Source organism: Cherax quadricarinatus, chromosome 74 (genome assembly GCF_038502225.1).
Source record: "Cherax quadricarinatus isolate ZL_2023a chromosome 74, ASM3850222v1, whole genome shotgun sequence".
In the NCBI taxonomy this organism is placed as follows: Eukaryota; Metazoa; Arthropoda; class Malacostraca; order Decapoda; family Parastacidae; genus Cherax; species Cherax quadricarinatus.
Window position 1 is genome coordinate 22,301,541 of NC_091365.1, and position 144,179 is coordinate 22,445,719.

The 144,179-nt window shown below is 41.6% G+C and overlaps 1 protein-coding gene across 3 annotated transcripts; it reads left to right on the forward strand.

Moving 5' to 3' along the window:
* Nucleotides 1-1,911: 1,911 nt before the first annotated feature.
* LOC128700116 (zinc finger protein 84-like) lies at nucleotides 1,912-103,270 on the forward strand. Of its 3 annotated transcripts, none has more exons than XR_011394093.1 (3): nucleotides 1,914-2,020; nucleotides 19,892-19,987; nucleotides 101,776-103,270. XR_011394093.1 is itself a non-coding variant. In XM_053793066.2 (3 exons), the coding sequence occupies exon 3, from the start codon at nucleotides 86,465-86,467 to the stop codon at nucleotides 87,854-87,856; it is 1,392 nt and encodes a 463-aa protein (XP_053649041.1). In that variant the 5' UTR covers nucleotides 1,914-2,020; nucleotides 19,892-19,987; nucleotides 85,755-86,464; the 3' UTR covers nucleotides 87,857-92,083. The 3 variants fall into 3 exon arrangements, 2 of the variants coding, with proteins under 2 accessions (XP_053649042.1, XP_053649041.1); XM_053793066.2 differs by lacking the exon at nucleotides 101,776-103,270 and adding an exon at nucleotides 85,755-92,083; XM_053793067.2 differs by lacking the exons at nucleotides 19,892-19,987; nucleotides 101,776-103,270 and adding an exon at nucleotides 85,755-92,083 and having other exon boundaries at nucleotides 1,912-2,020.
* The last annotated feature ends 40,909 nt before the right edge of the window (nucleotides 103,271-144,179 follow it).

The following is a 144,179-nucleotide window of genomic DNA, read 5'->3' on the forward strand; positions in this document are numbered from 1 at the left end:
TCAAAACTACCATTAAAAAACATCTTATCTCCCTGATACACCCCGTCAACTAACTACACGAATACCACCTGGTGGTTCACACTTACACTCACTCACTCATTTGACCATAAACAGAAATATTAATCTCAATCTTAAAATAATGAATCCTGTGATACTCCAATACTGAAACTATGTACTGTGCCAAAACAAAAGCATTCACATTGCTAAACTCACAAACTAGTATTTAGTCACTTAGCCATAATACCAACTTACCTCATAATTTGTAATATTTTACAATTAAGAATAAAACTAAGTCTGCCCGAAATGCCTAGCCATGCTAAGCGTTCTAGTGGTACACTCTGTAATCACAATTTTACTACATGTAAACCACACAATAACCAAATTTCTGTAAACTCAGCATTGTAATCCTTATAGAGAATAAACTTTGAATTTGAATTTGAATTTGAACTACAGGACTGCTATGGCGAGGTCCTGGACGCTCTAGAAGACAAACAAAACGCAGATGCAGTATACTCAGACTTTGTGAAAGCCTTTGACTAATGTGACTATGGTGTAATAGCTCACAAAATGCGTGATAACAGGAAAAGTTGGTAGATGGATCTATAATTTCCTAACAAATAGAACATAAAGAGTAGTAGTAAACAGTACAGTATGAGGCAGGTAAGCTGAAAAGATCTGTTCCACAAGGCACAATGCTCGCTTCCATCCTGTTCCTCATCCTTATATCTGACACAGACAGGGATGTAAGCCACGGCACCATATCTTCCTTTTCAGATGACATCCGAATTTGCATGAGAGTGTCCTCCATTGAAGACACTGCAAGACTTCAGGCTGACATCAACCAAATCTTCAAATGGGCCTCAGAAAACAATATGAAGCCCAATGATCATAAATTTCAATTACTCCGATATGGAAAACGTGACGAAATTAAAACTATAACAGAATAAAACAATTCCATCCACACAATAAGACGATAAACTAATGTCAAAGACCTGGGAGTGATAATGTCAGAGGATCTCATCTTAAAAAAACACAACATTGTATCAATCACATCTGCTAGAAAAAAGTCAGGATGGATAATGAGAACCTTCATAACTAGAGATGCCAAGCCCATGATGACACCCTTCAAGTCACTTGTTCTATCTAGGTTGGAATATTGCTGCACACTAACAACACCTTTCAAGCTAGGTGAAATTGCTGACCTAGAAAATGTACAGAGAACCTTCACAACAGACATAACTGCAATAAAACACCTCTATTACTAGGAATGTTTGAAGTTCCTCAACCTGTACTTCCAAGATGCAGGCGGGAGAGATATATGATTATATACACATGGAAAATCCTAGAGGGATTAGTATGAAACTTAATTAAGAAAATCACTCCCTATGAAAACAAAAGACTCGGCAGATGATGCAACATTTCCCCAATGAAAATCAGGGGCTCCACTAGCCAAGATTGTTCAACTGCCTCCCAGCACACATAAGGGGATAACCAATAGACCCCTGGCTGTCTTCAAGAAGGCACTGGACAGGTGCCAAAAGTCAGTACCTGACCAACTGGGCTGTGGTTCGTACGTCGGGTTTTGTGCAACCAACAGTAACATCCTGGTTGTTCCGGCCTTGATCCACCATGATGTCTGGTCACATACCGGGCCGTGAAACCTTCTCCAGGTATACTTCAGGTATCAGATTATAGGAGACATCAGGGTGGGTGTTAGTGGCGTTCAGGTGTTTTGTGAGGGAGTAGAAATCCTGGCTATACCGGCATTTAAACCTGGGGTCCACCTAATCGAAAATGACAATTTAATGTTCCCGTATCTCTATCCGAAGGAAACTTTCTTATATTAATCATTCCCGCCCAGATTTGGTCAATATATTTATCTGTGTCTCCTGGGTGGTAGATCTCAGTAAGGCGCCAGAATGGTAACCCTTAACAACAACAACAACAACAACACAGTCGATATTTCAGTCACTTGTTGAGATTTTCTTCCATTTTAGTGTTTCCTTCATCATAGATCAAGGTAACTATTATATTATTTTCTTCTGGTTGTTTAAGGAACATATTTGTGCCATAAGATTATCAATAATGCACAAAATACTTATTAATTGATCAATTAGACAGCAAAACTGTAGCAGGTGATGCTCTGTCTTGGCAGCGTCCTCAGTATGTACCTTTATTTAAGTACAGTGACACATAATTACAGTTACATAAATTATGATACATAGTAACTTATGTGTTAATTACCCAGAATGACCCAAAAACAAGTCAAAATGACTTATTTCCATTGATCACTGAGTGTCCAGGAACAGGTGAAACTACACCTGTTGCTGCTCACCTAGCAGTAAGTAGGTACCTGGGTGTTTGTCACCTTACACCTGCCATCATTGTTCACCTAGCAGTAAGTAGGTACCTGGGTGTTAGTCACCTTACACCTGCTGTCACTTCATGTAGCAGTAAGTAGGTACCTGGGTGTTAGTCACCTTACACTTGCCATCAGTGTTCACCTAGCAGTAAGTAGGTACTTGGGTGTTAGTCACCTTATACCTGCTGTCACTGTTCACTTAGCAGTAACTAGGTACCTGGATGTTAGTCATCTTACACCTGTTGCTGCTGCTCACCTAGTATTAAGTAGGTACCTGAGTGTTAGTCATCTTACACCTGTTGCTGCTGCTCACCTAGCAGTAAGTAGGTACTTGGGTGTTAGTTATCTTACACCTGCTGCTGCTTACCTAGCAGTAAGTAAGGACCTGGATTTTAGTCACCTTGCACCTGCTGCTTCTTCTCACTAGCAGTAATTAGGTACCTATGTGTTAGTCACCTTACACCTGCTGCTCCTGCTCACCTAGCAGTAAATAGGTACCTGAGTGTTTGTCACCCTATACCTGCTACTTCTGCTCACCTAGCAGCAAGCAGGTGCCAAGGTGTTGGTAGCCTGTTGTGGGTGGCATCCTGGGGAAGAAGATTAAAGGACTACAGTGGAAATAAGATAGACAGTTCCACAAGGCACAGTACTCACTCCCATTCTATTCCTCATCTTCATATCTGACATAGAGAGAGATATAAGCCATAGCTCCGTGTCTTCCTTTGTGGATGACACCCAGATTACCATGGCAGTGACCTCCATCAAAGACAACCGTGAGACTCCAAGCGTACATCAACCAAATCTTTGAATGAGTCACTCGAAACAATGTGAAGTTCAGCAAGGAGAAATGTCAACTACTCAGATATGGGAAACTTGAAGAAATTAAAAATGTGTCAGGGTATATGACAAATTCTAACCATACAGTAGTGCGAAAAGTAATGTGAAGGACCTGGGAGTGACAATGTCAGAGGATCTCGCCTTCAAAGACCACAACAATGTATCTACTCATCAGCTAGGAAAATAATAGGATGGATAATGAGAACCTTCAAAAGTAGGGATGCCAAGCCCATAATGATTCTCTTCAAATTGCTTGTGCTCTCTAGGCTGGAATACTGCTGTACACTAACGGCCCCCTGTCAGACCTGGAGAGTGTACAAAGAACTTTCACGGTACACATAAGTACGATAAGGCACCTAAACTATTGGGAATGGTTGAAGGTCCTTGATCTGTATTCCCTTGAACACAGGTGAGAGAGATACATGATAATATACACTTGGAAGGTCCTGGAGGGATTGGTACCAAACCTGCACACGAAAATCACTCCCTATGAAAGCAAAAGACTCGGCAGAAGATGCAACATTCCCTTGATGAAAAGCAGGGGTGCCACGAGTACACTGAGAGGCAACACAATAAGTGTCCGGGGCCCAAGACTGTTCAACTGCCTCCCAGCATACATAAGAGGGATTACCAATAGACCTCTGGCTGTCTTCAAGAAGGGACTGGACAGGCACTTAAAGTCAGTACCTTACCAGCCGGGCTGTGGTTCGTACGTCAGCTTGCGTGTGGCCAGCAGTAACAGCCTGGTTGATCAGACCCTGATCCACTATGAGGCCTGGTCTCAGATCGGGCCGCAGGGGCATTGACCCCCAAAACCCTCTCCAGGTAAACTCCAGGTAAACCTCTCTTGGGTGGCTAATCTTCCACTCCTCTTGGGTGGCTAATGCTCCACCCCTCTTGGGTGGCTAACCCTCCACCCATAATGGGTGCCTATCCCTCCACCCCTCATGGGTGGCTAACCCTCCACCCTTCATGGGTGGCTAACCCTCCACCCCTCATGGGTGGCTAACCCTCCACCCCTCATGGGTGGTTAACCCTCCACCCCTCATAGATGGCTAACTCTCCATCCCCTCATGGGTGGCTAACCCTTCACCCCTCATGGGTGGCTAACCCTCCACCCCTTGTGGGTGGCTAACCCTCCAACCCTCATGAGTGGCTAACCCTCCACTCCTCATGGGTGGCTAACCCTCTACCCCTCATGGGTGGCTAACCCTCCACACCTCATGGGTGGCTAACTCTCCACCCCTCATGGGTGGCTAACCCTCCATCCCTCATGGGTAGCTAACCCTCCACCCCTCATGGGTGGCTAACCCTCCACCCCTCATGGGTAACTAACCCTCCACCCCTCATGGGTGGCTAACCCTCCACCCCTCATGGGTGGCTAACCATTCACCCCTCATGGGTGGCTAACCCTCCACCCCTCATGGGTGGCTTATTCTCCCCCCCTCATGGGTGGCTAACCCTCCACCCCTCATGGGTGGCTAACCCTCGACCCCTCTTGGGTGGCTAACCCTCCACCCCTCATGGGTGGCTAACCCTCCACCCCTCATGGGTGGCTAACCCTCCACCCCTCATGGGTGGCTAACCCTCCATCCATCCCGGGTTAAAAATCCCAATAAAATATTATTAGTAAGTTTTAAATTATTCTTTAAGGGGGTGTGGGTGGGAGGTGTTTTATGCCAGTGAAGGGCACTTGGTCCAGGGATTGGAGATGCCTTCTCCCTTCTTGGATCAAAACTAATTGCTTCCCATGCAGTTCTGTATATCCCTTTTGGGTTTAGCACTTGTAATAATGTTGGTCGAATTACCATTGAAGACAAAATACAGTGTCACATTATTTGCATAGTTTACCTAATAGCACTTGAAAATAATAATAATAATAATAATAATAATAATAATAATAATAATAATAATAATAGTAATAGTAATACTAATAATAATAATTGTAATAGTAATACTAATAATAATAATTGTAATGATTACCTCTCATTTCCCAGATTCTCTTTGTGTAAGGTAATTAGCACCCAGGTACCTATTTAAGAACTTTGAACATGAAAAAGGAGTGCTTGAGACCTGCTGGCTCCTGTTTGGCAAATCCAGGTCACATCTACTCCCTTCAAACCTATTTTTAAAGCCTCTTTAAGTTCTCTCTTAAATGATGCTACCCACAATTACGTTCCACACTTTCCACGTTGACCCAGGTGATTTAACCTTTAGTTTTGATAATAACAGTAATAATCCACTTATTCACAACTCTCTTGCCATACTGGTGCTTACCTGTTACCTTTCTAAATCCATTGTTGCAAGTCCTGTCATGATCAGATATTTTCAGCTTGTTATTTATATCACTTTTTATATTCCTCTATGTTTTTCAGTGCATTTAGGTTCATTTTATGATATTAAGTCCAGAAGTGAGCATCATAATCTAAATGAGGCCTTACCAAGGATTCGAGTTCTAGTTCTAATGACCAGAGCTTTTTGGTAAGATGGGGAAGGAAGAAGGATGGGTAAGGATGGAAATATTGGAAAAGGGTTGGAAGGGGGGAGAGGTAGGATATAAAAGGTAAGTGGCCCAACCACTTTGGTGTAATTTAAAAAGTGTATTTGAATTGATAAGATATTCTTTAAGGGGTATAATACTAACCCATCAGAGTCACATAAATATAATAGGTATATAAGTACATGACTCTGAATTGGTTGTAGTTATACAAGTTGCAATTGCTTTTTTTTTTTTTTTTTTTTTTTTTTTTTTTTCTTTTCGCGATTGCACAACAGATATTTATACGACAAGAAAGGCAATATTTTCTGGCCAGTTTATGAGCCCGTGACAATAGCTTCTTAATGGTGGTGTCCAACAATAGTCAATAGCATAATTTTACATTAGAAAGTTATTTAAGATGTCTCCCTAATTGGGGGCGATGATTTTCAGTTTACATAGAAGGGTTCTGGTGGTATCCAATCTTCTTCATCAGGTAAGTTGCTCAAAATCGTGGGTCGAGGGTAATCATCTTTATGAATAAAACGACGAACCCTCTGTGGGAGAGTCATTCTTTGAGTCCTGTGAGGCGGAGTATTGATGGTGTAATCGGTGGTATTTATCACTTGTATAGGATGTTCTCTATCTGGCATGTATAGTTCTTGCATTGTATAAAGTTGTTTCTTTTTTAGGGTGTCAAGGCGTACATTTATGGCAGTAATATCTTGTTGTGTGTGTAAATCTGCCATTTTAACTCTGTCTCTCCTCCTGGTATCAGTAATAAAGCGAAGAGCTCTATTCTGGACCCTTTGTAACCGTAGCATGTTGGTCTTTGTTGTTAATGACATTGGGACACAAGGGTATTCGAGTATAGGTCTTATTATCATTTTATACAGATGTTTTTTGACATGTTGAGGGGCTTGATTGAATCGAAAGAGTCTGCTAAGACCGGCTTTGGCTGTGTTGATCTTTTTAGTTACATGAGATGTTGAGTGGAGCAGCCTGTCTATTTCATATCCCAAGATCTTGTTCGGGTTTCTAATGGCTACAGGTGTACCTCTGATGGAGATACCCCCTTTATCTTCAATGGTTGATGCAAAACATCCTATCGTGCTAACAAGGACCTTGTCAGGATTAGTCGTAATTCTCCATTTCTTCTCCCAATTAGATGTTCGACGAAGTTCAATATTCATTTTTTCTATGACCCTCTCATACTTGTATTTTCCTGTTACTGGAGTTGATGAGACGACATGAATAACATCATCTGCAAACTGTGTCACAATTGTGTCATTAAACTCTGGTTGAGGAAGGTCATTCACATAAATGTTAAACAGAAGTGGACTGAGACAAGAACCTTGTGGGACACCAGCCGTCGGTATAAAAGGTTCTGTCGACTTGCCATGAAAGGTGGGAATGATTTTTCTTTGAGTTAAGAAATTATAAATTACTCTGAGAAAAGTCCAGTTATGGTCTGGTAGGTCAATGAGTTTGTATATAAGGCCATCATGCCATAAGCTATCAAAAGCTTTATGAACATCTCTGGTGGCAATTAAGGCAAGATTGCCCTGCTGTTTTAGACTTGCTACAGTGTCAAAAATAACATTTATTGCATGATTGGTACCTCTATGTGTTCTAAAGCCAAATTGTTTTTCAGTAAACAAGTGATTAAACTCCATATAGTAATTCAATCTGTTGGAAATGACTTTCTCAAGGACTTTTCCAGTGACTTCAAGTAAAGATATAGGTCTATAGTTCCCAGGTTGGTGGATGTCTTTATTGGGCTTGGCAAGAAAGATCATTCTAGCAGTCTTAAAAACAACTGGAAAATGTCCTGAGGCCAAGATGGCATTAAAGATATTTACCAAGGACTGTTTGCAATTTCTAGGTAGGTACTTTATTTGTTTCATTGTTATTCCAGAGAGGCCAGGGGCTCTATTTCTCATTCTTCCAATAACCTGACTTATCTCTAGTAATGTAATAGGTCTAGTAAGCGGGTGGGTATCTTCAAGAGTTGAAGTATCGATGGTAGGTAGTGGTTGTAGATCATCCAAGTTTTCATCTCTCCATTCATTTACTAACTGATAATGATTATTATTAAATTGACGACTGTTATTGTGAGAGAGAATTTTCTCCCATACATCACCCATCAAATTAGCCTGGTCCTGTGGATCGTCAAGTTTAATTTCAACATCTTCATCATCCTCATCAGTGAAGGTATGAACTAGGTAGTTAGGAGCCTTGTGCTTTGCCCCTAAAAGTTGTCGGATCTTACTCCAAAATTTTGCTGGTTCACGTTTATATTGATTAGCTTGAAGAACTAGAAATTTCCATATGTCTCGTTTGTGTTGACTAATCATGTTAATTAATTCGTGCCTTAATCGGTGCAGTGTAGCTGCTGGTGGTTGTCGCGTTTGAAGATGCCTTCGACATTCTGCTTGATAATTTCTTAAAGTGTCTCTAATTTCTCTGGTAGGTTTATATTGTTGGTATATCTTTGTGGAAGCTAATTGGCAAGTTGCATTGGTAGCTTCAATTATTCGATTGTGCAGGGACCTGATTGCATCATCAATTGCACTGGAAGGTAGATTTTCCAAAGACACAGTTTCATCTTCACCCAGATATGCCCTGAAGGGGTCAAATCCTAGGGTGTTAAGATTGGGTTTAGGAGTTACAGGTATTCTAAATGGAGAAGTTTGTAGTTGTATTATAACAGGGATATGGTCAGATCCTACATTTCCACCAGGAGATATACGACAGTGAAAGATGTCACAGTCTCTGTTTGTCAGTACTATATCTGGTGTTCCTGGATGAGGTCCAATGTACGATTTGAAGAATGGGCCTTGAAATGACAAGTTTCTAGCTGTCATGATATTAAAGAGTTGTTTTCCTTTTAAGTCACCCAGTGGAATACCAGCTCCACAGTTGAAGAGGGCAGGGTGATGAGCATTAAAATCTCCAGCTAGAATTGTTGGAATATTTCTGCTTAATATCCTATGTAGAGGAAGTGACTCTATATATGGCTGTCTCGGGGGAAAATATCCAGTTCCTATCACTATTTGTCCATGCGATGTTGTTAGTTCTATTGCAAGAATGTTATCTTCATCCACATGAATATTTTTAAATGTATATCCTAGTTTAACCAAGATGGCTACACCACTATAGGGTCCTCTCGATTTCTCCACAGTACAGTATCCACGTAATTTGATATGTTGATCAACTCTTGCAGCTGTCTCGTTCAAAAGTATAACATCAGGATTGTAGTTATTTAGTTCAACCTCAAGAAGGTAACGGTTATTAAAGAAATGTTGAACATTAAGTTGGAAAATTGTAATCCCCATTATTGCTTATTCTTCGCTCGTACACTGCGTTCTGAACGCCTGCAAGTAATGTTATGTGTTGTATCTACACTATCCCTGCTGGACTCGTCAAGGGGAAGAGGGAACTTTTGCGTGGATGCTTGTGTATTAAAAATGCCATCATCTTCACTAGAGGCAGTAATATTAACAGCCTCATTAGAATCGTTAGAGTCGTTAGAGTCATTAGAGTCATTAGAGTCATTAGAGTCATCATCATAAAACTGAGGTATGCTATTCTCAGTTTCAGGAAGCAGAGGCTCGTGAGAGCTAATGGGAGACTGTGTAGGCTCCAAGGGAATATTAGATAGGCAAGGTGAGTTACCTTGGGAAAGTTCCTGTTCAACAGGTTCAGCTACAATAGCGAGAGAGTATGCACCACTTTCTGGGGCATTGTTATGTTCAGGTTTTGACTTATTGGGTTGAGAGTTGACAACCTGGGTTTGCGAGGAGGACGATCCCTGGGCCAGGGATGACTTAGGTTTATTTTTAGATGCAGAGTATGGTACATACTTCTTGTTGTGAGAAGGCTGGGTCATAATGGCCTTCACATTTTCAGGGATAATGATGGGAGTGATCCCATTAGCCTTTAACAGGTCATTTAAAACACGAGAGCAGAGTTGAATATCACCACCTGCTGTGTCTTTGGCCACCAAGTACATTAGTTGTGCTCTCGTTATATCCCCGTCTGTGGATACCTGAGACACAGGAGATGCGACTGAACCTTGTTGTTGTGTCTGTTGTAAGTGAGGGTTAGATTGGGGCTCTTCAAGAGGGGCAGAATTCCAAACATTGGAACCATTGGTAGAGACCTGTGGAGTCCCACTTGATCCAGGCAGAGCTGGGAAGGAAGTTTGGGACATGGTTGGCGGTGCCTGGGGAGTGGTCTTCTTTGAAGTGGATAGTTTCTTGGCGTCAAGAATTTTCTGCATTTCCTTTTTCCTTTCAGGACAAATAGCAGAAACAGCATGATGGTTTCCATTACAGAGGACACATTTAGGTGTATTTTTATTGGTACAATCACGATAGGAATGATGGCCAGAGCAAATGCTACAAATTTGCCCCTGTATACTGCATTTGTTGTTGTTATGACCAAAGGCATAACACTTGAAACATTGTGTCACACTGACAAAACGTTCCATAGAAATTTGGTCAGATGTGCATCTGGTGCTGAAACATTTGAAGCCATTTTGACACACAAGTTTGGCCTCCTCAGGTGTCTCGAGTATTAATTTTAAAGTTACCTTATTGTTGTTGTGATTCGAGAATTTGTGTGCTTCTACAGCCCTAAAGTCAGAATTCTCGGCATTAATGTTATCAACAATTTCATTAACAGTGCTTTGTTTCATAAAACTGTTGATTCTGGCCACAAACACAGTCCTCTGAGCTTGATAGCTGTCAGGTGCAACTGGGATAACACCAGAAGTCTTCAGTTTATCCAAGACATCATGCTTTAGGAGTTGAAGTAACTCTTCTTCCGAAGAGAGGAGAAGTACTGCTCCAGCGTGGGTTTGAAAAACATCCACGGGAGCAACAGTTGAGTTCGAGCAAATACAATTGAGAATGTCTTTTATGGACATTTGATTTCCATTAGTACGTAATCTTACGCGTATCCTCGCCATGATGCCTGGGAAGGTGCATCTGGCAGAGGAGTTGCTTAACAAAAAGGTATCTTTCCTTAATGTTAGCCTAACATCCTATTTCAGCTGACTTATGAAGGTCAGCCCCTAAGATAGCCTACCCTCGAGTAGTGAGGGGAAAGGGCCCAAGGCAAAGATCGGCTGGATTTTAAAAAACCACACGGGCTACCAGATGGTCAAAATGCCTTGTGTTAACTCGCCAAAGCGAAGTTGCCGAAAAATAAGAAGATAGGACAGTCAGAAGGATAGCAATGTATGTAGTGTGTTAAGTGTGTGGGCCAGTGTTGATGTATGGGTGGGGGGAGGATGGGGAAGGATGGGGGGATGGGGATGAGAGGGGTGAACAAGCAAGCAAGTCACCGCCTTACCCTCTTGATGGGATGGGGCTCGAAGTGACTGCAAGCAAGTCTCCTCTCAGCTCTGGTGAAGAACTACTCAGGATAACCCAAGTAAATTCTCGAGCAACAGTGTTCAGAGTTGCTCAGCTGAAGAGCGGGAACGACGACGTCTTCTCTCCACGGTGGCTGGGCTGCTACTCCAATATCTAGAGAGGTTAACCTTGGGAAATGATCTGATGATATATCTGTTACAACCAAGGATATAAGAGTTGAAATATAACAAGTCCTATTATTTATTCTTCCTGGTATATAGCCAAGACTTCTTTGACCTTAATTATAGACTTAAGTACTGTTGTCCTGGTTTTGGATTACTGCTGACCAGAACACCTAAGTCTTGTGTTTTTAATTTGATTTAGAGAGCTAGTTTATAAGTTTCATGTTTATTATATTTTACCTCGACGAAAGCCTTTCATTTGCTCACTCAGAACTCCAGTTGCCACTTTTCTGTCCACTGCATCAGCTTACTTGGATCATCCTGTAGTGTTTTAGTGTCTTCAATGGAACTTATTTGAATGCCTATTTTAGTGTCATCAGCAAACTTGGTTATGTTGCTATTTATTCTCTCATGTCATTTATACATATTGTGACCAACAAAGGCTTAGTAAATTGGCAAGTCGAGAATGCCTCTTTGAAAAACCATGCTGAAACTCATTGATCAATTTATATCTTTCACAGTTGCTTTGAATTGCCTCTACATGTGTTTCTAGCCACAACTTGTTGGGATTATATTCCAAGTTTTCACTAAATTTTTCCACAATTGAAGCTAGGCTGATTTGACTATAATTAAATGCTGAGGAATGCAAACAACACGAGCCTAGCAATCTAGGCTTCCTTTATGTTGCGAGGACATACGAGAGTGTAGTTGCCTCAGAGCTAATTTCATTAAGATAAGATAAGATAAGATTTCGTTCGGATTTTTAACCCTGGAGGGTTAGCCACCCAGGATAACCCAAGAAAGTCAGTTCGTCATCGAGGATTGTCTAACTTATTTCCATTGGGGTCCTCAATCTTGTCCCCCAGGATGCGACCAACACCAGTCGACTAACACTCAGGTACCTACTTGCTGCTAGGTGAACAGGACAACAGGTGTAAGGAAACGTGTCGAAATGTTTCCACCCGCCGGGAATCGAACCCGGGCCCTCCGTGTGTGAAGCGGGAGCTTTAGCCACCAGGCCACCGGTGTGCTAGCCTCCACAAGCAGTATACATATTATTGTAATCACTAACAAGTGGTATTTACTCAATAGCAACACTGCAGCTAGCCAGGGGATTGAACTCGTGTTGTTTTAGCCTGCCTCGGAGGAAGAGTCAAAATTTTTGACGCTCTAAACCACTGGACTGAGCTCATGTTGTTTGCAAGATTGTATGGTCCAGTGGTTTAGAACATTATGAATTTGACTTGCTTCCCACAAGGCAGGCTTAAGCAACATGGGTTTGATCCCCCGGCTAGCCACAGTATTGTTATTAACCCTTTCAGGGTTTCGGCCGCACTAGTACAGCTTACACTCCAGGGTTTTTGACGTACTAGTACGCCTAAATTCTAGCGCCCTCAAATCTAGTGAGAGAAAGCTGGTAGGCCTACATATGAAAGAATGGGTCTATGTGGTAAGTGTGCGCAGTATAAAAAAGATCCTGCAGCACACAGTGCGTAATGAGAAAAGAAAAACTTTGACCGTGTTTTTGGATTAAAACAGCAACTTTGCACTGTATTTTCGTATGGTATTTATTGTTGTATTCTAGTTTTCCTGGTCTCATTCTATAGAATGGAAGACATATTACAGAAATTGAGATGATTTTGACTGATTTTACAATGAAAAGTACCTTGAAATTGAGCTCAAAGTAGCAGAAATGTTCGACTTTTACCAAAGTTCAAAAGTAAACAAATCATGCTAAGCGTCCAATACACATCAACTGGTGAGTCTAATATTCATTCACAAGTGCGCCGATATTATTTATACCATTTTTTACACTAATGCAGTAGTCTGCATAACAGTAAATCTTCTATTTTTTGTGAGAATAAAAATTCAAAGTGGAAAGCAAAAGAATGTAAGAGGGGCGTTGGGATGTGACTAATGAACAGAGGAAATGTCATTTTAGTGCCAGGAATGTCTTCTTGTTTATTCTGGACGCTATTTGGAAATTGGCATCTTTTGAAATTTGTGTGAAATTGGCAAAATTGCTAAATTCTGACCACTGTATTGGATAGTTGAAATCGGTAAATGGGTGGTTTCTTGCACTCATTCGATAGAAAAATGGAGTTCTATTGAAATATTCATGATTTTTGTCGACTAGTACAATGGAATTGGCCTAAAATAGGGCTCAAAGTGGGCAAAATCGCCAATGCGTAAACATCTTCGAGACTGCTAACTTCGCGAGAGCATAATTTTGTAAGTTTTTCATCAAATTTCATACTTTTGGTGTTATTATGACCGGGAAAAGATTCTTTATCTTTTCATAAGAAAAATAATTTTTTTTTTTTGAAATTTGGGCGACCCTGAGAATGAGTTTCTTAGAGGGCCTGTCGATCCTGAAAGGGTTAATTAAATACCACTTGTTACTGGTTAGAATGTGTACAGCTAGTGGAGGCTAGTACAGCAAACGGGGAGCAGAATGAAATTAGCTCTGAGGCAACCACACCATCATCTGTCCTCGCAACATTAAGCAAGCCTAGTTCGTTAGGCTCATGTTGTTTGTATGATTGCATGGTCCAGATATCAAATTTGCCATTTTTATTTATCTGGTATAATATCTGTTTCTAGTGATCTACTGAAAAGACTAGCTAATGGTTAGCTTAGTTCTTTACATTCCTTTTGAACCCTTGAAAATTGAAATATTTTTATTTTTTTTTTATTATCACACTGGCCGATTCCCACCAAGGCAGGGTGGCCCGAAAAAGAAAAACTTTCACCATCATTCACTCCATCACTGTCTTGCCAGAAGGGTGCTTTACACTACAGTTTTTAAACTGCAACATTAACACCCCTCCTTCAAAGTGCAGGCACTGTACTTCCCATCTCCAGGACTCAAGTCCGGCCTGCCGGTTTCCCTGAACCCCTTCATAAATGTTACTTTGCTCACACTTCAACAGCACGTCAAGTATTAAAAACCATTTGTCTCCATTCACTCCTATCAAACACGCTCATGCATGCCTGCTGGAAGTCCAAGCCTCTCGCACACAAAACCTCCTTTACCCCCTCCTTCCAACCTTTCCTAGGCCGACCCCTACCCCGCCTTCCTTCCACTACAGACTGATACACTCTTGAAGTCACTCTGTTTCGCTCCATTCTCTCTACATGTCCGAACCACCTCAACAACCCTTCCTCAGCCCTCTGGACAACAGTTTTGGTAATCCCGCACCTCCTCCTAACTTCCAAACTACGAATTCTCTTCATTATATTCACACCACACATTGCCCTCACACATGACATCTCCACTGCCTCCAGCCTTCTCCTCGCTGCAACATTCATCACCCATGCTTCACACCCATATAAGAGCGTTGGTAAAACTATACTCTCATACATTCCCCTCTTTGCCTCCAAGGACAAAGTTCTTTGTCTCCACAGACTCCTAAGTGCACCACTCACCCTTTTCCCCTCATCAATTCTATGATTCACCTCATCTTTCATAAACCCATCCGCTGTCACGTCAACTCCCAAATATCTGAATACATTCACCTCCTCCATACTCTCTCCCTCCAATCTGATATCCAATCTTTCATCACCTAATCTTTTTGTTATCCTCATAACCTTACTCTTTCCTGTATTCACTTTTAATTTTCTTCTTTTGCACACCCTACCAAATTCATCCACCAATCTCTGCAACTTCTCTTCAGAATCTCCCAAGAGCACAGTGTCATCAACAAAGAGCAACTGTGGCAACTCCCACTTTATGTTTGATTCTTTATCTTTTAACTCCACGCCTCTTGCCAATACCCTCGCATTTACTTCTCTTACAACCCCATCTATAAATATATTAAACAACCACGGTGACATCACACATCCTTGTCTAAGGCCTACTTTTACTGGGAAATAATTTCCCTCTTTCCTACATACTCTAACTTGAGCCTCACTATCCTCGTAAAAGCTCTTCACTGCTTTCAGTAACCTACCTCCTGCACCATACACCTGCAACATCTGCCACATTGCCCCCCTATCCACCCTGTCATATGCCTTTTCCAAATCCATAAATGCCACAAAGACCTCTTTAGCCTTATCTAAATACTGTTCACTTATATGTTTCACTGTAAACACCTGGTCCACACACCTCCTACCTTTCCTAAAGCCTCCTTGTTCATCTGCTATCCTATTCTCCGTCTTACTCTTAATTCTTTCAATAATAACTCTACCATACACTTTACCAGGTATACTCAACAGACTTATCCCCCTATAATTTTTGCACTCTCTTTTGTCCCCTTTGCCTTTATATAAAGGAACTATGCATGCTCTCTGCCAATCCCTAGGTACCTTACCCTCTTCCATGCATTTATTAAATAATTGCACCAACCACTCCAAAACTATATCCCCACCTGCTTTTAACATTTCTATCTTTATCCCATCAATCCCGGCTGCCTTACCCCCTTTCATTTTACCTACTGCCTCACGAACTTCCCCCACACTCACAACTGGCTCTTCCTCACTCCTACAAGATGTTATTCCTCCTTGCCCTATACACGAAATCACAGCTTCCCTATCTTCATCAACATTTAACAATTCCTCAAAATATTCCCTCCATCTTCCCAATACAGGAGGGCCCCGCTTTAAGTAAGTAAGTAAGTAAGTAAGTAAGTAAATTTATTCAGGTATACACAATACAGTTACATAGAATTATCATACATAGCAGCATATGTGTAGAGAACCTAGGATAACCCAAAAAAGTCAGAGTGACTTATTTCCATTGGGGTCCTTTTACCTTATTATTATAATATAAAGGTTATAATATTTTCTTATTATTCTATAATGAAGATAACGGTGTTTCACTTTATGGCGTTCCGCTAATACGGTCATTTCAAATTATGACCAAAACTCGCTATACGCCTCCCCCCACCTGACTTTCTAATACGGTCACTGCGCCCCACCCTGTTTGTTTACATTCTTCGTGAGCTCAGTAAGCACTAACTCTCTCCATTTTGTCTGGAAACTCCAAAATTTCAAATGTTTTTAAAAGTTATTTCATATTTTATATATACTCTGATAATTATACTTATGTATACCTGTACTTAAATAAACTTACATACTGTGCTGGCATACAGGTACACATTAAAATCAGTAAGAGTGTCTTATGTCTCCAGACGTCATATTAGTAATGATTATAATAATCATCGAGTCTCATTTAAATGTCGTATATTACGTTAAATACACATTTTCATTAATCCATCTATGATATTTTTTCAAAATTATATAATAAACACGATACATAACATAAAAAGATGATAAATACACCCCACAATAGAATAAATAAACATAAATATGAGATGTGGTAGCAGACGACTTGCACAAGTGACGCCATATTAGAAATGATAATAATAATAATAATAATCACCGAGTCTCATTAAATGTTGTATATTACGTTAATATACACATTTTCATTAATCCATCCATTATATTTTTTTCAAAATATGTTATGTATCATGTTTATTATATAAACACGATACATAACATAAAAAGATGATAAATACACCCCACAATAGAATAAATAAACATAAATATGAGATGTGGTAGCCAGATAACTTGTACAAGTGATGCCAAGAATAACATTTTCTCTAATCTAACATAAGAGAAAATGTGTTACTGGGGGTAACTGTAGAAAATTATTCCTTTTGTATATATATGTAAGTTTATTCAGGTATACACAAATACAGTTACATAGATTATCATACAAAACAACATATGTGTAGAGAACCTAGGATAACCCAAAAAAGTCAGAGTGACTTATTTCCATTGCCTTCACTCAGAGCATCATTTCTTCTCAAAATGATGTTACATGAGAATGGGAGTGTTCTTCTTTATTTATTCTACCGTATCAATGTACAGACAACCTGTACACAGTGTAACTTGTTCACAAACCAGACGTGTACACTTCGTTTACAAAACTTACCTTCGCCTGGTTTGTTTACATAACTCTGCGCCTGTCCTCTCTCATGCACTCGTTCTTTCTCTCTCTCATTTATTCGTTTTATCTCATTTACTTACTCCTGACCCTACATTAAGACTACAAATATTTTAAGGTAAGTAATGAGTGAACTGTATATACATTTTATCGCTCTGGGATGCTTAAATGTAATAGAATATTATGTGTAGGTGGGTTGGCCTGGTATGGTAGCCCGGCTGACTACCATACATACCACACTTGATTTTTTACAGTAAATACTACTCATCTCACCCTATATTTTAAGGTAAGTAATGAGTGAACTGTTTATACATTTTATCGCTCTGGGATGCTTAAATATCATAGAATTGTATGTGTGGGTGGGGTGGCCTGGTATGGTAGCCTGGCTGACTACCATACGTACCACACTTGATTTCTTACAATAAATACTACTTGTCTCACCCTAGATTAAGACTATAAATATTTTAAGGTAAGTAATGAGTGCACTATGTGTGTATTGTACTTTTTTATTGTTTTTTGATGCCTGGTTCTATTGCTAACTTAATATATGTTAGTGTAAACTTGTTATCTAGTGTTTGTATGCATTTGTAAGTGGAAAAAAAGGGTGTTCCACTTTATGGCGGTTTTCGCTTTACGGCGGTAGCCTGGAACCTAACCAGCCGTATAAGTGGGGCCCTCCTGTACCTCTAACTCTCCATTTAATAACTCTCCTCTCCTATTTTTAACTGACAAATCCATTTGTTCTCTAGGCTTCCTTAACTTGTTAATCTCACTCCAAAACTTTTTCTTATTTTCAACAAAATTTGTTGATAACATCTCACCCACTCTCTCATTTGCTCTCTTTTTACATTGCTTCACCACTCTCTTAACCTCTCACTTTTTCTCCATATACTCTTCCTTCCTTGCATCACTTCTACTTTGTAAAAACTTCTCATATGCTAACTTTTTCTCCCTTACTACTCTCTTTACATCATCATTCCACCAATCGCTCCTCTTCCCTCCCGCACCCACTTTCCTGTAACCACAAACTTCTGCTGAACACTCTAGCACTACATTTTTAAACCTACCCCATACCTCTTCGACCCCATTGCCTATGCTCTCATTAGCCCATCTATCCTCCAATAGCTGTTTATATCTTACCTTAACTGCCTCCTCTTTTAGTTTATAAACCTTCACCTCTCTCTTCCCTGATGCTTCTATTCTCCTTGTATCCCATCTACCTTTTACTCTCAGTGTAGCTACAACTAGAAAGTGATCTGACATATCTGTGGCCCCTCTATAAACATGTACATCCTGAAGTCTACTCAACAGTCTTTTATCTACCAATACATAATCCAACAAACTACTGTCATTTCGCCCTACATCATATCTTGTATACTTATTTATCCTCTTTTTCTTAAAATATGTATTACCTATAACTAAACCCCTTTCTATACAAAGTTCAATCAAAGGGCTCCCATTATCATTTACACCTGGCGCCCTAAACTTACCTACCACACCCTCTCTGAAAGTTTCTCCTATTTTAGCATTCGGATCCCCTACCACAATTACTCTCTCACTTGGTTCAAAGGCTCCTATACATTCACTTAACATCTCCCAAAATCTCTCTCTCTCCTCTACATTCCTCTCTTCTCCAGGTGCATACACGCTTATTATGACCCACTTTTCGCATCCAACCTTTACTTTAATCCACATAATTCTTGAATTTACACATTCACATCCTCTTTTCTCCTTCCATAACTGATCCTTCAACATTACTGCTACCCCTTCCTTTGCTCTAACTCTCTCAGATACTCCAGATTTAATCCCATTTATTTCCCCCCACTGAAACTCCCCTACCCCCTTCAACTTTGTTTCGCTTAGGGCCAGGACATCCAACTTCTTTTCATTCATAACATCAGCAATCATCTGTTTCTTGTCATCCGCACTACATCCACGCACATTCAAGCATCCCAGTTTTATAAAGTTTTTCTTCTTCTCTTTTTTAGTAAATGTCTACAGGAGAAGGGGTTACTAGCCCATTGCTCCCAGCATTTTAGTCGCCTCATACGACACGCATAACTTACGGAGGAAAGATTCTTTTCCACTTCCCCATGGACAATAGTAGAAATAAAGAAGAACAAGAGCTATTTAGAAAAAGGAGAAAAACCTAGATGTATGTATATATATATGCACGTACGTGTCTGTGAAGTGTGACCAAAGTGTAGGTAGGAGTAGCAAGATATCCCTGTTATCTAGTGTGTTTATGAGACAGAAAAAGAAACCAGCAATCCTACCATCATGCAAAACAGTTACAGGTTTCTGTTTCACAGTCATCTGGCAGGACGGTAGTACTTCCCTGGGTGGTTGCTGTCTACCAACCTACTACCTTTGAAATATTGTTTAGTTTTAATCAATTTGTCATAGATCCACATCACTAGCGACAGTGAAAATGGGCAGTACATGCAAAGTGACTAACACTCAAGTACCTATTCACTGATAGGTTAATAAAAGGAAGTGGGTATTAGGGGTATTAGGTGACTAATACTTAGGTGCCTATTTAGCGCTAGGTGAACAGTGGCACCGGATGTAAGGGAAAAACACTTGTGTATCTATTTTCTGTTAACTTTTTCACTGTTGAGACCTCTGATCACAAACCTGCTCTCAGTGTTGAAAAATATTAGAAAAATTTTTTTTTTTCTTACCAATATCTTAAGATTATTTTTCTGATTGTTTTAAAAGAAAAAAAGTTGTGATCAGTACTTACCAAGATATAGAGGAGTGAAGTTGATGGAAAGTGAACCGCTTACGGCAACATCGGCAACTGCCGCTCACTCGGTAAGTATTAAAAACCATTTGTCTCCATTCACTCGTATCAAATATGCTCACTCACACTTGCTGGAAGTCCATGCCCCTTGCACACAAAACCTTTACCCCCTCCTTCCAACCCTTCCTAGGCTGACCCCTACCCCGCCTTCCCTCCACTACAGATTTATTCACTCGAAGTCATTCTGTTTTGTTCCATTCTCTCTACATGTCCGAACCACCTCAACAACCCCTCCTCAGCCCTCTGGATAATAGTTTTGGTAATCCCTAATTTCCAAACTACGAATTCTCTGCAGTATATTCACACCACACATTACACTCAGATATGACATCTCCACTGCCTCCAGCCTTCTCCTCGTTGCAACATTCATCACCCACGCTTCACACCCATACAAGAGTGTTGGTACAACTATACTCTCATACATTCCCCTCTTTGCTTCCACGGACAAAGTTCTTTGTCTCCACAGACTCCTAAGTGCACCGCTCACCCTTTTTCCCTCATCAATTCTATGATTCACCTCATCCTTCATAGACTCATCTGCTGACATGTCCACTCCTAAATATCTGAATATATTATATATACTTTTATTTAACTTTTTCCTTTTAGTTTCTAATATTTTATTTTTTTCATATAACTTTTATGGCTTGTGAGACCAATATAATGCATAATGTATAGATATCCACTCATTGTATGCAACACAATAACTGCACAAGCATTGTTATCATTATATTGTTTACAAAAACTGTTTATACAAACCCACGCTGCCTTCCCTACCCACACCGTCATCCCCACCACACACGCTGCCTTCCCCACCACCCATTCTGGAAATAAGTCACTTGGTCTTTTTTGGGTTATCCTAGGTTCTCTACACATATGTTGCTATGTATGATAATCTATGTAACTGTATTTGTGTATACCTAGATAAACTTCCTTGCACATTGTCTTCCCAACCACCCACACCATCTTCCCCACCACCCAAGCTGCATTCCTCACCACCCACACTTCCTTCTCCACCACCCAAACTGCCTTCCCTTTTCACTATTTGTATCTGGTATCCTGGGCATTGCTTTCGGTCACAAATTCCTCAGAACCATGAAATTCATCTTCACTAACACTTCCATCTGTGTTACAACTACCACTTGGGAAAAGAGCCCCAGTTCGCTGGGGAGTGAAATATTTTTTAACGTGAGGCATGGTAAACTAGGACTACTGAAATGGCATTCACACAATTCAATTTGGTTGCCCCAATTTGTTTTATACTTTACACAGTGACGATGCAGACCTATTCTCTCACATGCAGGCCTATCAGCTTTCTCCCATTACATTTGAAGCTGCTAGAATTTTGGCATTGTACTACAGCACCAACTCTGGCTTGTAAACCGTAGTACTACGGCACCAACAGTGAACGGGTTAATTGAACAAGGGCAACAGGTGAAAGGTGATTTAACCCAATTCAGGTATCAATTTACTGTTAGGCAAACAGGGGCAGCAGGTGTTAGGCGATTAACACCCCTGTCAGTAAGTTATTATTGAAGTTTCATTTATAAATTTAATTTTTTGTAAAGGTCTTATACCGAACGTATGTAACTTATGTAGAAACTAAGATAACCCTGAATAACCTATTTCTTCTATTGTCCATGGGGAAGTGGAAAAGAATCTTTCCTCCGTAAGCCATGCGTGTCGTATGAGGCGACTAAAATGCCGGGAGCAATGGGCTAGTAACCCCTTCTCCTGTAGACATTTACTAAAAAAGAGAAGAAGAAAAACTTTATAAAACTGGGATGCTTAAATGTGCGTGGATGTAGTGCGGATGACAAGATACAGATGATTGCTGATGTTATGAATGAAAAGAAGTTGGATGTCCTGGCCCTAAGCGAAACAAAGCTGAAGGGGGTAGGGGAGTTTCGGTGGGGGGAAATAAATGGGATTAAATCTGGAGTATCTGAGAGAGTTAGAGCAAAGGAAGGGGTAGCAGTAATGTTGAATGATCAGTTATGGAAGGAGAAAAGAGAATATGAATGTGTAAATTCAAGAATTATGTGGATTAAAGCAAAGGTTGGATGCGAGAAGTGGGTCATAATAAGCGTGTATGCACCTGGAGAAGAGAGAAATGCAGAGGAGAGAGAGATTTTGGGAGATGTTAAGTGAATGTATAGGAGCCTTTGAACCAAGTGAGAGAGTAATTGTGGTAGGGGACCTGAATGCTAAAGTAGGAGAAACTTTTAGAGAGGGTGTGGTAGGTAAGTTTGGGGTGCCAGGTGTAAATGACAATGGGAGCCCTTTGATTGAACTTTGTATAGAAAGGGGTTTAGTTATAGGTAATACATATTTTAAGAAAAAGAGGATAAATAAGTATACAAGATATGATGTAGGGCAAAATGACAGTAGTTTGTTGGATTATGTATTGGTAGATAAAAGACTGTTGAGTAGACTTCAGGATGTACATGTTTATAGAAGGGCCACAGATATATCAGATCACTCTCTAGTTGTAGCTACACTGAGAGTAAAAGGTAGATGGGATACAAGGAGAATAGAAGCATCAGGGAAGAGAGAGGTGAAGGTTTATAAACTAAAAGAGGAGGCAGTTAGGGTAAGATATAAACAGCTATTGGAGGATAGATGGGCTAATGAGAGCATAGGCAATGGGGTCGAAGAGGTATGGGGTAGGTTTGAAAATGTAGTGTTAGAGTGTTCAGCAGAAGTTTGTGGTTACAGGAAAGTGGGTGCAGGAGGGAAGAGGAGCGATTGGTGGAATGATGATGTGAAGAGAGTAGTAAGGGAGAAAAAGTTGGCATATGAGAAGTTTTTACAAAGTAGAAGTGATGCAAGGAGGGAAGAGTATATGGAGAAAAAGAGAGAGGTTAAGAGAGTGGTGAAGCAATGTAAAAAGAGAGCAAATGAGAGAGTGGGTGAGATGTTATCAACAAATTTTGTTGAAAATAAGAAAAAGTTTTGGAGTGAAATTAACAATTTAAGAAAGCCTAGAGAACAAATGGATTTGTCAGTTAAAAATAGGAGAGGAGAGTTATTAAATGGAGAGTTAGAGGTATTGGGAAGATGGAGGGAATATTTTGAGGAATTGTTAAATGTTGATGAAGATAGGGAAGCTGTGATTTTGTGTATAGGGCAAGGAGGAACAACATCTTGTAGGAGTGAGGAAGAGCCAGTTGTCAGTGTGGGGGAAGTTCGTGAGGCAGTAGGTAAAATGAAAGGGGGTAAGGCAGCCAGGATTGATGGGATAAAGATAGAAATGTTAAAAGCAGGTGGGGATATAGTTTTGGAGTGGTTGGTGCAATTATTTAATAAATGTATGGAAGAGGGTAAGGCACCTAGGGATTGGCAGAGAGCATGCATAGTTCCTTTGTATAAAGGCAAAGGGGATAAAAGAGAGTGCAAAAATTATAGAGGGATAAGTCTGTTGAGTATACCTGGCAAAGTGTATGGTGGAGTTATTATTGAAAGAATTAAGAGTAAGATGGAGAATAGGATAGCAGATGAACAAGGAGGCTTTAGGAAAGGTAGGGGGTGTGTGGACCAGGTGTTTACAGTGAAACATATAAGTGAACAGTATTTAGATGAGGCTAAAGAGGTCTTTGTGGCATTTATGGATTTAGAAAAGGCGTATGACAGGGTGGATAGGGGGGCAATGTGGCAGATGTTGCAGGTGTATGGTGTAGGAGGTAGGTTACTGAAAGCAGTGAAGAGTTTTTATGAGGATAATGAGGCTCAAGTTAGAGTATGTAGGAAAGAGGGAAATTATTTCCCAGTAAAAGTAGGCCTTAGACAAGGATGTGTGATGTCACCGTGGTTGTTTAATATATTTATAGATGGGGTTGTAAGAGAAGTAAATGCGAGGGTCTTGGCAAGAGGCGTGGAGTTAAAATATAAAGAATCACACATAAAGTGGGAGTTGTCACAGTTGCTCTTTGCTGATGACACTGTGCTCTTGGGAGATTCTGAAGAGAAGTTGCAGAGATTGGTGGATGAATTTGGTAGGGTGTGCAAAAGAAGAAAATTGAAAGTGAATACAGGAAAGAGTAAGGTTATGAGGATAAAAAAAAGATTAGGTGATGAAAGATTGGATATCAGATTGGAGGGAGAGAGTATGGAGGAGGTGAATGTATTCAGATATTTGGGAGTGGACGTGTTAGCGGATGGGTCTATGAAAGATGAAGTGAATCATAGAATTGATGAGGGGAAAAGGGTGAGTGGTGCACTTAGGAGTCTGTGGAGACAAAGAACTTTGTCCTTGGAGGCAAAGAGGGGAATGTATGAGAGTATAGTTTTACCAACGCTCTTATATGGGTGTGAAGCATGGGTGATGAATGTTGCAGCGAGGAGAAGGCTGGAGGCAGTGGAGATGTAATGTCTGAGAGCAATGTGTGGTGTGAATATAATGCAGAGAATTCGTAGTTTGGAAGTTAGGAGGAGGTGCGGGATTACCAAAACTGTTGTCCAGAGGGCTGAGGAAGGGTTGTTGAGGTGGTTCGGACATGTGGAGAGAATGGAGCGAAACAGAATAACTTCAAGAGTGTATCAGTCTGTAGTGGAAGGAAGGCGGGGTAGGGGTCGGCCTAGGAAAGGTTGGAGGAAGGGGGTAAAGGAAGTTTTGTGTGCGAGGGGCTTGGACTTCCAGCAGGCATGCGTGAGCGTGTTTGATAGGAGTGAATGGAGACAAATGGTTTTTAATACTTGACGTGCTGTTGGAGTGTGAGCAGGGTAACATTTATGAAGGGGTTCAGGGAAACCGGCAGGCTGGACTTGAGTCCTGGAGATGGGAAGTACAGTGCCTGCACTCTGAAGGAGGGGTGTTAATGTTGCAGTTTAAAAACTGTAGTGTAAAGCACCCTTCTGGCAAGACAGTGATGGAGTGAATGATGATGAAAGTTTTTCTTTTTCGGGCCACCCTGCCTTGGTGGGAATCGGCCAGTGTGATAATAAAATAAAATAAATCAAAATAAAGTCAAATACTGTTCCTTATCTCACTTGTGATTTCTCACATTATCAAGAAATAGTAAAAGCAATAGGATAACAGAAGAGTTTTAAGGCTGAGATTTCACCTCACATATGACCTCACACATGACCCAACATGCTGAGCCTGGTCAGGTCACTTATCAAGTAAAATTTATGAGTGACATGTCAGGTATAGTATAAATTCATTACAAATTTTATTAATATAATGGAATCTAATTTCTATAACCCTGAATGAATATTCACATTGAAATTAGTACAGTAGTATCCCGAGTTTCGGCCATAATTCATTCCAGAAGGCTGTTCAAGTGCCATTACTGAATGAATTTGTTCCAATTAAGAATAATATAAATTAGATTAGTCCATTTCAGACCCCCAAAAATACACTTACAAAAACACTTACATAATTGTTCGAGTTGGGAGCCGTACGAAATTCGGGGTACCAATGTGCTATTTTTTAAATGAAACTTGATTTAATTATGTTTTGCTCAACCATGGACTTGCTTGATACAACTTTCTTGACCAAAAATGATGACTGTCTATAAGATCCCTTGTAAAAAATACAATAAAGTTTATTATGGTTTAACTGGAAAAAACCTTGAACTAAGATGACAGTGCGTTACAAAATGCGATATCTCTTAGTGAAGTGATACAGTGAACCCTCAGTTAACGACACCATCAGATAACGTAAAAATCGGATAATGACACGTTTTTGCGTCCAGATATTGGCTCAGTTAACAACAAAGAACTCGGTTAAAGGCATTTGTCCCGAACATGTCCGAGCGGCCTGAGCGGCCCGGCCACTCCATGTATAGGCAGTGTGCCATTGTTTACAAGTCAGTGAGGACGATTCCACGCATACACGTGATACATTTTGTATTATTCCATTGTTTTTAGTGCTTGTAACTGCTAAATAAGCATCCATGGGCCCAAAGAAAGCTAGTGCCAGCCCTGTGGTAAAGAGGGTGAGAAACACTATTGAATTGAAGAAAGAGATCATCGCAAAATACGAAAGTGGAGTGCGTGTCTCTGAACTGGCCAGGTTGTATAACAAACCCCATACAACCATCGCTACTATTTTGGCCAACAAAAAGGCAATCAAGGAAGCTGTTGTTGCGAAAGGTGCAAATGTGCTTACAAAACAGAAATCGTAAATATTCGAAGATGTGGAGAGACTGTTGTTGATGTGGATCAACAAGAAACAATTATCAGGAGATAGTGTTTCACAGTCAGTTATATGTGAAATGGCAAGGCAGTTGCATGATGATCTAATTAAGAAAATGCCTGGAACTAGTGCTGATATTGGTGAGTTTAAGGCCAACAAAGATTGGTTTGAGAGATTTAAGAATCATAGTGGCATACACAGTGTGATAAGGCATGGTGAGGCTGCCAGTTCTGACAAAAAAGCGGTTGAAAAATACTATGCGCAGGACTTTAAGGGGTACATAGAAGTTGAACAATTAAATCCCCAACAAGTGTTTAATTGTGATGAAACAGCCCTGTTTTTTAAGAAAATGCCAAACAGAACCTACATTACTCAGAAGGAAAAGGCACTCCCAAGTCATAAGCCTATGAAAGACAGGCTAACTCTCATGTTTTGTAGTAATGCTAGTGGGGATTGCAAAGTGAAGCCTTTACTCGTGTATCACTCTGAAACTCCCAGTGTGTTCAAGAAAAACAGTGTTGTCAAGCCTAAATTGTGTGTGATGTGGAGAGCAAACAGTAAGGCATTGGTCACTTGAGACATTTTCCTCGATTGGTTCTATCACGTGTTTGGCCAAGTGTGAAAAAATACCTCCTTTAAAATAAATTGCCACTCAAGTGCCTCCTGTTAATGGACAATGCTCCTGCTCGTCCTCAAGACTTGGAAGAGCGAATTGTGGGGGAGTTTAGTTTTATCAAAGTTAAGTTTTTGCCTCCTAACACCACTCCTCACCTCCAGCCCATGGACCAGCAGGTCATTTCAAATGTCAAGAAAATGTACACCAAAGTAGTGTTTCAAAAGTGCTTTGAAGTGACCTCAGACACTGAATTGACCCTAAGAGAGTTCTGGAAAGATCACTTCAGTATCCTCAGTTGCATAAACCTTATAGGTAAGGCTTGGGAGAGAGTGACTTTCAGGACCTTGAACTCTGCTTGGAGAAAATTGTGGCCACTATGTGTACGAGAGGGATTTTGAAGGGTTTGGGGCTAACCCTGAGGAGCCTATGCCAGTTGTGGAATCTATTGTGGCATTGGGGAAGTCCTTGGGGTTGGAGGTTAGTGGCGAGGATGTGGAAGAGTTGGTGGAGGACAACGATGAAGAGCTAACCACTACAGAGCTGCAAGAGCTTGAGGTGCAACAGCAACAAACCACAGTTCAAGAATTTCCTTCAAAGGAGGATGAGCAAAAGAGATGGAGGAAGTTGCCTTCTTCAAAGATTAAGGAAATTTGTGCAAAGTGGATTGACGTGCAAGCCTTTGTGGATGAACATCACCTTGACACAGCTGTTGCAAGCCGTGCTGGCAGCATCTACAATGAAAATGTTGTGTCCCATTTTAGGGAAATCTTAAAGAGACACCAGAAACAGAGCTCTCCGGACAGATTTTTGGTGCGACAGGGGGCCAGTGACTCTCAAGCTGGTCCTAGTGGCATTGAAATACAAAGAAGGGAGGTAACCCCAGAAAAGTACTTACTACCTAAAGTCCTTATGGAAGGGGATTCCCCTTCCAAACAATTGTAAACTCCTCTGTCCTCTGCCCTCCTCCCATCTCATCACTCATCAAATACATCTTCAATAAAGGTAAGTGTCATTTTATTAATTATTAATGTATTTATTCTGCATGTCTCATTGTTTTCTGTGTAAGGAAATGTATATTTCATGTAAAAAAAATATTTTGTTTAATACTTTTGGGTGTCTGGAACAGATTAATTGGATTTCCATTTTTTCTCATAGGGAAAATTAATTCAGATAACGACAGAATCAGTTAAAGACGAGCTCTCTGGAACAGATTAATATCGTTAACCAAGGGTCCACTGTTTCTCTTAGTTAAGAGATCTCTGTAGAATACTAGAAGGTCAACTTATTGATCCCCTCTAACATCTGACCTGTTTCTGGTCTTGAAACAGTTTGTTAGTTATAATTATGGTCCAGTTATCCCGTGTAGCACATGTATATGGCTTCTCAGTAACACTTTTGGATTACAGTTGGATGACTACAGACCAACGAAGCAAAAGTTGAGATCTTTAACCCTTTCAGGGTCCAGACCCCTAATCAGAAACCTGTTCTCAAGGTACAAAAAAAAATTCTTGGAGATTAGAAGAGTTTTATTACCACATGTAAAATACAGTGGACCCTCAGCTAACGATGGCATCAGCTAACGTTAAATCCAGCTAACAATACATTATAACGCAAAAATTTTGCCTCAACTAACGCTAAAAAACTCACCCAACGCGATTCGTTCGAGACGCATCCACGTGTGGCCTGAGTGTGCCTCAGTTGTCCCGTGGGTAGCAGTGTTTACAAGCCAGCCAGTGCGGTCGCATCCATGCATACAATCGGAACATTTCATATTTTCACAGCGTTTTTAGTGATTCTACCTGCAAAATAAGTCACCATGGGCCCCAAGAAAGCTTCTAGTGCCAATCGTGCGGTAAAAAAGGTGAAAATTACTATGGAAATGAAAGAAATAATTGCTAAGTACGAAAATGGAGTGTCTCAGAGCTGGCCAGGTTGTATACCAAACTCCAATCAACCATCGCTACTATTGTGGCCAACAAAACGGCAATCAAGGAAGCTATTCTTGCAAAAGGTGCAAGTTTGTTTTCGAAACAGAGATCACAAGTACTCGAAGATGTTGAGAGACTGTTATTGGTGTGGATAAACGAAAAACAGATAACAGGAGATACCATCTCTCAAGCGATCATATGTAAAAAGGGTGGGAAATAAATACTATCGTACCACGGTCAGCTGCTTCTGCACCACTGTCAGCTGTTGCTGCACCATGGTCAGCTGCTGCTGCACTACGGTCAGCTGCTGCTGCACCACAGTCAGCTGCTGCTGCACCACAGTCAGCTGCTGCTGCACCATGGTCAGCTGGTCCTAGTGGCATTAAAAGAAGAGGGAAAGTAACCCCAGAAAAGGACGTGCTACCTAAAGTCCTAGTGGAAGGGGATTCCCCTTCTAAACGTTAACAACTTCCATACTCTCCCCTCCTCCCATCCCATCAGTCATCACCAGATCTTCAATAAAGGTAAGTGTCAGTTTGTGTATATTAAAATTAATATTTCATGTGGTAAAAAATTTTTTTTTCATTCTTTGTGGTGTCTTGCACGGATTAATTTGATTTCCATTATTTCTTATGGGGAAAATTAATTCAGCTAACGATAATTTCAGCTAACGATGAGCTTTCAGGAATGGATTAATATCGTTATCTGAGGGCCCGCTGTATATTCTTTTATCCAAAATGGTTGGGATAGTCTCCAAGATACAATACTACGTGCTGCAAAATGCCCTTCTCACACTATACCACTCACTTATTTATCCATACCTCACCTATGCTATTTGTGCTTGTGGATCAACTGCAGCAACACACCTAAAGCCAATAATCCAACAAAAAGCCGTAGTAAGAATAATCACTAAATCCCATCCCTGGCAACACACCCCCTACTCTTCATAGATCTAAACTTACTCCCTGTTCAGTACATCCACACTTACTACTATGCAATCTACATCTACAGGACCTTAAATTCCAATATTAGCCTTGACCTAAAACGCTTTCTTGATAGTTGTGACAGAACCCACAGGCATAACACCAGACACAAACATCTCTATGACATTCCCCGTGTCCGACTAAACCTTTACAAAAATTCAATGTATGTCAAAGGCCCTAAAATCTGGAACACCCTACCTGAAAACTCTAGAACTGCAGACACATTCATCACCTTCAAAACTACCATTAGAAAACATCATATCTCCCTGATACACCCCGTCAACTAATTACACGAATACCACCTGGTGGTTCACACTTACACTCACTCACCCATTTGACCATAAACAGAAATATCAATCTCTATCTTAAAATAATGAATCCTAACTAGTCATAAGTTGGCCTGTGATTCTCCAATACTGAAACTATGTATTGTGCCAAAACAAAAGCATTCACATTGCTAAACTCACAAACTAGTATTTAGTCACTTAGCCATAATACCAACTTACCTCATAATTTGTAATATTAAATTTAAGAATTAATCTAAGTCTGCCCGAAATGCCTAGCCATGCTAGGTGTTCTAGTGGTACACTCTGTAATTATTATTTTACTACGTGTAAACCACACAATAACCAAATTCTGTAAACTCAGCATTGTAATCCTTACAGAGAATAAACTTTGAATTTGAATTTGAATATAAGAATTTTTTTTTTGTTCCCGTGAGAACAAGTTTTTGATCGGGGTCTGTTCCCTGAAAGGGTTAAAGATCTCAGCTTACCCATCAGTACTTATCAATATATGGAAGCATGAAGTTGATGGTCGATGACCAACTGAGGGCAATATCGGTGACCTCCATGCATTCCATATACAGTGGTACCTTGATATTCGAACCTAATCTGTTCCATGAGGCTGTTTGAATAATGAGTTGTACAAATATTGAATAAATTTTTTCCATAAGAAATAATATGAATTTGATTAATCTGTTCCAGACCTCAAAAAAAATTCAATTATAAAACATTTAAGTGAAAATATTGCTTATTTAAACCTGTATAATAATATCTGAATGTATAAAGTCATACATAAAACTATAAAAGTAATAAATCTTCTTTCAGCAAACCGGCTGTATCCCACTGAGGCAGGGTGGCCCAAAAGAAAAATCTAATGTTTCTCCCTTTAAATTTAGTAATATGTACAGTAGGAGGGGTTACTAGCCCCTTGCTTCCGGCATTCTAGTCACCTCTTACGACACACATGACTTACAGCGGAAGAATTCTGTTCCACTTCCCCATGGAGATAAGGGGAAATTAACAAGAATGAGGATTAATAAGAAAGTAGAAGAAAACCCATAGGGGTGTGTATATACAGTGGACCCCCGCATAGCGACTTTAATCCGTGTAAGAGGGCTGGTTGTTATGTGAAATGTTCGGTATGCGAATGAATTTTCCCCATAAGAAATAATGGAAATCAAATTAATCCGTGCAAGACACCCAAAAGTATGAAAAAAAAAAATTTACCCCATGAAATATACATTTTCCTACACACAAAGAGAAGGATACATGCACAATAGTAGAGTAGTACATGCACAATATATATTGTGCATGTACTACTCTACTAAATGAAGAATAAATGACACTTACCTTTACTGAAGATGCAGCAATGACTGATGAGACACTGTGTCCTGGGAGTCCCTTTTCCTCCTGAGTACTGTAGGTCCTGTTTGGCATTTTCTTCCAGAACAGGCCTTATCACACTGTGTATGCCACTACGATTCTTAAATCTCTCAAACCAACCTTTGCTGGCTTTAAATTCACCAATATGAGCACTAGTTCCAGGCATTTTTCCCTGTTCACCTGGGTGTTAGTCGACTGGTGTGGGTTGCATCCTGGGAGACAAGATTAAGGACCCCAATGGAAATAAGTTAGACAGTCTTCGATGACACTGACTTTTTTGGGTTATCCTGGGTGGCAAATCCTCTGGGGTTAATTGTTTCTTGGTATTCTCAATAAGCCACACCAACAAGGGTGCTACAGCAGCAACAGACGATGCTACAGCAGCAGCAGACGATGCTACAGCAGCAACAGACGATGCTACAGCAGCAGCAGATGATGCTACAGCAGCAGCAGACGATGCTACAGCAGCAGCAGACGATGCTACAGCAGCAGCAGACGATGCTACAGCAGCAGCAGACGATGCTACAGCAGCAGCAGACGATGCTACAGCAGCAGCAGACGATGCTACAGCAGCAGCAGACGATGCTACAGCAGCAGCAGACGATGCTACAGCAGCAGCAGACGATGCTACAGCAGCAGCAGACGATGCTACAGCAGCAGCAGACGATGCTACAGCAGCAGCAGATGATGCTACAGCAGCAGCAGACGATGCTACAGCAGCAGCAGACGGTACTACAGCAGCAGCAGCAGCTGACGGTGGTACAACAGCAGCAGCAGCTGACAGTGCAGCAGCAGCTGACAGTGCAGCAGCAGCTGACGGTGGTACAGCAGCATCAGCAGCTGTACCACCAATAGTAGCGATGGTTGATTGGGGTTTATTATACAACCTGGCCAGCTCGGAGACACGCACTCCACTTTCATACTTATCAATGATCTTTTTCTTCATCTCTATAGTAATTCTCACCCTTATTGCTGTAGGGTTGGCACTAGAAGCTTTCTTGGGGCCCATGGTCACTTATTTTCCAGAAAAAATCACCAAAAACACTGTAATAATACGAAATGTTCCGATTGTATGCTTGGATGTTACCGCGGAGGCTGGCTGGTAAACAATGCCACCGGCGGAACATGTGAGTGTGGCTCAGGCCGCACATTGGACGCGTCTCGGACAAAGAGCGGTGAGCGGGTTTTTGGGCGGTATGCGAGGCAAAATTTTTGCGAAAAAAGCGAGCGGTATGCGGATTGTACGGTATGCGATGCGTACGGTATGCGGGGGTCCACTGTATATGCTTGTACATGCATGTGTAGTGTGACTTAGTGTAAGTACAAGTACCAAGACGTACCTGAAATTTTGCATGTTTATGAGACAGAAAAAAGACACCAGCAATCCTATCATCATGTAAAACAATTACAGGCTTCCATTTCACACTCACTTGGCTGGACAGTAGTACCTCCCTGGGCAGTTGCTGTCTACCAACCTACTACCTAGGAAAGACAATAAAGACATGAAATAAATTAAAATTTAACAGCACTTTACCTTTACTAAGGAGTGTAGATGGCCTAAGAAGAAGGTGGAGAGATGTTATTGTTTGGAAAGGGTGTCACCTTCCATAAACACATCGGGTAACTGCCCGTCTGGTATTTTTTCTCTTTTTTTGTCTCTTTGCAGTAACACTTAAAAATGATGGTGATTCACTAGCATCTGATTTTTTTCTGTTAAAGAAGCTGTCCAACGTAATCTGCTTTTGACGACATTTCAGATTTTTTTAAAGTGATTTTTTTCTGTTAAAGAAGCTGTCCAACGTTATCTGCTTTTGACGACATTTCAGATTTTTTTAAAGTGATAAACAACATTGTCCTTGAACATGTTCATGTTCCTATTCACAACAGTAATGTTAGGATGCTCTTTTTCCACCAGGCTCTGTTTGTGCCCAGTGGTTACATAGTTCCTTAATTTCTGCAGTGGAAACATTGCCCTTACTGCTTCACTCCTCTGAAGAAGAAGTTTCCTCAACCACTTCTTGCTGCTCCTTGTGCAGGTCTTGAAGTTCTTTTGTGGTGAGCTCATTCTTGTGATCCTCCACAAACTCCTCTACATCCTCATCCATTTCCAAACCCATGGACTACAGGCTCTACCTCAAAGCCTTCAAAATCTCTACCTCAAAGCCTTCAAAATCTCTGCCTCGAAACCCTCAAAATATTTCTTTGCCTCAAAACTTTAAAAATCTCAGCCTCAAAGCCTTCAAAACCTCTACCTCAGTGCCTTCAAAATCTCTGCCTCAGAGCCCTCAAAATATTTCTCTGCCTCAAAGCCTTCTAAATCTCTGCCTCAAAACCTTCAGAATCTCTGCCTCTAAGCCTTCAAAATCTCTGACTGACACACAGTCTGGCCACAATTCCTTCCAGGCAGAGTTCATTGTCCTGAAAGAAACTTCTATTATCCTTAAACACTGGAGGATATTAAAATAGCTTTCCAAAATTCCCTAAGGGTAAGCTCTGTTTCAGAGGTCACTTCAGGTCTCCTTTTAACTAGTGCTTTTGTGTAAAGTGTCTTAAAATTGGACATTACCTGCTGGTCCATGGGTTGGACCAGCAGATGGTGTTAGGGGGCAAGAACTTCACTTTAATAAAACTGTATTCATCCAGCAAATTTTTTGCCAAACTTGAAGGGTGAGCAGGACCATTGTCCATTACGAAAAGTACCCTTAATGGTAAGTTTTTATTTGCAAGGTACTGCATTACACTTGGAGCAGACACTTCATATGTATCCACTCAGTGAAGAACTGCTTTGTAACCCAAGCTTTGCTATTAGCCCTCAACATTACATTAAGTTTACTGCTTATCACATTGCTTGTCCTTAAACACCCTTGGATTCTCAGAGTGGTAGACTAGCAATGGTTTAATTTTGCAGTCCTCTCTAGCATTACCACACAACAAGAGTGTTGGCCTGTCTTTCATGGTAATGGTTTTTCTTCTTGTGTGATGTAGGCTCTCTTAGGCATTCTTTTTCATTAGAGGCTGATTTCATCACAAATAAAATCTTGTTGAGGAATAAATCCCTCAGTGTCTACTTAGGTTTTACATTCCTTAACAATTTCTTCAGTCTCATCTCTGTTAGCACTAGCAGCCTCCTCATGCATTACTACACTATAAATCCCACTCCTCTTTAAACCTATCATACCAACCCCTACTTGCCTTCAGTTCACTGCTTTCAGCACTGTTTCCCAGGGGTGTCTCGCCTCAGAACACTGTATAATGGAACTTCAGTTGCTGAATGCATTACTTGTCGGACAAATCGGTTTTCAGACAAGGAATTTGAGGAAAAAATGTCCTGGTTTTCATATGTGCTCTTGGTTGTCGACCAACAATGCTCAGATCACATGATCACCAGACAAAAGTGTCTACAGTGCGGGTCTCAGTCAGCATAGCGACTAACACGCATGCTGTAAAGATCTCTCGAGCTTTTTTTGTGCATCTTGTGAACTTTTTTTTGTTATTTTGTGGTTTTGGTGCAGTTTTTTTTTTTGTTCACAGTAGTACAGCAACAGCAGGAAATGGAATCAGTCACTGAAATCATTACTGAATAATGTCTGTGTGTGCAGGTGAGAAGGCAGAAAATACAAGGAAACAGATTCTAAATATCTAGACTTTCCAGTTAAGTTTGAAAAATTAATACCGTAATACAGTGGACCCCCGGTTAACGATATTTTTTCACTCCAGAAGTATGTTCAGGTGCCAGTACTGACCGAATTTGTTCCCATAAGGAATATTGTGAAGTAGATTAGTCCATTTCAGACCCCCAAACATACACGTACAAACGCACTTACATAAATACACTTACATAATTGGTCGCATTCGGAGGTGATCGTTATAAGAACATAAGAACATAAGAACGAAGGAACACTGCAGAAGGCCTACTGGCCCATGCGAGGCAGGTCCAAGTCTCCTACCGGCTTAAGCCAATGCACCCAACCTAGTCAGGTCAGGTCACATTGACTTAAGGGAGGAACACGGCAACCGACCTGGTAGCACAAGCTATCAGGTCTAACTCACACCCACCCACATCTACTCATGTATTTATCCAACCTATTTTTAAAGCTACACAACGTTCTGGCCTCTATAACGGTACTTGGGAGTTTGTTCCACTCATCCACAACTCTATTACCAAACCAGTACTTTCCTATATCCTTCCTGAATCTGAATTTTTCCAACTTAAAACCATTGCTGCGAGTCCTGTCTAGGCTAGATATTTTCAGCACACTATTTACATCCCCTTTATTTATTCCTGTCTTCCATTTATACACCTCAATCATATCCCCCCTAATTCTACGTCTTTCTAGAGAGTGCAGTTTCAGGGCCCTTAGTCTATCCTCATAGGGAAGGTTTCTGATACATGGGATCAACTTTGTCATCCTCCTTTGTACATTTTCCAGAGAATTTATATCCATTCTGTAATACGGTGACCAAAACTGTGCAGCATAATCTAAATGAGGCCTAACCAAGGATGTATAGAGTTGAAGAACAACCTGAGGACTCCTATTATTTATGCTTCTTGATATGAAGCCAAGGATTCTATTAGCTTTATTGTGAACACTTATGCACTGTTGTCTTGGTTTCAGATTACTGCTAACCAGAACTCCTAAATCTTTTTCGCAATCCGTAATATTAAGATCTACATTATTTAGTTTATATGTGGCATGGTTATTGTCCTGTCCAACATTTAGAACTTTGCATTTGTCTATATTAAACTGCATCTGCCACTTCTCCGACCACTGCATCAGTCTATTCAAATCTTCCTGGAGTGCTCGAATGTCCTCGTCAGAATGAATTCGACGGCCTATTTTGGTGTCATCGGCAAACTTGCCGATGTCGCTCTTTATGCCCTCATCTATGTCGTTTATGTAGATTGTGAACAGCAGGGGGCCCAACACTGACCCCTGTGGAACACCGCTCGTGACGCTTCCCCACTCTGATTTCTCCCCATTTATGCAAACTCTCTGCTGCCTATTTGTCAACCATGCCTCTATCCAGGAAAAAATTTCTCCCCCTATTCCATGTGCTTTAATTTTCCTCAATAGTCTCTGATGTGGGACCCTGTCAAAAGCCTTACTGAAGTCCATATACACAATATCATATTCATTACCATGATCTACCTCCTCAAATACCTTAGTGAAAAAAGTTAATAAATTCGTAAGGCAGGAACGCCCCTTTGTAAAACCATGCTGAGATTCGTTGATTAATTTATGCTTTTCAAGGTGGCTACGAACTGCCTCGGCAATTATTTTTATTATTTTTTTTTTTATTATCACACTGGCCGATTCCCACCAAGGCAGGGTGGCCCGAAAAAGAAAAACTTTCACCATCATTCACTCCATCACTGTCTTGCCAGAAGGGTGCTTTACACTACAGTTTTTAAACTGCAACATTAACACCCCTCCTTCAGAGTGCAGGCACTGTACTTCCCATCTCCAGGACTCAAGTCCAGCCTGCCGGACTTGAGGTCCACTGTATATGACACAATAATTCAAGTTTGAAAAAGTACACCATTATCTAATTTAACATTTTCGGTGTCAGTCCCATTATATATCGTCTTTGAAGCCAGTGTGAGTCCTGTAGTATGATGCAACGAGCTCATCTCACTCAGATGAGCTGTGAGCGGTAAATTTGGGCCTATATATGAGAGAATGTGTCCATGCAGTAAGTGGGTACCATATAAAGAAAAAAACTTGCAGCACACAGTGAATGAGAAATAACTGTACTGCATTTTTAGTTTAAAACTGCAACTTTGCAGTCTATTTTCATATGGTTTTTAGGGTTGTATTCTAAGTTTCTTGGTCTCATTTGATAGAATGGAACATACATTACAGAAACAGATTGATTTTGATTAGTTTTAGAACTGAAAGTAGCTTTAAATTTATATCAAATTAGCGGAAGTGTTCAATTTTTGCTGATATTCCAGAATACACAAATGACATCAGTTGTCCAATATGTGTCCAACTGGCTGGTCTAATAAGCATTCACGAATGGGTTGACATTAATTACAGTAGACCGTCATTTAGCACGAGTTTATTTGGCACGATTTGAGTGTTGCACGATTGAAGAATTGCTGCACGATTGAAGAATTGCTGCACGATTGAAGAATTGCGGCACAATTTTATGTAACATGTCGTATAATTAATTTAACACGGTTCAGTTTGTGGGAAGGGAAAAAAAATTCTCTTGCTCAAGCGGCTGCCTTGTTGTGGAGCAGCTGGGGAGCCCTCCCGCCATCCCCTGCCACTCCCCGACACCACCCCACCATCCCAGCATTTGTAATTCATACATGTCCCATCTCTCTCTGCTACAAGGCAGCTGTGTTTGTGAATTGTGTTATGATATTTTAATTACTATATCTTGTATCTGCCAAGCAATCATGACACCCAGTAGCCATACCAGTGTTGCTGAAAGTGGCATGAAGAGGTATAAGCACTTCAGTCTTAGAATTATCAAAGAAACAAAGATATTAGATGAGAAATAACCTGTAGCCATAACTGAAGTGTTACTTTATACACAGAAAAAGAGGTAAAGATGAGTTTGTATGACTGACTGAATGACTGGCTTACTGAATGACTAACTGAACTGACTGACTGACTGACTTACTGAGTGGCATGACTGACTTACTGAGTGGCTTGACTGACTTACTTAGTGACTTGACTGACTTAGTGAATTGACTGACTGACTGAATGACTTGACTGACTTATTGAATGACTTGACTGACATAGCCCCACTCCACAAAGGGGGCAGTAAAGCAACAGCAAAGAACTACAGACCGATAGCACTAACATCCCATATCATAAAAATCTTTGAAAGGGTCCTAAGAAGCAAGATCACCACCCATCTAGAAACCCATCAGTTACACAACCCAGGGCAACATGGGTTTAGAACGGGTCGCTCCTGTCTGTCTCAACTATTGGATCACTACGACAAGGTCCTAAATGCACTAGAAGACAAAAAGAATGCAGATGTAATATATACAGACTTTGCAAAAGCCTTCGACAAGTGTGACCATGGCGTAATAGCGCACAAAATGCGTGCTAAAGGAATAACAGGAAAAGTCAGTCGATGGATCTATAATTTCCTCACTAACAGAACACAGAGAGTAGTCGTCAACAGGTTAAAGTCTGAGGCAGCTACGGTGAAAAGCTCTGTTCCACAAGGCACAGTACTCGCTCCCATCTTGTTCCTCATCCTCATATCCGACATAGACAAGGATGTCAGCCACAGCACCGTGTCTTCCTTTACAGATGACACTCGAATCTGCATGACAGTGTCTTCCATTGCAGACACTGCAAGGCTCCAGGCGGACATCAACCAAATCTTTCAGTGGGCTGCAGAAAACAATATGAAGTTCAACGATGAGAAATTTCAATTACTCAGATATGGTAAACACGAGGAAATTAAATCTTCATCAGAGTACAAAACAAATTCTGGCCACAAAATAGAGCGAAACACCAACGTCAAAGACCTGGGAGTGATCATGTCGGAGGATCTCACCTTCAAGGACCATAACATTGTATCAATCGCATCTGCTAGAAAAATGACAGGATGGATAATGAGAACCTTCAAAACTAGGGAGGCCAAGCCCATGATGACACTCTTCAGGTCACTTGTTCTATCTAGGCTGGAATATTGCTGCACACTAACAGCACCTTTCAAGGCAGGTGAAATTGCTGACCTAGAAAATGTACAGAGAACCTTCACGGCGCGCATAACGGAGATAAAACGCCTCAATTACTGGGAGTGCTTGAGGTTCCTAAACCTGTATTCCCTGGAACGCAGGCGGGAGAGATACATGATTATATACACCTGGAAAATCCTAGAGGGACTAGTACCGAATTTGCACACGAGAATCACTCACTATGAAAGCAAAAGACTTGGCAGACGATGCAACATCCCCCCAATGAAAAGCAGGGGTGTCACTAGCACGTTAAGAGACCATACAATAAGTGTCAGGGGCCCGAGACTGTTCAACTGCCTCCCAGCATACATAAGGGGGATTACCAACAGACCCCTGGCAGTCTTCAAGCTGGCACTGGACAAGCACCTAAAGTCGGTTCCTGACCAGCCGGGCTGTGGCTCGTACGTTGGTTTGCGTGCAGCCAGCAGCAACAGCCTGGTTGATCAGGCTCTGATCCACCAGGAGGCCTGGTCACAGACCGGGCCGTGGGGGCGTTGAACCCCGGAACTCTCTCCAGGTAAACTCCAGGTAAACTTACTGAGTAACTTGACTGACTTACTGAATGACTTGACTGAATGACTTGACTGACTTACTCAGTGACTTGGCTGACTGACTGAATGACTTACTGACTGACTTGACTGACTTACTGAGTGATTTGACTGACTTACTGAGTGACTTGACTGACTTAATGAGTGATTTGACTTACTGAGTGACTTGACTGACTTACTGAATATCTTGACGGACTTACTGAGTGACTTGACTGACTTACTGAGTGATTTGACTGACTTACTGAGTGACTTAACTGACTGAATAACTTGATGGACTTACTGAATAAGTTGACTGACCCTGACTTACTGAGTGACTTGACTGACTGACTGAATGACTTAAAGTTAGACACTCCAGTACAACCATCAACTTCAGTACCAGAGCCTCTACCATCCACCTCAGCCCAGTAGAGCCACAACATAACTCTACACTCTCTTCACAATCATCCACAAACACCAGCACCCACAGTTTAAGGTAAGAAATACTATTATTTCTGTTACATTTGTAGTCTTAAGCAGTAAAAACAACATAATACATCACAACAGTGAACTACAACTTCATATTCACTTTTATTTTTGTAAGATATGGAGGCCTAAAAACAGTTTTGCTTTTTGGGGGCTCCCAGGACCGTAACCCTATTTTTCCCATAAATTCTTCAGTTCATCTAACACGATTTTACTTAACGCAGCATTTTCAGGAACGTAATTTCCATGCTAAATGACGGTCTACTGTATACAATTATTACAGTAATGCAGTAGTGTGCATAACAGTAAATCTCCTATTTTTTGTGTGGCAAAAAATTTGAAATGGAAAGCAGGCATAATACAGGTGGCCCTGCACATCTGCGAGTTCCATTTTCGCGAACTTTGAGCATTAGCGAATGCCCTGCCACCCAATGTTATTTATACTTCCCGCCACATCCTACTACCCTCCCTGGTTGAAGAAGATGCACTGGGCCTTAATAATGTTGGAAATAGTGCAGGCAGAGAATGAGGATAAAGAAGAGGAGAGTGTTGCTGAGGCCAAACAACCTCAAGCCCTGACCCTTGAAAAAGCTAGGGCAAGCGATGAGAATGACAGCACAACTCAAACAAATTTTTTACGGTCTAGACCCATTGATGTTGAGAGCTTTGAAGGTGATGAACGACATTGATAGGAGCATAATTCCCTACAAAACTCCGTTTGTAGATATGAAGAGGAAACGGTCTCAGTTGCCCATAACAATGTTCTTCACAAGGAAGCCTGCCACTATTGTTGCAAACTATGACTCTAGTGATGTTATTAAACCATAACATGTATGTATATACAATACATGTATGTATTTTACGATGTTTTCATGTGTTTTATGATTGTTCATGGTTCAGTAGGTTAAGGAAGCAGTATTGTTAGGCTAAGTATACGCTATTATTATATTTCCCTACAATATATTTGTGCACCAAACATTCGCGAATTTTCAACATTCGCAAGGTTTTTGAAACCCTAACCCTCACGAATGTAGAGGGCCACCTGTATAAGAGGGGCCTAGTGACATGGCTAAGGAACAGAGGAAATGTTTTTTGTTAATCCACACTAACAAAAGTTTTACCATTTCTTCACTTACTACTCTCAGGTGACTTCAATATAAATCTCCTGCAAGACCAGGACCCACACGTTACTGAATTCACAAACACAATGAATAACTGTATGTTACTACCAACAGTAACAAAACCTACAAGAGTTACAGAGACTAGTGTTTCCCTACTTGACCACATCTGGACCAACACCATATCCCCTTTAAAATCAGGCATAATTACAGATAATACCACAGACCACTACCCTACATTCCTCATAACAACTCTTGGTAAACTACCCCAAGACACTACTAAAGTCACCTTCAGACTTCACAATGAGGCAGCCATTAATAACTTCACAACAGCAGTAGCAAACATTGATTGGCACACTGAGCTAGAAATCTATACAGATATTGACGAATGTATTAATAATTTTCTAAAAAAGACCCAATACCTCTATAACAAGCACTGCCCTAAAAAAACTAAACAGATGACAGCTAAGAGACTGAACAGTCCCTGGCTAACACCCAGCATTCTCAAATCCATAAATACAAAACACCAATATGAAAAACAGTACAGAATGGGTCACATAACCAGAGACCAAACAAAACGTTACTCGTCAATCCTAACCAGCCTGATAAGAAGGGCAAAAAAAATGTATTGTGAGAACAGATTATCCAACTTACGAGGTGATATAAAAAAGACCTGGAAAACCCTATCAGAAATTCTGGGAACAAAAAAGATATCACGAAATAGTGAAATAAAATTAGCAAAATCAGATGAACCCCAACTCCCACCAACAGAAACAGCAAACAGACTCAATGATTTCTTCTCCACTATAGGACAAAACCTTGCCAATAAAATCCCAAGCTCAGATACCCCACCAAATGACTACCTCACCGGCAACTACCCGAACACACTGTTCCTAGCTCCGACTAACCCATACGAAGTCTCCCTTATTATCAACGCACTAAAAAACAAGGCAGGAGATTTAAATACCTTACCACCCTTTATATACAAAAAAGTGTCACAAGTGCTATCACCAATCATTGCAACACTCTTTAACCCTTTGAGGGTTTTCGTCGTACTAGTACGTCTTACGCGTAGGGGTTTTTGACGTACTAGTACTCATAAATTCTAGCGGCCTCAAATCTAGTGGGAGAAAGCTGGTAGGCCTTCATATGAAAGAATGGGTCTATGTGGTCAGTGTGCACAGTCTAAAAAAAATCCTGCAGCACACAGTGCATAATGAGAAAAAAAAAACTTTGACCATTTTTTTTTAATAAATCAGCGACTTTGCAGTGTATTTTCGTATGGTATTTATTGCTGTATTCTAGTTTTCTTGGTCTCATTTTATAGAATGGAAGAAATATTACAGAAATAGAGATGATTTTGACTGGTTTTGCAAAGAAAGGTGCCTTGAAATTGAGCTCAAAGTAGCAGAAATGTTCGATTTTTACCAAACTTCAAAAGTAAACAAATCGTGCCAAGCGTGCAATACACGTCAACTGGTGAGTCTAATATTCTTTCACAAGTGCACCAATAATATTTATACCATTTTTTACACTAATGCAGTAGTCTGCATAACAGTAAATCTTATATTTTTTGTGAAAATAAAAATTCAAAGTGGAAAGCAAAAGAATATAAGAGGGGCCTTGAGACGTGAATAATGACTAGAGGAAATGTCATTTTAGTGCCAGGAATGTCTTTCTTGTTTATTCTGGACCCTATTCGGAAATTGGTGTCTTTTGAAATTTGTGTGAAATTGGCAAAATTGCTAAATTCTGACCACTGTACTGGATAGTTGAATTTCATAAATGAGTGGTTTCTTGCACCCATTCGATAGAAAAAATGGAGTTCTAGCGAAATATTCATGTTTTTTGTCGACTAGTACAGTGAAATTGGCCAAAAATGGGGCTCAAATTGGGCAAAATCGCCGATGCGTAAACATCGCCGAGACCGCTAACTTTGCGAGAGCATAATTCCGTAAGTTTTCTATCAAATTTCAAACTTTTGGTGTCTTTATGATCGGGAAAAGATTCTCTATCTTTTCATAAGAAAAAATAATTCTTTTTTTTTTTTAAATTTGGCCGACCCTGAGAACGAGTTTCGGAGAGGGCCTGTCGACCCTCAAAGGGTTAACAAATCCATTGAATCCTCCACCTTCCCTACAGTACTCAAAATAGCAAGGGTCACCCCGATCCACAAAGGAGGAGACCAAACAGAGTTGAATAACTATAGGCCAATATCCAACTTACACCCTCTCTCAAAAATCTTCGAAAAATTAATTCATAAACGAATCTACTCCTACCTTATCTCCCAAAACATACTCAACCCCTGCCAATTTGGATTCAGGCCTAATAAAAATACTAATGATGCTATTATACACATGCTAGAACATATATACACTGCAATAGAGAAAAAAGAAGTCCCACTGGGGATCTTCATTGACTTACGTAAAGCTTTTGATACAGTTGACCATGACTTGCTCCACGTAAAATTGTCACACTATGGTATAAGAGGGCACTCCCTCAACTACCTCAAGTCATACCTCAGCAACAGAAGCCAATATGTGTACGCAAATGAGGCAAACTCTTCTGCGCAACCAATTACAGTTGGTGTCCCACAGGGAAGTGTCCTTGGCCCTCTTCTCTTTCTCCTATACATAAATGACCTTCCAAATGCTTCGCAATTACTCAAACCCACACTATTTGCAGATGACACTACATACGTCTTCTCTCACCCGAGCCCAGTCACGCTAGCCAATACTGTAGATACCGAATTACAGAAAATATCTACCTGGATGAGGACTAACAAACTTACACTAAACATTGACAAAACCTACTTCATTCAGTTTGGTAACAGAGCTACAGATGTCCCTCTTAACATAATGTTAAACGGATCACCTATCACAAAGCTAACAGAGGGAAAATTCTTAGGAATCCACCTTGATAATAGACTCAAATTTCATACACATATACAACAAATTTCTAAGAAAATTTCCAAGACTGTAGGCATACTATCGAAGATACGGTACTATGTTCCACAGTCAGCCCTCCTGGCCCTATATCACTCTCTTATTTACCCCTATCTCACCTATGGAATTTGTGCATGGGGCTCAACAACAATTAACCATCTCAGACCACTAATTACCCAACAAAAGACTGCAGTTAGAATGATAACAAATTCTCACTACAGGCAGCACACTCCACCAATATTCAATACACTAAACCTACTCACCATACAAAACATCCATACTTATTACTGCACCTATTACATACATAGAACACTTAACTCTGATATTAACCCTCCCCTCAAACATCTCCTTGCCAACCTCAACAGAACACATGACCATAACACAAGGCACAGATCACTCTTTGATGTTCCTCGTGTCCATCTCACACTATGCAAAAACTCAATGCACATAAAAAGCCCTAAAATCTGGAATTCATTACCTGTAAATATAAAAGAAACTACCTGTTTATAAATTTAAGTCTCTTCTCAAAGATCACTTACTCACCCAAAACCAAATAAATACTGAATAACTGAACCTTATAAATTGTATATCTTAAATGTTTCTCACAATTATATCACATAAATGTTAAACCTAAAACCGAATCTAACTTTATTATTTTTTAAATACACTACCTAACAGAATCCTTCATATGACTGAATGCAACCATATGACCTGTCTTTGTAATACTCACTTGTGCTTTATAGTAATCTGTTTACATTAATGTTTTATCACTGATTTCATCATTGCTTAGTTAATCTTAAGTTAATTTTAAGCCAGCCCGTAATGCTATGCATAGTATAAGTGGCTTTGGCATGCTGCTCTTATCTGTATTTTTTTGTACCTCTGTATGTGTGTTCAAATTGTTAATAAATAAATAAATAAATAAATAAATCTGTGACCTTTTAACAGCAAGAATTTTTTCTCCTTTTGCCTCATCGGCCATTTTTATTATACCTTTAGTTTTCAATATGGTGAATTTTGCCATACCATTTTGCATGGCAAAATGGTATGGCACAATGAGTTCTTTTTTCACTTTAATTGTTGTTCTCATTGCTTTCCTTTTAAGCTTGTTTGGATCGCCACTCATTTTTGGGGCCATGATTATTTTCAGTGAAAATATATTGAAGAATACCACAGAATAATAATGAAATACCAAAAAGTTTCACAAATCTCATACAAATGATGCTTAGCCCTTTCAGGGTCGAGAGGCAGTCTCCTAAACTTGTTCTCAGGTTTGAAACTTTAAAAAAAAAAAAAGAAAATCCTTATGAAATGACAGAGAATCTTTTTCTGATCATAATGACACCAAAAGTATGAAATTTGATGGAAAACTTACAGAATTATGCTCTCGCGAAGTTAGCGGTCTCGATGATGTTCACGCATCAGCAATTTCCCCCACTTTGAGCCCTATTTTTGGCCAATTCCAATGTACGAGTCGACAAAAATCATAACTATTTTGCTAGAACTCTACTTTTTCTATCAAATAAGTACAAGAAACCACCCATTTAACGATTTCAACTATCCAATAAAATGATCAGAAATTGGCAATTTTGCCAATTTCACACAAATTTCAAAAGATGCCAATTTCCAAATAGAGTCCAGAATAAACAAGACAGACATTCCTGGCACTAAAAGCTGTTCATTAATCACATCCCCAGGACCGTCTTACATTTCTTTTGCTTTCCGCTTTGAATTTTTTTTCTCACAAAAAAATAGAAGATTTACTGTTATGTAGACTACTGCATTAGTGTAGAAATGGTATAAATAATATCAGCACACTTGTGAAAGAATATCAGACTAACCAGTTGACGTGTATTGCACGCATGACATGATTTGTTTACTTTTAAACTTTGGCAAAAATCGAACATTTCTACTATTTTGAGCTTAATATCAAGGTACTTTTCATTGTGAAACCAATCAAAATCATCTCAATTTCTGTAATATGTCTTCCATTCTATAAAATGAGACCAGGAAAACTATAATACAACCATAAATACCAAACAAAAATACACTGCAAAATCGCTGTTTTAAACCAAAAACACAATCAGTAAGTAAGTAAGTAAGTTTATTCAGGTATACACAAATACAGTTACATAGAATTATCATACATAGCAGCATATGTGTAGAGAACCTGGGATAACCCAAAAAAGTCAGACAGAGTGACTTATTTCCATTGGGGTCCTTTTACCTTATTATTATAATATAAAGGTTATAATATTTTCTTATTATTCTATAATGAAGATAACATCTTATTATCATACTAAAAAGACTATCTACTACACGAGGGTCATTAAGACTATCTACAATACGAGGGTCATTACTAGGAATAAGGTAAAATTTACACGTATGTTAGATAAAAAATAGAAAATCATTCCCCTCCCTTTCTGTAGCTACATTCATCAGACACCTTTTGGCACTCTTCTTGAACTGGTTCATGCTATGACTGGCTTTGACATGTGCTGGTAGTCTGTTCCATTCCTTTATTGCTGTACAATAAAAGGTGCTTGAAGCCTGGCCAATGACTGTGGGTACTACAAAGTTGTGCTCTCTCCCCCTAGTACTATGATTGCTTTGGTTCCCAACCTTGACAAAATTTACAGCAAGATATTCTGGACACTGTTTGTGAGCAATTTTATAAACATGATTTAGCTTCAGTTGTTTTACTCTGTCTTCAACATTCAGCATATCCAACTGCTGTAATTCATCCTGGCCTACATGTTCTCTTGGTCCCAGCCCCAGGATGAATCTTACGATTTTGTTCTGGGTGATTTGCAGTCTATCTTTCAGTTTTTTTGTCAAGGTAGAGTACCAAGAAGAGCAAGCGTAATCCATATGGCATTGTATAAGGGCTAGACATAGGGTCCTGCGAGCCTCAGTAGGTAGACACTGTGCTTGTCTATACAGGAACTTCAGTCTGGCATTCGCTTTCTTTACTACACTGTTCCCTATCAATTCTCCTGACATGCATGGGTCAAAGGGGATTCCCAAATATTTTACTGATGAAACCAAAGTGATGGGCTCCCCATTACATTGAACATTAAAGTTATTTACCCTTCTCAGTTTATGTTTCGTGCCAAAGAGAATGGCTTCAGTTTTCCCTAGGTGTAATGATAGTTGTCTACTAACCATTTGCTGCAGGACTCCAGTTCCAGTGTTAAAACATTAGCAATATCTTGTGGGTCTTTACCTGACACTAACAGAGCACTGTCATCTGCATACAGTAGGAGTTTGCACTTGACACTGATAGGCATATCATTGACATAACATAAGAATAATAAGGGACCCAGAATACTACCTTGGGGAACTTCACATGTTATCGGCAGGGGTTCTGATTCTGTTTTGTTGATTTTGACTATTTGTCTCCTGTTGCTAAGGTAGGACTTAAACCAGTCTACAGAACCTATACCGATAGCTTGAAGTTTATTACATAATATATTGTGGTTGACAGTATCGAAGGCCTTTTGCAGGTCTAAGGTTACCATACCTATGAGGTTCCCCTTTGACATTTCAGTTCTCAGGTAATCCATCAGATTAATAAGGGAGGTGTCGGTTGAGTAGGATCTTCTAAAGCCCGATTGATAGCTATGGAGAATGTTGTTGCCATTAAGGTACTTAACTACTTGAGAATACACCGCCCTCTCTAGAATTTTAGATATTATACTGAGTATACTAACAGGCCTATAGTTGCTTACATCAGACCTACTATTTTTCTTGAAGATAGGAGTAACTCTGGCCTCCTTGAACCCCTCCGGTACGGTATTAGTGGTGATTGATAGATTTATTATGTGAGCAATAGGGATTGACAGTTCAGAAGCACCATCTTTTAGGAACTTAGACGGGATGTTATCAGGGCCTGTGCTCTTAGTTGGGTTTAACCTGCTTAGTTCTTTTTGAATAAAGTCATGAGATACACTTACTAGTTGACAACTGTTTGGGGTTACCCCTTTATTGGTATAGTATGTTTGAAACTTATCAGAGTCTGTGTTAAAGGTATTTAATGCAGCTGGTAGTTTACTTACTAGTGTTGATGCAACAGATGTGTAGCATGAATTAAAGCAATTTGCCACCTTAGATGTTTCATGGCATACCTCATTATCGATAGTGAGTACTATGTTAGACCTATCTACTGGCTTATGGCTATACCCCAAATGTTTTAGTTGTTGTCAGAGCTTTCTGGGGTTATGCTTATACTCTTCAATTTTTGAGCAGTAGTGCTTTGCCTTTGCTCCTTTTATAAGTCTCTGTACTCTGTTCCTCACCCTTTGGAATTCATTTAGTGCTGCAATATCCTGTCTGTTTGCTTTAAATCTTTTTAGCAGCTGGTCTCTGAATTTTATATTATCTAATATCTCAGTATTCATCCAGGGTTCAGTTCTTCGTTTAATCCTAACCTCTTTAACTGGTGCAATATTATCAAGGATGGTAGTGAACATTGTTTTGAATTTTTCCCAGGCATCGTTTACGTCCGTGCAACTTGTTATCTCTGTCCAGTCACAATTGTGTAGCCTATTTACCAGTGTTTCTTTACTGTAGTTTCTAGTTGACCTCATTTTTATTGTCCTGTGTAGGCCTATCCTATCCCTAGTGATTTTCCTGGTGCAGTAAATGATGAAATGATCACTAAGACCTGTGGTAATGATGCCTGACTGACTAATGTTCTCAGAGCGGTTACAAAGTATGTGGTCAATTAGGGTGGCTGAGAACTGTGTGATCCGGGTTGGAGTATTAATTAGTTGAGTGTAACTATTTAATCCTAGAATTTGCTTATACCTTTTGCATAGCCCGTTATTTTGCTGCTGAAAACAGATATTGAAGTCGCCCAGTATTATTGTCTCGCAATTGTTTTCAACTCCGGACAAGACTCTGGAAAAGTCTTCTAAGAACTGGTCCTGGGTAGGAGGGTGGTAACTAGTTCCTACTAAGATGGGTTTGGTCTTAGGAAGCAGCACTTCAAACCATAGAATCTCCAGTTTATTGTTATTTAAATCAGGTCTTGGGTTGTAAGCTAAGTCATTTCTAATGTAGGCACATACTCCACCACCCTTTCTGTTCCTATCTAAGCATTTTATATTGTAACTATCTATTTTGACCTCGTCGTCAGTCACCGTATCATCCAACCAAGATTCAGAGATGGTTATAACTGCCGCCCTAATTTTGTTAGCTAGAATCCTAATCTCTGCCAATTTAGGAAGAAGTGATCTTGCATTGACATGAATAAAGTGAAGGCCTGTTTTCATAAAACAATCATAATCATCAATATATGGCAATGGGTCATTTGTATTAAATTTAGGTAAATCAATGTCATCACTGCTAAAGGGTAACTGTGCCAAAGTGCATTTGTTACACACAAAATGAATTCTGGCACCGTTGCTATAATTGTACATACATACATCATGCACCCACCCCTTACACATTTTACATAAGGTGCCTTTTCTGTTTTTCATGCGTACTTTAGTACAGTGTATGCACCTGTTTGGTAGTGTTTAAGATAATAATGGCTGTATTGTCTCACATTGACCTATGTATGCATTACATATGGAGTTAAGGTTATCATTCCTAGCTACTAGACCGTCATTATCGCCGTCATTTATCTGTCTGTTTTGCCTCTGCACAATAGTTTGAGGTCCTGGATTAATTTGGATATTACCACTTAAGAGCGCTACAATAAGAGCTGTGTGCCACTGTTTTTGTTTGGGTATGCGGTGTTGCCATACCTTGCGGCGATAGTGACATTTACTTTTCTGGTAGGATGGCAACTGTTGGGCTTTTACTGTCCAGGGCGCTGTTACTCCATTCACCTTTTCCAGCCCCCATGACTGATTTCTTTCTTCATGGAATTGAAGTTTTTTTTTATTATTATGCACTGTGTGCTGCAGGATTTTTTTATACTGTGCACACTGATTGTGAGGGAAAAGTTCAATAGATAGGAGTAGCGAGGGAGTATATAGTAACATTAGTTAGATTGCCGGCTACTTGTTAAGGTAGGGTAAGTCTAGCTCCCACTATTCCCCCCCTTTTTCCCTTCCACCCCGAAAGTGATAGTTTGATTGCCGGCTGCTTGTTAAGGTAGGGTCAGTCTAGTTCCCACTATCCCTTCCCTTCCCTCTTCCCCCCCCCCCCAAAAGGTGACATTTGGGGCTCCAGCCAAACAGTAATCACTCGACTCACAGCTCCCAGCACTACTGTAAGTACATGCCTGCTCATATTCTAGTGGACTTATTGGTTGAAAGCTTCACTTTTAACCAATAATAAACTTAATCCTTTCAGTCTTGCTCTGTTAAATGTCTTAATAATCACCACATCTTTTAGGTATTGTGCTTATCATGGAGAGTGATTTCTTAAGCAGTGGGTAACCTGTCTCTCTTTCCAGCTTGGAATGACAGAATGGGTCACCTGCCAACCAACGAGTAGAATTGAAGGAGACGGACTATCGTCCTGAGACATCCCATGTTTTATCTACTTGCCTGTGCACATGTATGAAGAATCAGGACGTAACCCCTCATCATTGCAGCGGTAAGGAACCTTATTTCCTGTCATCTGGATAAATTATTTACGGCTATAAGAACGAGCCGGTGGGTTGTCAAAAACACCTGCGACCCTCCCCCCCACATCATCAGCAACGGCTACGATTTCAACAACACGCAGTGTCACGAACACCAGACACCCAAGTTTTATATATATTAGTGTTGAATTCAAATGTATTTTTTTTTCATTTTTCATTTTCTTTAATGTAGGATCAATATTTCATATTTAAGTGTTTTATATTTTATATTTCCTAAATAATAAAGTGTTTATGTTTGTCAGTTTTTTTTCTTTTTCTATGTATTAATTTTCCTGAGGAGGAGCCAGCCTTAGCAATACCGACTGAAGTTGTTACAGGGCTGAGTAAGCATTCACAAGTGGTGACCTTGCCAGGATTCACTCGACTGAATCAAGATTCAACTCCATCATGAATCTACCATTGGAACTTCAACGCCGCATACCACAGACGGTTACCACCAGCCATGAGTAATCATTCTCTATGGTAGGACTACGGTACAAGTATTTAAAAGATTTGGTGATTGTTATAGTCTCAATTTATTGTAAGTCAAGTCAGGCAGGATATAATAGTTAATTCTGCCACCTTTCATTCGAGCTTGAAACACTTTGGAGGATTAGACTCTAGGGACCCGAGATTTTCCAGTGACAATTTGTTTCATTGAGCTCTTTATTATATCAAGGGAACTGTCGTAGGACACTCTTGATTTGTTGGTGAGAAGATTGGATGGTCAAGGGACCCCATTCTACTTACTGTTTGCTCGGAGCCGGCATAGAACCCTTCGTTTTCATTAATACATATTGTTTAATTGAAGTAGGGATCGAGCCCTCTGGTTTATTTACAGTTTGAGCGGAGCAGGAATTGAACCCTCCGTTTTCTTTGATACCCGTTTCATTTTCCCCTGATAGTTTAAGTTATTCTTGCAAGTATGGAGGAATACCAGTTTTGGATGAATGCTGGAAGTAAGTTAGGAATAACAGGGAAAAATTTAGAAGCTTTCATTAGTGCTAAGATCCAGGAAAGAGAAAGAAAGGAGAAAGAGATCCTTGAAGGACAGGAGAAAGAGAACCTTGAAAGACAGGAGAAAAAGGAGAGAGAGAGAGAGAATTGAAAGAGAAAGCCAAGAAAGAAGAAAGACAGAAAGAGAGCGAGAAGACAAAAAAGAGCATGATAGACTTGATCGTGAGGAAAGAGCTAGAGAACGTGAGGAAAGAGCTAGAGAACATGAGTTGAGAGACAGAGAAAAGGATCGCGAGCTCGAAAAAGCTCGCCTTGAATTAGAGAATAAAAAGTTAACTTTCTCACAACAGCAATTAGAGGAAGGAGTAATGGAACAACGTGCAGCTAGTACACATGTTCCAACACCTAATTTACCTCCCTTCACAGAGGGGGAAGACGTAACTTCATACATTATCAGGTTTGAAAATACTGCTACCCTCTGTGAATGGCCTGCTGACACCTGGGCTACCAGGTTAGGAATGTTATTTTCTGGTACAGCTTTGAATATCTATGCAACTTTGTCGCAGGATATCATATGTAATTATAACCTACTGAAGAAGGCAATCCTTAAAGCATATCAAAAAACCACAAATTCTTACAGGAAAGATTTCAGGTATGCCACCTTACAGCCTGGCCAGAACTTTCAGCAGTTACAGGTAACACTCTTTCGTTTGTTCGACTTTTGGATAGAGAGTTCAGGAATTGATCACAGTTATGAATCTCTTAGAGACTTCATTGTTGCTGACCAGTTCCTGACAGCTCTTCCCCACCAGATAAGAACATTCATTAGAGAATGTAACCTGATTAAAGCTGAGGAAGTTGCTGAGGCCGCTGACCTGTATGCTGAGGCTCACAATTCCTATAAAGACCTAAAGGGATCGAACCTTAAGGGCAATGGTTCACCTGAACCAAAGATTAAGAAGCCTACAGTAGAAGCAAAGTCACCAGCTATTATACCAACATGTCATCGGTGTGGTGGTATCGGACATAAACGTCCAGATTGTCCTTCCAAGAAAATAGAGAAAGTTGGTAGATGTTTTGTTGACGGTAATGACCAAGCACCCTTCTGTTCAGGAGCAGTTAATGGTATAAAAGTCTCAGACATATTACGTGACACTGGATGTACGTGCATCGTAATTTCAGACAAACTGTTCCCTTACTTTAAAACCTCTCGTGTGTCCTCTATTCTTTCAGATTACTTGGGTCGTGAAAATACTTTCCCTACAATACGTTGTTACTTGAAAACTAAATGGTTCACCGGTTGGACTAATGCGGTACTAGCCCCAATTACTTGTTCTATAATAGTGAGTAACATTAAAGGTGCCGTTTTCCTTCAGAGGCGGATCTTTCGTCACCACCCGTGGATCTAAGTTTTCCAGCTCTTCTTCATTGCAAGTTAAATAATCCCCTTAACAATTCCGCACCGGAAGCTGAATTGTCTCGTACTGTTCACTTGGGGGTGGAAACAGATGATACTGCTCTCGATAGTGATGTAGCAGGATCACCTGTCCACTCGTCGGGTGAAAGTTAGGGTATTGCCTCCGGCACTCTCAATGTCTTGACTAGGACTCAGACCATAACCTCGGCTTCTCCTACCTCCTCTTCTCCCACCATAAGTCCTTTTATTTTCCCAGATTTTACGTCAAGGATTACTTTGTCAATTTACAGCACAATTGCCCTTCACTTCGGGATTGTCATAATCAAGCTTTTAACAACAAAGTTATCCATGGGAGATACGTATCTCATAAGTTTGAATATATTAATGGTATCTTATATAAGCTGTATTTAAATCTCATTCTTCAGTGATAGATTATTCCCTCCTTGTTGTTCCTAAACCATGTCGAGAGACTGTTCTTCAAATGGCTCATGATTTGCCAGTGACCAAACACTTGGCCCATCGTAAGACGTGGCATAAACTCGAGCACATTTATTTTTGGCCAAGCATGTACTCTCAGGTTACAAAGAAGTATAGTTCTTGCAATAGGTGTCAGGTGCTTACTGCACAAAATATACACACTCCTAGATCCTGTATATTTATTAAATCTAAAACTTCCCTCCTGCAGAAACGAGATACTCCACCATAGAAAAGGAATGTTTGGCCCTTGTGTGGGTATCTCCAAGCTTAAATTTTATTTACTGGGAAAAGAATTCATTTTAGAAACGGATCACAAACCTTTGATATACCTAGAAACTTTTAAGGGAACCAACAGTCGCCTCTTGAGGTGGACATTGGCACTCCAGGCTTTTAAGCTTCATATTGTGTATATCAATGGTTCATCCAATTATTTCTCTGACTGGTTAAGTCGTGACAGTCAGTAGAAGATTTGTTGCCTTTGTTGGCTTCCACATGTTAGAACTTTTTCGTCGCCTATTCTTCTGATACTCCTTGACTATAAGTCTTGGTATGGGGGAGTGTGAGGGAAAAGTTCAATAGATAGGAGTAGCGAGGGAGTATATAGTAACAATAGTTTGATTGCCGGCTACTTGTTAAGGTAGGGTAAGTCTAGCTCTCGCTATTTCCCCCTTTTTCCCCCACCCCGAAAGCGATAGTTTGATTGCCGGCTGCTTGTTAAGGTAGGGTCAGTCTAGCTCCCGCTATCCCTTCCCCTCCTTCTTCCCCCCCAAAAGGTGACGTGTGGGGCTCCAGCCAAACAGTAATCACTTGACTCACAGCTCCCAGCACTACTGTAAGTATATGCCTGCTCATATTCTAGTGGACTTATTGGTTGAAAGCTTCACTTTTGACCAATAATAAACTTAATCCTTTCAGTCTTGCTCTGTTAAATGTCTTAATAATCACCACATCTTTTAGGTATTGTGCTTATCATGGAGAGTGATTTCTTAAGCAGTGGGTAACCTGTCTCTCTTTCCAGCTTGGAATGACAGAATGGGTCACCTGCCAACCAACGAGTAGAATTGAAGGAGACGGACTATCGTCCTGAGACATCCCATGTTTTATCTACTTGCCTGTGCACATGTATGAAGAATCAGGACCTAACCCCTCATCATAGCAGTGGTAAGGAACCTGCTTTCCTGTCATCTGGATAATTATTTACGGCTATAAGTGAAGAACGAGCCGGTGGGTTGTCACCAACACCTGCGACCCCCCCCCCCCACATCATCAGCAACGGCTACGATTTCAACAACACGCAGTGTCACCAACACCAGACACCCCAGTTTTATATATATTAGCATTGAGTTCAAATGTCATTTTTTTTTCATTTTTCACTTTCTTTAATGTAGGATCAATATTTCATATTTAAGTGTTTTATATTTTATATTTTCTAAATAATAAAGTGTTTATGTTTGTCAGTTTTTGTTCTTTTTCTATGCATTAATTTTCCTGAGGAGGAGCCAGCCTTAGTAATACTGACTGAAGTTGTTACAGGGCTGAGTAAGCCTTCACAAGTGGCGACCTTGCCAGGATCAACTCGACTGAATCAAGATTCAACTCCATCTCGAATCTACCATTGGAACTTCAACGCCACATACCACAGACGGTTACCACCAGCCATGAGTAATCATTCTCTATGGTAGGACTACGGTACAGGTATTTAAAAGATTTGGTGATTGTTATAGTCTCAATTTATTGTAAGTCAAGTCAGGCAGGATATAATAGTTAATTCTGCCACCTTTCATTCGAGCTTGAAACACTTTGGAGGATTAGACTCTAGGGACCCGAGATTTTCCAGTGACAATTTGTTTCATTGAGCTCTTTATTATATCAAGGGAACTGTCGTAGGACACTCTTGATTTGTTGGTGAGAAGATTGGATGGTCAAGGGACCCCATTCTACTTACTGTTTGCTCGGAGCCGGCATAGAACCCTTCATTTTCATTAATACATATTGTTTAATTGAAGTAGGGATCGAGCCCTCTGGTTTATTTACAGTTTGAGCGGAGCAGGAATTGAACCCTCTGTTTTCTTTGATACCCGTTTCATTTTCCCCTGATAGTTTAAGTTATTCTTGCAAGTATGGAGGAATACCAGTTTTGGATGAATGCTGGAAGTAAGTTAGGAATAACAGGGAAAAATTTAGAAGCTTTCATTAGTGCTAAGATCCAGGAAAGAGAAAGAAAGGAGAAAGAGATCCTTGAAGGACAGGAGAAAGAGAACCTTGAAAGACAGGAGAAAAAGGAGAGAGAGAGAGAGAATTGAAAGAGAAAGCCAAGAAAGACAGAAAGAGAGCGAGAAGACAAAAAAGAGCATGATAGACTTGATCGTGAGGAAAGAGCTAGAGAACGTGAGGAAAAAAATTAAGAGCATAGGAAAGAGCTATGAACAGGAAAAAGCTAGAGAACAGGAAAAAGCTTGAGAGAGATAGAAAAAGATCGCGAGCTAGAAAAAGCTCGCCTTGAATTAGAGAATAAAAAGTTAACTTTCTCACAACAGCAATTAGAGGAAGGAATAATGGAACAACGTGCAGTTAGTGCACATATTCCAACACCTAATTTACCTCCCTTCACAGAGGGTGAAGACATAACTTCATACATTATCAGGTTTGAAAATACTGCTACCCTCTGTGAATGGCCTGCTGACACCTGGGCTACCAGGTTAGGAATGTTATTTTCTGGTACAGCTTTGAATATCTATGCAACTTTGTCGCAGGATATCATATGTAATTATAACCTACTGAAGAAGGCAATCCTTAAAGCATATCAAAAAACCACAAATTCTTACAGGAAAGATTTCAGGTATGCCACCTTACAGCATGGCCAAAACTTTCAGCAGTTACAGGTAACACTCTTTCGTTTGTTCGACTTTTGGATAGAGAGTTCAGGAATTGATCACAGTTATGAATCTCTTAGAGACTTCATGGTTGCTGACCAGTTCCTGACAGCTCTTCCCCACCAGATAAGAACATTCATTAGAGAACATAACCTGATTAAAGCTGAGGAAGTTGCTGAGGCCGCTGACTTGTATGCTGAGGCTCACAATTCCTATAAAGACCTAAAGGGATCGAACCTTAAGGGCAATGGTTCACCTGAACCAAAGATTAAGAAGCCTACAGTAGAAACAGAGTCACCAGCTATTATACCAACATGTCATCGGTGTGGTGGTATCGGACATAAGTGTCCAGATTGTCCTTCCAAGAAAATAGAGAAAGTTGGTAGATGTTTTGTTGACGGTAATGACCAAGCACCCTTCTGTTCAGGAGCAGTTAATGGTATAAAAGTCTCAGACATATTACGAGACACTGGATGTACGTGCATCGTAATTTCAGACAAACTGTTCCCTTATTTTAAAACCTCTTGTGTGTCCTCTATTCTTTCAGATTACTTGGGTCGTGAAAATACTTTCCCTACAATACGTTGTTACTTGAAAACTAAATGGTTCACCGGTTGGACTAATGCGGTACTAGCCCCAATTACTTGTTCTATAATAGTGGGTAACATTAAAGGTGCCGCTCTTCCTTCAGAGGCAGATCTTTCGTCACCACCCGTGGATCTAAGTTTTCCAGCTCTTCCTTGCAAGTTAAATAATCCCCTTAACAATTCCGCACCAGAAGCTGCATTGTCTCGTACTGTTCATTTGGGGGTGGAAACAGATGATACTGCTCTCGATAGTGATGTAGCAGGATCACCTGTCCACTCATTGGGTGAAAGTAAGGGTATTGCCTCCGGCACTCTCAATGTCTTGACTAGGGCTCGGACCATAACCCTGGCTTCTCCTACCTCCTCTTCTCCCACCGTAAGTCCTTTTATTTTCCCAGATTTTATGTCCAAGGATGACTTTGTCAATGTACAGCACAATTGCCCTTCACTTCGGGATTGTCATAATCAAGCTTTTAACAACAAAGTTATCCATGGGAGATACGTATCTCATAAGTTTGAATATATTAATGGTATCTTATATAAGCTGTATTTAAATCTCATTCTTCAGTGATAGATTATTCCCTCCTTGTTGTTCCTAAACCATGTCGAGAGACTGTTCTTCAAATGGCTCATGATTTGCCAGTGACCAAACACTTGGCCCATCGTAAGACGTGGCATAAACTCGAGCACATTTATTTTTGGCCTAGCATGTACTCTCAGGTTACAAAGAAGTATAGTTCTTGCAATAGGTGTCAGGTGCTTACTGCACAAAATATACACACTCTTAGATCCTGCATATTTATTAAATCTAAAAATTCCCTCCTGCAGAAACGAGATACTCCCCCATAGAAAAGGAATGTTTGGCCCTTGTGTGAGGTATCTCCAAGCTTAAATTTTATCTACTGGGAAAAGAATTCATTTTAGAAACGGATCACAAGCCTTTATATACCTAGAAACTTTTAAGGGAACCAACAGTCACCTCTTGAGGTGGACCTTGGCACTCCAGGCTTTTAAGTTCCATATTGTGTATATCAGTGGTTCATCCAATTATTTCTGACTGGTCAAGTCGTGACAGTCAGTAGAAGATTTGTTGTCTTACGCGGCTTCCACGTGTTAGAACTTTTTCCTCGCCTATTCTTCTTATACTCTTTGACTATAAGTCTTGGCATGGGGGAGTGTGAGGGAAAAGTTAAATAGATAGGAGTAGCGAGGGAGTATATAGTAACAATAGTTTGATTGCCGGCTACTTGTTAAGGTAGGGTAAGTCTAGCTCCCGCTATTCCCCCCTTTTTCCCCCCCACCCCGAAAGTGATAGTTTGATTGCCGGCTGCTTGTTAAGGTAGGGTCAGTCTAGCTCCCACTATCCCTTCCCCTCCTTCTCCCCCCCCCCAAAAGGTGACGTGTGGGGCTCCAGCCAAACAGTAATCACTTGACTCACAGCTCCCAGCACTACTGTAAGTATATGCCTGCTCATATTCTAGTGGACTTATTGGTTGAAAGCTTCACTTCTTGACCAATAATAAACTTAATCCTTTCAGTCTTGCTCTGTTAAATGTCTTAATAATCACCACATCTTTTAGGTATTGTACTTATCATGGAGAGTGATTTCTTAAGCAGTGGGTAACCTGTCTCTCTTTCCAGCTTGGAATGACAGAATGAGTCACCTGCCAACCAACAAGTATAATTGAAGGAGACGGACTATCGTCCTTAGACATCCCATGTTTTATTTACTTGCCTATGCACATGTATGAAGAATCAGGACGTAACCCTTCATCATTGCAGCGGTAAAGAACCTGATTTCCTGTCATCTGGATAGATTATTTACGGCTATAAGAACGAGCCGGTGGGTTGTCACCAATGCCTGCGACCCCCCCCCCCCCACATCATCAGCAACGGCTACGATTTCAACAACACGCAGTGTCACCAACACCAGACACCCAAGTTTTATATATATTAGTGTTGAATTCAGATATCATTTATATTTTTCATTTTTCATTTTCTTTAATGTAGGATCAATATTTCATATTTAAGTGTTTTATATTTTATATTTTCTAAATAATAAAGTGGTTATGTTTGTCAGTTTTTGTTCTTTTTCTATGCATTAATTTTCCTGAGGAGGAGCCAGCCTTAGTAATACTGACTGAAGTTGTTACAGGGCTGAGTAAGCCTTCACTCTGATTACATAGACCCATTCTTTCATATGTAGGCCTACCAGCTTCCTGTCACTAGATTTGAAGGTGTTAGAATTTAGGCATACTAGTACGGCACCAACCCTGGTGTGCAAGCCGTACTAGTACGGCACCAACCCTGAAAGGGTTAACAAATGATAGCTGATGAGAGACTGAGCATGTGATGCTTTGGTTTCGTCGGACTTCATCCAGATACACCATTTTGTTTAGGCCGAATATCAGGGTGGAGTCTGAATACCTAGTCAAATTTTTCTCGAGTTGTATGAATACATACAGTTTCTCCTCACTTAGTGACATACTCATTTACTGACAACTTGGACTTTTGATGGGCTCTCTGACCAGTATGCATACCTAAAAAATGTATACAGTGGAACCTCTACTTGCGAGTTTAATCCATTCCATGACCTTGCTCGCAACTGGATTTGCTCGTTTGCAGAGTCAATTTTCCTCATTTAAATTAATTGAAATGCAACTAATCCGTTCCAGTGGAATTCTGTACTTCAATAATTTCGCTAATATCAACTCCACTGCTGATTTATCTATCACAATTCATCTAATATGACATAATAAACAATATAAATAACATAGATACCTGATTTATACTCTAAAGTGAAAAAAATATGTCATTCATGTAGTGGTATGGGTAGTGTAGGCGGTGGATGAGAGTGTCTGGAGACAGGACAAAATACGTACTTCTTGAATATTTCGGTATCATCAACTCTGCAGCTTATTTATCTATCATAGTTCATCTAATATGACGTAACAAACAATATAAATAACACAGAACCCTGATATATATACTCTAGAATGAATAAAATATGTCATTATGTAACAGGTGGAGGTGGCCACAACTGCTCCCTCTTTGTTGTGGTAAACACTGCCATCTAGTGACGGCCTTTTGAAGCCATCTATTATTATAATTATTATTATGTAGTACATTGATTTACGAGTGTCCCAACTTACGAGTTTTTTGAGATACGAGCAGTCCCTGGGTCAATTTTTTGCTCTGAGTTATGAGCCAGCTTCTCCCCTCCCTCTTCCCCCTCAACCCAAAACCTGGACACCTCACTGGTTTATCTATGATTTCATGCTTTAATTTCATGGAAATCATTCTCTTTTTCTTCTCAGCAATATATAATAATAATAATAATAATAATAATAATAATATAATATTATTACAGTCAAGTCATTCAGTAAGTCAGTCAAGTCATTCAGTAAGTCAGTCAAGTCATGTAGACAGCCTGTACTGTCTGCACAGACAGCCTATGCTGTCTGCCAGCTGAGTTCATATTTCATGCCATGCTGGTGCTGCCTCCTATAGGCTTACCACTTCAGTATGCCCACCCCTGCATCTGCCTCACTCTCTCAGCAGCCTAGACTCAGACAACAAGCCTACTCCCTCTCCCTCATGGGCATGGCCCTCCTGGGCCATGGGCACAAACACGCAAGCCTGTGTACCCACCACGATATTGCAAATAAAGTAAAGAAACCTCCGAAGACGTTTATCATTGAACCCCACTACCAAGACATCTGCCAATAAACCTTATAAAACATTGGTGGACAGCAGTGGTCACAGCAGTTGTGTTTGCCAGGGAGAGGAAGGAAGAGGAATGAAGTTGTGTTCACTTCATCACCCTACACTAGAAGCATCCGTCTCTCAACGAGTTATCCTGATGTTGTGTCTGCACATTTCAGCATCCAGGCACAGGTACAAGCAGGATCTAGCCGAAATTTGCCGAATTTCTTAGAGAATTGTAAGTGGCATCCCAGTGACCCCCCGCCACAGCGTCCCATGCTGTTTCTCAAGTTACGTGTTCAGCGTCACTTGTATGTTCTGCTGTTGTTGTTCAGCTCAGCACAGCTATTTCAGCAAGCCAGAGGTGAGTTTTGTGGTGATTTCTGCGTCCAGTGTGCGTGTCTCCATGTTTGTGGGAGAGGAGGAAGTGGCCAGATCTTCTCTCGCCATACACTCACCCACGCTCCTCGCCACCACACTACCATCCAACACTATGTGCTCACTCCCTCTGCTGTGTTTCTGCTGTTTTCCATGTGAATTCATTGCCAGAGCTGTGTATCCGAGTGCCCGAGGCCACTCGAAGCTATGTGGATCAGCATGCCACGTAGATCACGATGCCATGTGGATCCCAATGCCACATGAGGTGTGGATGAAGCCACGCAGATCTACGATCCACGTGAGTTACCGAGCGAAACGTCCCAAGCCACATGCTGTGGTCTGCTGCTGCCCAACTTCATGACGTCACGATGTCTGCCTGACGTCACCTTGAGATGTCTGCTGACATCACAGAGCTGCTGATGTCACCTCGTGATGTCATGCCTGACATCACATGATGTCACATTGAGTATTTCAGTAATTATGTCAGTATTGTCGAGAAGATTGAGAGAAGATATATATCGTGTGTTAATTAATTCCTCTCAGCCAGCATTCTCACGTGTTAGTGTATGGCTTAGTGTCAATTTTGTGCACAGAAAATCATCATTTGCTAGTTAAGCCATGTTGTACCGCATGTACAGCGGGTGTGTGTAAAGTTTTCAGTGTGTCCAGTGTGGTCTTGAGCCCAGACTCCAAAGTAGCACCTTGTGTTGTCACCCGGTGTGAACAGCGCATTTGACAGCTGATATTAGTCAGCCCTGAGCATATGAGCCCCTTGTACAGAAAGCTCTTATGCTCGTCGCTCATAGATGTTCTGCAGAATCGTACCTGCTACGATTCCCATTGAGATTTGTTTCACTTCACCTCCAGACCTTCAGAGTGCAGTTATATGTAGAGAAACAAGTCTGGGGACACTTAGACTAACCTCTGCTATAACTCCAACTGCTGAGAGAATGACACTCGTCAAGCCGCTGTTAGCCCTGTCGGCAGGTGCTGTGTCAGCCTCGTGTTATAGCTTCAGTGAGCTGCACAAAGATGATGTCACTTTGACTGCTAGCTCGCTCACTGCAGTGTGGTGTATGATGTTACGACTCCCAGATGTTTTGCCCAGTCGTCTCTGCCATGACTCGCTCCACGACTTACTCCACGCTCACCGACAGTGACAGCCCAGTGACAGTACCGGTCGAGAAGTGTCCTCCTGAGTCGCTGCTAGAAGTCCTGCCCAGTTGCCAAGTTTTGACGACGCCTCACTCGAGGGCACCAGCATGTCGTGACCCAGGTTGAGTGAAACCCTGCAGTGCCTCCTACGATGACTGCTTCACCATTCTAGAGGAGACTGTACCCCGTTACGTCACAACTCAGCCGCAGCAATGTCTCCTGTGTTGCAGTATCTGTCCAGATGCAGGAAGGCGTGCAGTGATGCCCATCGACGCTCACTGCCTATGACCACGTTGTTCAGCACACCCCGCATGTTTTTTTCTTCCCTTCCTTGTAGGAAGTTTTTTTTCCCATGTCCCATGGCCCGGTGGCCTGGTGGCTAAAGCTCCCGCTTCACACACGGAGGGCCCGGGTTCGATTCCCGGCGGGTGGAAACATTCGACACGTTTCCTTACACCTGTTGTCCTGTTCACCTAGCAGCAAATAGGTACCTGGGTGTTAGTCGACTGGTGTGGGTCGCATCCTGGGGGACAAGATTAAGGACCCCAATGGAAATAAGTTAGACAGTCCTCGATGACGCACTGACTTTCTTGGGTTATCCTGGGTGGCTAACCCTCCGGGGTTAAAAATCCGAACGAAATCTTATCTTATCTTATATATATATATATATATATATATATATATATATATATATATATATATATATATATATATATATGTTTTTTATTTTGTGTTCTGTGCCATGTTCCTACGAGAGAGAGAGAGTTTTTTTTTACCGACAGACGTGGTCGCGACGACCATGTGGTAGGTGGCCGAGTGAATGTAGACAGCCTGTACTGTCTGCACAGACAGCCTATGCTGTCTGCCAACTGAGTTCATATTTTGTGCCATGCTGGCGCTGCCACCTATAGGTTTACCACTTTAGTATGCCCACCCCTGCATCTGACTCACTCTCTCAGCGGCCTAGACTCAGACAACAAGCCTACTCCCTCTCTCCCTCATGGGCATGGCCCTCCCGGGCCATGGGCACAAACACACAAGCCTGTGTACCCACCACGACATTGCAAATAAAGTAAAGAAACCTCCGAAGACGTTTATCATTGAGCCCCGTTACCAAGATGTCTGCCAATAAGTCTATAAAACAGTCACTCAATAAGTCAAGTCACTCAATAAGTCAGTCAAGTCACTCAATAAGTCAGTCAAGTCACTCAGTAAGTCATTCAGTCATGTCACTCAATAAGTCAGTCAAGTCATTCAGTAAGTCAGTCTAGTCACTCAGTAAGTCATTCAGTCAGTCAAGTCACTCAGAAAGTCACTCAGTAAGTCAGTCAGTTCAGCCAGTCATTCAGTAAGTCAATCAGTTTAGTCAGTCAGTCACACAAACTCATGTTAACCTCTTTCTGTGTACAAAGTAACACTTCAGTTACGGCTACAAGTTATCTCTTGTCTAATATCTTTGTTAATTCAAAGACTGAAGTGCTTATACCTCTTCATGTCACTTTCAGCAACACTGGTATGACTACTGGGTGTCACTTTCAGCAACACTGGTATGACTACTGGGTGTCACTCAGCAACACTGGTATGACTACTGGGTGTCACTTTCAGCAACACTGGTATGACTACTGGGTGTCACTTTCAGCAACACTGGTATGACTACTGGGTGTCACTTTCAGCAACACTAGCATGGCTACTGGGTGCCACTTTCAGCAACACTGGTATGACTACTGGGTGTCACTTTCAGCAACACTGGTATGACTACTGGGTGTCACTTTCAGCAACACTGGTATGGCTACTGGGTGTCACTTTCAGCAACACTGGTATGGCTACTGGGTGTCACTTTCAGCAACACTGGTATGGCTACTGGGTGTCACTTTCAGCAACACTGGTATGACTACTGGGTGTCACTTTCAGCAACACTGGTATGGCTACTGGGTGTCACTTTCAGCAACACTGGTATGGCTACTGGGTGCCACTTTCAGCAACACTGGTATGGCTACTGGGTGTCACTTTCAGCAACACTGGTATGGCTACTGGGTGTCACTTTCAGCAACACTGGTATGACTACTGGGTGTCACTTTCAGCAACACTGGTATGACTACTGGGTGTCACTCAGCAACACTGGTATGACTACTGGGTGTCACTTTCAGCAACACTGGTATGACTACTGGGTGTCACTTTCAGCAACACTGGTATGACTACTGGGTGTCACTTTCAGCAACACTAGCATGGCTACTGGGTGCCACTTTCAGCAACACTGGTATGACTACTGGGTGTCACTTTCAGCAACACTGGTATGACTACTGGGTGTCACTTTCAGCAACACTGGTATGGCTACTGGGTGTCACTTTCAGCAACACTGGTATGGCTACTGGGTGTCACTTTCAGCAACACTGGTATGGCTACTGGGTGTCACTTTCAGCAACACTGGTATGACTACTGGGTGTCACTTTCAGCAACACTAGTATGGCTACTGGGTGTCACTTTCAGCAACACTGGTATGGCTACTGGGTGTCACTTTCAGCAACACTGGTATGGCTACTGGGTGTCACTTTCAGCAACACTAGTATGGCTACTGGGTGTCACTTTCAGCAACACTAGTATGGCTACTGGGTGTCACTTTCAGCAACACTGGTATGGCTACTGGGTGCCACTTTCAGCAACACTGGTATGGCTACTGGGTGTCACTTTCAGCAACACTGGTATGGCTACTGGGTGTCACTTTCAGCAACACTGGTATGGCTACTGGGTGTCACTTTCAGCAACACTGGTATGGCTACTGGGTGTCACTTTCAGCAACACTGGTATGGCTACTGGGTGTCACTTTCAGCAACACTGGTATGGCTACTGGGTGCCACTTTCAGCAACACTGGTATGGCTACTGGGTGCCACTTTCAGCAACACTGGTATGGCTACTGGGTGTCACTTTCAGCAACACTGGTATGGCTACTGGGTGTCACTTTCAGCAACACTGGTATGGCTACTGGGTGCCACTTTCAGCAACACTGGTATGGCTACTGGGTGTCACTTTCAGCAACACTGGTATGGCTACTGGGTGTCACTTTCAGCAACACTGGTATGGCTACTGGGTGCCACTTTCAGCAACACTGGTATGGCTACTGGGTGTCACTTTCAGCAACACTAGCATGGCTACTGGGTGTCACTTTCAGCAACACTAGCATGGCTACTGGGTGTCACTTTCAGCAACACTAGCATGGCTACTGGGTGTCACTTTCAGCAACACTAGCATGGCTACTGGGTGTCACTTTCAGCAACACTAGCATGGCTACTGGGTGTCACTTTCAGCAACACTAGCATGGCTACTGGGTGTCACTTTCAGCAACACTAGCATGGCTACTGGGTGTCACTTTCAGCAACACTGGTATGGCTACTGGGTGTCACTTTCAGCAACACTGGTATGGCTACTGGGTGTCACTTTCAGCAACACTGGTATGGCTACTGGGTGTCACTTTCAGCAACACTAGCATGGCTGCTGGGTGTCACTTTCAGCAACACTAGCATGGCTACTGGGTGTCACTTTCAGCAACACTAGCATGGCTACTGGGTGTCACTTTCAGCAACACTAGCATGGCTACTGGGTGTCACTTTCAGCAACACTGGTATGGCTACTGGGTGTCACTTTCAGCAACACTGGTATGGCTACTGTGTGTCACTTTCAGCAACACTAGTATGGCTACTGGGTGTCACTTTCAGCAACACTAGCATGGCTACTGGGTGTCACTTTCAGCAACACTAGCATGGCTACTGGGTGTCACTTTCAGCAACACTAGCATGGCTACTGGGTGTCACTTTCAGCAACACTGGTATGGCTACTGGGTGTCACTTTCAGCAACACTGGTATGGCTACTGGGTGTCACTTTCAGCAACACTGGTATGGCTACTGGGTGTCACTTTCAGCAACACTAGCATGGCTACTGGGTGTCACTTTCAGCAACACTAGCATGGCTACTGGGTGTCACTTTCAGCAACACTAGCATGGCTACTGGGTGTTACTTTCAGCAACACTAGTATGGCTACTGGGTGTCACTTTCAGCAACACTAGTATGGCTACTGGGTGTCACTTTCAGCAACACTAGTATGGCTACTGGGTGTCACTTTCAGCAACACTGGTATGGCTACTGGGTGTTACTTTCAGCAACACTAGTATGGCTACTGGGTGTCACTTTCAGCAACACTAGTATGGCTACTGGGTGTCACTTTCAGCAACACTAGTATGGCTACTGGGTGTCACTTTCAGCAACACTGGTATGGCTACTGGGTGTTACTTTCAGCAACACTAGTATGGCTACTGGGTGTCACTTTCAGCAACACTAGTATGGCTACTGGGTGTCACTTTCAGCAACACTGGTATGGCTACTGGGTGTCACTTTCAGCAACACTGGTATGGCTACTGGGTGTCACTTTCAGCAACACTGGTATGGCTACTGGGTGTCACTTTCAGCAACACTGGTATGGCTACTGGGTGTCACTTTCAGCAACACTAGCATGGCTACTGGGTGTCACTTTCAGCAACACTGGTATGGCTACTGGGTGTCACTTTCAGCAACACTAGCATGGCTACTGGGTGTCACTTTCAGCAACACTGGTATGGCTACTGGGTCACTTTCAGGAACACTAGCATGGCTACTGGGTGTCACTTTCAGCAACACTGGTATGACTACTGGGTGTCACTTTCAGCAACACTGGTATGGCTACTGGGTGTCACTTTCAGCAACACTGGTATGGCTACTGGGTGTCACTTTCAGCAACACTGGAATGGCTACTGGGTGTCACTTTCAGCAACACTGGTATGGCTACTGGGTGTCACTTTCAGCAACACTGGTATGGCTACTGGGTGTCACTTTCAGCAACACTGGTATGACTACTGGGTGTCACTTTCAGCAACACTGGTATGGCTACTGGGTGCCACTTTCAGCAACACTGGTATGGCTACTGGGTGTCACTTTCAGCAACACTGGTATGACTACTGGGTGTCACTTTCAGCAACACTGGTATGGCTACTGGGTGTCACTTTCAGCAACACTGGTATGGCTACTGGGTGTCACTTTCAGCAACACTGGTATGGCTACTGGGTGCCACTTTCAGCAACACTAGTATGGCTACTGGGTGTCACTTTCAGCAACACTGGTATGGCTACTGGGTGTCACTTTCAGCAACACTGGTATGGCTACTGGGTGCCACTTTCAGCAACACTGGTATGGCTACTGGGTGTCACTTTCAGCAACACTAGTATGGCTACTGGGTGTCACTTTCAGCAACACTAGTATGGCTACTGGGTGTCACTTTCAGCAACACTGGTATGGCTACTGGGTGTCACTTTCAGCAACACTGGTATGGCTACTGGGTGTCACTTTCAGCAACACTGGTATGGCTACTGGGTGTCACTTTCAGCAACACTGGTATGGCTACTGGGTGTCACTTTCAGCAACACTGGTATGGCTACTGGGTGTCACTTTCAGCAACACTGGTATGGCTACTGGGTGTCACTTTCAGCAACACTGGTATGGCTACTGGGTGTCACTTTCAGCAACACTGGTATGGCTACTGGGTGTCACTTTCAGCAACACTGGTATGGCTACTGGGTGTCACTTTCAGCAACACTGGTATGGCTACTGGGTGTCACTTTCAGCAACACTGGTATGGCTACTGGGTGTCACTTTCAGCAACACTGGTATGGCTACTGGGTGTCACTTTCAGCAACACTGGTATGGCTACTGGGTGTCACTTTCAGCAACACTGGTATGGCTACTGGGTGCCACTTTCAGCAACACTGGTATGGCTACTGGGTGTCACTTTCAGCAACACTGGTATGGCTACTGGGTGTCACTTTCAGCAACACTGGTATGGCTACTGGGTGCCACTTTCAGCAACACTGGTATGGCTACTGGGTGCCACTTTCAGCAACACTGGTATGGCTACTGGGTGTCACTTTCAGCAACACTGGTATGGCTACTGGGTGCCACTTTCAGCAACACTGGTATGGCTACTGGGTGTCACTTTCAGCAACACTGGTATGGCTACTGGGTGTCACTTTCAGCAACACTGGTATGGCTACTGGGTGCCACTTTCAGCAACACTGGTATGGCTACTGGGTGCCACTTTCAGCAACACTGGTATGGCTACTGGGTGTCACTTTCAGCAACACTGGTATGGCTACTGGGTGCCACTTTCAGCAACACTGGTATGGCTACTGGGTGTCACTTTCAGCAACACTGGTATGGCTACTGGGTGTCATGATTGCTTGGCAGATACAAGATATGGTAATTATAATATCATAACACAGCTGCCTTGTAGCAGAGAAAGACTAGACAATTATGAATTAGGAATGCTGGGATGGTGGGGGGTGGTGTCAGTGAGTGGTAGGGGATGGTGGGGGGTGGTGTCAGTTAGTGGTAGGGGATGGTGGGGGTGGTGTCGGTGAGAGGTAGGGGATGATGGGGGTGGTGTCAGTGAGTGGTAGGGGATGGTGTAGGGTGGTGTCGGTGAGTGGTAGGGGATGGTGGAGGGTGGTGTCAGTGAGTGGTGGGGGGTGGTATCGGGGAGTGGTAAGGGGATGGTGGAGGGTGGTGTCGGGGAGTGGTAGGGATGGTGGAGGGTGGTGTCGGTGAGTGGTAGGGGATGGTAGGGGTGGTGTCGGGGAGTGGTAGGGGATGGTGGAGGGTGGTGTCGGTGAGTGGTAGGGGATGGTGGGGGTGGTGTCAGTGAGTGGTAGGGGATGGTGGGGGGTGGTGTCAGTGAGTGGTAGGGGATGGTGGGGGTGGTGTCAGTGAGTGGTATGGGATGGTGGGGGGTGGTGTCAGTGAGTGGTAGGGGATGGTGGAGGGTGGTGTTGGGGAGTGGTAGGGGATGGTGGAGGGTGGTGTCGCGGAGTGGTAGGGGATGGTGGGGGGTGGTGTCGCGGAGTGGTAGGGGATGGTGGAGGGTGGTGTCGGGGAGTGGTAGGGGATGGTGGCGGGTGGTGTCGGGGAGTGGTAGGGGATGGTGGGGGGTGGTGTCAGTGAGTGGTAGGGGATGGTGGGGGGTGGTGTCAGTGAGTGGTAGGGGATGGTGGGGGGTGGTGTCAGTGAGTGGTAGGGGATGGTGGGGGGTGGTGTCGCGGAGTGGTAGGGGATGGTGGAGGGTGGTGTCGCGGAGTGGTAGGGGATGGTGGAGGGTGGTGTCGCGGAGTGGTAGGGGATGGTGGGGGGTGGTGTCGCGGAGTGGTAGGGGATGGTGGAGGGTGGTGTCGCGGAGTGGTAGGGGATGGTGGAGGGTGGTGTCGGTGAGTGGTAGGGGATGGTGGGGGGTGGTGTCAGTGAGTGGTAGTGGATGGTGGAAGGTGGTGTCAGTGAGTGGTAGGGGATGGTGGGGGGTGGTATCAGTGAGTGGTAGGGGATGTTGGGGGGTGGTGTCAGTGAGTGGTAGGGGATGGTGGAGGGTGGTGTCCGTGAGTGGTAGGGGATGGTGGAGGGTGGTGTCGGGGAGTGGTAGGGGATGGTGGAGGGTGGTGTCGGTGAGTGGTAGGGGATGGTGGAGGGTGGTGTCGGGGAGTGGTAGGGGATGGTGGAGGGTGGTGTCGGGGAGTGGTAGGGGATGGTGGAGGGTGGTGTCAGGGAGTGGTAGGGGATGGTGGAGGGTGGTGTCGAGGAGTGGTAGGGGATGGTGGAGGGTGGTGTCGGGGAGTGGTAGGGGATGGTGGAGGGTGGTGTTGGGGAGTTTTAGGGGATGGTGGAGGGTGGTGTCGGGGAGTGGTAGGGGATGGTGGAGGGTGGTGTCGGGGAGTTTTAGGGGATGGTGGAGGGTGGTGTCAGTGAGTGGTAGGGGATGGTGGGGGGTGGTGTCGGGGAGTGGTAGGGGATGGTGGAGGGTGGTGTCGGGGAGTGGTAGGGGATGGTGGAGGGTGGTGTCCGTGAGTGGTAGGGGATGGTGGAGGGTGGTGTCGGGGAGTGGTAGGGGATGGTGGAGGGTGGTGTCGGGGAGTGGTAGGGGATGGTGGAGGGTGGTGTCGGGGAGTGGTAGGGGATGGTGGAGGGTGGTGTCGGGGAGTTTTAGGGGATGGTGGAGGGTGGTGTCAGTGAGTGGTAGGGGATGGTGGGGGGTGGTGTCGGGGAGTGGTAGGGGATGGTGGAGGGTGGTGTCGGGGAGTGGTAGGGGATGGTAGGGGGTGGTGTCAGTGAGTGGTAGGGGATGGTGGGGGGTGGTGTCAGTGAGTGGTATGGGGTGGTAGGGGATGGTGGAAGGTGGTGTCGGGGAGTGGTAGGGGATGGTGGGGGGTGGTTCCGGTGAGTGGTAGGGGATGGTGTCAGTGAGTGGTATTGGATGGTAGGGGGTGGTGTCGGGGAGTGGTAGGGGATGGCGGAGGGTGGTGTTGGGGTGTGGTAGGGGATGGTGGAGGGTGGTGTCAGTGAGTGGTAGGGGATGGTGGAGGGTGGTGTCAGTGAGTGGTAGGGGATGGTGGAGGGTGGTGTCGGGGAGTGGTAGGGGATGGTGGAGGGTGGTGTCGGGGAGTGGTAGGGGATGGTGGAGGGTGGTGTCGGGGAGTTTTAGGGGATGGTGGAGGGTGGTGTCAGTGAGTGGTAGGGGATGGTGGGGGGTGGTGTCGGGGAGTGGTAGGGGATGGTGGAGGGTGGTGTCGGGGAGTGGTAGGGGATGGTAGGGGGTGGTGTCAGTGAGTGGTAGGGGATGGTAGGGGGTGGTGTCAGTGAGTGGTATGGGGTGGTAGGGGATGGTGGAAGGTGGTGTTGGGGAGTGGTAGGGGATGGCGGGAGTGGTGTCGGGGAGTTGTAGGGGATGGTGGGGGGTGGTGTCGGGGAGTGGTAAGGGATGGTTGTGGGTGGTGTCGGGGAGTGGTAGGGGATGGTGGAGGGTGGTGTTGGGGAGTGGTAGGGGATGGTGGAGGGTGGTGTCGGTGAGTGGTAGGGGATGGTGGAGGGTGGTGTTGGGGAGTGGTAGGGGATTGTGGAGGGTGGTGTCGGGGAGTGGTAGGGGATGGTTGGGGGTGGTGTCTGTGAGTGGTAGGGGATGGTGGGGGGTGGTGTCAGTGAGTGGTATGGGGTGGTAGGGGATGGTGGAAGGTGGTGTCGGGGAGTGGTAGGGGATGGTGGGGGGTGGTTCCGGTGAGTGGTAGGGGATGGTGTCAGTGAGTGGTATTGGATGGTGGGGGGTGGTGTCGGGGAGTGGTAGGGGATGGTGGGGGGTGGTGTCGGTGAGTGGTAGTGGATGGTGGGGGGTGGTGTCGGGGAGTGGTAGGGGATGGTGGAGGGTGGTGTCGGGGAGTGGTAGGAGATGGTAGGGGGTGGTGTCAGTGAGTGGTAGGGGATGGTGGGGGGTGGTGTCAGTGAGTGGTATGGGGTGGTAGGGGATGGTGGAAGGTGGTGTCGGGGAGTGGTAGGGGATGGTGGGGGGTGGTTCCGGTGAGTGGTAGGGGATGGTGTCAGTGAGTGGTATTGGATGGCGGGAGGTGCAGTCGGGGAGTGGTAGGGGATGGTGGGGGGTGGTGTCGGGGAGTGGTAGAGGATGGTGGGAAGTGGTGTCGGTGAGTGGTAGGGGATGGTGGGGGGGTGGTGTCAGTGAGTGGTAGGGGATGGTGGGGGGTGGTGTCAGTGAGTGGTATGGGATGGTGGTGGGTGGTGTCGGGGAGTGGTAGGGGATGGTGGAGGGTGGTGTTGGGGAGTGGTAGGGGATGGTGGAGGGTGGTGTCGGTGAGTGGTAGGGGATGGTGGAGGGTGGTGTCGGTGAGTGGTAGGGGATGGTGGGGGTGGTGTCAGTGAGTGGTAGGGGATGGTGGGGGGTGGTGTCAGTGAGTGGTATGGGATGGTGGGGGTGGTGTCGGGGAGTGTTAGGGGATGGTGGGGGTGGTGTCTTGGAGTTGTAGGGCATGGCGGGAGGTGGTGTCGGGGATGGTGGAGGGTGGTGTTCGGGAGTGGTAGGGGATGGTGATGGGTGGTGTCGGGGAGTGGTAGGGGATGGTGGGGGTGGTGTCCGGAAGTGGTAGGGGATGGTGATGGGTGGTGTCGGGGAGTGGTAAGGGATATTGGAGGTGGTGTCGAGGAGTGGTAGGGGATGGTGTGTGGTGTCGGGAAGTCGTAGTGGATGGTGGGGGGTGGTGTCGGGGAGTGGTAAGGGATGGTGATGGGTGGTGTCGGGGAGTGGTAGGGGATGGTGGAGGGTGGTGTTGGGGAGTGGTAGGGGATGGTGGAGGGTGGTGTCGGTGAGTGGTAGGGGATGGTGGAGGGTGGTGTTGGGGAGTGGTAGGGGATTGTGGAGGGTGGTGTCGGGGAGTGGTAGGGGATGGTGATGGGTGGTGTCTGGGAGTGGTAGGGGATGGTGGTGGTGGTGTCGGGGAGTGTTAGGGGATGGTGGGGGTGGTGTCTGGGAGTGGTAGGGGATGGTGATGGGTGGTGTCCGGGAGTGGTAGGGGATGGTGATGGGTGGTGTCAGGGAGTGGTAGGGGATGGTGGGGGTGGTGTCCGGGAGTGGTAGGGGATGGTGATGGGTGGTGTCGGGGAGTGGTAGGGGATATTAGGGGTGGTGTTAGTGAGTGGTAGGGGATGGTGGGGGTGGTGTCGGGGAGTTGTAGGGGATGGTGGGGGGTGGTGTCGGGGAGTGGTAGATGATGGTGATGGGTGGTGTCGGGGAGTGGTAGGGGATGGTGATGGGTGGTGTCGGGGAGTGGTAGGGGATGGTGATGGGTGGTGTCGGGGAGTGGTAGGGGATGGTGATGGGTGGTGTCGGGGAGTGGTAGGGGATGGTGGGGGGTGGTGTCGGGGAGTGGTAGGGGATGGTGTTGGGTGGTGTCGGGGAGTGGTAGGGGATGGTGATGGGTGGTGTCGGGGAGTGGTAGGGGATGGTGATGGGTGGTGTCGGGGAGTGGTAGGGGATGGTGATGGGTGGTGTCGGGGAGTGGTAGGGGATGGTGATGGGTGGTGTCGGGGAGTGGTAGGGGATGGTGGGGGGTGGTGTCGGGGAGTGGTAGGGGATGGTGGGGGGTGGTGTCGAGGAGATGTATGGGATAGCTTCCCGGCTGCTCTGCAACAAGGCGGCCACTTGAGCAAAAGAGAATTTTTTTTTTCTTCCCACAAACTGAACCATGTTAAGTTAATTATACAACTTGTTACATAAAATTGTTCAGCAATTCTTCAATGGCGGTCTACTGTATTATTATATTAGCGATAGGGCTTCAGTTCCCTAAATTAGTAATAATAATAATGATATAACTTCAGTTCCCTAAATTAATAATAACAATAATAATCATAATAATAATAATAAAAATAATAATATAATACTACTACTAATAATATATTATTATTATTATTATTATTATTATTATTATTATTATTATTATTATTATTATTATTATTATTATTATTATAACGATAGAGCTTTGGTTCTCTAAATTAATAATAATAATAATTATAATAATGATAGAGCTTCAGTTCCCTAAAATTATAATAATAATAATAATGCATAATACATATGTAATAATTCAGATTGCTTCTGCCAGTTGATACAGCTGGTCAGCAGTAAACATGTTTACATCCCTGTGGGGGCAGCTCTCTCATGCTTGTTTGCATTTTTTACAGTCATTTGGCCAAATTTCTTTTTTTCTAACCATGGGTCTTAGTGAACTACTGCAGTTAGCCTCATAAATGCTCCGTTTGCTGGCGGGGCCAGGAGCTGAGTCTCGACCCCTGCAACCACTATTAGGTGAGTAGCAGTAAGAACATGGGAAGATACTATAGTCAAATTGTGACAGAAATGGTGGACGCTTCTGCCGCTGCCACTGCCTCTTCCACCATATTATGGCCTATTTTATTCATTCTAGAGTATATATCATGTTTCTGTGCTAATTACAGTGAAACCTCTACTTGTGAGTGTGTCCACGTGCAAGTTTTTCCAAATACGAGCAGTCGATGGGTCAGTTTTTTGCTTCCATATGTGAGCAAAATTTCCACAAGTGAGCAGACCTCAAGGCAGGTTCCTTGACACTGGTGAGGGGCTCTTGCTCTTGATCTCGGGAATTGTATCTCATTTGTTTGTTGGACTATCTTATTGAAACTTGGGCAATGTATGATGGAAAGATGCTTCTTAATGTACACCAAAAATGAAAGAAATCTAAGCATAAATAATGGAGTTCACTTCTCAGCAATTAGCCATCCCTTAGTGGTAATTTTAAATGGTTTTTGTGGTTGTATTCTCGGTTTTTTGGTCTCATTTGATAGAATGGAAGATATATTACAGAAATAGGTATGATTTTGATTGCTTTCATTATGTAAAGTGCCTTGAAATTGAGCTCAACATGGGAGAAATGGTCCATTGCTTGGCTGTTTCAGAGTAAACAAATGATGTCACTGTCCATTCCAATATGCAGTCGTGAATGGGTTGACATTATTTATACAATTATTGTAATAAGGAATAACAGAGAGGAGGGGAGAGAGAAATTGAGGAAATTACATACTTCAAAGATTAAGGAAATGTGCACAAAGTGGGTTGAACTGCAAACCTTTGTGGATGAAAATCACCCTGACACAGCTACTGCAATCCGTGCTGGTGGCTATTACAATGACACTGTTATGGCCCATTTTAGGAAAGTCTTAAAGTAGCGAGAGGTACAGACCTCTGTGGACAGATTTGTTGTGCGACAGAGGTCCAATGACTCAAGCTGGTCCTAGTGGCATTAAAAGAAGAAGGGAAGTAACTCCAGAAAAGGACTTGATGCTTCAAGTCCTAATGGAAGGGGATTCCCCTTCTAAAAAATAAGTTCCACACTCTCCCCTCCTCCCATCCCTTCAGTCATCACCAGATCTTCAATAAAGGTAAGTATCATGTATTCTATTCTTAGTAGAGTAGTAATTATGCATGTCTTCTTCAGTTTGTGTGTATTAAAATTAATATTTCATGTGGTAAAAAAATATTTTTTTCATACTTTGTGATGTCAGGAACGGATTAACTTGATTTCCATTATTTCTTATGGGGAAAATTAATTCACCTTAGGATAATTTCAGCTTACGATGAACTCTCAGGAACAGAATATCATAAGGCGGGGGTCCGCTGTATATACGTTTGGACCGTTTAACCCTTTGAGGGTTTCGGCCGTACTAGTACGGCTTACAACCCAGGGTTTTTGACGTACTAGTACGCATAAATTCTAGCCCCCTCAAATCTAGTGGGAGAAAGCTGGTAGGCATACATATGAAAGAATGCATCTATGTGGTCAGTGTGCGCAGTATAAAAAAAATCCTGCAGCGCACAATGTGTAATGAGAAAAAAAAAACTTTGACCATGTTTTTGGAATAAAACAGCTATTTTGCACTGTATTTTCGTATGGTATTTATTGTTGTATTCTAGTTTTCTTGGTCTCATTTTGTAGAATGGATGACATATTACAGAAAGTGAGATGATTTTGACTGGTTTTACAATGAAAAGTACCTTGAAATTGAGCTCAAAGTAGCAGAAATGTTTGATTTTTACCAAAGTTCAGAAGTAAACAAATCATGCCAAGCGTCCAATACACGTCAACTGGTGAGTCTAATATTCTTTCACAAGTGCACTGATATTATTTATACCATTTCTACACTAATGCAGTAGTCTGCATAACAGTAAATCTTCTATTTTTTGTAAGAATAAAAATTGAAAGCGGAAAGCCAAAGAGATATAAGAGGGGCCTGGGGATGTGACTAACAAACAGAGGAAGTGTTATTTTAGTGCCAGGAATGTCTTTCTTGTTTATTCTGGACCCTATTTGGAAATTGGCATCATTTGAAATTTGTGTGAAATTGGCAAAATTGCTAAATTCTGACCACTGTATTGGATAGTTGAAATCAGTAAATGGGTGGTTTCTTATACTCATTCAATAGAAAAAATGGAGTTCTAGAGAAATAGTTATGATTTTTGTCTACTAGTACACTGGAATTGGCCGACAATAGAGCTCAAAGTGAGCAAAATCGTCGCTGCATAAACATCGTCGAGACCGCTAACTTCGCGAGAGCATAATTCCGTAAGTTTTCCATCAAGTTTCATACTTTTGGCGTCATTATGATCGGGAAAAGATTCTCTATCTTTTCATAAGAAAAAATAAATTTTTTTTTTTTTAAATTTGGCCAACCCTGCGAACAAGTCTCAGAGAGGGCCTGTCGACCTCAAACGGTTAACCCTTTCAGGGTCCGTCCCGTAGATCTACGGCTTTACGTTCAGGGTCCAAACTGTAGATCTACGTCATGAGCTCAGCTCACTCTGATAAACTGTGAGTGGTACATTTGGGCCTAGATATGAGAGAATACATCTATGTGGTATGTGTGCACCACATAAAACAGATCCTGCAGCACACAGTATATAATGAGAGAAAAAAAACTGAAATCATGATTTTTCGATTAAAACAGCGACTTTGCAGTGTTTTTTCGTATGTTTTTTATAGTTGTATTTGCGATTTCTTGGTCTCATTTGATAGAATGGAAGACATATTACAGAAATAGAGATGATTTTGATTGATTTTAGCACTGGAAATGGCTTGAAACTGAGCTCAAAGTAGCAGAAATGTTAAATTTTTTACGATATTCAAGAGTAAACAAACGACCTCACACGTCTAATACCCGCCAGCTGGTGGGTCTAATATGCATTCACAAATATGGTGATGATATTTATACAATTATTACAGTATTGCATAACAGTAAATCTTCTACTTTTTGGTGTGAATAAATATTCATTATGTGAATAAAAAATCAAAATGGAATTTATTTGTAAAGCCTCAAAACGTAACTAATGAACAGAGGAAATGTTAGTTTAGTTCCAGGCATACCTACATTGTTTATTCTGGACCCTATTTTGAAATTGGAATATTTTGAACTTTATGTTAAATTGGCCAAATTAACAATTTCCAATCACTTTAATTTGTAGTTGAAACAGTTGACTTGGCGATTTCTTGTGCTCAATCGATAGAATAGAAGTAATACTAGTGAAATAGCTAAGAATTTGGTTGACTGGAATAATGTAATTGGCTTAAAATGGGAGTCAAAGTCGGCAAAATCGCTGATTCGTAAATATCGCTAACACATCAAAATTCGCGAGAGCATCAAATTTCGTACTTTTTGTTTTATTACCTTCACAAAAAGATTCTCTACCATTTCATACGAAAAAATAATAAATTTTCTTTTTGAAAATTCTTGGACACTGGGGCACCACTTCAGATTTGGGCCTTGGTGGACCCTGAAGGGGTTAAGGGTTAAAAAAAATCCTGCATCAAGCAGTGCATAATGACGAAACACTGCGAACTGCGGTGTATTTTTGTATGGTATTTATGGTTGTAGTCTTGTTTTCTTGGTCTCGTTTTGTAGAATAGGAGATATATTACAGAAATAAAGGTAATTTTGAATGGTTTACTCACTAAAAGTAGCTTGAAATTAAGCTCAAAGTAGCAGAATTACCAGATTTTTGACAATGTTCACGAGTAAACAAATCATGTCCCGCATCCAATACATGTCAACTGGTGGGTCTAATATGCATTCACAAATATTTTTTATACAATTATGCATTGTGTGAATAAAATTATGCATTGTGTGAATAAAATTATGCATTGTGTGAATAAAAATTCAAAATGAAAAACAAGTGTAATATAAGAGGGGCCTGAAGACATGTCTAATGAACAAAGAAAATGTTATTTTAGTACTAGGAATATCTGCATTGTTTATTCTGGACCCTATTGTGAAATTGGCCTTGAATTTTGTGTGAAATTGGCCAAATTAGTAATTTCTAATCACTTTTTTGTGTAGTTAAAATTAGGTAAATGGGCTGGTTATTGTACGATGTAATAAAAGGAGTTGTAGCAAAGTAGCTATGAGTTTGGGCAAGTGGAACAAAGGAATTGGCCCAAAATAGTGCTCAAAATGGGCAAAATTGCCCATGCACAAACATCACAGCAACTGATAACTTTGTGAAAGCGAAATTCCGTAAGTTTTCCATCAAATTTCAAACTTTTGGTTTCATTACCTTCAGAAAAAGATTTCTCTGTCATTTCATATTTTTTTTTTTTATTAACACGCTGGCCGATTCCCACCAAGGCAGGGTGGCCCAAAAAAGAAAAACTTTCACCATCATTCACTCCATCACTGTCTCGCCAGAAGGGTGCTTTACACTACAGTTTAAACTGCAACATTAACACCCCTCCTTCAGAGTGCAGGCACTGTACTTCCCATCTCCAGGACTCAAGTCCGGCCTGCCGGTTTCCCTGAATCCCTTCATAAATGTTACTTTGCTCACACTCCAACAGCACGTCAAGTATTAAAAACCATTTGTCCCCATTCACTCCTATCAAACACGCTCACGCATGCTCGCTGGAAGTCCAAGCCCCTCGCACACAAAACCTCATTTACCCCCTCCCTCCAACCTTTCCTAGGCCGACCCCTACCCCGCCTTCCTTCCACTACAGACTGATGCACTCTTGAAGTCATTCTGTTTTGCTCCATTCTCTCTACATGTCCGAACCACCTCAACAACCCTTCCTCAGCCCTCTGGACAACAGTTTTGGTAATCCTGCACCTCCTCCTAACTTCCAAACTACGAATTCTCTGCATTATATTCACACCACACATTGCCCTCAGACATGACATCTCCACTGCCTCCAGCCTTCTCCTCACTGCAACATTTATTACCCATGCTTCACACCCATATAAGAGCGTTGGTAAAACTATTCTCTCATACATTCCCCTCTTTGCCTCCAAGGACAAAGTTCTTTGCCTCCACAGACTCCCAAGTGCACCGCTTACCCTTTTCCCCTCATCAATTCTGTGATTCACCTCATCTTTCATAGACCCATCCACTGACACGTCCACTCCCAAATATCTAAATACATTCACCTCCTCCATACTCTCTCCCTCCAATCTGGTATCCAATCTTTCATCATAAAAATATTTATTTTAAATTCTTCTACACTATGAGTAAAGCCTTCTTGCCACTTAATATGACTTCAATAAAAACTTTATTATTTTTATTAGTCTTTATCCCTTTCAGGGTCCATCCTGTAGATCTACGGCTTCACGTTAAGGGTCCAAACCATAGATCTATGCCAAAATTCTAGCGGGGTCAAATTTAGCACGAAAATGCTGGTAGGCCTACATGTGAGAGAATGGGTCTGCATGGTGTGTGTGCGCCATAAACAAAAATTCTAGGTGCCCGCATAGCATTGTGGGAATGCCGGCTCAGTTACCTTTGTTCACCATGCCTCGTCACAAGGCAGCTCTCACTCCAAGGAAAATTGGGACTCTTCCTATCTGGTAGTTCTGACTCTGATGGAAGTGGAAATGAAGACAAATTCTATGGCTTTGATCAGTTAGTGATCGAAAGGAATGACCAGGATATCGATAATAGTGCAGAAAACCCTAACGATCTTCAACCTTCTACCTCTGGTGTGGGCACTCCTCAGCCATGGTCAGTTGTACCTCATCACAAGAGAAAACTATTATTTTCGCGTGGCCAGGCCTCTGACTTCAGTAATGATGATGATTGTGATGTGGATTGTGATTTTATTGCTCTTGGCGATCATTCAAGTAGTGATAGTGAGGAAACACATGCACCAGTGAAGCATCGGTATATACACCGCCACATGTGCTCGGGTAGTGTTCCCTATGCAGTGCCCAGGGGACGGAGTACATCCCGGAGTACATCCTGTGGCCCTACACCAGGAGTAGACAGTGAAAGTGAGGATGATGTGGCTACACTTGGCATGGATAGACCACAGGCATCAGTAGGTAGTGGTGATGGTAGTGCCACGGCCATATGTGACTCACCAGCCCAGGCTGGGACCCACGCAGCTGACTCCTCAGTTCAAGGACAAAGCGGAGCGTCAGCCACCAGCCCACCACAACCACAACTACCCGCACAACCAGCCTATGATGTCCAGTATCCACCAGCAAACCGTATATGGGATTGGCAGCAAAATCCCAATTTTGTTCCCAAGCCCCACCACTTTGATGACTCTCAAAGTAGAATTCTACCTACTTGTCCCCTTGGAACGATGACCAATGAACTGGAATTCTTTGAACTATTCTTTGACCAGCCCTTGATGGAAACTATTGTCAGAGAAAGTAACAAGTATTTTGAGTACACCATGGCAAATACTATCATTTCACCACAGTCAAGACTACACCGGTGGAAAGAGACAACTGTTGCAGAAATGTATTTGCTTTTTTGCAACAATAATGCCTATGCCCCATGTCTATAAGCATAATATAAAAACATACTGGTCCACAGATCGGCTAATTTCTACCCCGGTCTTCAGTGAAATCATCCCAGTGAACAGGTTTATGTTGCTGTTACGTATGTTGCACTTCTCTGACAAAACCAGGCCTGACAGAAGTGACAGGTTATACAAGATTAGAAATGTTTTTATGTATCTGAAACAAAAGTTCAACATGTATGTTTATCCATTCAAGAATCTTGTAATTGACGAGTCTTTGATTTGTTCAAAAGTAGACTGTCGTTCAAGCAGTATATACTGAGCAAGAGGAAACGCTTTGGTATAAAACTGTTTGTACTCTGTGACTGTGACAGTGGCCTGGTATTAGATATTGTTGTATACACGGGATGTTAAACATTGAAAGATACCAGGATGTTATTGGGTATCTCAGGTGACGTAGTGAGAAGCATGATGACACCTTATCTTGGTAAGGGGCATACATTATATTTATTTATTTATTAATTTGAACATGATACAGAGAAGTACAAGGAATACAATTTTTAAATTGCAGCATGCCAAAGCCCCTTGTATGCAGAGCATTATGGGCAGACTTAAAATTAACTTAAGATTAACTAAGCAATGATATATTCAGTGGTACAAAAATTATTGTAAAACAGATAACAATTTAGTACAAATGAGTATTACAAAGACAGGTTATATGGTCATTTACTGTGTTGCTGTGTAATCACTAGAATGGAGTATTCTGTTAGGTAATGAAGTTAAATAGTAACAAAGTTTGATTGGGTTACAGGTTGACATATATGAGATACAATTTATGAAATACAGTTATTCAGTATTTATTTAGTTGTGGGTGAGTAAGTGATTTTTGAGAAGAGACTTGAATTTATAAACAGACAGTGTTTCTTTTATATTCACAGGTAATGAATTCCAGATTTTAGGGCCTTTTATGTGCATCGAGTTTTTGCATAGCGTGAGATGGACACGAGGAACATCAAAGAGTGATCTGTGCCTTGTGTTATGGTCATGTGTTCTGTTGAGGTTGGTAAGGAGATGTTTGAGGGGAGGGTTTATGTCAGAGTTAAGTGTTCTATGTATGTAGTAGGTGCAGTAATAAGTATGGATGTTTTGCATTGTGATTAGGTTTAGAGTTTTGAATATTGGTGGAGTGTGCTGTCTGTAGTGGGAATTTGTTATCATTCTGACTGCAGCCTTTTGTTGGGTGATTGGTGGTCTGAGATGGTTTATTGTTGTTGAGCCCCATGCACAAATTCCATAGGTGAGATAGGGGTACACAAGCCCTTTACTCAGTGATTTCTTGCGAGTGAACAAGACAGATGTGTGTGGCACAGTGCGTTCTAATCGTAAATATATGCCCAGGTTCAACGCAGGTGCTCGTGGTGATGAGGTGCAGGTGTTTACTGCCAATGACATCATGGCACTATGGTGGCATGACAAACGAGATGTCACATTGTTGACAACCTTTCACTGTAACAAAATGCAAGACAGTGGCAAAGTTGATAGAATGACTATTGAACATATTCGAAAACCAGTGACAGTGATTGATCATACACAAAACACGCGCTTGGTTGACAAATATGACATGCGGATTGGCTTTGTTGATTGTGTTCGTAAGAGTTACAAGTGGTACATGAAACTTTTCTACCATCTCATGGACATTTCAATGCTCAGTGCATATAATATGTACCAAATGAAGACTGGCAACAGACCATTGTATGGTGAATTTTGTTTGTCTGCTGTCAGACAACTCATAATGAAGTACAGTGGTCCCTCAATAATCGTCCATAATCCGTTCTTGGAAGTGGGATTTTTATCGAAATGGACGGTTTGCAAATCAATTTTCCCCATAAGAAATAATATAAATTCAATTAATCCGTTCCTGACACCCAAAAGTATTAAAACAAAATTTTTTTTTACTTGAAATATAGATGTAGTACATAAACAGTACAGTGGCACATGATGAATTAAACTTTAACAGAATAACACTTACCTTTATTGGCGATTCTTCTTTGTGTATGGAAGACTAGAGAAGGAGACAGATTGGATGATTTACTGTTTGGAAGGGGAATCCCCTTCCATCGACACCTTGGGTACCAATTGCTTTTCTGGGGTTACTTCTCCTCTCTGTTTCTTAATGCCACTAGGACCACCTTGAGAGTCACTGGAGTCCTGTCTCGCAAAAAAACTGTCCAGAGAGCTCTGTTTCTTGCGTCTCTTTAAAACTTCCCTAAAATGGGCCAAGACTCTGTCACTGTACAAGTTGCCAATATGGCTTGCAACATCCTTCTCTGGGTGATGTTTCTCCATAAATCTTTCCATCCTACCCCACATTTCAAAAATCTCCTTAATTTCTGAAGAAGGCACCTTCCTCCATCTCTCTTCCTCCTCTTCTGCAGCAAGATTCTGAGCTGCAATCTCTTGCTCTTCCTGCTGAAGCTCTTGCAGCTCCTCAGTGGTTAGCTCTTCGTTGTGATCCTCCACCAACTCTTCCACATCCTCCAAACTCACATCCAACCCCATGGAACTCCCCAGTGCCACAATGGATTTAACAACTGACATAGGCTCATCAGGATCAGCCCCAAACCCTTCAAAATCCCTCTTGTGGACACAATCTGGCCACAATTTTCTCTAAGCAGAGTTCAAAGTCCTGGTAGTCACTCCCTCCCAAGCCTTACCTATAAGGCCTACGCATTGGAGAATACTGAAGTGTTCTTTCCAAAAATCTCGTAGGGTCAAGTGAGTGTCTGAGGTCACATTCAAGCATCTTTCAAGCATTGCTTTGGTGTAGAGCTTTTTAAAGTTTGCAATGACCTGCTGGTCCATGGGCTGGAGGAGAGGAGTGGTATTCGGGGACAAGAACTTTACTGTGATGAACCCAAACTCCTTCAGAATTAGGTCATCCAAGTTTGGAGGATGAGCAGGTGCATTGTCCATTACTAGAAGGCACTTGAGATCCAATTTCTTTTCCAGGAGGTAATTCTTCACACTAGGGCCAAACACTTCATTGAACCACTCGATGAAAATGTCCCTTGTGACCCATGCCTTACTATTATATCTCCAAAACACACACAATTTACTCTTCATAACATTGTTTTTCTTGAATACTCTGGGATTTTCAGAATGGTACACTAGTAACGGCTTCACTTTGAAATCCCCACTAGCATTAGCACAGAACATTAGCGTCAGCCTGTCTTTCATAGGCTTGTGTCCTGGCAGTGCCTTTTCTTCCTGAGTAATGTAGGTCCTCTTTGGCATTTTCTTCCAAAAGAGGCCTGTTTCATCACAATTGAACACTTGTTCAGGTTTCAGTCCTTCACTGTTTATGTACTCCTTGAATTCATGCACATATTTTTCAGCCGCCTTGTGGTCCAAACTGGCAGCCTCACCATGCCTTACCACACTGTGTATGCCAGTACACTTCTTAAATCTCTCAACCCAGCCTTTGCTGGCCTTAAATTCACTCACATCGCCACTAGTTGCAGGCAATTTCTTTACCAAATCTTCATGCAACTGCCTAGCCTTTTCACAAATAAGCGACGTCATAAGACTATCTCCTGCTAATTGTTTCTCATTTATCCACACCAATAATAACTTCTCAACATCTTCGAGTACTGGTGATCTCATTTTTGTCAGCATATTTACCCCCTTTGCAACAACAGCATCCTTGATTTCCTTTTTCTTGGCTATGATGGAAGATATGGTTGTATGGGATTTGTTATACATCCAGGCCAGTTCGCCCACATGTACGCCACTATCATATTGTTCAATGATGTTTTTCTTAAATTCAATTGTATTTCTCACCTTCTTTACCAAAGGCTTGGCACTAGTAGCTTTCTTTGGAGCCATGGTAGCTTAATTAGCACTTAAATAACTTGCAATTGCTAATTGTTTCTCATTTATCCACACCAATAATAACTTCTCAACATCTTCGAGTACTGGTGATCTCATTTTTGTCAGCATATTTACCCCCTTTGCAACAACAGCATCCTTGATTTCCTTTTTCTTGGCTATGATGGAAGATATGGTTGTACGGGATTTGTTATACATCCAGGCCAGTTCGCCCACATGTACGCCACTATCATATTGTTCAATGATGTTTTTCTTAAATTCAATTGTATTTCTCACCTTCTTTACCAAAGGCTTGGCACTAGTAGCTTTCTTTGGAGCCATGGTAGCTTAATTAGCACTTAAATAACTTGCAAGCACTAAAATAAATGGAATATTATGAAATATTTCGCTGGAGCACGTGAGGAGACCATCGCTCACTGGTAAACAATGGCACACTGGCTGGGAAGGATAGGCCGAGGCGGCTCAGAGCGTGAGCACACGTCCGGGACGAAGGACTATTAGCGAGTTACCGGACCATTTGCGAGCCAATATTTTGACGAAAAAACAGGACTTTCCGAAATGGACGACTTTCAGGCCGGACGATTATTGAGGGACCACTGTACCAGGTAACAACACCTGCTATACAACAAGGTCCTTGAACTCCTCAGAATATACCCAAGCGTTTGAGGAGGGAAGGTGATCATTTCATAATACAGCTTCCTGCAACTAAGAAGAAATTTGCTCAGAAGAGATGCATTGTCTGTGCACAAACAAAATGACGGCAACAAAGACGCAAAGACACTCGGTTTATGTGCAAGGAATGTAAGGTACCTCTGTGCATGGTGCCTTGTTTCAAGGGGTTCCACAAGCTCCAGCAATTCTAAAAACATGTCCAGTGATTGTAAATATATAAATATATGATAGGACTTTAGTATTATACAAGATTTGTGCATGTTTATTGTAATAAACAAATGTGGTAAACAATAATATGATAATAACTTTAGTGCGGTTATTATGTTCAATACAGTGAGTTTATATATATACATTATATACAATATTGGTCTCTCAGGCCCCAAATTTTAGTAGGAAAAGAAAAAAAAATTAGAAAAGAAAAGAAAAAACTGCAAAAAACGTAAAATAATGCTCGAAAGTGGAAATCGTCGACGTTGCCGCCACCCAGTCATTTTGGGTCAACTTCTCGGCACTGTATCTTGGTAAGTACTGATCAGAATTTTTTTTTTTTTGTTTTATTACCTTCACAAAAATATACTCTTTAATTCTGTAAGAAATTTTTTTTTTTTTTTTTTTAATTTCTTGGATGCTGGGGCACCACTTCAGATTTTAGCCTTGGACCCTGAAAGGGTTAAATAGTGATAATTCCCATTAATTAGAGGTGTGCTAATTTTTGCTGGAGAGAATTTATTTTTATTATTTTTTAGTTTAATTTGATGTGTGGGTTTTCATGTAATTTCATGTTATGCTTACTCAATGTTCTTTTCCAGACGTATTTTGTGGATCAAACTACCGTGCTGTATCTTCTCAGACACGTTATCTCCAGTACAAAATGAAGCAGCAGTGTTAAAGTGTCTTGGACAACACCTGATATTATAGAAGTAATTTGTGAAACACTCTACCAGGCTGTATCTTTCCTGAGGCTTTACTGCCAATACTTCAGAAATTACCTGCTGTATCTTCCCTAATGCTATTCTTCCAATACTTCAGAAATTACCTGTGCAAGTGTCTTGGACAACACCTGATATCTCAGTGAATTTTAACTTGTTATGTTTGAGTCTATTGTAAAGTGCATAGCAGTTCGTTGAAAAATAGAAATTAATTATAGTTCATAAATTTATGGAAAGTCTGACACAGGAAAACAGGAGAGAAAAAAGACCATAATAATGTTGAGCATGTATGAAATGCTTTAGAATATAAGGTTACCCTTTAAAGCACACTAGAGTATAATCAAAAGATAAACCTTATCATTGTTCATAATCTTTTTACGCAAGATTATCTACAGGAGAGAAACTGTGCTCAGTCTCTGAAACATGTTAACAAAATGGAATATTTTGAAACAATAAATAACAGTGATAAACTATATTGTATATTGCAGAAACTATAATATTTTAGAGTGAAAAGTAGTCTTAAAAATATGAAAGTATATATGTGAGATAAACTTTATGGGTGTGTAGAATGTATAAACTACCATAGTGAAATGGCAACCTTTCAAATCATGCAGATATATGCAGGAGATAAACCATATCAGTGTTCACAGTGTTTGAAGTATTTTAAGCGAAAAGATCACCTTCTGAAACATGTACGAATACATACAGGCATTAAACCATATCAGTGTTCAGAGTGTCTGAAATATTTTACAGAGAAAGGCAATTTAGTGAAACATTCACGATTACATACAGGAGCCAAACCGTATCGATGCTCAGTGTGTCTGAAATATTGTAATCAAAAAGGCGACCTTGTGAGGCATATGCTATTACATACAGGTTATAAACCGTATCACTGTTCAGAGTGCTTGAAATATTTCAGCCAAAAAAGTCATCTTAAGAGGCATATGAGAGTGCATACAGGAGATAAACCATATCAGTGTTCAGAATGTCTGAAACATTTTACAGAGAAAAGCAGTCTTGTGATTCATATGCGAGTACACACAGGAGATAAACCATATCAGTGTCCCGAGTGTCTGAAATACTTTAGAGAAAAAGGCAATCTTTTGAAGCATATGCGAGTACATAAAGGAGATAAGCCATATCAATGCTCTGAGTGTCTGAAAAAATTTTGGGAAAAAAACAGTCTTGTGATCCATGTGAGAGGACATACAGGAGATAAACCATATCAGTGTTCAGAGTGTCTGAAACACTTTTGTACTAAAGGCAGTCTTGTGAGCCATATGCGAGTACATACAGGAGATAAACCATTTAACTGTTCAGAGTGCCAGAAAAATTTTAGTACAAAAGGCACTCTTGTGACCCATATGCGTGTACATTTAGGAGATAAACCATATCAGTGTTCAGAGTGTTTAAAATATTTTCGGGTAAAAGGCAGTCTTGTGAGGCATATGCGAGTGCATACAGGAGATAAACCATACCAGTGTTCACAGTGTCTGAAATATTTTAGAGAAAAAAGTAGTCTTGTAAACCATATGCGAGTACACACAGGTGAAAAGCCATATGAATGTTCCGAGTGTCTGAAATATTTCAGTAAAAAAGCCAATGTTGTGAAGCACATGCGAGTACATACAGGAGATAAACCTTATAAATGTTCAGAGTGTCTGAAATATTTTAGGGTAAAAAGCAGTCTTGTGCGGCACATGAGAGTACATACTGGAGATAAACCATATCAGTGTTCAGAGTGTTTAAAATATTTTAGGGTAAAAAGTAGTCTTGTTAACCATATGAGAGTACACACAGGAGAAAAGCCATATCAGTGTTCAGAATGTTTGAAATATTTTAGGGAAAAAAGCAGTCTCGTTAAGCATATGAGGGTACATACAGGAGGTAAATCATATCAATGTCCCGAGTGTCCGAAATATTTTAAAGATAAAGGGATGCTTTTGAATCATATGGAAACACATGCAGAAGCTAAACTGTAAAATTTTATTGAGAGAATTCTGTACTTAGAGTAAACTCTCAACAAAACGGACTAAAAATCTGGCACAACAGTGCTCGCCAAGTCCGCTCAGTGGGGTGTCCAGTCAAATTAGCAGTGCTGCTGCTGCATCAAATGACAGTTTGGTCGGGTTATACCACTGATAAAGTGGATGAAGTCCACGTCATCACAAATTTGTCCAATCCAGGCTTCATCCAGGACCTGTTCATATTTGTTGCCCCAGTGCAAGAGAAGTTACTGGCCTGCCCCATGTTAGTTTGTTTTAGCATTTGTGAGTGCTCGTTCATTATCTTGGAAAGAAAAGCCAATATTGAATGAAAAAATATGTCTATATTTGTTAATAGTTAAAAACAGAAGAGGGGAGTTAGAGGTATTGAGTAGATGGCAAGAATATTTTGAAGAGCTGTTAAATGTTGATGAAGAAAGGGAGGCAGTGATTTCATGCATTGGCCAGGGAGATATATAACATCCTATAGGAGTAAGGAATAGCCAGATGTGAGAGTGGTGGAGGTGTGTGAGGCAGTGGGTAAAATGAAAAGGAGTACAGCAGCTAGGGATTGATGAGATCAAGACAGAAATGTTAAAAGCAGGTTTATACTTTTTTCTTGGAGTGGTTTATACTTTTGTTCAATAAATGTATGAAAGAGGGAAAGGTACCCTAGGGATTAGCAGAGGGCTTGCATAGTTCCTTTCTATAAAGGACATTTTGGCAATACCAGGTAAAGTGTAATTAAGAGCTTGACAGCGAGCCGGATCACAGATCAACAAGGAGTCTTTAGGAAGGGTGGGAGATGTGTAGACCAAGTGTTTATATTGAAGCAGATAAGGGAACAGTATTTTGATAAAGGTAAATAAGTTTTCATTGCATTCATAGATTTGGAATAGGTATATAATAGGATGGATAGGGAAGCAATGTAGCAGATGTCACAGTGCATGGAGTAGGTGGTAGGTTTCTGAAAGCAGTTAAGAGTTTTTATGAAGATAGTGAAGCTCATGTTAGTGTATGTAGGAGAGAGTGAGATTATTTTTCCAGTTAAAGTAGGCTTTAGACAGGGTTGTATGAGGCCTCCATGGTTGCTTAACATATTTATAGATGGGATTGTGAAAGAGGTGAATGTTAGGATGTTGTGAAATTAAAATTTGCAGATTCTAATACAAAATGGGAGTTGTCAAAGTTGCTTTTCTCTGATGATACTGGGTTTGAGAGATTCTGAAGAGAAGATGCAAAAGTTGGTTAACAAAATTGAGATGGCATGTAAAAGGAATTAAAAGTAAACATAATAAAGAAAAGGTGATGAGGGTGACAAATAATTTAGGTAATGATAGAGTGGATATTAGATTGAAAGGAGGAAGTGAATGTGTTCAGATATTTGGGAGTGGACTTGTCAGCAGATGGGTCTGTGAAAGACAAGAAGAACTATAGAATTGATGAGGGACAAAAGGTGGGTGACGCATTGAGGCATCTTTGGAGATGAAGCCTCTTTATAGGGGGTTCCTTGCTGTGGTGAAGAGGCTCTTGATCTAAGGAATTGGATCTTTTATTCTTCCTCAGACCAAACATAGATGCTCCTTCACTCCATCTTTCCCATCTCACCTTTGCCCATCACTTCCCTTTTCTTCCTTTCCTTTGGGGATCTCCCTCACAAATTATGGCTCTTAGGTCGAGGAAATTGTGTCATTGTCCGTCCATTCCATTGAGATACAGTGGACCTCCACCTTATGATACTAATCCGCTCCTGAGAGCTCATCATATGCCGAAATTATCATAAGGCGAATTAATTTTCCCCATAAGAAATAATGGAAATCAAATTAATCCATGCAAGACACCCCAAAGCATGAAAAAAATTTTTTTACCACATGAAATATTAATTTTAAGACACACAAACTGAAGAAGACATACACAGTTAATACTCTACTAAGAATATAATACAAATCACGTAAGGCGAGTTTTTAAGCGTGAGGCGAGGCAAAATTTTTGCATTAAAATGTATTGTATGGCGGATTTAACGTAACACAATGCCATAGTAAGGCGGGGGTCCACTGTGCTCGGTGGTGGTGGTGTTTGTCATGGAATCTGGACCACCTCAGGATGTGTTGATCCCCACCCTCTGGAATTCTGGAGGGTGGCTTTAGGTGTCTTTATCTTTGGGGTCTGTTTGTCTGTCAGTTCCTGCAGATGATAGCCAAACAGGATATGCCTTGTGGCGGGCTTCTGACCACCCTCTCTCTTGTCTGTTGAGGTGGCTCTGTGGATGTGAGGTTATCCTGAATTACAGTGGTCACTCAATAATCGTCCAGCTCGATAGTCATCCTTTTCGGAAATCGTCGCGTTATTCTCGTCCAAGCATTGGCTTGCAAATGGTCGGTTTACTCGCTAATCGTCCTTCGTCCGGGACATGACTCACACTCTGAGCCGCCTCAGCCTCTCTTCCCAGCCAGTGTGCCATTGTTTACCAGTGAGCGACGGTCCCCTCACTTGTTCATACGAAATATTTCATAATATTCAATTCGTTTTAGTGCTTGCTCCAAAGAAAGCTTCTAGTGCCAGTCCTTTGGTAAAGAATGTGAGAAACACATATAATTTATGAAAAAGTTTGTAGAAAAATACAAAGGTGGTGGTGGTGGTAGAGTGGAAGCAGTTGTGATAGTGGTTGATGGTGGTAGAGGGTGGTGGTGATGGTGGTAGAAGGAAGTAGTGATGGTGGTAACAGTTGTAATAGTGGTAGAAGGTGGTAGTGATGGTGGTAGCAATTGTAATAGTGGTAGAAGGTGGTAGTGATGGTAGTAGCAGTTGTAATAGTGGTAGAAGGTGGTAGTGATGGTGGTAGAGGGTGCCTTCTTTAGTGATTCAGCGATTCTACCGCTCCTCCAATATTGTTGGAGTTATATAGAGCTACAGAAAACACCGCCGCCTCAGCTGCTGCTTCACCACCATTATGGACGGCTTACTCTCAGTGGCCCTTATATACCCAACAACAACACAACACCTCTCGTGACATACGTAATGACTTATTTTATTCATTCTTGACTATATTCCAGGTTTCTATGTTATTAATATTGTTTATTATGTCATATTAGTTGAATTGTGATAGATAAATAAGGCGTAGAGTTGATATTAGTGTCATATTCTCCAACAATAAACTTGCCATCCCTCCTTCACACAAACAAGTCTTCAATAAGAACATAAGAAAGGAGGAACACTGCAGTAGGCCTGCTGGCCCATACTTGGCCGGTCCTTCGCAAATCCAACCCACTAACAGAACAAATGCTACCCAAGCAATAAGCTCAGGTGCAAGTCCGACTCAAATCCAACCCCTCTCACTCGTGTATTTATCCAACCTAAATTTGAAACTACCTAAGCCATAGCTTTTAGAATACAAGAAAGGAGGAACACTGCAATATGCCTGTTGACCCATACTAGGCTGGTCCTTCACAAATCCAACCCACTAACAGAACAAATGCTACCCAAGCAATAAGCTCAGGTGCAAGTTTGACTCAAATCCAACCCCTCTCACTCATGTATTTATCCAACGTAAATTTGAAACTACCCAATGTTTTAGCTTTGATCACCCTACTAGGCAGACCGTTCCACTCATCAACTACCCCTATTACCAATGTTCATTTATACATTTTATTGGTGCTTTACATTTATTTGGCATTATTTTTTGCATGTAAATCTATATTTATGCTAGGGAAGTGACCCCTGAAGTGACCTAGAGTCCTTATGGAGGGGGATTCCCCTTCCAAACAATAACCTCTCTTCCCTCTCTCTCCTCCTCCCTGTCTTCCATTCATCAACAACAGCCTTCAATAAAGGTAACTGTCATGTTGAATGTTCATTTTTTTTGTACATGTAAATCTATCTTTTAGGTAAAAAAAGCAAAAATTGCTGTTGATACTTCTGGGTGTCTGGAACGAATTAATTGGATTTACATTATTTCTTATGGGGAAAATTGATTTGAAAATCGTCTATTTCGATAATAGTCCCACTTCCATAAACAGATTAAGGACGATAATTGAGGGACCACTGTACTTGTTTACTGGCATGAAGGGTAGGCAGGGCACAGGATCTGGGCAGCATCTGCATTACTGGCTGCACCAAGAGTCCTTTTGGACACAGACAGGGTTATGTAATCCCTTTAATTTATGTTAGGAGGTGTCACTCCACACACTCCCCTATTTAAAAAAAAAAAAAAGAAACTATCATTGAGACAGGTATCCATGAAATCCCTCTTCCTGGACCCCTTCCTTCCCCAGTGGCATCCTCCCAAGACCTTGGTGTGTCATCAGACCCTTCTTCAGACCTCTCAAAGAACCCTGTACCTCTTTCGGGTCACATCTCATTGCCCACCTTTAGTACCGAGGTTCCAAAACTGACCCTTTTGATACATCTGATCTCCACACAACCTTGACCATGATTTCAACTTCCCCTCTACAGTGCATCATTTTTTGGATCATCCACACATCTCAGAACCACCTTCGGTCCCCTGTCCAAACGACCCAGACCTGTAACAGATGACTTTAACCCAGCTACCTTTCACTCTTATTCTCAGAAACAACCTGCTTGACAATTCCATCCATTTCAGTCTATGTTTGAAGGTACCTCATGGATAGTTCTGTACTCTTCAGCTGACGACTCCCACAGACTATCTTTTAGACCATAGTATCAGCAAGGCACTTCTGTGCCATGTTTGACTAAACAAGCTTGTTTAGCATTTGCCACCATTGTTATGGTACAAAATGCTAAACAAGCTTTCAGTCTTTCCAGTCTTAGCACCATTGATAATACTCGTGCTCTAGGATCAACTAAACTGTTTTATGGGTAGGGTTAGAACTCATGGCAAGTGAATTGTAAAGCTCCAAGCCAGTATGTAAGCCACTGGGCCAGCTGGCTATAATAAGATTGATCCAATTCACTTGCCATAAGTTATAACCCCACTTGTACTGTGGTTTATTTGCAGTCAATCATAATGTTATGATTTTGAGAGTCTAGGATGAACTGTTTCATATGTACTATCTGTCTTCAGGCAGAGACACTATCCATGTAATGTGGCTAAGTTAACTTTAGACAGCTGTGAACTTTCGCCTTCTGTTTATATGGCAAGACAACACTTACAGTTACGGGAATTGATCCCTTGTCCACAACATTGTAAAAATTACTGGTGATTTAGCCACCCAGTAAATTATTGTTTATATGATATGTAGAGTGTTTCTTACATAATTTTTAGGAAATGTCATAGATTGATTAATGAAAATGTCTTTAATAACATAATATACGACATTTAATACACCTCAGAGCGATTGTTATTATAATTATTATTACTGCATCTTCAACATTAGTGAGTGAGTCACTCTTAACCCTTTCAGGGTCGGCAGGCTCTCTCCCAAACTTGTTCTCAGGGTCGGAAAATATTCGAAAAAAAAAAATTTCCTATGAAAAGATAGTTTTTTTCTAAATTTTATAGGCTAAAAAAATTTTTTTACCGTTAATATTTACCGAGGTATGGAGGCGTGAAGTTGAGAGAAATTGACCCACATACGACAAGATTGCCGACTGCCAGTCACCTGGTAATCATTTATTTTGTTTTTTCTACCTTTTTCTATTATTTTTTAATATTTTTTCTTTTCAAGTAACTTTTATGGCCTGTGAGACCAACATGAGGACTATTTTGTAAATATTCACTCTTTCTGTACCACACAGACACTGCACGAACACTGTTGTCATTATATTGTTTACAAAACATGTTTACACAAACGAACAAAATAAAATATTGTTTATTATAATTTTTCTATATTACATGTATATATACATACATACATGGCAGTTTGGAGGGATATGTTGTGTATCTTTATACGTATATGCTTCTAAACTGTTGTATTCGGAGCACCTCTGCAAAAACAGTGATAATATGTGAGTGTGGTGAAAGTGTTGAATGATGAAAGTATTTTCCTTTTGGGGATTTTCTTTCTTTTTTGGGTCACCCTGCCTCGGTGGGAGACGGCCGACTTGTTGAAAAAAAAAATAAAAATATGTATACAGTCACTGGACATGTTCTTAGAAGTTCTGCAGCTTGTGGAAGTCTTTGAAACTCGGTGTCATGCACAATGGTGTTTTATATTCCTCACACATAAAACGAGTGTCTCTGCATTGTTGTGGGCGTTTCTTTTTGTATGTGCACAGACATAACTCCTCTTCTGAGCCTTTTTCTTGAAAGCAGTAACAGGCAGTTTCATTAGGAAGTGATCACCATGCTTCAGACAAGAAGGTAGTTGTTGATAATTTTGTGGGTGGTTTTTTGTTGCAGGTGTCATTCCTTGGTACTTGATTATTATTTGTCTGATGACAGACAAACAAAATTCGCTGTATGGTGGTTTGTTTCTGGTCCTCATCTTATACATATTATAAGCATTGAGCATGGAAATGTCCAGAAGATGGATAAAGAGTTTTATGTACCGCTTATAACTCTTGCGAACACAATCAGCAAACCCAATCTGCATGTCACATTTGTCCACTGAACACATATTGAGGGTGTAGTCAATCACAGCTGCAGGTTTTAGAGTGGGTTCATTGCTCTTTCTATGCTGCCTGCCAATGTCTGCCATTTCATTAGGGTGAACTGATGACAACAGTGTGACATCTCGTTTGTCATGCCACCGAAATGCCATGATGTCATTGGCAGCAAACGCCTGCACCTCACCTCTACGAATGCCAGTGTCGAACCTGGGCATATGTTTACGATTTCCACGCACTGTGCCACACACATCTGTCATGTTCACTTGCAAGAAATCACTGAGTAAGGGGCTTGTGTACCAGTAATCAGTATATAATATATGCCCCTTACCAAAATGTGGTTCCATCATTGTTCTAACCACATCACCAGTGATACCCAGTAACTTCCTGGTATCTCGCAATGTATTACTTCCAGTGTACACAATTATATCCAATACAAGACCACTGTAGCAATCACAAAGCACGATTAACTTTATACCAAAGCATTTCTTCTTGCTTGGTATGTACTGCTTGAACGACAGTCTTCCTTTGAACAGAATCAAAGACTCATCAATAACAAGCTTCCTGAAGGGATAAAAATGCATATTGAATTTCTGTTTCAGATACACAAACACATTCCTAATCTTATATAACCTGTCGTTTCTGTCAGGCCTGGTTTTGTCTGAGAAGTGAAGCATATGAAATAGTAGCACAAATCGATTCACTCCTATTATATCACTGAAACTTGGGATTGCAATCAGACGGCCTGTTGACCAGTATGACTTGACACTGTGCTTATACACATGTGGCATAAGCATTATTGTGGCAAACAAAAGATACATTTCAGCCACAACTGTCTCCTTCCACTGGTGTAGGCATGATTTTGGTGAAAGTATTGTGTTTGCCATGGTGTAATCGAAGTATCTGTTGCTTTCCCTGACAATAATTTCCATCAAAGAATAACTCAAAACATTCCAGTTCAGTGGCATTGTTCTCAAGTGTACAAGATGGCCATATTTCACTTTGATGATGGGAATGGGGAACAAAATTGGCAGCTTCCTGCCAATCCCAGGTGCTGGTGCCTCACGGCTGGCACCACCACCAACAGATGCATGCACATTTTCCATCCCAATTACAACATTATCATCTTCATTTTCACTATCTGTTCCTGTTGTACAGCCACGGGATATACTCCAAGATGTACTCCTTCCCCTTGGAATAGCATATGGTACACTACCAGAGTACAAATACCATTGTATATACTGACACTTCACTGGAGAATATTCTACTTCACTCTCGCTACTGGAACTGTTTTCCAGAGCTTGGAGTTCATATTTGCTATCACTATCATCACCATTGCTCACATCTGAGTCCTGGATATGGGAAAGTACGAGTTTCCTCTTTCGTTCTGGTACAACTGAACGTGAACAATATGGTCCAGCACCAGAGGTGGAAGGTTGAGGGTCATCTGGATTTTTCTCACTATTACCGGTATTATGGTCATTAGTTTCGGTCACAACCTCATCAAAACCTTGAAACTCATCTTCACTGACACTTCCATCTGTATTAGAACTGTCACTGGGGAACAAAGGTGTGACAATTCGCCGAAGAGTGAGGAGTTTCTTACCGCAAGGCATGGTGAGCAAGGTGTACTAAAATGGCACTCCCACAATGCACCACTGGGTCCCTGAATTTTTTCCTACTGCACACACTGACCACGCAGACTCATTCTCTCACATCTAGGCCTACCAGCTGTTTCCTGCTTAATTTGAAGCTGCTAGAATTTACATGTACTAGTACGGCACCAACCCTGAAATGGTTAATGATTTTAATATACCTACATGCCAGCACAGTATGTAATTTTATTTAGGTACAGGTACATATAAGTACAATTATCAGTGTACAGTAGTGCCCCCCTAGATCTGCGGGGATATATGTTATACTGCGAATACCGAATCTGTGGATAGTAGCGAACCCTATACAGTAGACCCTCAGTTAACGTAATTAATCCATTCCAGAGAGCATGTCTTATACCGAATCTGACTTAATCCAAATTAATTTTCCCCATAAGAAATAATGGAAATCCAATTAATCCGTTACAGACACTCAAAAGTATTAAACAAAATAATTTTTTTACATGAAATATACATTTCCCTACACAGAAAACAATGAGACATGCAGAATAAACAATACTAAAATGACATTAACCTTTATTGAAGACTTATTGATGAGTGATGAGATGGGAGGAGGGGAGAGGATGGAGGTGTACTATTGTTTGGAAGGGGAATCCCCTTCCATAGACTTCAAGTACCAAGTCCTTTTCCGGGGTTACTTCCCTTCTTTGTTTTTTAATGCCATTAGAATCAGCTTGAGAGTCACTGCACACCTGTGGCACTAAATATCTGTCCAGAGAGCTCTGTTTCTGGCATCTCTTTAAAATTTCCCTAAAATAGGACACAACATTGTTATTGTAGATGTTGCCAGCATGGCCTGTAACAGCTGTGTCAGGGTGATGTTCATCCATAAATGTTTGCACATAAGAAAGCAGGAACACTGCAGCAGGCCTGTTGGCCCATACTAGGCAGGTCCTTCACAAACCATCCCACTAACAGAATCATATTTACCCAACCCAATTTTCAATGCTTCCCATGCAATAAGCTTAGATAATTCTATTCACTCATGTGCAAGTCCCACTCAAATCAAATCATGTGTGTGGGGAAATACCCTGGCTGGTATGTGGGGAAGTATCCTGGCTGGTGTGTGAGGAAGTACCCTGGCTGGTATGTGGGGAAGTACCCTGGCTGGTGTGTGGTAAAGAACCCTGGCTGGTATGTGGGGAAGTACCCTGGCTGGTGTGTGGGAAAGTACCCTGGCTGGTGTGTGGGAAAGAACCCTGGCTGGTGTGTGGGGAAGTACCCTGGCTGGTGTGTGGGGAAGTACCATGGCTGGTGTCTGGGAAAGAACCCTGGCTGGTATGTGGGGAAGTACCCTGGCTGGTGTGTGGGGAAGTACCCTTGCTGGTGTGTGGGGAAGTACCATGGCTGGTGTGTGGGGGAAGTACACTGGCTAGTATGTGGGGAAGTACCCTGGCTAGTGTGTGGGAAAGAACCCTGGCTGGTATGTGGGGAAGTACCCTGGCTGGCATGTGGGAAAGTACCCTGGCTGGTATGTGGGGAAGTACCCTGGCTGGTGTGTGGGGAAGTACCCTGGCTGGTGTGTGGGGAAGTACCCTGGCTGGTATGTGGGGAAGTACCCTGGCTGGTGTGTGGGGAAGTACCCTGGCTGGTGTGTGGGGGAAGTACACTGGCTGGTATGTGGGGAAGTACCCTGGCTAGTGTGTGGGAAAGAACCCTGGCTGGTATGTGAGGAAGTATCCTGGCTGGTGTGTGGGAAAGTACCCTGGCTGGTATGTGGGGCAGTACCCTGGCTGGTGTGTGGGGAAGTACCCTGGCTGGTATGTGGGGAAGTACCCTGGCTGGTATGTGGGGAAGTACCCTGGCTGGTGTGTGGGAAAGAACCCTGGCTGGTGTGCAGGGGAAGTACACTGGCTGGTATGTGGGGAAGTACCCTGGCTAGTGTGTGGGAAAGAACCCTGGCTGGTATGTGGGGAAGTACCCTGGCTGGCATGTGGGAAAGTTCCCTGGCTGGTATGTGGGGAAGTACCCTGGCTGGTGTGTGGGGAAGTACCCTGGCTGGTGTGTGGGGAAGTACCCTGGCTGGTGTGTGGGGAAGTACCCTGGCTGGTGTGTGGGGAAGTACCCTGGCTGGTGTGTGGGGAAGTACCCTGGCTGGTATGTGGGGAAGTACCCTGGCTGGTGTGTGGGGAGGTACCCTGACTGGTATGTGGGGAGGTACCCTGACTGGTATGTGGGGAAGTACCCTGGCTGGTGTGTGGGGAGGTACCCTGGCTGGTATGTGGGGAAGTACCCTGGCTGGTATGTGGGGAAGTACCCTGGCTGGTGTGTGGGGAGGTACCCTGGCTGGTATGTGGGGAAGTACCCTGGCTGGTGTGTGGGGAGGTACCCTGGCTGGTATGTGGGGAAGTACCCTGGCTGGTGTGTGGGGAGGTACCCTGACTGGTATGTGGGGAGGTACCCTGGCTGGTATGTGGGGAAGTACCCTGACTGGTATGTGGGGAAGTACCCTGACTGGTATGTGGGGAGGTACCCTGGCTGGTGTGTGGGGAAGTACCCTGGCTGGTATGTGGGGAGGTACCCTGGCTGGTATGTGGGGAGGTACCCTGACTGGTATGTGGGGAAGTACCCTGACTGGTATGTGGGGAGGTACCCTGACTGGTATGTGGGGAGGTACCCTGGCTGGTATGTGGGGAGGTACCCTGACTGGTATGTGGGGAGGTACCCTGGCTGGTATGTGGGGAGGTACCCTGGCTGGTATGTGGGGAGGTACCCTGGCTGGTATGTGGGGAGGTACCCTGGCTGGTATGTGGGGAGGTACCCTGACTGGTATGTGGGGAGGTACCCTGACTGGTATGTGGGGAGGTACCCTGGCTGGTGTACCACCATCACCACCGCCCTCTACCATCACTTTCATATCTTTCTAGAAGCTTTTTCTTGAATTCTCTAGTGTTTCTCACTCTCTTTACCAGAGGGCTGGCACTAGAAGCTTTGGGCCCATGGTGGCTTATTTAGCAGTTACAAGCACTAAAAACAATGGAATAATACAAAATGTATCGCATGTACGCATGGAATCGTCCTCACTGGCTTGTAAACAATGGCACACTGGCTGTACATGGAGTGTCCTGGCCGCTCATGCTGTGCGGACACGTTTGGGATGAACGACTTTAACCGAGTTCATTGTCGTTAACCGAGCCAATATTTTGACGCAAAACATTACTTAATCCAGTTATGTCTTAATCCGGGGGGCCACTGTATATATAAGTTGCTTTTCATTTCCATACATACCTATGATGTTGGGTTTGTAGGGATGGAAGCCAGAAGTAATGAGATGGTGTGATAGTGGCCATATGGGTGGGAGTGTTGGTGCCCCTGTGTGGGTGGTAGTGTAGTGTGGATGATGGGTGACTGAGTGGGTGAATGTGTAGCTGTTGTGGGCAATAATTAGGGTGGCTGGTATCTACATGACTTGGAGTGAGGAAATGGTATGGTGATACCGACAAGATGTGGAAAAAGACACTTATGTACAGTTCAGGACATTTATTAAAGGAAACGTTTCGCCACGAGTGGCTTCTTCAGTCCTAATACAGAGAAAACTAAGAAAATATTTATATATATAGTGGCAGGAGTCAGGTGAGGTGACATGTGGGTAGAGGTGGTAGTAGTAGTAGTAGTAGTAATGGAACTAAGGAGGTAAGGCAAGAGAGGGACCTGCTGGCATCAAGTAACACCAGTTCCCAGGATGGGTAATATCCTCTTGCTTAGTAATTTTGAAATACTGTAACTACCGGATTTTTGCTTTATAGTGTTACTGACAGAAATTAGTGCAGCTTCAATGCATTTTCTCCGTCTTAAGTCGTCTTCTTTAATAACTAGTTTAGCTTCATTGAATTTCAAGAGGTGTCCAACATCGTCTCTATGTTGAACACATGCGTTTTTGTGGTCATCATTTCTGCAAGCATTTTTGTTCTGCTATTCTAATGTCCAGAGTTCTGGCTGTTTCCCCTACATATACTTTGTCACACCCGGAAGCCTACCTATAAGAATGATCTACATTTCTTCTCTCACCATGACACAAGAACTAAAAGAGGGGTAATTATTGGTTTCTTTCTGAGAGCCTACAGAATTTCCAGTCCACAGTTCCTCGAAGAAGAATGTACATACATCACCAACTCTTTTAGTTCACTGCACTTTCCCCTACACTTCATATGTGACTGCAGGAAACGTGCGACACGTATCCTCAGCAAGACCAACACCTATCAAATTGAAGAAAAGCCTCCAAGTTACATAGTTTTACTGGTCAGCAACGTTGCCACTAATGTTTCAAAAATGTTTGACAGAAAACTGGCTGAAATATCTACCAGCTCTTCAACTACTATTAGGAACCTGATACATAAACCCAAGCATGATTCTGGCACTAGTGCAGGAATCTACACTATACTATGTGGGGGGGTGTGACAAAGTATATGTAGGGGAAACAGCCAGAACTCTGGACATTAGAATAGCAGAACACAAAAATGCTTGCAGAAATGATGACCGCAAAAACCCATGTGTTCAACATAGAGACGATGTTGGACACCTCATGAAATTCAATGAAGCTAAACTAGTTATTAAAGAAGACGACTTAAGACGGAGAAAATGCATTGAAGCTGCACTAATTTCTGTCAGTAACACTATAAAGCAAAAATCTGGTAGTTACAGTATTTCAAAATTACTAAGCAAGAGGATATTACCCATCCTGGGAACACGTGTTACTTGATGCCAGCAGGTCCCTCTCTTGCCTCACCTCCTTAGTTCCATTACTACTACTACTACCACCTCTACCCACGCGTCACCTCACCTGACTCCTGCCACTATATATATAAATGTTTTCTTAGTTTTCTCTGTATTAGGACTGAAGAAGCCACTCGTGGCGAAACGTTTCCTTTAATAAATGTCCTGAACTGTACATAAGTGTCTTTTTCCACATGACTTGGAGTGTAGAAGGCATATTAGGAGTGTGTGGGCCCTGAAAACATGGGTGGTGAGTGAAAGCATGAGCAAGGTATGAGACCGTGTGGGCTTGAAGCTGTGGGGAAGTGGTGTGGGTGAAAGGTGTGCTTGTCAGTGGCCTAGTGTGGGTGGTGACTGGATGACGGGTGAATGGGTGGGTGATTGTGCACGTGGTGGTAATGAGTGATTAGGTATGTGGGTGGCCTGTTAGGGTGACAGGTCAGGGAAGGTGTGTGGGTGAGGTCATAGGGAATATGTGGCCATGAGAGAATGGTGGTTGTGGGGAAATGGCATAGGAGTGAGCATGTGGGTATGGAGGGGGGAGAATTGTATGGGTGGATTGTGTGGGGGTAGGTTGTTGGTTGGAATGGTGTGGATGAAGGCATGTGGCTGTGGGGGAGTTGTGTGGGTGGAGGTTGCTTGTTGGAATGGTGTGTCTGGTCGTGGGGGAATTATAGGGGCTGAAGGTATGGGTGGGGGAGGCAGGAATGAGGTAGAGGCATGGTTTGGGTGAAGGCATGGGGAATTTATAGTGGAAGGGGGATTGTTGCTGGGTGTACAGTGAGGGTATGGCCACAGGGTGAGGGGGCACTGGATGCATATCAGATGAGTATGAACTGGCTCAACCACTAATGCACTTCTGTTCTCCCTTGGGGAGAAAAGCTCCTCCCACTTTGGAACATACCAAATTGTGATTTAGTATATTAATAATATTAATTATTATTGCATTATTGTTATTACTTGTTATATTATTATATGATTATTGTTATTATATTATGATTACAGGTCGGCCATCACTAATCTGGCAAATCAGTTTTCCGGTTCCATCAGTAATCCAGCACTAATTTCGACTAGCATAATTTCAAATTTCATCATTATACTGACTCAGAAATTGTGCAGATGGTTGTAAATCTACAGCAGCAAGCCAGTGGAGAAGAAAGCAGTGATGAAAATGAGGAAGATGTAGCAGAAAGAGTCTGTTGATAGGTTAATTAAGTGTATTCTAAAAATTAGACACGTGCAACATCTGGGTATCTTTATTGTAGATGTTTCACCAACCAGTGGCTTTATCAATACAAATTCTAGGACATGATTAGAAGACAGTAGAACTATATGCAGAAGATGAGGTAATCAGTCCCTCGGCCTTGAAGTTGGTGTCGAGAGCACCGTGGTAGTGAAGATTCCAGAATCTTCATGAGCACGGTGCTCTCAACACCAACGTCAAGGCCGAGGGGCTGATTACCTCATCTTTTGTATATACGTAGTTCTACTGTCTTCTAATCATGTCCTACAATTTGTAATGATAAAGCCACTGGTTGGTGAAACATCTACAATAAAGATACCCAGATGTTGCAATGTGTCTAATTTTTCAACTTCTTGGTATTGTATACCATTCATGTACAAGTGTATTCTAACGTAACCACTTTGTAATCCGGCAAACTCACTAATCCGGCACACTACAGGTCCCAGTGATGCTGGATTAGTAATGGCCGACCTCTAATATATTTTTATTATATTATGATTATTATTATATTATTATTATTCCGTCTTTAGGAACATCGGAAGAAGTGATTTACACTAAAATGTTGCCAGATTATTGAACTGTCTTTTGGTAACCTTAACTCATTTTTCAAATAGTATATTCATTGATTTTTCATACCCGTCCGCCCGAGCTCGGCTACCTCCTCATTAAATATAAAATATCTTAGCATATTGTGGGTACTCAATGGCTTCTCAGTTCTTTGTTGTTGCTGCGATGATGTGTGACGATGATTCAATGTCTGTGATGATGACATGAAGTGAGGTAATGGTGTAGTCATTGTGACATTGTCTTAGGTGATTGACAAGTGAGGAAGGGATGTAGAGAGGAGTAGAATTGGTGTTAAATAGGTAGAAAATCAGTGTTTTATACTGGGGAAAGATTGAGGTAAGGAAGCAATCATGGTTTTACAATCATGAAGGGAATTTGTAATTTGTAATAACCTTTACCATTCATGATTTATTTTTTTTAAATATCCCTCCCCCTAAAAAATTAAGAATTTTGGGGGGATACGAAATAATGTCATTCAGTTCCTTCTATAGAATTTGTCTCTAGTTTTGTTCATTTCAAGTCAACTACAACATCCTAAGCCTTAACAATTAGGCAATAATTTTACCAAGGTGTTGACATATCAAAAACCATTAATTTTTTTCTCTTCTTATTTTTGGGTAAACTTCATGAAACTTTTAGCATACACTTTGGACCAACTTCTTAACTTAAAATAAAAATATAATTGAAATCAGACTGTTATTTAACCCTTTCAGGGACATGACCCCTGCTCACACACTTGCTCTAAGGGTCGCAAAATTTTCAGTAATTTTTTTTTCTTATTAAATGGTAGATAATCTTTTTTTGAAGGTAATAAAAAAGTATAGTATGAGAAAAGTATAGTGGTACCTACACTCTTATATGGGTGTGAAGCTTGGGTCGTAAATGCTGCAGCGAAGAGATGGTTGGAGGCAGTGGAGATGTCCTGTCTAAGGGCAATGTGTGGTGTAAATATTATGCAGAAAATTTGGAGTGTGGAAATTAGGAGAAGGTGTAGAGTTAACAAAAGTATTAGAGGTGTTGTTGAGGTGGTTTGGTCATTTAGAGAGAATGGATTAAAATAGAATGAAATGGAGAGCGTATAAATCTGTAGGGGAAGGAAGGCAGGGTAGGGGTCGTCTTCAAAAAGGTTGGAGGGAGGGGGTAAAGGAGGTTTTGTGGGCGACAGGCTTGGACTTCCAGCAAGCCTGCATGAACACGTTAGATAGGAGTGAATGGAGACGAATGGTATTTGGGACCTGACGAGCTGTTGGAGTGTGAGCAGGGTAATATTTAGTGAAGGAATTCAGGGAAACTGGTTATTTTTATATAGCTGGACTTGAGTCCTGGAAATGGGAAGTACAATGCCTGTACTTTAAAGGAGGGGTTTGGGATATTGTAGTTTGGAGGGATATGTTGTGTATCTTTATACGTATATGCTTCTAAGCTGTTGTATTCTGAGCACCTCTGCAAAAACAGTGATTATGTATGAGTGAGATGAAAGTGTTGAAAGATGATGTAAGTATTTTATTTTTAGGGATTTTCTTTCTTTTTGGGTCACCCTGCTTCGGTGGGAGACGGCTGACTTGTTAAAAAAAAAAAAAAATACAAAATTTGATGGAAAACCAACAAAATAAGGCTTTTGCAAGTTTTGCTGTGTCAGCAATATTTACACATCAACGATTTCCTCCACTTTGAGTCCAATTTCATGCCAATTACATTGTTCTAGTCTACCAAATTCTTAGCTATTTTGCTAGTATGTCTTCCACATTATTGATTGAGTATAAGAAATTCCCCAATCAACTATGTCAACTACTCAATAAAGTGATCAGACACTGGTAATTTGACCAATTTCACACAAATTTCAAAATATTCCAATTTCATAATAGGCTCCAGAATAATGCAGGCATTCCTAGCACTAAAATAACAATATTGTAATGTATAAATAATGCAAGCGCATTCGTAAACATATATCAGACCTACCAGTTGACGTGTATTGGACATATGTGATTTTTTTTACTCTTGAGCATCGGCAAAAATCGAAAATTTCTGCTGTTTTGAGCTCAATTTTCAGTCCTAAAACCAATCAAAATCATCTAAATTTCTGTAACATATCTTCTGTTTTATCAAATCCCCTCAGAGAAGGTTCCTTGATGCTGGTGAGGGGCTCTTGATCTAGGGAATTGGATCTGTGCTCCAGTTCTCTGAATTAAGCCTAAATATCTTCCACATCTCCCCCACAGGCGCTGTATAATCCTACGGGTTTAGCGCTTCCCCTTGATTATGATAATAATACTATTCTATCAAATGAGACCAAGAAAACAATGAAAACCTTAAAAAACTGCACCACAAAGATGATATTTTAAACCAAAAACATGGTTGCAGTTTTTCCCCCATTATGCAGTACTTGCAGCAGGATTTTTTTATATGGTACACACCACATAGACCCATTCTGTCATATGTAATCCCAAATTTACCACTCACAGCTTATCTGAGTAAGCTGAGCTCATGGCATAGTAGTACTATGTGACTGACACTGGCTTCAAAGCCATAGTACAACCTAACTGACCTCGATACGGTTAAATATTCCTATTAGAATCCAGCTCCCCTCTTAATACAGCATTGGAAAATAAGGAATATCCACTAGGAATTTTTATTGACCTAAGAAAAGCTATTGACACAGTAGACCACGGCATCCTACTCCACAAACTTGACCATTATGGTATAAGAGGCCATGCGCTTGCATATTTCAAATCTTACCTTAATTAACATTAAGATTGACAACACTCTAATTGCCAGGCATAATGAGGGCAAATTCCTAGGCCTATACCTCGACAACAACCTGAACTTCAGCACCCATATCCAACACATAACCAAAAAAGTATCCAAAATGGTTGGGATCCTCTCCAAGATTCGATACTACGTGCCGCAAACTGCCCTTCTCACACTATACCATTCACTTATATATCCATACCTCACCTATGCTATCTGTGCTTGGGGTTCAACTGCAGCAACACACCTAAAGCCAATAATAACCCAACAAAAAGTCGCAGTAAGAATAATCACCTTGCAACACACCCCCCCACTCTTCATAGATCTAAACTTACTCCCTGTTCAGTACATCCACACTTACTACTGTGTAATCTACATCTACAGGACCTTAAATTCCAATATTAACCTTGACCTAAAACGCTTTCTTGATAGTTGTGACAGAACCCACAGGCACAACACCAGACACAAACATCTCTATGACATTCCCCGTGTCCGACTAAACCTTTACAAAAATTCAATGTATGTCAAAGGCCCTAAAATCTGGAATACCCTACCTGAGAACTCTAGAACTGCAGACACATTCATCACCTTCAAAACTACCATCAGAAAACATCTTATCTCCCTGATACACCCTGTCATCTAATTATACGAATACCACCTGGTGGTTCACACTTACACTCGCTCACCCATTTGACCATAAACAGAAATATCAATCTCAATCTCAAAATAATGAATCTTAACTAGTCATAAGTTGGCCTGTGATACTCCAATACTGAAACTATGTATAGTGCGAAAACAAAAGCATTCACATTGCTAAACTCACAAACTAGTATTTAGTCACTTAGCCATAACACCAACCAGGGCCGGATTACCGCATAGGCAAACTAGGCATTTGCCTAGGGCCCCGCGCATTTGGGGGCCCCGCGGTCCAAGGGGTTCAGGGGCTCATCCAAGACTGCGCACGTGGTGCAAGTGCAAAGGGATCCCTACCTAAAAAGTTCAAGTGTTTGGAGAGTAAAATCGATTTTTAAAAATTAATCAAAAAAATAAACAATGAAATAAAATAAAACAAAAATAAACCTAACCATAGATGGCAACACTCAACATGCCTTTGTTTACATCAGAACAGCTGTGTTTTCCTGCTAACGGGTGAGTATGGGAGATTCCTCTCCAATTTTCTGTAGTAATTACACGTTATCTAGACTTGTACTGTGACAAATTAACTGAAGAAATGTAAGACAGCTACATACTTCGTCATTCTTGATTCACTGATTACAGAATTGGTGAAAAGAAAAGAAATCTACCAGAATCTCAATGACAAGTTTGGATTTCTGTTCAAAATTACTACTATGCCAGATGCAGAATTGAGAGAAGCTGCATTAAAGTTGCAACAACACCTTTCAGCAGATGTTCAGGACACATTTGTTGAAGAAATAGTTCATTTTTCTGGGTATATGAATCAGATTAAAGCTCCTGGAGTTTTACCTGGAGAGAGTTCCGGGGGTCAATGCCCCCGCGGCCCGGTCTGTGACCAGGCCGCCTGGTGGATCAGAGCCTGATCAACCAGGCTGTTGCTGCTGGCTGCACGCAAACCAACGTACGAGCCACAGCCCGGCTGGTCAGGAACTGACTTTAGGTGCTTGTCCAGTGCCAGCTTGAAGACTGCCAGGGGTCTGTTGGTAATCCCCCTTATAAGAACATAAGAACGAAGGAACACTGCAGAAGGCCTACTGGCCCATGCGAGGCAGGTCCAAGGCTTATGTATGCTGGGAGGCAGTTGAACAGTTTCGGGCCCCTGACACTTATTGTATGGTCTCTTAACATGCTAGTGACACCCCTACTTTTCATTGGGGGGATGTTGCATCGTCTTCCAAGTCTGCTTTCGTAGTGAGTGATTTTCGTGTGCAAGTTCGGTACTAGTCCCTCTAGGATTTTCCAGGTGTATATAATCATGTAACTCTCCCGCCTGCATTCCAGGGAATACAGGTTCAGGAACCTCAAGCGCTCCCAGTAATTGAGGTGTTTTATCTCCGTTATGCACGCCATGAAGGTTCTCTGTACATTTTCTAGGTCAGCAATTTCACCTGCCTTGAAAGGTGCTGTTAGTGTGCAGCAATATTCCAGCCTAGATAGAACAAGTGACCTGAAAAATGTGCACCCTCAGCTGCTTTGAAACATTTAAGAAATGCAGGTATCTCAGAAACCTTCCCTAATGTTGACATAGTGTATCGCCTTTACCTAACACTTCCAGCTACTAACTGTGAAGGAGAACGTTCATTTTCTGTTTTGGAAAGAGTGAAAAACCAGCTCCGTTCAACAATGAGCCAAGGCAAATTGTGTAACCTAGCCTTGTTGACCATTGAGTCTGATCTAACAAGAAATATTGATTTTCAGAATATAATTGATGATTTTGCCAATATGAAATCCAGAAAAAAGTTTATTTAAGAAGTGCCTTTGAATATAAACAATTCTTTACTTTCTTGAGTCTATATGATTTGATAGTCTTATGCATGATGCAATGATAACAATAATGGTCAGTGATTTATAAAGGGAATAATAGTGCTGTAGTGGTTATGCTGAATATAATAGGTACATGATGTCACTACTTTAATAGCCTAATCTAGTAATACTATGCCTAGATGGGAATTTCCCTAATTCCTAATATCTTGCACCAACTGAGCCCACGGAAGTCACCGAGATTATAAAGTCACTTAAAAATAACTCGGGGAATATGTCTCATGTCCCACCATTACTGTACAAGCGAGCGGCCCATGTCCTTTCGCATGCTATTTCATTACTTTTTAACAAGTCACTAGAGACTAGCACCTTCCCGAAACTACTCAAGATGGCAAGGGTTACACCAATACATAAAGGTGGTGACCCTACACACTTAAACAACTATAGGCCAATATCTAACTTACCATTGCTATCCAAAATCTTTGAGAAACTCGTGCACAGGAGACTGTATTCATTTATAACGGCTCAAAACATACTCAACCCCTGCCAATTTGGATTCAGGAAAAATAAAAGCACTAATGATGCAATCATAAAAATACTAGATCTGCTTTACACAGCATTGGAAAATAAGGAATAACCACTAGGAATTTTTATTGACCTAAGAAAAGCTTTTGACACAGTAGACCATGACATCCTACTCCACAAACTTGATCATTACGGTATAAGAGGCCATGCGCTTGCTTATTTCAAATCTTACATTACTAATAGGTATCAGTATGTCACCATTAAAGACACAGCATCAGCAACACGGCCACTTGATACTGGAGTTCCGCAGGGAAGTGTCCTTGGTCCCCTGCTCTTCCTCATATACATCAATGACCTTCCAAACGTATCCCAACACCTGAAACCCATTCTTTTTGCTGACGACACGACTTATGTCATCTCTCACCCTAATCTTGCCACCCTCAACACCATTGTGAATGAGGAGCTGATCAAAATATCGACTCGGATGACAGCCAATAAACTTACGCTTAACACTGACAAAACCTACTATATTATGTTTGGTAGCAGAGCAGGAGATGCACAAATTAACATTAAGATTGACAACACTCTAATTACCAGAAATAATGGGGGCAAATTCCTAGGCTTATACCTTGACAACAACCTGAATTTCAGCACCCATATCCAGCATATAACCAAAAAAGTATCCAAAACGGTTGGGATCCTCTCCAAGATACGATACTACGTGCCGCAAAATGCCCTTCTCACACTATACCACTCACTTATTTATCCATACCTCACCTATGCTATTTGTGCTTGGGGATCAACTGCAGCAACACACCTAAAGCCAATAATAGCCCAACAAAAAGCTGCAGTAAGAATAATCACTAAATCCCATCCCTGGCAACACACCCCCCCCACTCTTCATAGACCTAAACTTACTCCCTGTTCAGTACATCCACACTTACTACTGTGCAATCTACATCTACACGGCCTTAAACTCTAATATCAACCTTGACCTAAAACGCTTTCTTGATAGTTGTGACAGAACCCACAGGCATAACACCAGACACAAACATCTCTACGACATTCCCCGTGTCCGACTAAACCTTTACAAAAATTCAATGTATGTCAAAGGCCCTAAAATCTGGAATACCCTACCTGAGAACTCTAGAATTGCAGACACATTCATCACCTTCAAAACTACCATTAGAAAACATCTTATCTCCCTGATACACCCCGTCAACTAACTACACGAATACCACCTGGTGGTTCACACTTACACTCACTCACTCATTTGACCATAAACAGAAATATTAATCTCAATCTTAAAATAATGAATCCTGTGATACTCCAATACTGAAACTATGTACTGTGCCAAAACAAAAGCATTCACATTGCTAAACTCACAAACTAGTATTTAGTCACTTAGCCATAATACCAACTTACCTCATAATTTGTAATATTTTACAATTAAGAATAAAACTAAGTCTGTCCGAAATGCCTAGCCATGCTAAGCGTTCTAGTGGTACACTCTGTAATCACTCTTTTACTACATGTAAACCACACAATAACCAAATTTCTGTAAACTCAGCATTGTAATCCTTATAGAGAATAAACTTTGAATTTGAATTTGAATTTGAAAAAATGCATCATTTAACAAGATAGTTATAATGGCTGTTGGTAAATGGTTTTGGTTGTCTTGATGTACTTTCTCTATTAAATTTAATCTAACTAGCCAGAATGTATTTAATTAGACGTTAAACAGGCTCACACCGACCCCCCCCCCCCCCACCCCCAAGCTGGAAGGGGTCGCTTCGCTTACCCGTAACTCAAAGGGGCCCCGCCAATCTGAATAGCCTAGGGCCCGGAGATTTCTTAATCCGGCCCTGATACCAACTTACCTCATAATTTTGTAATATTTTAAACTTAAGATTTAAACTAAGTCTGCCCGAAATGCCTAGCCATGCTAGGTGTTCTAGTGGTACACTCTGTAATTATTATTTTACTACATGTAAACCACACAATAACCAAATTCTGTAAACTCAGCATTGTAATCCTTATAGAGAATAAACTTTGAATTGAATTGAATTGAATATTTTCTGGCCACCTTGAACCATGGATAACTGAACCCGCAGATACGAGGGTCCTACTATATATATAAAATATGCAATAACTTTTAAACTCTTGAGATTTTGGAGAGTTTCCAGACATAATCGAGAGACGAGGAGCTCACAGAGAATGTTAACAAAAAAGAGAAGCAAGCGGACACTTACAGTGAATCAGGAGCCATATAAACAATTTTTTTTTTGTATAATTTGAATGTCCTCATAAACAAATCACCATGAAGTGAAATTCCATAAAGTGGGGCCCTCCTGTATGTACTGTATATTCCAGCATTTCCCTATGTTTGAAGGGCTAAAACACATCTAATGTCGTAAGACACTGAGGTACAGAGTATTAAACAAAAAAAATAATTAAAAAAATCTTCATGTGTTGGTGCCAATAAATTGTAAAATGTAAAATTTACTGGTGCTTCTACTTTGCTGTTTCCCTCAAGAAAGGCTCCTTGACATTGATGAGGGGCTCATGATCTAGGGAATTGGATCTGTGTTCCATTTCCTTGAAGTAAGCCTGAATACCTTCCACATCCCCCCACAGGCGCTGCTTAATCCTATGGGTTTAGCGCTTTCCCTTGATTATAATAATACTGCCTCTCCTCACTAATGTGAGGTTACGTGAAGCATCCAAGACATCCATCGAAGAAACAGAAAGCTGAGAAACTTGACTGCATCTTGTTCAGGGGTAAAGAAACCATACTGAAAAAAACAGAGAACATCTAGTAAAAGTAATGAGTAGTAGCCCAGTGGGAAACACAGTCGATAGCATTCTGAAGAAAGACTGCAACTAGGTAGCGGTCAGGACCTGCACAAGCTGTAGCAAAATCATCCACATAAAGTAACAACCAAATATTAGATGAGAGATTAGAATACAACCTTGAGGGACACCTTCAGCCTGGGCATAGTCAAAGGAAACATATTATTAACCTGGGCACAAAATCATGTTTCAGACAAAAAAAAAAATTTTAAGGAAAACTGTCAGACTACTCCGAAGGGCTAAGTAATGAGCTTGGGCCAAGATGTTATATCTCCAGATAGAGTCATACAGACTGCAATAACTAAGTGTTTACTACCTGGAGTATACCTGGAGAGGTATGGAAAATTAAATTTACCTGGATGTACCTCATTAGATACGTACCAGTAAATGGTATCAAAAATAATTATTCTTTATCAAAGTTACAGAGACATGTAGGAATTTTAGGACACCTAGGTCGCAAAAAATGTCCCCCTTCGATACCTACTATAATCTCTATCAACACAAGTCGCTCTGGACCTATATTAATTTCAACTAAAATATACATCACCAGGAATTCTGGTACAACATTAATATAAATATGTAGACTGTATGTTAATTTTAATGACTACATATGCATTGAAGGAGAATTTATAATAATAACACTCACCAATTAGTCTGGAGATTACTTAGTGTGTCACACACAAACCCCGGCCTAAATAAGAAGAAAATACTGGCCAGAATTTCAACATAAATAGTCATTACTTAATTGGGGTTCCCTGGCTGTCCTGTCCACTCGCCTTTTCAAGTTATGCAGGACTGCAATTCCAACAATTTCTGCTCCTATTTGGGTGGTTTCAACCACAATTTAACCTCCAGAGCAATTAAATTTATGCACACTTCACTCGCGTGCTTTTAGCCCAGTTCAAAACAATGGCATCTCCCTTCCCCAGCGATGCTCACCAATTTCGCTGGTTATTTATTTACAAATTAATTTTATTACCTACAATATATTACACTAATTTACATGCAAAATACACTGTATTTTTCGGAAAATATACAGTATTTTCCACACTGCCACTACACCAGGAGGCAGCTCTGATGAAAACTCACACTCACGCGAGCTTTTAAATCTCTGCACAAAATTCAATTTAAACCAGCAAATAATAGAGCCTACTAGACTGGAGAATACACTAGACCTCATCTTCACTAACAATGATGATCTGATAAGAAATATCACCATATCAAAAACAATATACTCAGATCACAACATAATTGAGGTTCAGTCATGTATGCGCGGAGCCCCAGACCGACATAAGGAGATTAGTCACGAGGGAGCATTCACCAAATTCAACTTCAATAACAAAAACATAAAGTGGGACCAAGTAAACCAAGTCCTAACCGATATAAGCTGGGAAGATATACTAAGCAACACAGACCCCAACTTATGCCTAGAACAGATTAACTCGGTGGCACTCGATGTATGCACAAGGCTTATTCCTCTAAGAAAAAGGAGGAGTAGATGTAAAACAGAAAGAGACAGGCGCTCCCTTTACAGGCGACGGAAAAGAATAACAGAGCGGCTAAAAGAGGTCAATATATCTGAAATGCGTAGGGAGACACTGGTCAGAGAACTAGCAAGCATCGAACTTAAGCTAAAAGAATCCTTTAGGAGTCAGGAATCGCGGGAAGAACTAAAAGCCATAAATGAAATCGAAAGAAACCCAAAGTATTTCTTCTCCTATGCCAAATCAAAATCGAGAACAACGTCCAGTATTGGGCCCCTACTTAAACAAGATGGGTCCTACACAGATGACAACAAGGAAATGAGTGAGCTACTCAAGTCCCAATATGACTCAGTTTTTAGCAAGCCGCTAACCAGACTGAGAGTCGAAGATCAAAATGAATTTTTTATGAGAGAGCCACAAAATTTGATTAACACAAGCCTATCCGATGTTATCCTGACGCCAAATGACTTCGAACAGGCGATAAATGACATGCCCATGCACTTTGCCCCAGGGCCAGACTCATGGAACTCTGTGTTCATCAAGAACTGCAAGAAGCCCCTATCACGAGCCTTTTCCATCCTATGGAGAGGGAGCATGGACACGGGGGTCGTCCCACAGTTACTAAAAACAACAGACATAGCCCCACTCCACAAAGGGGGCAGTAAAGCAACAGCAAAGAACTACAGACCAATAGCACTAACATCCCATATCATAAAAATCTTTGAAAGGGTCCTAAGAAGCAAGATCACCACGCATCTAGAAACCCATCAGTTACACAACCCAGGGCAACATGGGTTTAGAACAGGTCGCTCCTGTCTGTCTCAACTATTGGACCACTACGACAAGGTCCTAAATGCACTAGAAGACAAAAAGAATGCAGATGTAATATATACAGACTTTGCAAAAGCCTTCGACAAGTGTGACCATGGCGTAATAGCGCACAAAATGCGTGCTAAAGGAATAACAGGAAAAGTAGGTCGATGGATCTATAATTTCCTCACTAACAGAACACAGAGAGTAGTCGTCAACAGAGTAAAGTCCGAGGCAGCTACGGTGAAAAGCTCTGTTCCACAAGGCACAGTACTCGCTCCCATCTTGTTCCTCATCCTTATATCCGACATAGACAAGGATGTCAGCCACAGCACCGTGTCTTCCTTTGCAGATGACACCCGAATCTGCATGACAGTGTCTTCCATTGCAGACACTGCAAAGCTCCAGGCAGACATCAACCAAATCTTTCAGTGGGCTGCAGAAAACAATATGAAGTTCAACGATGAGAAATTTCAATTACTCAGATATGGTAAACATGAGGAAATTAAATCTTCATCAGAGTACAAAACAAATTCTGGCCACAAAATAGAGCGAAACACCAACGTCAAAGACCTGGGAGTGATCATGTCGGAGGATCTCACCTTCAAGGACCATAACATTGTATCAATCGCATCTGCTAGAAAAATGACAGGATGGATAATGAGAACCTTCAAAACTAGGGAGGCCAAGCCCATGATGACACTCTTCAGGTCACTTGTTCTATCTAGGCTGGAATATTGCTGCACACTCACAGCACCTTTCAAGGCAGGTGAAATTGCCGACCTAGAAAATGTACAGAGAACTTTCACGGCGCGCATAACGGAGATAAAACACCTCAATTATTGGGAGCGCTTGAGGTTCCTAAACCTGTATTCCCTGGAACGCAGGAGGGAGAGATACATGATTATATACACCTGGAAAATCCTAGAGGGACTAGTACCGAACTTGCACACGAAAATCACCCACTACGAAAGCAAAAGACTTGGCAGACGATGCACCATCCCCCCAATGAAAAGCAGGGGTGTCACTAGCACGTTAAGAGACCATACAATAAGTGTCAGGGGCCCGAGACTGTTCAACTGCCTCCCAGCACACATAAGGGGGATTACCAACAGACCCCTGGCAGTCTTCAAGCTGGCACTGGACAAGCACCTAAAGTCAGTTCCGGATCAGCCGGGCTGTGGCTCGTATGTTGGTTTGCGTGCAGCCAGCAGCAACAGCCTGGTTGATCAGGCTCTGATCCACCAGGAGGCCTGGTCTCAGACCGGGCCGCGGGGGCGTTGACCCCCGGAACTCTCTCCAGGTAAACTCCAGGCGGAGTTTGTTAGCGACTCAAATTACTCCTTCCTCTAGGAGATGATTCCAGCCAGTTCTGGCTTGAGTGGCTGTTTTCCTAGTAGATCTTACTACAATTTCATCTTCCTGCATCACTTGGTCAGTGTGGAAATTTATTCGGTCCCTAAAGTTCCACAGGACAGATATGGCGTACAAGATCCCAGCATGGCCGTGTAAGGAACGGCTGGATAGGGTGGCCCTTACACCCAACCAAAACACACACACACCTGGGTTGGCAAAGGTGGCTGGAAGGTACTTCTTAATTGATAGATTTACCCTTCAGGGAAGAAGTAGGTAGTTTATACTGTTAGTACACTAATATTAGAACTATTGAGGCAACTGTAGATAATAATAATGTGGACCTAAGACCTTAATGTAGGTAGTAAATAGGCTGATAATGTAGGCAAACACAAAGTTATGTTAGCCAGTGAGAACTGGCAGCCCAAATTTGAATGCTGGGCACGGGGGTTTGAGACCACAGTGCCCTTTCTTCTAAGACTAGAAACCATCTGAGCAAGTGCCGTGATCAGCAGGCAGCACCCCCACGTGTCTTCACATACTAGACCTGGGGAAATCTGGTGGAGGCACTTCGACGTACCGTAGATGTCCTCCTCCGTCAGGCCCATACAGTAAGACGAGACCTCCATTTTTTTCTTAGGATCTTGGCCAGTGTCTGGGGAAAAATTGTGGGTGAGTCATGCTGTGGGCCCTTTGTGCAGCAGGCAGCTCATGACCAGTACGTACCGGCGTCTCCTGTCACCCTAGAAGCTAGTGTCACTTTCTGCATAGTAGTCTAGGAGTTTCACCCCCTTGGAAATAGGAATTTCTGAGGTGCAGGCAGGTCACTAATAATGATTGAACATTGTAGGAATTAAGGCTCCCGGTTGCATGTGGTTCTGAGGGAAGTACATGGAGCTAAAGCTTAGGGAGGTTGAAGACCAGAATAGATTCTCCAACACCAAGTAAGTTAGTCCTTTATACATGCATGCTGGCGAGGTTTCTTACATCAGTCATTTATGAAAATTTGTCTTATAAGCCACTTGTGAGGCTGAGGTACCAACCTCAGAGCTCCGTGTCAACAGAGCTTGCCAGGGTAGACAACTCACATGGAGGCAGTCCAGACAAATTTTCACAGTCAGCATTATCTTCAATATCACTCGTGTCACTTTCCCTTAGATTTTCATTTACATTTGATTGAATACCATTTAATTCCAAGGGAATCAATTTATTAATCATGCAAAAACCTTCCTGGCCACAATACAACACTTTGACATTCCGGACAACACCTTGTGCACCTGGGTACAATGTCAATACTTTGCCCAGAGGCCACATTGTTCGATGCTGTTCAGTATCAATTAACACAATGTCACCTGGTTGAATGATTTACTGCCTCTGTCGCACCATAAAAGTGTTCACGTAGTGTAAGAAGATATTCCTTACGCCATACATTAGACAAATGATCAATTACTTTATTTAACATTTTAAATTTATCACACAACACTGCCGCATCATTGTAATCTTCATCACTTTCTTCAGGATTATTTCTATAGACAGGGGAAGCTTCCAATTTCCTTCCACATGTTAGGTGAGAAGGTGTTAATACATCTGCTTCAGGTGTATCACTCGTGTAAGAGAGGCCGATTATTTATCTGATTCTTCGCTTCCACCAACACCGCACGGAATTCCTCCAAATTAATTCTCTTCCGGTGTAGTACTTTATTGAGACACCTCATCACTGTGCCTATCAGTCTTGCATAAGCATCCCCTGCCAAAGGGCTCTAGGAGTAATAAATTTCCAGGTACACCCTCGTTGGGTTAACAGAGATTGAACATCGTTACTCTTATTTAATTCTACTAAGTGTTGTGCATCCACTACAAAATTAGTGGCATTATCCGAAATCATCAATCTCGGACAGGATCTCCTAGCTGCAAATTTTTGAAACAGCTGTATAAACTGTTCTACAGACAAGTCCTGAGCCACTGCTAAATGAACTGCCCTTGTAGCAGTACAAGTGAACAAACACACATACACTTTCAGTGGAATACCATCTGAAGTACCTGTTAAAATGATTGGATCACTATAGTCTACACCTGTTACCTGGAGTTTACCTGGAGAGAGTTCCGGGGGTCAACGCCCCCGCGGCCCGGTCTGTGACCAGGCCCCCTGGTGGATCAGAGCCTGATCAACCAGGCTGTTGCTGCTGGCTGCTCGCAAACCAACGTACGAGCCACAGCCCGGCTGGTCAGGAACCGACTTTAGGTGCTTGTCCAGTGCCAGCTTGAAGACTGCCAGGGGTCTGTTGGTAATCCCCCTTATGTATGCTGGGAGGCAGTTGAACAGTCTCGGGCCCCTGACACTTATTATATGGTCTCTTAACGTGCTATTGACACCCCTGCTTTTCATTGGGGGGATGGTGCATCGTCTGCCAAGTCTTTTGCTTTCGTAGTGAGTGATTTTCGTGTGCAAGTTCGGTACTAGTCCCTCTAGGATTTTCCAGGTGTATATAATCATGTATCTCTCCCTCCTGTGTTCCAGGGAATACAGGTTTAGGAACCCCAAGCGCTCCCAGTAATTGAGGTGTTTTATCTCCGTTATGCGCGCTGTGAAGGTTCTCTGTACATTTTCTAGGTCAGCAATTTCACCTGCCTTGAAAGGTGCTGTTAGTGTGCAGCAATATTCCAGCCTAGATTAACAAGTGACCTGAAGAGTGTCATCATGGGCTTGGCCTCCCTAGTTTTGAAGGTTCTCATTATCCATCCTGTCATTTTTCTAGCAGATGCGATTGATACAATTGATACAATGGTTTCACTAATTGTTCACGCTCCTTTGGCAATGGTGGAGGACCTGGGTACATATAGGATCTGGCATCCACATGATGACATACTATACAAGTTTTAATCACCCTTTTTACACTTTGCCGTCCTTGTGGAATCCAGAAAGTTTCCCTAATACAATTTAAGGTATCTTGTACCCTGCCATGCATTACATTTTTATGGGCATTTAAAACAATTAAAATTGTTAGTGTTGTTAGGTAAGACACATATGCAACAGTTAGACAACTTTATTCCGAAACGTTTTGCCTACACAGTAGGCTTCTTCAGTCGAATACAGAAAGTAGGCAGGAACAGTAGAGATGTGAAGACGATGTAATCAGTCCATCATCCTTAAAGTCGTAGAATTTGAGGTTGTCAGTCCCTCGGCCTGGAGAAGTTCAGTTCCATAGTCAGGAACTATGGAACTGAACTTCTCCAGGCCGAGGGACTGACAACCTCAAATTCTACGACTTTAAGGATGATGGACTGATTACATCGTCTTCACATCTCTACTGTTCCTGCCTACTTTCTGTATTCGACTGAAGAAGCCTACTGTGTAGGCGAAACGTTTCGGAATAAAGTTGTCTAACTGTTGCATATGTGTCTTACCTAACAACCTGTCGGTATTGTATACCATTTTGATGTTAAAATTGTTAGATGATGAGTTTTGGGCAGTAAGATAGGGTGTTTAGCATAATCACCCAATTCAGCATTTTGTAACCTACCTCTGCACCTAATTACATTGTTCTCTAAATACAGCCCCAATTTCTTTATTATGAAACCTTTCACAAATTTTCTTTCCATCAGTTTAATCTCATTTCCATACATTTCTTCTTGTACCCTTCTTGTATTCAAGAGGATGTGAAAACTTATAGGAGATATTCATCTTGTTTAGAAATTTAAACACCAATTTAGTTACATTGATTAGTTTGGGTAAAGAAGAATACCTATTTATATCAATGGCTAGGGAAGGACAAACTATTGGAGCGGTGGTCACAGTAATTTCAACAGGAGCAATATACTTCTTTTGTACAGGTCAATTAGCTTTATTTAATAACTGGCTCGGTCCTTTAAACCATGATACAGCATTTACGAATTTAGCATGAGGTAAACCTTGAGACAAGAAATCAGCTGGATTCTCCTCACCAGGTATATGATTAAATGTTAACATATGCTGATCCAAACTATTATGCTTTTCTTGCATCTGATTAATTTCAGTGACTCTGTTTTGTATATACACAATTTTACTGTTTCCATTACGAATCCATTGTAAGGATACCTCATTATCTGACCAAATTACAGTGTTGCTAATATTTATCTCCTGCAACTTATTTCTTATGTAATTAGCTAATTTGACACCAACATAAATGGCTGTTAATTCCAACTGAGATAAGGCACGTGATTTAATTGGAGACACTTTAGCCTTAGACATAACAAGAGAAATAACACTATTACACTGAAGGTAAGTAACTGCTCCATATGCCTATTTTGAAGCATCACAAAAAATGTGGAGTATATTTTTCCATCTGGATTGACCACCTAGCGTGGGAACTCCAACATTGGAATTTTTCATAATCACCAATTAATTCATCCCACCTGTTAATGAATTCCTCAGGTAGAATTTCACCCCAAGCACATTTAAGCTTCCACGCTTCTTGTATTAACAATTTCCCTCTTATAGTAAGGGGTGACACTAAGCCTAGTGGATCAAAACATTTGGAAACTTCAGCAAGCAAGACTCTCTTAGTTAATTTATTGGGCATACTGTAATTATTAGGTTTTAACATTAACAAATCTCTCTCAGTATCCAAAGTTAATCCCAATACATTACTACATTTTGATACTTCATCTCCAGGGTAATCTTTACTTATTTTGTCCTTTACTTTGGACGAATTACTATTCCATTCCCTCAGAGGTATATTTACACTTCGCATTATTTTATTAGCCTCTCCATAAGTCATTAGCAATTCATCTTCAGTAGATATCACACCCAGGAAATTGTCCACATAAAATTGTTTGCTCATTATTTTACTCAATGGACTTAACGTACGTTTAAGGTGTGCATTTACCGTCGCTTGAAGTGGGAACGGACTGGATGTAGCACCAAATAATACGCTCCTAAAGCCAAAGGTTTTCAGAGGGCTAAGTGGGTCACTAGGATTCTCAGACCATAAGAAGTGGGTAAAATCCCAGTCAGCCTCTTGTAAACCCACTCTTAGGAAAGCTTAACTTACGTCAGCCGTAAGGCATAATTCTTCACCCTGAAATTTAATATCTCCTAATTTTTCCGTCAACGACGGACCTGTCTTCAAACAGTCATTTAAATTAGGTACATTTTTGTTTCTCCTGGCACTACAATTAAACAATCCTCAGAGGAGTGGTCTTAGAATCCTTCTTCACTCTGTGATGTGGCAAATAGTGACCATAAAATCTGGCTTGCTCAAGAGGTACCTCTTCTATAAATTTAATAATTATATCATTATAGGCAGTCAACAATTCTGGTGTCTTCCTCAGTTTGCGGAGCTGAGCCTTTAATTGTCCGTATGCAATTCTGAAATTAGTGGGCAATTCTGGATGGTTCAGTCTCCACGGAAGTCGTACCAGTATTGTCCAGATTCAAATTTTACATCTCTCAGGTATTGTTCCTGAGTAAAAGAATTGTCTGGACTTTCTTCATTTACATTTATTCCAATGCTGTCTAATTCCCACAATTTATGCACTAGCTCAACACCATCCTCTATGGAAGAATCATATTTGGGCATGATTTCAAGAGTAAGACACACAGTGATAGTATTTATAGTTTCCTCTAGTCATGCATTATTATTACAAGGAATCCTACCATACATTACATGTACTCCTGCAGTCTTTAAAAGGGTGACACCACATTTCTTTACCATACCCTTTACAGAGGAGGCATAATAGTCACTACCTATCAAAATATTTATTGGGCCTACAGAATCACACCAGAAGGTGCTAAATTTACTTTATGTGAAAGTCTTTCTGTAGCTTTAGTAAGCCCTACTGTAGATATTTTCTCTGGGAGTCTATCTACAATTACTGCATTAATATGTTTTATCTCATTGCCCAAACTGACAGTTACATAAATAGTGTCATACAATTGAGCCCTTTTATCTGAGAGAAAACCAGATAATTTTAGAGTTGTAGGATCTCACATTTGTACTTTCATCCCATTAAGACATTTATGTTTAATGAAAGTACACTGTGATCCCTGGTCTAATAATGCACTTACATTTATTGATTTATGTCTTTTATCAACAATTTTTACCTCTAACACAGGTAAGGCTACTTCAGCAAAACCATCATTATTAACATTAGCAGCAATTTTTACATTAGCTGCTGTTGTGTCATGTCAACATTATCATATAGACCCTTACACATGACTATATGGTGTCATCCTTTGTGACATTGATAACAGTTGTTTAATTTGACATGACAGTCCTTTACATTGTGATTGCCTAGACATCTGATACATCTGTCAGGTTCTTCCAATCTTTCAACTTCATCATTCCATGAATTGTATGCATTGCAATTCTTAGAAAAATAAGTACCCTTGCAAAAGAGACAATCTCTCTTTTCTTTGACTGTTTTTTTATTAACTTGGCTACTCTTAGGAGGGTACTTATTCTTCTTACCTTGTGGAGAATCATTATTTCTGATTCCTGCTACTTGATATGTACCTATGCAACTTTTTTTAAGAAATAAATTTTTATTATTAACATTGGGATAATTTTTACTCTTGTGAAACTTGACAGATACCTCAGAGTTATTATGTGTTGCATCTTTAAAATGAGTTGGTTGGCTGGTCTGCAACTGAACGATTAATTCTTGCAGACCTAGTCTTATTTCTTCCAGACCAAAATAACCTTTGTGATACTTGTTCGAGAATTATTCAACTGTTTTACAGCTTAATTTATTCTGTACCATGGCACTCAATAACCAGTCTGATTCCTTCAGATTATGTTTATTACTTAAAGTTTTGAGAGTGCTCTCCAGTTTAACTCTAAACTGCTGTAAACCTTTGTAAGTGTGATCTGGAGTTTTTAAATTAACAATGATAGTCACTAGATCCTACCTACTTTGTTCAATATTACCATAAGTGACCTTCAAGAAATTAACTGCTTCCTTGTAGGAGTCATCTACATTGGGAAAGGCTTCTGTGAGTATGTGAGCATCTCCTCTTATCTGCCCTTTGAGGTAAACTAATTTAGTAACATATGCTAGATCACTCCTATCATGCACAGCTGCTTTAAAAATTGACCAAAACTCCCCCCAATTTTCTCCAGGATTAAATACGAGTAAACATAATTCTGGGAGTTTTAGCAAAAACATCTTATTTATTGGAACATGTTGATTAACTGCCTGGTTTACACCTTTTAATTTATTCAAAGCCTGACTTTTACAAGAAAGCATTTTTTCTTCTAATTCATAATATTGGCTAATCATAAGATCCATTTCTGTCTCATCTGCACAATTTACTAACAAATCTCCTCCAGGCCATGGGAAAACCTGGGTAGCCACAGCCACTCAAGAGAGAGTGGTTTTTTACTGCCAGGAAGGAAAAAAACTGGTAGGAAATGGCAGAAATCGTACACCAAATCCAGTCATTCCTGGAGTGGAACCACAGTCGATGGCCTCCAATCCAAACCAACAGATACAGATACTAATGGTGGAAAAAAATCCCCCCCCCCAGTACCAACAATACCACCAGTCCGATAACATTCTTCTTTGCAAATATACAGGGTCTAAAGCCAGCAATAAACAACAAAATACCTTTCATCCATGGACTGCTTGCAGAGGCAAAGGCAATGTTCGCGGCTTTCACTGAGACCCACATAAAGGATCACTTGGACAACGAAATATGGATCCTAGGTTACAACCTGTACAGATGTGACAGAGTGAACAGGCAAAAGGGGAAGGGGGTTGGCCTGTACATTGCAAAGTCACTTGTTTGCACAGAACTGCTTAATGCCTCAAATGATGTAGTGGAAGTTTTAGCAGTAAAGGTCGAGAACCAAAACCTAGTCATTGTGGTAGTCTATAAGCCTGCGGATGCAACATCCCAGCAATTCCAGGAACAGCTGTTAAAAATTGACCACTGTCTGGAAAATCTTCCAGCTCCTGCACCCAGCATCTTGCTCCTGGGGGATTTCAACTTAAGGCACCTAAAATGGAGGAATATAGCAAATAATATTGTTGCAGTAATAACACCAGGAGGCAGCTCTGATGAAAACTCACACTCACACGAGCTTTTAAATCTCTGCACAAAATTCAATTTAAACCAGCAAATAATAGTCTACTAGACTGGAGAATACACTAGACCTCATCTTCACTAACAATGATGATCTGATAAGAAATGTCACCATATCAAAAACAATATACTCAGATCACAACATAATTGAGGTTCAGACATGTATGCGTGGAGCCCCAGACCGACAAAATGAGACTAGTCACGAGGGAGCATTCACCAAATTCAACTTCAATAACAAAAATATAAAGTGGGACCAAGTAAACAAGTCCTAACTGACATAAGCTGGGAAGATATATTAAGCAACACAGACCCCAACTTATGCCTAGAACAGATTAACTTGGTGGCACTCGATGTATGCGCAAGGCTTATTCCTCTAAGAAAAAGGAGGAGTAGATGTAAAATAGAAAGAGACAGGCGCTCCCTTTACAGGCGACGGAAAAGAATAACAGAGCGGCTAAAAGAGGTCAATATAACTGAAATGCGTAGGGAGACACTAGTCAGAGAAATAGCAAGCATCGAACTTAAGCTAAAGGAATCTTATAGGAGTCAGGAATCGCGGGAAGAACTAAAAGCCATAAATGAAATCGAAAGAAACCCAAAGCATTTCTTCTCCTATGCCAAATCAAAGTCGAGAACAACGTCCAGTATTGGGCCCCGACTTAAACAAGATGCGTCCTAAACAGATGACAGCAAGGAAATGAGTGAGCTACTCAAGTCCCAATATGACTCAGTTTTAGCAAGCCGCTAACCAGACTGAGAGTCGAAGATCAAAATGAATTTTTTATGAGAGAGCCACAAAATTTGGTTAATACAAGCCTATCCGATGTTATCCTGACGCCAAATGACTTCGAACAGGCGATAAATGATATGCCCATGCACTCTGCCCCAGGGCCAGACTCATGGAACTCCGTGTTCATCAAGAACTGCAAGAAGCCCCTATCACGAGCCTTTTCCATCCTATGGAGAGGGAGCATGGACACGGGGGTCGTCCCTCAGTTACTAAAAACAACAGACATAGCCCCACTCCACAAAGGGGGCAGTAAAGCAACAGCAAAGAGCTACAGACCAATAGCACTAACATCCCATATCATAAAAATCTTTGAAAGGGTCCTAAGAAGCAAGATCACCACCCATCTAGAAACCCATCAGTTACACAACCCAGGGCAACATGGGTTTAGAACAGGTCGCTCCTGTCTGTCTCAACTACTGGATCACTACGACAAGGTCCTAAATGCACTAGAAGACAAAAAGAATGCAGATGTAATATATACAGACTTTGCAAAAGCCTTTGACAAGTGTGATCATGGCATAATAGCGCACAAAATGCGCGCTAAAGGAATAACAGGAAAAGTCGGTCGATGGATCTATAATTTCCTCACTAACAGAACACAGAGAGTAGTCGTCAACAGAGTAAAATCCGAGGCAGCTGCGGTGAAAAGCTCTGTTTCACAAGGCACAGTACTAGCTCCCATCTTGTTCCTCATCCTCATATCCGACATAGACAAGGATGTCAGCCACAGCACCGTGTCTTCCTTTGCAGATGACACCCGAATCTGCATGACAGTGTCTTCCATTGCAGACACTGCAAGGCTCCAGGCGGACATCAACCAAATCTTTCAGTGGGCTGCAGAAAACAATATGAAGTTCAACGATGAGAAATTTCAATTACTCAGATATGGTAAACATGAGGAAATTAAATCTTCATCAGAGTACAAAACAAATTCTGGCCACAAAATAGAGCGAAACACCAACGTCAAAGACCTGGGAGTGATTATGTCGGAGGATCTCACCTTCAAGGAATATAACATTGTATCAATCGCATCTGCTAGAAAAATGACAGGATGGATAATGAGAACCTTCAAAACTAGGGAGGCCAAGCCCATGATGACACTCTTCAGGTCACTTGTTCTATCTAGGCTGGAATATTGCTGCACTTTAACAGCACCTTTCAAGGCAGGTGAAATTGCCGACCTATAAAATGTACAGAGAACTTTCATGGCGCGCATAACGGAGATAAAACACCTCAATTACTGGGAGCGCTTGAGGTTTCTAAACCTGTATTCCCTGGAACGCAGGAGGGAGAGATACATGATTATATACACCTGGAAAATCCTAGAGGGACTAGTACCGAACTTGCACACGAAAATCACTCACTACGAAAGCAAAAGACTTGGCAGACGATGCACCATCCCCCCAATGAAAAGCAGGGGTGTCACTAGCACGTTAAGAGACCATACAATAAGTGTCAGGGGCCCGAGACTGTTCAACTGCCTCCCAGCACACATAAGGGGGATTACCAACAGACCCCTGGCAGTCTTCAAGCTGGCACTGGACAAGCACCTAAAGTCAGTTCCTGATCAGCCGGGCTGTGGCTCGTACGTTGGTTTGCGTGCAGCCAGCAGCAACAGCCTGGTTGATCAGGCGCTGATCCACCAGGAGGCCTGGTCACAGACCGGGCCGCGGGGGCATTGACCCCCGAAACTCTCTCCAGGTAAACTCCAGGTAAACACAGAGAGTAGTCGTCAACAGAGTAAAGTCCGAGGCAGCTACGGTGAAAAGCTCTGTTCCACATGGCACAGTACTCGCTCCCATCTTGTTCCTCATCCTCATATCCGACATAGACAAGGATGTCAGCCACAGCATCGTGTCTTCCTTTGCAGATGACACCCGAATCTGCATGACAGTGTCTTCCATTGCAGACACTGCAAGGCTCCAGGCGGACATCAACCAAATCTTTCAGTGGGCTCCAGAAAACAATATGAATTTCAACGATGAGAAATTTCAATTACTCAGATATGGTAAACACGAGGAAATTAAATCTTCATCTGAGTACAAAACAAATTCTGGCCACAAAATAGAGCAAAACACAAACATCAAAGACCTGGGAGTGATCATGTCGGAGGATCTCACCTTCAAGGACCATAACCTTGTATCAATCGCATCTGCTAGAAAAATGACAGGATGGATAATGAGAACCTTCAAAACTAGGGATACCAAGCCCATGATGACACTCTTCAGATCACTTGTTCTATCTAGGCTGGAACATTGCTGCACACTAACAGCACCTTTCAAGGCAGGTGAAATTGCTGACCTAGAAAATGTACCGAGAACTTTCATGGCGCGCATAACGGAGATAAAAAACCTCAATTACTGGGAGTGCTTGAGGTTCCTAAAACTGTATTCCCTGGAACGCAGGTGGGAGAGATACATGATTATATACACCTGGAAAATCCTAGAGGGACTAGTACCGAACTTGCACACGAAAATCACTCACTACGAAAGCAAAAGACTTGGCAGACGATGCACCATCCCCCCAATGAAAAGCAGGGGTGTCACTAGCACGTTAAGAGACCATACAATAAGTCTCAGGGGCCCGAGACTGTTCAACTGCCTCCCAGCATACATAAGGGGGATTACCAACAGACCCCTGGCAGTCTTCAAGCTGGCACTGGACAAGCACCTAAAGTTGGTTTCTGACCAGCCGGGCTGTGGCTCGTACGTTGGTTTGTGTGCAGCCAGCAGCAACAGCCTGGTTGATCAGGCTCTGATCCACCAGGAGGCCTGGTCACAGACCGGGCCGCGGGGGCGTTGACCCCCGGAACTCTCTCCAGGTAAACTCCAGGTAATATAATTTGTATGAATCATATCTATTCCCTAAAGCATCTAAATGCAATTTTGAATCATCAGTATTTACAGTTTCCTGATTCATTAATTCCAAACATTTATTGTATGCCTTTGTTACATGACTCTTTCTAGCCTGCTATGATGCTTTTTTTGCTCTAAATTCCATGTGTTTGTCCTCTACATTAATTTCCTCATTTTTCCCCATAGTGCAATGTATTAAATTCAACTTAATTAATAACACCAATTATGTTCTTAATTATGCACTTTATAAAGGTAAATATTACAATTTACCTTTGAATAAATCCTAGCTACACTTGAGTTAGCAATTACATGTAAGGATATTGTAATATAAATTCTAAATACATTAATATAAATTTTAGCTACACTTGAGCTTGACAATTACACATGTAAGAAAATTATAATATAAATTTTATATATATTAATATAAATTTTAGCTACACTTGAGCTTAGAAAAATTATTATTGTAGTAATTATAATCTACTACACATTAAGTAAATTTATGAACTTAACATCCACCTCCTTCTGTCATTTCACATATAATTATTAAGTAGTTAATTCATTAACTAATGACTTCAGTAATTACATCCAGTTTGAAGGACCAATGGGCAACTATATGGAAAATTAAATTTACCTAGATGTACCTCATAGGATACATACCAGTAAATGGTAACAAAGATAATTATTCTTTATCAAAGTTACAGAGGCATGTAGGAATTTTAGGACACCTAGGTAGCAAAAAATGTCCCCCTTCGATACCTACTATAATCTCTGTCTCCACAAGTCACTCTGGACCTATATTAATTTCAACTAAAATATACATCACCAGGAATACTGGTACAACATTAATATAAATATGTAGACTGTATGTTAATTTTAATGACTACATATGCATTGAAGGAGAATTTATAATAATAACACTCACCAATTAGTCTGGAGATTACTTAGTGTGTCACACACAAACCCCGGCCTAAATATGAAGAAAATACTGGCCAGAATTTCAACATAAATAGTCATCACTTAGCTGGGGTTCCCTGGCTGTCCTGCCCACTCGCCTTTTCAAGTTATGCAGGACTCCAATTCCACCAATTTCTGCTCCTATTTGGGAGGTTTCAACCACAATTTAACCTCCAGAGCAACGAAATTTATGCACATTTCACTTGCGTACCTTTAGCCCAGTTCAAAACATTGGCATCTCGTCTCCCTTCCCCAGCTTCGCTCACCAATTTCGCTGGTTCTTTATTTATTTACATAATTCATTTTATTACCTACAGTATATTACACTAATTTACATATAAAATACACTTTATTTTCGGAAAATATAAAGTATTTTCCACAAGAGGGCTCCGGGGGTCAACGCTCCCTGTGGCTCAGTCTGTCACCAGGCCTAATGGTGGATCAGGGTCTGATCAACCAGGCTCTTACTGTTGGCTACATGCAACTCGACATATGAACCACAGCCTGGCTGGTCAGGTACTGACTTCAGGTGCTTGTCCAGTGCCTGCTAGAAGGCAGCCAGGGGTCTATTGGTAATCCCCCTTATGTATGCTGGGAGGCAGTTGAACAGTCTTGGGCTACTGACACTTACTATGTTGTCTCTTATCGTGCTAGTGGCACCCCTGCTTTTCATTGGGTAGATGTTCCATTGTCTGCTGAGTCTTTTGCCTTCAGAGGGAGTGATTTTCATGTGTAAGTTTGGCACTAATCCCTCTAGGATTTTCTAGGTTTATATAATCATGTATCTCTCCTGCCTGCATTCTATGGAGTACAGGTTTAGGAAGTTCAAGTGTTCCCAGTAACTGAGGTGGTTTATCACAGTTATGCATGCCATGAAGGCGCTCTACATTTTCTATGTCAGCAATTTCACATACCTTGAAAGGTGCTATTAGTGTGCAGCAATATTCCAGCCTAGAGAGAACAAGTGACCTGAAGAGTGTCATCATGGGCTTGGCATCCCTGGTTTTGAAAGTTCTCCTTAACTATCCTGTCATTTTTCTAGTAAAGGCATTATGAGCATAAAACCAGAAATAGAAATACTGTGGAAAATACTGTATATTTTCTGAAAAGAGTGTTTTTTGTATGTAAATTAATGGAATATATTGTAGGTAATAAAAATTAATTTGTAATTAAATAAAGAACCAGCGAAATTGGTTAGCGTCGCTGGGGGAGAGTCGCCATTGTTTTGAACTGACCAAGACAAATGTTAGTGAAAAATTGGAAGAATTTCCGTCTCTCTAGAAGCTATATTGGGCTTAAAGCCTCTCAAATAGGAGCCAAAATTGCAGGAATTGCAGTCCTGCAGAATGTGAGAATTAGGCGACTGGACAGGACTCTGTAATTAGATGGAAACAGGATATTAGCACAGTTGAGTGATGTCTATTTATGTTGAAATTCTGGCCAGTATTTTCTTCATATTTTAGGCAGGGGGTTTTGTGTATGACACACCATAATCTCCAGACTAATTGGTGAGTAGTATTAAGATAAATTCTCCTTCAATGTATATGTATTCATTTTTTAAATTTAATATACAGTCCACATATATATATATATATATGTATATATATATATATATATATATATATATATATATATATATATATATATATATATATATATATATGCAATAAGATCACAGTAAACAGGTGATTTCAGAATATGCAGAACAACCACTCTGAAAGAATAAAGAAATTCCAAGCGCTTTCGTGACTACTCACATTATCAAGGAACTATGATAGTTCATTGATAATGTGAGTAGTCACGAAAGCGCTTGGAATTTCTCTATTCTTTCAGAGTGGTTGTTTTGCATATATATATATATATATATATATATATATATATATATATATATATATATATATATATATATATATATATATATTAATGTTTTACCAGAATTCTTGGTGATGTATATTTCATTTGAAATTAATATAGATCCAGAGTGACTTGTGGAGATAAAGATTGTGGAGATAGAGATTATAGTAGGTATCGAAGGGGGACATTTTTTGTGACCTAGGTGTCCTAAAATTCCTACTTCTCTCTGTAACCTTGATAAAGAATAATTATCTTTGTTACCATTTACTAGTATGCATCTAATGAGATTCACCCAAGTAAATTTAATTTTCCACATAGTAGCCCTTTGGTCCCTGATTGAACTGGATAAAATTAGTGAAGTCATTAATTACTGAATTAATTACTTAATAATTATACGTGAAGTGACAGAAGAAGGTGGATGTTAAGTCCACAAATTTACTTAATGTGTAGTGGATTATAATTATTACAATACTAATTTTGCTAATCTCAAGTGTAGCTAGGATTCATATTAATGCATTTAAAATTTATATTATAACTTCCTTACATGTAATTGCTAAGCTCAAGTGTAGATAAGATTTATTCAAAGGTAAATTGTAATATTTACCTTTATAAAGTGCATAATTAAGCACATAATCTGTGTTATTAATTAAGTTGAATTTAATACATTGCACTATGGGTGAAAATGAGGAAATTAATGGAGAGGACAAACACATGGAATTTAGAGCAAAAAAATCGTCATTGCAGGCTAGAAAGAGTCATGTAACAAAGGTATACAATAAAAGTTTGGAATTAATGAATCAAGAAACTGTGAATACTGATGATTTAAAATTGTATTTTGATGCTCTAGAGAAGGGAGTTTACCTGGAGTTTATCTGGAGTTTACCTGGAGTTTACCTGGAGTTTATCTGGAGTTTACCTGGAGAGAGTTCCGGGGATCAACGCCCCCGCGGCCCGGCCTGTGACCAGGCCTCCTGGTGGATCAGAGCCTGATCAACCAGGCTGTTGCTGCTGGCTGCATGCAAACCAACATATCAGCCACAGCCCGGCTGGTCAGGAACCGACTTTAGGTGCTTGTCCAGTGCCAGCTTGAAAACTGCCAGGGGTCTGTTGGTAATCCCCCTTATGTATGCTGGGAGGCAGTTGAACAGTCTCGAGCCCCTGATACTTATTGTATGGTCTCTTAACGTGCTAGTGACACCCCTGCTTTTCATTGGGGGGATGGTGCATCGTCTGCCAAGTCTTTTGCTTTCGTAGTGAGTGATTTTCGTGTGCAAGTTCGGTACTAGTCCCTCTAGGATTTTCCAGGTGTATATAATCATGTATCTCTCCCGCCTGCATTCCAGGGAATACAGTTTTAGGAACCTCAAGTGCTCCCAGTAATTGAGGTGTTTTATCTCCGTTATGCGCGCCGTGAAGGTTCTCTGTACATTTTCTAGGTCAGCAATTTCACCTGCCTTGAAAGGTGCTGTAAGTGTGCAGCAATATTCCAGCCTAAATAGAACAAGTGACCTGAAGAGTGTCATCATGGGCTTGGCCTCCCTAGCTTTGAAGGTTCTCATTATCCATCCTGTCATTTTTCTAGCAGATGCGATTGATACAATGTTATGGTCCTTGAAGGTGAGATCCTTTGACATGATCACTCCCAGGCCTTTGACGTTGGTGTTTCGCTCTATTTTGTGGCCAGAATTTGTTTTGTACTCTGATGAAGATTTAATTTCCTCGTGTTTACCATATCTGAGTAACTGAAATTTCTCATCGTTGAACTTCATATTGTTTTCTGCAGCCCACTGAAAGATTTGGTTGATGTCCGCCTGGAGCCTTGCAGTGTCTGCAATGGAAGACACTGTCATGCAGATTCGGGTGTCATCTGCAAAGGAAGACACGGTGCTGTAGCTGACATCCTTGTCTATGTCGGATATGAGGATGAGGAACAAGATGGGAGCGAGTACTGTGCCTTGTGGAACAGAGCTTTTCACCGTAGCTGCCTCGGACTTTACTCTGTTGACGACTACTCTCTGTGTTCTGTTAGTGAGGAAATTATAGATCCATCGACCGACTTTTCCTGTTATTCCTTTAGCACGCATTTTGTGCGCTATTATGCCATTGTCACACTTGTCGAAGGCTTTTGCAAAGTCTGTATATATTACATCTGCATTCTTTTTGTCTTCTAGTGCATTTAGGACTTTGTCGTAGTGATCCAATAGTTGAGACAGACAGGAGCGACCTGTTCTAAACCCATGTTGCCCTGGGTTGTGTAACTGATGGGTTTCTAGATGGGTGGTGATCTTGCTTCTTAGGACCCTTTCAAAGATTTTTATGATATGGGATGTTAGTGTTATCGGTCTGTAGTTCTTTGCTGTTGCTTTACTGCCCCCTTTGTGGAATGGGGCTATGTCTGTTGTTTTTAGTAACTGTGGGACGACCCCCGTGTCCATGCTCTCTCTCCATAGGATGGAAAAGGCTCGTGATAGGGGCTTCTTGCAGTTCTTGATGAACATTGAGTTCCATGAGTCTGGCCCTGGGGCAGAGTGCATGGGCATGTCATTTATCGCCTGTTCGAAGTCATTTGGCGTCAGGATAACATCGGATAGGCTTGTGTTAACCAAATTTTGTGGCTCTCTCATAAAAAATTCATTTTGATCTTCGACTCTCAGTCTGGTTAGCGGCTTGCTAAAAACTGAGTCATATTGGGACTTGAGTAGCTCACTCATTTCCTTGCTGTCATCTGTGTAGGACCCATCTTGTTTAAGTAGGGGCCCAATACTGGACGTTGTTCTCGACTTTGATTTGGCATAGGAGAAGAAATACTTTGGGTTTCTTTCGATTTCATTTATGGCTTTTAGTTCTTCCCGCTATTCCTGACTCCTATAAGATTCCTTTAGCTTAAGTTCCATGCTTGCTATTTCTCTGACCAGCTTCTCCCTACACATTTCAGATATATTGACCTCCTTTAGCCGCTCTGTTATTCTTTTCCGTCGCCTGTAAAGGGAGCACCTGTCTCTTTCTATTTTACATCTACTCCTCCTTTTTCTAAGAGGAATAAGCCTTGTGCATACATCGAGTGCCACCAAGTTAATCTGTTCTAGGCATAAGTTGGGGTCTGTGTTGCTTAGTATATCTTCCCAGCTTATATCGGTTAGGACTTGGTTTACTTGGTCCCACTTTATGTTTTTGTTATTGAAGTTGAATTTGGTGAATTCAACATAGACAAGGATGTCAGCCACAGCACCGTGTCTTCCTTTGCAGATGACACCCGAATCTGCATGACAGTGTCTTCCATTGCAGACACTGCAAGGCTCCAGGCGGACATCAACCATATCTTTCAGTGGGCTGCAGAAAACAATATGAAGTTCAACGATGAGAAATTTCAATTACTCAGATATGGTAAACATGAGGAAATTAAATCTTCATCAGAGTACAAAACAAATTCTGGCCACAAAATAGAGCGAAACACCAACGTCAAAGACCTGGGAGTGATTATGTCGGAGGATCTCACCTTCAAGGACCATAACATTGTATCAATCACATCTGCTAGAAAAATGACAGGATGGATAATGAGAACCTTCAAAACTAGGGAGGCCAAGCCCATGATGACACTCTTCAGGTCACTTGTTCTATCTAGGCTGGAATATTGCTGCACACTAACAGCACCTTTCAAGGCAGGTGAAATTGCCGACCTAGAAAATGATCAGAGAACTTTCACGGCGCGCATAACGGAGATAAAACACCTCAATTACTGGGAGCGCTTGAGGTTCCTAAACCTGTATTCCCTGGAACGCAGGAGGGAGAGATGCATGATTATATACACCTGGAAAATCCTAGAGGGACTAGTACCGAACTTACACACGAAAATCACTCACTACAAAAGCAAAAGACTCGGCAGACGATGCACCATCCCCCCAATGAAAAGCAGGGGTGTCACTAGCACGTTAAGAGACCATACAATAAGTGTCAGGGGCCCGAGACTGTTCAACTGCCTCCCAGCACACATAAGGGGGATTACCAACAGACCCCTGGCAGTCTTCAAGCTGGCACTGGACAAGCACCTAAAGTCAGTTTCTGATCAGCCGGGCTGTGGCTCGTACGTTGGTTTGCGTGCAGCCAGCAGCAACAGCCTGGTTGATCAGGCTCTGATCCACCAGGAGGCCTGATCACAGACCGGGCCGCGGGGGCGTTGACCCCCGGAACTCTCTCCAGGTAAATTCCAGGTAATGCTCCCTCGTGACTAGTCTCATTATGTCGGTCTGGGGCTCCACGCATACATGTCTGAACCTCAATTATGTTGTGATCTGAGTATATTGTTTTTGATATGGTGACATTTCTTATCAGATCATTATTGTTAGTGAAGATGAGGTCTAGTGTATTCTCCAGTCTAGTAGGCTCTATTATTTGCTGGTTTTAATTGAATTTTGTGCAGAGATTTAAAAGCTCGTTTGAGTGTGAGTTTTCATCGGAGCTGCCTCCTGGTGTTATTACTGCAACAATATTATTTGCTATATTCCTCCATTTTAGGTGCCTTAAGTTGAAATCCCCCAGGAGCAAGATGTTGGGTGCAGGAGCTGGAAGATTTTCCAGACAGTGGTCAATTTTTAATAGCTGTTCCTGGAATATCTGGGATGTTGCATCCGGAGGCTTGTAGACTACCACAATGACTAGGTTTTGGTTCTCGACCTTTACTGCTAAAACTTCCACTACATCATTTGAGGCATTAAGCAGTTCTTTGCAAACAAGTGACTCTGCAATGTACAGGCCAACCCCCCCCTTTTGCTTGTTCACTCTGTCACATCTGTATAGGTTGTAACCTGGGATCCATATTTCGTTGTCTAAGTGATCCTTTATGTGGGTCTCAGTGAAAGCTGCGAACATTGCCTTTGCCTCTGCAAATTATATTATACAAATTATATTATAAAATATGAAGGAGATTTGTTAGTAAATTGTGCAGATGAGACAGAAATGGATATTATGATTAACCAGTATTATGGATTAGAAGAAAAAATTCTTTTTTGTAAAAGTCAGGCTTTGAATTGATTGAAAGGTGTAAACCAGGCAGTTAATCAATCTGTTCCAATAAATAAGATGCCTTTGCCAAAACTCCCAGAATTATCTTTACCTGTATTTAATCCTGGAGAAAATTAGGAGGAGTTTTGGTCAATTTTTAAAGCAGCTGTGCATGATAGGAGTGATCTAGCATATGTTGCTAAATTATTTTATCTAAAAGGGCAGATAAGAGGAGATGCTCACATACTCATCCAAGCCTTTCTCAATGTAGATGATTCTTGCAAGGAAGCAGTTGATTTCTTTAAGGTCACTTAAGGTAATATAGAACCAAGTAGGTTGGATCTAGTGACTATCATTATTAATTTAAAAACTCCAGATCACACTTACAAAGGTTTACAGCAATTTAGAGTTAAACTGGAGAGCACTCTCAAAACTATAAGTGATAAATATAATCCGAAGGAAACAGACTGGTTATTGAGTGCCATGGTACAGAATTAATTAAACTGTAAAACAGTTGAATGATTCTCGAACAAGTATCACAAAGGTTATTTTGGTCTGGAGGAAATAAGACTAGGTCTGCAAGAATTAATTGTTCAGTTGCAGACCAGCCAACCAACTCATTTTAAACATGAGACACATAATAACTCTGAGGTATCTGTCAAGTTTCACAAAGGGAAAAATTATACCAATGTTAATAATCAGGATTCATCTACTAATAAGAGTTGCATAGGTTATATCAAGTAGCAGGAATCAGAAATAATGATTCTCCACAAGGTGAGAAGAATAAGTACCCTCCTAAGAGTAGCCAAGTTAATAAGAAACCAGTCAAAGAAAAGAGAGATTGTCTTTTCTGCAAGGGTACTCATTTTTCTAAGAATTGCAATGCATACAATTCATGGAATGATAAAGTTGAAAGATTGGAAGAACTTGACATATGTATCAGATGTCTAGGTAATCACAATGTAAGGGACTGTCATGCCAAATTAAACAACTGTTATCAATGTCTCAAGGGAAGACACCATATAGTTATGTGTAAGGGTCTATATGATAATGCTGATAATAATGGAAATGTTGACAATCCTGACACAACAGTGGCTAATGTAAAACTTGCTGCTAATATTAATAATGATGGTTTTGCTGAAGTATCCTTACCTGTGTCACAAGTAAAAATTGATGACAAAAGGCATAAACAAAAAAAAATGTAACTGTATCATTAGACCAGGAATCACAACGTACTTTCATAAAACATAAATGTCTTAATGGGATGAAAGTACAAATTGGAGATCCTACAACTTTAAAATTATCTGGTTTTCTCTCAGATAAAAGGGCTCAATTGTATGACACTGTTTATGTAACTGTCAGTTTGGGCAATGAGAAAAAAACGTGTTAATGCAGTAATTGTAGATAGACTCCCAGAGAAAATATCTACAGTAGGGCTTAGTAAAGCTACAGAAAGACTTTCACATAAAGTAAATTTAGCACCTTCTGGTGTAAATGATTCTGTATGCCCAATAAATATTTTGATAGGTAGTGACTATTGTGCCTCCTTTGTAAAGGGTATGGTAAAGAAATGTGGTGTCACCCTTTTAAAGACTGCTGGAGGTCATGTAATGTATGGTAGAATTCCTCGTAATAATAATGCATGACTAGAGGAAACTATAAATACTATCTCTGTGTGTCTTACTCATGAAATCATGCCCTAATATGATTCTCCAATCGAGGATGGTGTTGAGCTAGTGCATAAATTGCTGGAATTAGACAGCATTGGAATAAATGTAAATGAAGAAAGTCCAGACGATTCTTTTACTCAGGAACAGTACCTGAGAGATGTAAAATTTGAATCTGGGCATTACTGGGTACGACTTCCGTGGAGACTGAACCATCCAGAATTGCCCACTAATTTCAGAATGGCATACGGACAATTAAAGGCTCAGCTCCGCAAACTGAGTAAGACACCAGAATTGTTGACTGCTTATAGTGATATAATTACTGAACAATTAATTAATAAATTTATAGAAGAGGTACCTCCTGAGCAAGCCAAAATTTATGGTCACTATTTGCTACATCAAGGAGTGAAAAAGGATTCTAAGACCACTCCTCTGAGAATTGTGTTTAATTGTAGTGCCAAGACTAACAAAAATGTACCTAGTTTAAATGACTGTTTGATGACAGGTCCGTCATTGACACAAAAATTAGGAGATATCTTATTAAATTTCAGGGTGAAGAATTATGCCTTTACGGCTGACATAAGTTAAGCTTTCCTAAGGGTGGGTTTACAAGAGGCTGACCGGGATTGTACCCGCTTCTTATGGCCTGAGAATCCTAGTGACCCACTTAGCCCTCTGAAAACTTTTCACTTTAGGAGTGTATTATTTGGTGCTACATCCAGTCTGTTCCTTCTTCAAGCGACGAAAACTGCACACGTTAAACGTATGGGAAGTCCATTGAATAAAGTAATGAGCAAACAATTTTATGTGGACAATTTCCTGGGTGTGACGTCAACTGAAGAAGAACTGTTAGTGACATATGGATAGGCTAATATAATAATGCAAAGTGCAAATATGCCTATGAGGGAATGGAATAGTTATTCGTCCAAATTAAAGGACAAAATAAGTAAAGATTACCCTGAAGATGAAGTATCAAAATGTAGTAATGTATTGGGTTTAACTTGGGATACTGAGAGAGATTTGTTAATGTTAAAACCTAATAATTACAGTATGCCCAATAAATTAACTAAGAGAGTCTTGCTTGCTGAAGTTTCCAAATGTTTTGATCCACTAGGCTTAGTGTCACCCCTTACTATAAGAGGGAAATTGTTAATACAAGAAGCGTGGAAGCTTAAATGTGCTTGGGATGAAATTCTACCTTGAGGAATTCATTAACAGGTGGGATGAATTAATTGGTGATTATGAAAAAATTCCAATGTTGGAGTTCCCACGCCAGGTGGCCAATCCAGATGGAAAAATATACTCCACATTTTTTGTGATGCTTCAAAATTGGCGTGTGGAGCAGTTACTTACCTTCAGTTATTTCTCTTGTTATGTCTAAGGCTAAAGTGTCTCCAATTAAATCACGTGCCTTATCTCAGTTGGAATTAACAGCCATTTATGTTGGTGTCAAATTAGCTAATTACATAAGAAATAAGTTGCAGGAGATAAATATTAGCGACACTGTAATTTGGTCAGATAATGAGGTATCCTTACAATGGATTCGTAATGGAAACAGTAAAATTGTGTATATACAAAACAGAGTCACTGAAATGTTAACATTTAATCATATACCTGGTGAGGAGAATCCAGCTGATTTCTTGTCTCAAGGTTTACCTTATGCTAAATTCGTAAATGCTGTATCATGGTTTAAAGAACCGAGCCAGTTATTAAATAAAGCTAATTGGCCTGTACAAAAGGTGTATATTGCTCTTGTTGAAATTACTGTGACCACCACTCCAATAGTTTGTCCTTCCTTAGCCATTGATATAAATAGGTACTCTTCTTTACCCAAACTAATTAATGTAACTAAGTTGGTGTTTAAATTTCTAAACATGATGAATATCCCCTGTAAGTTTTCACATCCTCTTGAATATTGGATACAGAGGGTACAAGGAGAAATCTATGGAAATGAGATTAAATTGATAATGGAAAGAAAAATTGTGAAAGGTTCCATTATAGAGAAATTGGGGCTGTTTTTAGAGTAATTAGGTGCAGAGGTAGGTTACAAAATGCTGAATTGGGTGATTATGCTAAACACCCTATCTTATTGCCCAAAACTCATCATCTAACAAATTTAATTGTTTTAAATGCCCATAGAAATGTAATGCATGGTAGGGTACAAGATACCTTAAATTGTATTAGGGAAACTTTCTGGATTCCACAAGGACGGCAAAGTGTAAAAAGGGTGATTAAATCTTGTGTAATATGTTGCCGGGTGGATGCCAGATGCTATATGTACCCAGGTTCTCCACCATTGCCAAAGGAGCATGTACAATTAGTGAAATCATTTGATGTAACAGGTGTAGACTATAGTGGTCCAATTATTTTAACAGGTACTTCAGATGATGTTCCATTGAAAATGTATGTATGCTTGTTCACTTGTACTGCTACCAGGGCAGTTCATTTAGAAGTGGCTCAGGACTTGTCTGCAGAACAGTTTATACAGATGTTATGAAAATTTGCAGCTAGGAGATTTTGTCTGAGATTGATGATTTTGGATAAAGCCACAAATTTTGTAGCGGGTGCTCAACACTTGATAGAATTAAATAAGAGTAAGGATGTTCAATCTCTGTTAACCCAACGAGGGTGTACCTGGGAATTTATTACTCCTAGAGCCCCTTGGCAGCGGGGTGGGCTATATGAAAGACTGATAGGCACAGTGATGAGGTGTCTCCATAAAGTTCTACACCGGAACAGAATTAATTTGGAGAAATTTCGTGTGGTGTTGGTGGAGGCGGAGAACTGGATAAATAATAGGCCTCTCTCGTACATGAGTGATACACCTGATACAGATGTATTAACACCTTCTCACCTAATATGTGGAAGGAAATTGGAAGCTGCCCCTGTATATAGAGATAATCCTGAAGAAAATGATGAAGATTACAATGATGCAGCAGTGTTGTGTGATAAATTTAAAATGTTAAATAAAGTAATTGATCATTGGTCTAATATGTGGCATAAGGAATTTCTTCTTACACTACGTGAACACTTTTATGATGCGACAGAGGCAGTAAATCGACAGAACATTCAACCAGGTGACATTGTGTTAATTAATAATGAACAACATCGAACATTGTGGCCTCTGGGCAAAGTATTGACATTATTCCCAGATGCACAATGTGTTGTCCAGAATGTGACAGTGTTGTTTTGTGGCCAGGAAAGTTTGTGCACAATTAATAAATTGAGTCCCTTGGAAATGGTATTCAATCAAATGTAAATGAAAAATCTAAGGGAAAGTGACACGAGTGATATTGAAGATAACGCTGACCAAGTGATGCAGGAAAATGAAATTGTAGTAAGACCTACTAGGAGAACAGCCACTCAAGCCAGAACTGGCTGGAACCGTCTCCTAAAGGAAGGAGCAATTTGAGTCGTTTAGCAAGAACTCCGCCCAGCAGCAGTGTGGAAAATACTGTATATTCTCCAAAAATACCGTGTATTTTTTATGTAAATTTATAGAACATTTTTTAGGGGGTTACCTGTATATACCTCAACATTACATGCATACGAGTAATCTCATTGGGAGACAGAAACCATATTGTTTACCGTAGTCACCCCGTGTAGACATATGAGAAAACTTAACCACCCCTGGTCACTGCAGGTGGTCCCTTCGACCTCACAATCTTATCCATATCTATCCGAGACCAGAATAAATTGGATAGCACCCACAAGTACGGCACTACTAATTAATTGTGGACTGTATAGATTATATTAGTTTAACTGAATGAAGGGGGGGGTAGGTTACCCATGGATATATCCATCAAGGAAAAACACATATATAATCCCACCACTTACCAGATATTCTCTGGTGGTCACTTGATGTAGCTGGATCACCCACAACCTATCCAATTACAACATACCTAACTGGCCAGTATCAGTCTGCTATAACTAGAAGGGTTACTTAACTGTGGGTGATTGATGCTCCTTATTTCCTCCATTCACCATCTCATTTCGATGTCTTGCTACACCGACACGGTTCTTATTCCAGCAGGACGAGGTATCCGTTGGTTTGTCCCGGTTTAGAAGTCGTGACTCCATAAAAACTTCACGGGACAGGAACAACGAGGTCTACACATGTTCACTCAGAGCAAGGCAACTTATATTGCTTCACGCATTCTCTTAACTAAGTGTTATTGATTACAAGACGATTTAATGTCTCATAATTATTATACACATTAGAGGTCACTCCATTAAGATCTGAGACCGATAATTGATGATTAAATCATGGGTATTTTTCCCCGGGACACACTCCATGGCGATGCGCCAGTCACCACCGGTCCTACCATTATTCACTAATTTTGCCACTTTGTTACGGTGGTCCTATAAATCATGTTCCCTCACTCTTCACCAGGAACAGTTACGACACTTCCTGTTATGAAGTGAGGCCTATATTAATCCTTAGGCCACCATGAACGCCAATTTCCTGGTCCCATGTTTTCCCAGCTTCTTAACTCTATTCCAAACACTCCCACTCCCTGATGCCCCGTCTCGACCTCTCCCTGCCCATCAGCACAGGCGCAGAGCTTCTCTGTTGGTTCTAGTCCATTTTCAAATACATTTTTGACCCATGTTGACACATTAAACACCTATTAGGCACTATAGCTTCAGAAGATTAAAATATTTTCCACAAAATTAGTGTAATATATTGTAGGTAATAAAAATTAATTTGTAAATAAATAAAGAACCAGGGATGGGTGAGTGTCACTGGGGATGAGATGCCATTGTTTTGAATGTGGTAAAGGCACGTTAGTGAAATGTGCATAAATTTTCGTCACTCTAGGGGGTATATTGGGCTTAAAACCTCTCAAATAGAAGCCGAAATTGTTGTATTTGCAGTCCTGCATAATGTGAGCATTAAGCAGATGGATAGGACAGCTTCGGAACCCCAGCTAAGCCAAGTATATTTTGTGTTAAAATTGTGGCCAGTATTTTCTTCATAAATTTAAGCAGGGGTTTGAGTATGACATACCATAATCTCCAGACTAATTGGTGAGTCTTATTTTTATAAATTCTCCTTCAATGTATATGTATTCACATTTTAAATTTAATATACAGTCCACATATTTATATTAATGTTTTTACCATAATTCATGGTGATGCATATTTCATTTAAAATTAATATAGATCCAGAGTGACTTGTGGAGAGATAGTGTGAAAATTTGTGTGGACTGCCTCCAAGTGAGTTGCCTACCCTGGCAAACTCTGTTGACACCGAGCTCTGAGGTGGGTACCTCAGCCTCACAAGTGGCTTATAGGACAGATTTTCACAAATGATTGATGTTGCAAGAAACTCGCCTGCATGCACGTATAAAGGACTAACTTACTTGGTGTTGCAGCACATATCCTGATCTTCAACTTCCCTAAGCTTAGCCTTAGCCCCTTTGGACTTCCCCTCAGAAACCATGTGCAACCGGGAGCCTGAATTCCTGCAATATTCAATCATTATTAGTGACCTGCCTGCACCTCAGAAATTCCTATATCCAAGAGGGTGTGTATCCAATAGTAGAACTATGCAGACACGGACACTAGCTTCCAGACTGACAAGAGACACTGGTACTTACTGGGCATGCACTGCCAGCTGCACAAAGGGCCTACAGATCAACTCACTCACAATCTCCCCAGACACTGGCCAGAAATCTACGAGATAAAGTGGAGGTCTTGTCTTACTGTATGGGCCTGACGGAGGAGGTCATCTACGGTACATTGAGGTGCCTCTACCAGATTTCCCCAGGTCTTGAATGTGAAGACACGTGGGGGGTGCCGTCTGCTGATCATGGCACGTCTTGTCCAGTTGGTGTCTGTCTTAAGAAGAACGAGCTGGTCTCTCTTCCAGACCCTCGTCTCTTCGTTCAAACTAGGGCTGCCAGTTCTCCCTAGCTAACTTATCCAAGTGTTTACCTACATTATCGGCCTATTACTACCTATGTTAAGGTCTTAGGTCTACATTATTATTATCTACAGTTGCCTCAATGATCCTAATATTAGTGTACTACCAGTAAAACTACCTACTCCTTCCCTGAAGGGTAAATCTATAACTTAAATAGTGCTTACCAACCACGCCAACTTGGGGAGAACGCTTTTTGTTAGGGTGGGTTTAAGGGCCACCCAGCTCAGCCGTTCCATTACAGACTTGCTGGGATCCCTTGGTTCGCCGTGTCTGTCCTGTGGAACTTTGGGGACCAAATAAATTTCGACATCCTCTCGCCGGGGAAGGTAGGCGCTAAGTCTAAATCAAGTTCACCTTCCGCGAGCCCCCACGGCAGACCCTGGACACGAGTGCCGTCTGGCCACTCTCGTCGAGCAGACTCCGGTCTAACTTCAACCATCCAGTTTCCCCTGCATGGACCTCTGTGGGTGTAAATTTGTTGGTTCCGGTGGTCTTAGCACCCTTTCATTTAACTTTAACGTCTTTCATATGTCTAGCCTTGACTGAGTGGCTCCGTACTTTCCCACCCAGTGGCCCACATGCCCTGGTAGCCTTTTGTCCCACTGATACGAGATTCCCTGGATTTAAAGGCAATCTATCTCCCTCTTTACGTACCCTGTACAAGTGTTTTCCCAAGGTGGCCGAGTGTTCATCACTCCCTACCTGGTTCAGCTTTGCTGGTTGTTCATCATGCATACTGGTATTCATTATCACTACTCCCCCAGCTATCATTGGGACAGCTTCTCCTCTATCTGGCGTGGCAGGGAATTCAGGTGGAATCCTGCCGCCTATGATGTATCCTACTGGGGATCTGTATAAACCAATTCCTTCCTTAAACGTCCGTCATGTAGACAGGAAGTAATCTATATGATTGGCTCCCACCAGGATACCTACATTTCTGACTGTGTCAGTGGTAATTCCCTGGTCTGCCAGCTTCACGTCAAGGTCTTTCAATCACTTAGCTGCTGCAGCAAGACCTCTCGCTGTAATTGCCCTGGGTAATGTCTCTATCACAATGGCTGTAATGTCTCTGCAATGTCCACCTAATTTGACTGTGACATCCACCACATCATAAGATTTGGGTGGGACCTGACTTATAGCCCCTCCCAACATCATACTAACTTTCTTTGTGGCCTTCAACTTTAATTTAGCCACCAACTTCTTTGTTATCAAGGATACTTGTCCTCCTGGGTCAAAGAATAATCGGGTTGTTTCGGACTTGTGCCCACTCACAACCTTTGCCATGACTGTAGGTAGGGCAGCACCTCCGTGATTCTCACTCGGATTAGAGACTTCACTCCCACTAATCACGCTGGCTACCATTTCAGGCTCGGACTCACTTTCTATCTCTACCCGAGAGATATCCCTACTAGCCTGGGGTTCCCTTAAATTATTGGGACATCGTGCAGTATGGTGCTAACCTTTGCAACAGACTCTACACTCACTGAGCTGGGTGCCACAGTCTCTCGCAAAGTGCTCCCCACAACACTTGAAGCAGAGTCTCAACTTCCTTAGTCTCTGTTGCCTACTGCTCAGTGTTGTATACTCCGGGCAACTCGTGCTAGCGTGTTTGCCTTCACAGAGCACACATATTCTGGCATGAGTGCCTCTAAGGTTATGCTTAGAGGTTCTTACCTTAGACACTTCTTTACCATAGTACACTCCAACGTTAGTTGTACGAGCTTTAGACTGATCTCTCGAGATCTTTGAGTAACTGTCTGGGTTTTTATGTGGTGATGGTGGTGACTCTTCTCTCATACCTATACTCAAATGGGAAACGAGATCTCCCAAGCCCTCAACAATTTGTTTTATCGTGAACCTATTCGTCCGATATTTTAAGTGTAACTCATGCACTGTAGTGCTAGCCAGTTTCCTCTTAATCACCTGGCTAAGGACCCATTCTGAATCATCCTCATCATGCAAATCTTTGAAACTATTTGTCAAGCTCATAATTTCAATATGGAACTCCTCTAGGCTTTGGCGGTCATGTCGGCAAGCCTCTAGATCCAACAACCGATAAAGTATGGCCACTTTTATCTCTTCAGTGTTGCCATACATGTTGGTAATGAGTGTCAGTAATCTGGTAGTGCCGGACCAGGTCTAAGGCTTTACCCTTGAGCTGCGACCACAAATACTGCAATTTGACGGCATCTGACAAATCGTTCCTGTCATCTATCTGCGCTTTAAACTGATCCCAGAAAGCAATGTACTCAGTTAG

What these genes read in the sequence shown, in the direction of transcription:
- LOC128700116 (XM_053793067.2), top strand. Translation starts at nt 86,465, where the DNA reads ATGGCAACCTTTCAAATCATGCAGATATATGCAGGAGATAAACCATAT.